Source organism: Saimiri boliviensis, chromosome 11 (assembly GCF_048565385.1).
Source record: "Saimiri boliviensis isolate mSaiBol1 chromosome 11, mSaiBol1.pri, whole genome shotgun sequence".
NCBI classification, from domain to species: domain Eukaryota; kingdom Metazoa; phylum Chordata; class Mammalia; order Primates; family Cebidae; genus Saimiri; species Saimiri boliviensis.
In genome coordinates, this window is record NC_133459.1 from 45,798,479 (window position 1) to 45,942,657 (window position 144,179).

The 144,179-nt window shown below is 41.3% G+C and overlaps 2 protein-coding genes and 1 long non-coding RNA gene across 6 annotated transcripts; 2 read left to right on the forward strand and 1 right to left on the reverse strand.

Annotated features, from left to right (window-relative positions):
* Window positions 1-7,796: 7,796 nt before the first annotated feature.
* STIL (STIL centriolar assembly protein) lies at window positions 7,797-71,665 on the reverse strand. 4 transcript variants are annotated; one of them, XM_039473988.2, is made up of 17 exons: window positions 71,525-71,665; window positions 68,084-68,170; window positions 60,467-60,574; window positions 58,038-58,150; window positions 57,349-57,536; window positions 55,681-55,928; window positions 51,977-52,060; window positions 49,985-50,071; window positions 45,536-45,686; window positions 43,656-43,765; window positions 40,066-40,180; window positions 37,975-38,940; window positions 34,739-34,904; window positions 27,099-27,330; window positions 21,242-21,452; window positions 18,148-18,401; window positions 7,797-9,610 (listed from the first exon to the last, which is right to left on the reverse strand). In XM_039473988.2, exons 2-17 carry the CDS (start codon window positions 68,125-68,127, stop codon window positions 8,824-8,826), a joined length of 3,864 nt encoding a protein of 1,287 aa, XP_039329922.1. In that variant the 5' UTR covers window positions 68,128-68,170; window positions 71,525-71,665; the 3' UTR covers window positions 7,797-8,823. The 4 variants fall into 4 exon arrangements, with proteins under 4 accessions (XP_039329922.1, XP_039329921.1, XP_074236879.1 ...); XM_039473987.2 differs by having other exon boundaries at window positions 21,242-21,455; XM_074380778.1 differs by lacking the exon at window positions 71,525-71,665 and adding an exon at window positions 71,348-71,513 and having other exon boundaries at window positions 21,242-21,455.
* Window positions 71,666-91,356: 19,691 nt separating this feature from the next.
* CMPK1 (cytidine/uridine monophosphate kinase 1) lies at window positions 91,357-132,393 on the forward strand. Its single transcript, XM_003921586.4, has 6 exons — window positions 91,357-91,689; window positions 121,380-121,526; window positions 126,708-126,860; window positions 128,494-128,570; window positions 128,779-128,875; window positions 130,206-132,393. The coding sequence occupies exons 1-6, from the start codon at window positions 91,519-91,521 to the stop codon at window positions 130,245-130,247; spliced, it is 687 nt and encodes a 228-aa protein (XP_003921635.1). The 5' UTR covers window positions 91,357-91,518; the 3' UTR covers window positions 130,248-132,393.
* On the forward strand, window positions 102,471-113,582 carry LOC141580246 (uncharacterized). Its single transcript, XR_012512400.1, has 2 exons — window positions 102,471-102,597; window positions 110,283-113,582. It is a non-coding gene; the product is annotated as an uncharacterized LOC141580246 (long non-coding RNA).
* Window positions 132,394-144,179: the final 11,786 nt, after the last annotated feature.

Below are 144,179 nucleotides of genomic sequence, written 5' to 3' on the forward strand. Positions count from 1 at the left end.
TTAACGGGTATTTGGGGATGGGTAGACTCTCCCTATCTCCACAGAAGGTCTCTGTGCTGGGTGGGGAAGCAGGGCAAGCAGAGGTCTTGGAGAGTCACAGTACAGGCCCCTCCATGGTGGTTTAGGGTTGTGGAGCAAGTCACACATCAGGAGTGACTCAGCTATGAAACGTGAACCTGGTCCCCCTCCAACCAGCATCTAAGACCCAGTGTCACTTTATCAAGGTAGGAACATGGGTTTTAGGGAACTGAAGCACATGCTTACTTCAACCCGCTGCCCCCAAGGGATAAGGAGGAGAAAAACTTGAAGAACATGGGCTCTGAAGCCACACAGGCCAGAGTTCAAATCCTGACTTCCCCACTTACTTCACCGGTGTGGCCTTGGGTCTCCATTTCCTCACAGGGATAATCCCAGTCTGATGTTCAGATTAAGAGGATGGGTCACATGCCTGTAATTCTAGCACTTTGGGAGTCCAAGGTGGGCAGATCACTTGAGCCCAGTTCAAGACCAACCCTGGCAACATGGCGAAACCCAGTCTCTACTAAAAAATAAATAAATAAATAAAGTAAGCGTGAGATCTGGAACCAGACTGCCAAGATTTGAATCCTTGCATTGGCTGTGTAAACTTGGGGCACGTGACTTAACCTCTCTGTTCCTATTTTCTAGTCTACTAAATGGGAGATTAGAATAGTATCGGCTTCATACAGCTGTGAGAAATAAATGAGTTAACAAATGTAACAGCCTTAGAACATAGCAGGTGTGTTCAGTAAAGGTTAAGTATTGTTATTACTGACCGAGTTGTTGTGATGATTAGATGAAGGAATATGCGTAATAATGAATGCTTCCCTTTAGAACCTAGTGATTCCCAATGCCCCAAGCAAATAGCATTGGTTCCGTGGCAGGCAGTTTCTGGTCTTTAAAAAGATCTCTAAGAATATTTTCATTATCCTTCCCTCAATCTTATTCTTATTCTACCATCCTCAACCAGGAGTTTGTCACTGGTTGCAGGTCTTTTCTTCTGATTTGTCACACTTGGTAACTCTGAGTACTTCTGAGTGTCTGCATGTGAAGCTGCATATTTGCTTCCACTTACCGGGAAGGGCTATTGTGACGTCTAAATGAGATACTGAGCAAGGCTTTGTCAGTGTTAGATGAATATGATTCTGCACATACGTGTCTGAGCATGCACACATGCACACCTACAATAGGACCTAACAGCGCCTTCTCTTTCTTCATTACGCTCCCCAGAGTCTAGTAGGAGGCCCCTGACATAGCAGGAGCATTCAGCAGATCTTTTCCATGTAGCTCTTCCCTGGACAAGGGGATCGCACACAGTCCCTGTGCTTGAGGCGCTCCCAGGCTGGTTGTAGTACAAGTATAAATTCTTATACTACAGAATTTTCTTTTTTTTTTTTTTTTCCTCAACCTTGATCTCCTGGACTCAAGTGCTTCAGTCTCCCAAGTAGCTGGCATCCTACTCAGCTAATTATTTTATTTATTTTTTATCTTTTGTGGAGACAGAGCCTCCCTATGTTGCCCAGGATGGTCTCAAATTCCTGGGCTCAAGTGATCCTCCCTCTCAAAATGTTGGGATTATAGGCATGAGCCACCGTGCCCGGCCTGCTATGAAATCTCAGAGAAGGATAATATCACTTCCACATGAGGATTCCAGGAAGATTCCTTTTAGGATGGGAGTGGAGGCAGAGGTTTTGAAGGGTCCACAGGACTTTGAACCTGTAGAGAGTCTGGAGGCAAAGGGAGCAATGTAAGCAAAGGTAAGAAGGCTGGAGAGTGTCTGTGTCGCAGGGGCCTGCCTTTCTTTTCTGTCCTTATGGTATCTCCAGGGGAACAGAGAGGCCTGTGCTTGATTGCTCAGCACCTAACTTTCTGACTCACAGGCCATGGCATATGGTCAAATCTGGAAGGCTAGAGTCCTGAATTCCAGCCCTAGCTCTTGCTTAGGACATGGTGTGAACTTGAGCAGGTCCCATCTCTTCTTTGGACCCGAGGGTCCTCATGCGTAGGAGGACTAAGTGATTGTGGAAGGTCCTGCAGCTCTTACACTCTTGGATTACCTGATGTCATCTTTTCCATTGTGTTTGTCATTACCTCCCTCCCCCTCCCCTCTGTGGCCCCAGACCTCCTGTGAAGTGGCAGGACACAGAGCTCTCCCCAAATCCATCCTTTTCCTGGAGTTCTGCCTCTGACCAGGAAGTGGGAAAACAGGATTTCCTCTGAGGATATTCTGTGACCCAGACAGTTCCGGTTTGGGGAGTAGGGAGGAAGAGATAGGGAGCATCATCCAGGCTTTCAAAGCTGAAAGCACCTTTTCATGAATTTTATGTTTTGAGCTCCTTAGAAATGGAATGTGTAATTCAGCACTGAAGAAAGATATGTTGGTACTTTGAACAGATATTACTTAACATTGTTGTGAGGAAGACAGAATTCCCTTTTTCCTTTTAAATTGTGAAATATATTAAACATTATATTAAAAGTAAGGAAATCTCACTTCTGCCTGTGGAAATCCTTCAAAATCTTTCAGTGCGCAACTCCAGTGCTCTCTCTTGCAGGAAGCCTTTCTCTCTTCCGGATTTTCAAAGAACTGCTCACATATGATTTCAGCACCATCATTTCATACAATCACAGCATATCAAAGACACTCAGGGCTAACCCCTTCACCTCAAAAACTGGGAAACTAAAACCCAGTGACTTGTCCAATGTCACAGAGTTTGGGGCAGAGCAACAACAGGAAGCCAATTGTTGCTGACTCCTAATTTGGTGCTCTATCTACTTGTGTATCTTTTCTTTCCTATCTTTGGTTCCCTTCCTCAAACCCCCTCTTCCAAACGCTATACCTAGTCACAGCTCTCTGCTTTCGCCCAAGTGGTTCTGTCCATCAGAAAATATCCCCAGCTCCTCTTTTCTTTCCTGTTGCTTTTGATTCTGGAAAAATGTCATCACTCCTCTAGAATAGTCTCAAAATAACCTCCAGCTTCTCTTAAATTCTCACATGTTGTGTAGTTTCATTATAAGCACTTGCCTAATGGGATTGCTAATGTGTGCCTGTCTCTCCCTCATTAGACTGAGTTCCTATAGGGCATGTTTTGTTCATCGTCATAGGCTCAGCTTCTAGCTCGGTGTCCTGAAGGGTCATTATTTATCTGTTGAATGACTAGGTGCAAAAAAAAATACTGGTGTGGAGAAGAAAGGTGGAGGGAGTGGCTGCACTGGGCTAGATGCTGTGGAAGGACACTCGGCTGGTGTCCTGGTTGTTAACTCTAAGTGTGTGATTTTAGCCCAGTTATACTTTGTATCTGTCTGGTCATTGGTAAAAAGGGATTAATTTTGCCTGCCATACGTATTTCAGTAGAGTTTTGTTGTGAGAATTCCATGTGGAAAATATGTGGAAAAAGCACTTTGAAAAGTGTGAAGGAATCTGCAAATGTCAGACAGTATAAGGAAATTTATATTGCCTGTATATAAGGGCCTCTTAGTTAATCTAGGAGGCTAGGAAAGGTTCTGCCTTCATGAGCAATGCTTAGAAAACAAGGGCACAAAAGGAACTTTTCATTCCTTGAATTTCCTAGAGCCCTTCTACTACAGACTCAGTACTCATTTTATCACATTGTAAAATCATTGGAAGTGAACCCTTTAACATTAACAGAGCTGGGGTTGCCTATTTCAGAACACATGAGTAAAAAATAATTGCTTCTGGTCTTGGCTAAAGGGCAAGACTCTCTGAAGAAAAGGAAAGTGAAGCAGCTTGGAGGACCCTAGCACAGTATTTAAAGACAGCATTGGCTGGAGTATCTGAAATAATTTATTCAGCTCAAGATCTATTTCTTGCAGAAAGCTCTTTCTGAATTCCTTAGGCCTGAGAGTGATTTCTCAATGGCTTAGTAAGAACTTGAGTGCTAGGGTTATACTTAAGCTTGAATCTCTGGTAGCAAGTTACTTCCCTGAGGCCTTCCCTCAACTATGAGGATAACAATCACTGTCTTAGTCTGTTTTCATTGCCTAAAACAGATTATCTGAAACCAAGTAATTTATAAAAAGGAATGTATTCTTACAGTTATGGAGGCTGATAAGTTCAAGGTTGAGGGGCTGCATCTGGTGAGGGCCTTCTTGCTGGTGGAGACTCTGCAGAATCCCAAGGTGGCACAAGGCATCTAAGGTGAGGGGGCTAAGCATGCTAGCTCAGGTCTCTCTCCCTTTTCTTTTAAAGCCACCAGTCTCATTCCTAAGATAAACCAATAATCCATGAATCTGTGAATGGATTAACCCATTTAAGAGGGCAGAATCCTTATGAGCCAATCACCTCTTAAAAGCCTCACCTCTCAATACTGCCACACTGAAGATTAAGTTTCAACATGAAACTGAATCTTCATGGAGGGGACAAACATTCGAACCTTAGCTATCACCAACCAGGGTCAGCCAGGAGGCTTAAATGAACTAATGTATGTGAAGAGCTCTGCACAATGCCCTGTGAGCACACAGTAAGAATTACAAAGATGGAAGTGATCACCGTTACATTGTTGTGGCTCCTTAGAGTCTAGATGATCACTCATGTTGGCTTTTCGTCATACTCTCCTAACTGTTGTGACTATTTCCTGTGTATATCTGTTTTCCACAGAATCTTTACAGCTGGCAAAGGCAAGGATACTGTTTAACATGTCTACATCCACTTCTGTGGGGTAGGCTTAGCAAGGCAGAGGACAAAAGTGGAGCATGGAGTAATTGTTGATTTAAACTAATCAGCAAGAAGCTTAGAGGTTGAGTGAGGAGATTTTTGGTGAAGTGGGGGTAAGGGTGGGTTGCCAACTGGCTAGGACTCGGACCAACAGGTTTGTTTCCCAGAAGTTAGGTAATATAAGTTCCATCATGTTCCTATTCCATTTGAAGTAGCATCTATGTTCTCTTATAAACAGTATGCTGTGGGACTGGAGGAAAGAAATTCAGAGGTATGTCACTTAAGAGGCAAGTATCTCCAAGTTGTTTTTTTTCGTTTTTGTTTTTTGAGATAGAGTCTCGCCCTATCACCCAGGCGGGAGTGCAGTGGCTTGATGTCAGCTCACTGCAACCTCCACCTCCCTAGTTCAAGCAATTCCCCTGCCTCAGCCTACCAAGTAGCTAGGATTACAGGTGCACACACACCACCATGCCCAGCTAATATTTTTTGTTTTTTAGTACGCCCAGCTAATTTTTTTTGTACTTTTAGTAGAGACAGGGTTTCATCATGTTGGCCAGACTGGTCTCAAACACCTTACCTTAGGCAATCCACCTGCCTCGGTCTCCCAAATTGTTGGGATTACAGGCATGCGCCACGGCTCTCAGCCTAAAATTTTAAAATCCAATTTTCCCAGTACTAATGCTTTCTCTAAAGATGCCTAAAAGCTATCATAGCAAATAATTTCCCAAATAACTTGTGCTGCCATTTTTGAATTGCTCTAAAGAAACATCTGACACTGGGTAATTTATAAAGAAAAGAGGTTTGGGCTGACAGGGAGGTGGGTAGGTGCCATATACTTTTTAAGCCTTTAAATGACTAGATCACAACTGAAATCACTCACATCTTGAAGATAACACCAAACCATGAGGGACCCGCCCCTATGACTCAGCATTAGGGATTATAATTCAACATGAGATTTAGGTGGTAACAAACATCCAAACTATATCAACCTTCTTGTAGTGAAACACTGTAAGAACCTTCTAGAGTAGGCTTTGGTAATGGTTCCTCCTCTCTTGGCACTTATTTAGTAAAAAGACATTGTTTTGTTGAATTAATCTGCAGTCTAAATTCAAGCTCCAAAACTGCTTAGACATTTTATCTTTAATTAGATGTGGCCTTGGCCAGGTGTGGTGGCTCATGCCTGTAATCCTAGCACTTTGGGAGGCCGAGGTGGGTGGATCACCTGAGGTCAAGAGATCAAGACCAGCCTGGCCAACAGGGCGAAACCCCATATCTACTAAAAACACAAAAATTACCAGCTACTCGGGAGGATGAAGCAGGAAAATTGCTTGAACCCAGGATGTGGTTGCGGTGAGCCGTGATCGCGCCACTGCACTTCAGCCTGTGCGACAGAATGAGGTTCTGTCTCAAAAAAAAAAAAAAAAAAAAAAAAAAAAATTAGATGTGGCCTTAAATTGGATGTGATAATAAGTGATCAAATTAGACTTTGCCCAAAATGCTTAGGTTCCATTTTTACTATTAAGATAGCTTCTTATTTGGTATAAACATTACAAGGCTCCCAGTGATAAAGGTACATGATGAGGCTGTCAGTTAATTCACTTTGTTTTTTCAATAGTGTGCAATATAAATTGTATTTACACTCACTTGTTGAGTGAAACTGAGGGCTAAAGAGAACACACTTGAAGTGGTATTGACAATTCCATTACTTAAATTTATTCCAATAAAACATGTAAGTGATTTTTATGCTATTTATTAAAATAACTAAAGCCCAAACAATGTGCATGGAAACACAGGGCAAGACACGACCATTGTCATTTACATGCCTTAATTTTAACTAGAAAGAGCAATGATGTAGGGAAAGAGGCACTAACTGGGCCATGGTTCCAGTGGGGAACAGTAGGGAGCCACCATGTTACTACACTTGGGCTTGCTACTATGAAGTTTTTTCAGGTTGTCTCGGAAAGCCACAGTTGGGTTGGAAATGGATCCAAAGTCCATTTATTTCCAGTTTACATATCAACTTTGATATGAAACAATGACATCTCAATTTAACTTCAACAGAAAAGCTTTATCTTTCAAGTCTATGAGGACTTTTTCATTTATATTCAAAAATAACAATTTAAGACCTAACTTTTAAAAAGGTTGGGAGGGTGTGCCAAGAAATAACTGATACACTCAATGACTTGGATATACCTTAGGACATCATGCCAAGTGAAAACAGGTACACACACTACATGATTCCATTTATATATGATTCTCAAAATGCCAAAATTCTAGTAATGGAGAGATCACTGGCTATTGGGGGTTAGGGTTGGAGAGATGGTGTGTTTTAAAAGGGTAGCACTAGGGAGTTTGTCTTGATGGAATAGTTCTGTATGCTGACTATGGTAGTAGTTAATGTGATTCTATAAAAGATAAAATTTCAGGCAGGTGAGGTGGCTGAAGCCTGTAATCTCGGCACTTTAGGAGGCCATGGTGGGCAGATCATGAGATCGAATTTGAAACCAGCCTGGCCAACCTGAAGAAACCTCATCTCTACTAAAAATACAAAATAAGCCAGGCGTGGCGGCACATGGCTGTAATCCCACAGCTACTCGGGAGGCTGAGGCAGAATCACTGGAATCTGGGAGGCAGAGGTTGCAGTGGGCCGAGATTCCACCACTTCACTCCAGCCTGGGTGACAGAGGGAGATTCCATCTCAAAAAAAAAAAAAAAAAAGATAAAATTTCATGGCCAGGAGCGGGGTGGCTCACATCTGCAATCCCAGCACTTTGGGAGGCTGAGGCAGGTGGATTACTTGAGGTCAGGAGTGGATCCAGTCTCCAAGAAAAAATAAAAGATAAAATTTCATACAACTATACACCAAAAAGTAAATGAGTGCATATAAACACTTGTGAAACCTGAGGTCTGTGGTTCAGTTATTAACATTATATCCAATGTCAATTGCTTGGTTTTGCTCATTTACTATGCTTATGTAAGCTATTATCACTCGAGGACACTGGAAGAGGGTTATACGTGAACTCACTCTATTATTTTTGTAATTTGGGGGCAGTCTAAGAGCTTTTTTTAAAAAGCAGGGAATAAACTGTAACAGAGAACAAAGGAAAACAGTCAATCTAGACATTTTTATTGTTATATTAAAAATATTAAGACATTTGAAAAACTCAGAAAGTTTATAAAACACACTCATACTCAGTAATTTTCTTATTCTTTGATAGCCAGTGCTACGTGTTGAAGACGTTACACTAAAACCAACCCACCACACTGCAAAAAGTTGTATCTCCAGAGTTTAATAAACATGCATCCTAATTAAGAGGAAATATACTCTTGTATAAAAGAATGTACGTTATTTTTATTAAGTTATTTTTTAAAATAACTTTTCCCTTAAACTCAGGAAGGGCTGATTTTGCTAATTTACCCAACAGCCTGATAACTTATGTTCTTTTAGTGATATGGGATACATGCAGAGATTCAATATGCTAGAACTTCTTAAAATGTACAGTATAGTTGGGCGTGGTGGCTCACTTCTGTAATCCTAGCACTTTGGGAGGCCAAGGTGGGCAGACCATCTGAGGTTAGGAGTTCAAGACCAGCCTGATCAATATGAAGAAACCTCATTTCTACTAAAAATGCAAAATTAGCCAGCTGCAGTGGCACATGCCTGCAATCCCAGCTACTCAGGAGGCTGAGGCAGGAGAATCACTTGAACCCAGGAGGCAGATGTTACTGTGAGCCAAGATTGCACCATTGCATTCCAGCCTGGGCAACAAGAGTAAAACTCCATCTCAAAAAAAAAAAAAAAAAAAAAAAAAGTCCAATATAAAAGAGCAATTGAGATTCAGAGCTGGATAGTATCTGCCTACTTAAATTTTTTGGAATAACTAATCTCAGGGCTTGTTTTTAACTATTTCTTTGATGTTGAACAGCTCTATTTGAGGAATGAGAACTTATTCCTATCACTAGCCAGCCATTTCATTGAAAAAGTCACTCTTTGCAATTGGCTGCTTTTACCAAGAAACAGACTGACTCCAGAATGATTAGGAAATCCCAAACTACCACAAGGCTCTCTGGCTTCCCTAAGCATCTTCAGGAGACACTCTGATCCTGTATTAAATGGGCAGGGAGTTGAAAGACTAAAATAATTTTGGTAACTGTCTGAGACGTTTTATATCTAAGAAGGTGCCTACTGAATTCATGCTATTCATCTGCTTTAGAGTTTCAGAAGGTTGCAAACTTTCAGGAAAAATTGCAACGTCCCCTTCATTTTCTTTCTCAGGATGTTGAGTGAACTCTGCTTTCCCAGTTCGAAGGTTCACTGCAGGACTTGGTTTAAGGTTCTTTAATAAGAAAGCTGGCTTTTCAGTCAGCTGCTGTTTGGCTTTTGACTGCAAAACTTCATTTGTAATATTTCTCAATACTGGCATATCTGTGTTGGTGCCCACAGATTCACAATTGGAACAATTAATTATTTCATGGTCGTTCTTAGAAGGCTCTTTCTGACCACCAAGCTCTTCAGGTGTGGAAGTAAGGTTCTGATTCAATAAATGTTCACTCTTGCTATCTGCATTGTCGGGAGGCTCCTCTTCATCTTCACTATTGTCACTGCTTTGTAGTAGTCCGTATCTCCTCATATACTTTTTGGTCGCAAATGACATGTTGTTTGGTGAAATTAAACTAAGCCCCACTGTGCTTCTGTCTGTATTAATATGGAGAAGGCTGAATGGGTCACAATTATTTTGGTTTGATCGAGTGACAGACAGTTGTGAGAGCTGATTTTCATTTAAATATTTCAGAGCTATAGCATTTGCCTCCATGCTTAAATCCACACCATTGGGGCTTAAGCCACTCATGCCAACATTAGCAAATGACATGCAGTTTAATCCAGAGATCACTGCTTCTGGGCTGATGCATGCTAACACACTGAAAGACACAAAGTAGTAAGCCATCACTTATCATACTCTGAGAAATAAATAGTTCTCAATGTGTTCCATTCTATAAAAGCAACAAAAGATCTTTAACTTTAAGTTCATGGTCCTTTTATATAAGTATTCAGACATTAAGTCTTGATGATCCAGATACACAAAGGATATAGTGGTCCAAACACTGTACCCAGCAGTGTGCTGCAATCTCAGCACATGGGGTCACTGAGGTAGGAGGATTGCTTGACGCCCGGAGTTAATCAGCCTAGGCAACATAGCAAGATCTTGTCTCCACAAAAAATTTAAAAATTTGCCAGGCATGGTGGCACACATTTGTAGTCCCAGCTACTTTGAGAGGCTGAGGCAGAAGGATCACTTGAGCTCAAGAGTTCAAAGTTACAGTAAGCCATGATCGTGCCACCGCACTCCAGCCTGGACAACCGAACAAGACCCTGTCTCTTAAAAAAAAAAAAAAAGGGGTGGAGGGGAGGGGATAAAAATAATAGCCTAGGCCGGGCACAGTGGCTCACGCCTGTAATCCCAGCACTGTGGGAGGCTGAGGTGGGCAGATAATGAGGTCAAGAGATCAAGACCATCCTGGACAACATGGTGAAATCCTGTCTCTACAAAAAATACAAAAAAAAAATTAGCTGGGCGTGGTGGCATGCACCTGTCATCCCAGCTACTCAGGAGGCTGAGGCAGGAGAATTGCTTGAACCCAGGAGGCAGAGGTTGCAGTGAGCCAAGATTGCACCACTCCACTCCAGCCTGGCGCCTGGCAACAGAGCAAGACTCTGTCTCAAAAAATAAAATTAAAATTAAAATACTAATTAAAATACTAATAATAATAGCCTAGAAGGTAAACCATGACTTACAGGTTGAAAGTGGAATACAAATTAATTTTCCTAAATCTGTATATCAGTCATGGTTTTAAGACCAAATACAAGGCCCCAAATGTAAAAGTCATTCAACATAGCTATGAGTCATTTAATTTATAACTAGTAACCCAAACAGTACAAGAGATCAACTAATGATTAATGTAAAGTAAAACATAAAAATAAAATCAAACACAAAACACATTTGATTATATAACAGTACAAGCCTTGGTAAGTAGCTCAGAAAATTAAATTGTTCATAGTTGAAGAGATTCCATTTGTAATGAATAAAAAACATCAACCGGTCTCTAGATATATACACACACAGGAACACTTTTTTTATTAGATATAATCTTTAACTCACTTTGATTAGTGTTAAGTCAACTGACTTACCTTTTCCTTAATATCACATATACAATAAATAGCTACTAATTTTTTTGAAACAGGATCTTGCTCTGTTGCTCAGTCTAGAGTGCAGTGGCAACTGCAAGTCATTTACTAATGTTGGCACAATTACAGACCCAGGCCTGTCTCAAATTCCCAAGGTCAAGCAAGCCTCTCTCCTCGAACTCCCAAAGTGTTGGGATTACAGGCGTGAGCCACTGCACCCAGCCCACTAATTACCGAGTTCCTATATATGCTATATCCCTACTCTGCTAAATGCTTTACATGCATTATTTGTATAGATTCCTCAGAGTAACCTTTCTCAGGGAGGTATTCCCTATCAAATATTTCTATCCTATTCTTCATTTCAACACTTTACATTCATTCCCTTTCCCCTGATTTTTTAGCACTTATCACTATCTATACATTGAATATATACATCTATATATTCAATCAATGCTCAATTCTTATTGTCTAGCACTCTCATGAAAGCCAATGAGGGCAGAGTTTTCCCTATTCCAACCCCCACTGCAGTATCTTCAATGCTTAGAACACAGAGTAGGCACTCGGCAAGTATTTGTTGAATGAATAAAAGAAGTAGGTACTATTGTTATATTTATTCTCAGTTGAGAAAACTAAGGAATAGAGATTCGAGCTAATTTCCCCAAAGCTGAACAGCTAGTACCCAGCAAGCTGAGATAATCTATGCCTGTCTTACTCTCTGGGGCTCTATAACCACTGTTTTACTGTACTGTATTCAGTAACTTGGAGTTTTTCTATCAGAGTCCTTTGTGCACTATTTTTGTTGTGGTGAACATTATATTCTAGTCAAAGAATATGCTATGGCTTTCTACATCATGCCATGAAGAAATGTAGCTGTTTTATATGTGCTAGCCACTGCTTGCATTCACAGACCCACAAAAATCAAATTACCATTATATACTTTCATTCTTATAAGCATGTGAAATTTGGAAGAAACTATTGCCAATCATTAGTATTCCCTGAAACCAGTGATGTCATCACCAAACAATGGATCGGTGTGCTCAATAATGCTGGTCTTTGTAACCTTGAAATTCTCCCTTAATCTTCTTGGTACTTAATACTTTGAAGACTATTTTAATAAGATGAAAGAGATACTATTAATTTATCCAGACATTATTCTTTTATTAATAGTGACAATATTTTTTGAAGTATTTTTCTACTTTGCCTACTTCCTCAGTCTATAGATAATATTAATGTAAATATTTTGATAAGAATAAATAAAAACTTCTAATTAAAAATATTAAATATTTAAAGAAAACAGGTCTAATTTATGTTTTTTGTTTGTTTGTTTGTTTTTTAAGACCAGGTTTCACTCTGCCACTAAGGCTGGAGTGCAGTGGTGCAATCATGGCTCACTATGGCATCGACCTCCCAGACTCAAGTGACTCTCCTACCTCAGCCTCCAAAGTAGCTGGGACTACAGGTGTATGCCACCATGCCCAGCTAACCAAAACTTTTTCTTTTTGCAAAGATGGGGTCTCACTATGTTGTTCAGGCTAGTCTTGAACTCCCGGGCTCCAGTGATTCTCTCATCTCAAACTCCCAAAGTACGGGATTACAGGTGTGAGCCACCATGCCCAGCCTCTAATTTTAACTAGATCTTCTTTTACGGAATGGTTAAAAGATCCATAAATTAGTCAGTTTAGAAGGCTATTCAAGTTTCAGTGCCTAACACAAGATAGCCAACTTCAACTTGGAGGGCAGAGCAGGGGCTATGAGACATAGTTATTTTAATAGCAAAATAAATCAAGACAGGTACAGTGGTATGCACACCTGTAGTCCTAGCTTCTCAGGAGCCTGAGGCAGGAGGATTGCTTGAGCCCAGGAGTTCAAGGGGCCAGCCTAGGCAAAATAGAGACCACATCGCTTAAAAAAAAAAAAAATTGATAGTACTCAGAACCAAAGCATATAAACACTTAGGGTAATTAAGATAAAAAGCAAAAAGGAAGCCACTCCACTAAGCAAATCCTTTTTTTTCTTCTTTTTTTTTTTTTAAGATAGGGTTTCACCATATTGGTCAGGCTGGTCTCAAACTTCTGACCTCAGGTGATCCACCCACCTCAGCCTCCCAAAGTGCTGGGATTACAGGCCTGAGCCACCATGCCCAGCCACTAATCAAATCCTAAAAGCCTAAGCACAAATTATACCTATGTTAAAATCTCATTAGATGTGCAGTCACAAAGGAATGATGAAAGTCCATGAATAAATTCGAGTAAGAGAGCCAGCCACATGCCAACAATTTAAGCAAAGCTCTAAAATTATTCCAACTCAGATGAAAATCAAGACCCCCGTCTCTACAAATAAAAATAAGCTTGGTGTGGTGCTGCACATCTGTAGTCCCAGCTACCTACCTAGGAAGCTGAGGTGGGAGGATCACTTGAGCCCAGGAGATTGAGGCTCCAATGACTATAACTGTACTCCAGCCTGGGCAACAGAGCGAGACCCCGTCTCTCAGAAAAAAAAAAAAAAAAAAAAAAAGTCAACTTTGATTCATTACGCTGTTTGAATCCAGATTAGTTATCTACTACTTATCCTACACAGAGTTTTTCAAATATTAAGCAGATAGCCAGGAAGCAGGGTAAAGAAGCAACTAGAGAGACTGCTTGATACAGGTTTTGAATTTAAAAGGTCACTCCAAGTGGAAACCTACATGTAGAAGTTGCTTCCAGACCTCGAACCCACAATCTACATTTCCTGCACAATTTCTAGGTATGTCTGGCACTCTCTTTCCCTGCCTTCCTGCCTCTAGCATTCTATTAACAGGAAAGTAGAAAGCAAGTATTCCTTTCCCTGCCTTAGCCACTCTTCTGGTGGGAGGATGTGCTCCTGGAGTCCAGAATTGTAACATGAAATGAGTTTTCACACAAATACAATGATGAAAGATGGCTAGTTTACAGAGCTAGAAGAGCAAATGGATTATAAGGATTAGTTTCCTAGAATATTTAACCTATAATTTGTAACACTGTTTCTACAGAAAAATTTGTCTTAAATTCTAAACAACTGCCTCGTAAACTTTTAGTGTATCAGTTATGCTACACCTACACATGTTAAAAAGATAAAAATATAAGGTCATAAATACCAATAGTAAATACTACAGAGACACTAAAAATGAACCTTCATTGTAAGCTTCAGTGATCACCTGAATAGAAGGAATGTCATTCAGTCAGCCAAATGACTCACTGAAGGTCCACTAAGTTAGTGGTAGTGGCAATGAGGATTTAGAACTATTTAAAATCTTGCTGAAAAGGCTGTCACAAATACATGCTACAATTTACTAAGAACAAGGTATTTTAAAAGGATAAAACATCAACACTCTCTGAGAGGTCCAGGAAACTTTGACCAAAGGAGTGACATTTGAGTTCAGCTTTGAAGAATAAGAAGGATTCTGGCCAGCAGAAAGGTAAAAAAGAACGTCTCAAACCAGGCACGAAACCAGGCACAGTGGCTCACACCTATAATCCTAGCACTTTGGAAAGGCAGGTGGATCACCTGAGGTTGGGAGTTTGAGATCAGCCTGACCAACATGGAGAAACCCCATCTCTAGTAAAAATACAAAATTAGCCGGGCATAGTGGCACATGCCTGTAATCCCAGCTACTCAGGAGGCTGAGGCAGGAGAATCACTTTAACCTGGGAAGTGGAGGTTGCAGTGAGCCGAGATCATGCTATTGTACTCCAGCCTGGGCAACAAGAGTGAAACTCCATCTCAAAAAAAAGAGAGCATCTTAGATCAAAGTAACATCAAGGAATCCTGCAAAAGCCAATAGTAAATAGGCTAGAACTTGGTAGGGAGTGGTAGGACATTATACTAAAAAACAAAGTCAAACTGAAACAACACAAATTAATCTGGAATAGGACATTCCAGACATAAGCGTAAGATAACTGGCAAATAAAATTTGACTCTTATAAGAGCAACGGCCGGGCGCGGTGGCTCAAGCCTGTAATCCCAGCACTTTGGGAGGCCGAGGCTGGTAGATCACAAGGTCAAGAGATCGAGACCATCCTGGTCAACATGGTGAAACCCCATCTCTACTAAAAATACAAAAAATTAGCTGGCCATGGTGGTGCGTGCCTGTAATCCCAGCTACTCAGGAGGCTGAGGCAGGAGAATTGCCTGAACCCAGGAGGCAGAGGTGAGCCAAGATCGCGCCATTGCACTCCAGCCTGGGTAACAAGAGCGAAACTGTCTCAAAAAAAAAAAAACAACAACAACAACTACTGCAGTACAGTTTCATATGACACAGAGATGACAGCACCTGTCTGTGGTCCTAGCTACTCAAGAAGCTGAGGCAGGAGGATGGTTTGAGCCCAGGAGTTTGAGGTTATAGTAAATTATGATTGTACCATTGTACTCCAGCCTGGGTGACAGGCCTGGGCAACAGAGCAGGATCCTATCTTTAAAAACTAAAAAATTTAAAAATATATAGAAAATGTATCAACAATATAACTTTTTTTTTTTTTTTTTTTTGAGACGGAGTTTCGCTCGTTACCCAGGCTGGAGTGCAATGGCGCGATCTCGGCTCACCGCAACCTCCGCCTCCTGGGTTCAGGCAATTCTCCTGCCTCAGCCTCCTGAGTAGCTGGGATTACAGGCACGCACTACCATGCCCAGCTAATTTTTTGTATTTTTAGTAGAGACGGTGTTTCACCATGTTGACCAGGATGGTCTCGATCTCTTGACCTTGTGATCCACCCGCCTCGGCCTCCCAAAGTGCTGGGATTACAGGCTTGAGCCACCGCGCCCGGCCAATAATATAACTTTTATAACATTAAGATATATTTTGTCTGAATTGGCACAAATCTTTAAATGGGGCCATTTTAATGTAGAGTAACTATGACACAGTATGAAAATACTCCTAAAGTTAGCTACCTTTCCTATGTGATTCCATTGCATTCTATATCCTTCCATTTCATAGCAGGCATAAAAGATATTGACTATCTGTGTCTTCCCCACTGAACTATAAACTCTGAGAACAAAGATGTCTTTCTTTACCAGGTTATCTTGTGTATCATGCTATCTCATGTAAGCTGGCTCACAGGAGAAACTCAATATATATTTGTTGAAGTAAATGTATTTGTGAAATGATAGCTGGCACACATGTATATATGTAGCAGCTCTAACAAGAGGGAAAGGGTTAAAATACATAGCCTCTATCTTACAACATGGATAAAAACCTCAAAAATGCTAGCTCACTCTTCTGCACTATTGGTAGGAATATAAACTGATACAACTATTTAGTAAGCAATGGTAGTGTCTACTAAGACTTTGAATGCACATACTCATTGATCCTGCCTACCTATGAATTTATCCTCCAAAGATACTTGTACCTGTAGAATGATGTTCACTTAGCATTGTTTGAAATAACAAATAAGAGATTTCGCCTAACGGGCCATAATAGAGCATTGGAGTTCAATATATTCTAATACCAGGGTATAAAAAAATATTATGCAGCTGTTTAAATACATGAGAGAACTGTATATAACTATAAGGAGAAGTATCCAAGATATTATAATATTAAGTTAAAAAAAAAAAAAGGCCAGGCACTGTGACTTACGCCTGTACTCCCAGCACTTTGGGAGGCTGAGATGGGCAGATCATGAGGTCAAGAGATCAAGACCATCCAGGCCAACATGGTGAAGCCCCGTCTCTACTAAAAATACAAAATTTAGCTGAGCATGGTGGCACACGCCTGTAGTCCCAGCTACTCGGGAGGCTGAGGCAGAAGAATAGCTTGAACTGGGGAGGCAGAGGTTGTATTAAGCCAAAATCGTGACACTGCACTCCAGCCTGGTGACGGAGCAAGATTTCATCTTAATTAAAAAACAAACAAAAAACACACAAGCCAGGAGCACTGGCTCACGGCTATAATCCTACCTACCACGGCTATAATCCTACCTAGCACTTTGGGAGGCCAAGGTGAAAAGATTGCTTGAGTCTAAGAGTTTGAGACCAGACTAGGCAACATAGCAAGACCCAATCTCTACAAAAAATAAAAAATTAGCCAAGTAGTGGTGCATGACTGTAGTCCCAGCTACTCAAGAGATCAACTGAGTCCAAGAGCTTCAGGCTGCAGTCAGCCGTGATCATGTCACTGCACTCCAGCCTGGGTGACAGAGCAAGACTGTCTCAAAATTAAAATAGTAACAGAAAAAAATCAAATCTTAAAGCTTATCATACACATATATACTTAAACATTCATGGAACATTTCTAGAATACAAAAGAAATGGTTAAGAGAAGTAACTTTGGAAGAGTCAGACAGAAATGTGGGGAGTAGTAGCTTTTGCGTTTTAATCTTACACTGTCTTGTGTATTGTTTGTTTTTTAAAATCATGAATTTTTTTTATTACTTTTTAAATTAGAAAACAAAAAACAACAGAAAATATGCTGGCCTTAATAATATAATCTTGAGATTTTATTTTCTTTTTAGTAATGTATGTGCTTTTTTTTTTTTTTTTTTTTTGAGATGGAGTTTCACTCTTGTTGTCCAGGCTAGAGTGCAATGGCGCAATCCCAGCTTACTGCAACCTCCACCTTCCGGGTTCAAGTGATTCTCCTGCCTCAGCCTCCAGAGTAGCTGGGATTACAGGCATGCACCACCATGCCCAGCTAATTTTTTTATTTTTAGTAGAGGCAGGGTTTCTCCATGTTGTTCAGGCTGGTCTCGAACCCCCAACCTCAGGTGCTCTGCCCACCTCAGCCTCCCAAAGTGCTAGGATTACAGGTGTGAGCCACCATGCCCAGCCATAAGTTATGTGCTGGGGTCATCTTTGGTAGAAAGGAATCTGAACAGAAGAACATGACCAGTTGGGCACATTCCTAGGAAAAGGTAATGATTTTGCTTTTTAGATGGCACAATTGTATAACTATACATCCAGTAGCTGGAACAGACCTTATCACCTCCAGAAAGACTTTTCAGACACTGCCAAATGAAACTCCTTTCTCTTTCCTCAAGACTCCTAAATACTTTGCTGGCCTATTCGGCCAGGAGTCATCCCATAATCTCTCTCAAATTACTTATGCATATAACCCTCTCTCCCACAAAAACAAAGAATCTCTTATTTATCATGTGTATGGTAGACCCTGAATAAATGATTAATCAACTGAACTGAGGCACAAACATACCTTTTCTGATGAGATTGGCATAATACATCTAAAATTTATTCATCTAGTCAATGATGGGTAAAAATAGAGAAATTAAAATTTATTCACCCTTTAAAGCAAAATTTTAAAAGTTACCTGGCATGATCCACATTATGTGCATTTTTCTTCACTTTAGTAGGAGAATCAATTTTTACTCCAAGGCTTCTTAGTTGCTTAAGAGTTGCACTAAGAACACAATCTTTGTCTACTAGTCTTGAATGATGATGTGTTTTTTTCTTTGTATGGTAAACGTTTTGGGTTCTGGTGCATTCATGGCTGATAATTACTGCTTTGGTAGATGGCTGCTCAGTTTCCTTGGAGGAATTATATAATAGGTGGTTTACTTGACCCTGACAAAAACAAACAAACAAACAAAAATTTGAAAAATCACTATTAACAATGTTAGGGCTGGGTACGATGGTTCATGCCTATAATCCCAGTACTTTGGGAGGCCGAGGCAGGAGGATCACTTGAGCCCAGGAGTTCAACACCCTGGACAACACAGCGATACTCTAACTCTATAAAAAACTAAAAATCAGCTGGGCATGGTGGCATATACCTGTTGTTTCAGCTACTAAGGAGGCTGAGGCAGGAAGACCACTTAAGCTACAAGGCTGAGGCTGTAGTGAGCCATGATTGTGCCACTATACTCTATCCTGGGTGACAAAGTGAGACTGTCTCTAAAAAATAAAAATTTTTTAAAATTTAGAAAGTTAAAAAACAATTTTATGTTAAGACCTTAATGATACCATAAGTAAAGAGCATGGAAAATCAAAATAATATCATCTTATCAAATTCTACAAAGCATCAAGTAGGCAGGCATTATGGAATTATTTGCAGGTATTATGGGGTTTTTATAGAAACACATCCTAATGAACAATTTCATCAGACCCCAGAGAAAACAGAATGTTTGTTCAGACTTCATTCACTTAAAAACCAACATAGGCTGGGCATGGTGGCTCACCCCTATAATCCCAGCATTTTGGGAGGCTGAGGCAAGCGGATCACTTGAAGTCAGGAGTTCAAGACTGGCCTAGCCAACAGGGTGAAACTCTGTGTCTACGAAAAATACAAAAAGTAGCTGGGTGTTGTGGCATGTGCCTGTGGTCACAGCTATTCAGGAGGCTGAGGCATGAGAATCACTCGAACCCGGAAGGCCCAGGTTGCAGAGAGCCAAGATGGTACCACTGTACTCCAGTCAGGGCAAAAGAGTGAGACTCTGTCTCAAAAATAAAATAAAATGAAAAATAAATAAATAAATAAAAATAAAAACCAACATATTTAAAACTCATTTGAGCACAGGTGCATAGCTCATACCTGTAATCCCAGCACTTTGGGTGGCTGAGGCGAACAGATCACTTGAGGTCTGGAGTTTGAGACCAGCCCAGCCAACATGGCAAAACCCGGTCCCAATTAAAACTACAAAAATTAGCCAAGACCGGGTGCAGTGGCTCACACCTGAAATTGCAGGCACTTTGGGAAGCCAAGGCGGGAGGCTTACTTGAGGCCAGAAGTTTGAGACCAGCCTGGCCAACAGTGTGAAACCCTGTCTCTGCTAATAATACAAAAATTAGCCGAGTATGTTGGCATGTGCCTGTGGTCCCGGCTACCAGGAAAGCTGAGACAGGAGAATTGCTTGAACCTGGGAGGTGGAAGCTCCAGGGTGCCAATATCACATCACTGCGCTCCAGCCTGGGCAACACAGTGAGACCCCCGTCTCCAAAAAATAAAAATAAAAAAAATAACCAGGTGTGGTGGCAGGCACCTGTAGTCCCAGCTACTTGGAAGGCTGAGGCGTAAGAATCACTTCAACCCAGGAGGTGGAGGTTGCAATGAACTGAGACCATGTCACTGAACTCCAGCCTAGGCAACAGAACAAGTCCCTGTCTCAAAAAAAAAAAAAAAAAAAAAAAAAAAAAAAAAAAAAATCATTTCAGTAATTCTCCAAGTATTTTCAAGGATTTATGCTTTTTTTTTTTTTTTTTCTTCTTCTTCTGAGACAGAGTCTCACATTGTTGCCCAGGCTGGAGTGCAGTGGTGCAATCTCCACTCACTGCAACCTCCACCTCCCAGGTTCAAGCCATTCTCCTGCCTCAGCCTCCCAAGTAGCTGAGATCACAGTTGCCCACCACCATCTCCAGCTAATTTTTTGTATTTTTAAAAAGATGGGGTTTCATTATGTTGGCCAGGCTGGTCTTGAACTCTTGACCTCGTAATCCACCTGCCTCAGCCTCCTAAAGTGCTGGGATTACAAGTGTGAGCCACTGTGCCTGGCTGCTAAATTTTTTATAAACAGGTTTTAAATAATGCTTTCATTTGATGATAATGTTTCAGTTACAAATTAGGCCTTTGTGATATTCACAGAATTAGGCTCCTTTTTTTTCTCACTTTCTAAATCAAGAATGACCTGTGATACTACTTCTGCATATTTCATTCCCTGAGCATACAAGCTACTCGCACCAGTCTAGGACCTAGCAAGCAAATAACAAATATGCATTCATTGACGAATACATAGGGCCCTGTGAAGTATGTTTAAGTAGCCTTCTCGCAAATGGACAAATCAAATGTTCTACAATTTGGGTGACAGTCACAGCCATGGTTTCTTTAACCATTAAGTCCCAGGTCATATTTTAAGATTTCTAAGACTAGTTCCTCTAACCAGAACTAACCCTTTATTCTGTGTTCTCTTTGCTTTACACTGCTACTTCTCAACAACCTGTCTTATAATTGTTTGTTACTAGTCTGCATGTGCTGTTGTTTCCCCTGGGCTCTCAAGGGCACAGACTGTTATATTCACCTTTATAGTATCGACTTCACTTAGCCTATTGCCTTACACTAAGCTAAGTATTTAATACACACTGGCTTACTTGAACTAAAATCAGTAAATATTATTATAAATATCCTGCTACTTTCCAATTTTCAAATTTCTCAGAAACTCTAATTTTGGTTTGAATTAGGCATATTTATACTTTAAAAATAAAGCTTTTTTCCTAAATATTTAGATATGTTTACAGTAAATTACTGAATTTAAGTTGTAATTTATGAAAAGCTAAAAGAAATGATACATTGTTAATTTGGCAAAAATCTTTTTATCTTAAGGTCTCAATCAGTTTAAATCCAGGAAAAGCTTAACTAGTATATCCTATATTAAATAACTTCTCTAAAAGATGAAATGCTCAAATTTTCTTACCAACAAATCCTGGTAAATTTTCTGGTTATCTGATGGTTGATGAGGCAATGGTTGCATTACTTGCTCAATTTTTGGTTCCCCTGATGTTTCAGAATTGTTGCTGGCACCCCCTGTTGGTCCAGTCTGTAAACACATGCTTACATTTTCTGCCAGCTGGCCATTTGGAAAGAACACAGGTACATCAGGTTCTTTCCTCTCAACTAGAGAAGAGCTGCTGGGAAGAATATATAATGTGTTAGTTATCAAGGTACTTTTAATATCTAATTGAAATGTAGTAACTCTGGAAGAAAGGGTTAAGATTCAAGCAGCATCTGATTTGTATTTTTAGCTCTTACTGATGCTACATAAACATACCATCTTAGCCAGGTACAGTGGTTCATGCCTGGAATCTGTGTTTTGGGAGGGCAAGGCAAAAGAATTGCTTGAGGCAAGAAGTTCAAGATCAGACGGGAATATAGCAAGACCCCAGCTATACAAAAAATTTTTTGATTAGCTGGGTGTGGCACCATGCACCTGTAATCTCAGCTGCTCGAGAAGCTGAGCAAGAGGATCACTTAGCCCAGGAACTTGAGACTGCAGTGAGCTATGATTGTATCACTATATTCAGCCTAGGTATCTGAGCAAGATCCTGTTTCTATAAGAAACAAAAACGAAAACGTCCCATCTTAACAGGCTGCATATAAACACTAAACCATGCCAGGCACAGTGGCATGTGCCTGTAGTCCCAGCTCTTTGGGAGGCTGAGGCTGGAGGATCACTTGAGTCCAGGGGTTCTGGGTTGTAGTGCGCTATGCCGATCGGGTGTCTGCACTAAGTTCAACATCAATATGGTGACCTCCCAGGAGCAGGGTACCACCAGGTTGCCTAAGAAGGGGTGAACTAGCCCAGGTCGGAAATGGAGCAGGTCAAAACTCCTGTGCTGATCAGTAGTGGGATCGTGCCTGTGAATAGCCACTGCACTCCAGCCTGGACAACATCGGGAGACCCCTTTTCTAAAAATAAATGGATAAATAAATAAAATTAAAATAAACTAAACCATGATACCTTTTAACTTGTGTTACTTATACTTAAGACAACTTTCAGGCCAGGCGCGGTGGCTCAAGCCTGTAATCCCAGCACTTTGGGAGGCGGAGGCGGGTGGATCACGAGGTCAATAATCGAGACCATCCCGGTCAACATGGTGAAACCCCGTCTCTACTAAAAATACAAAAAATCAGCTGGGCATGGTGGCGCGTGCCTGTAATCCCAGCTACTCAGGAGGCTGAGGCAGGAGAATTGCCTGAACCCAGGAGGCGGAGGTTGCGGTGAGCCGAGATCGCGCCATTGCACTCCAGCCTGGGTAACAAGAGCGAAACTCCGTCTCAAAAAAAAAAAAAAAAAAAAAAAAAAAAGACAACTTTCTTTGAAGCCTGGAAAACAAGCTGTTGATTTCTCCTGAACTTGATGGCAATGAAAATTTTAAGAGCATTTAAACATTTTAGATATGTTATTTGTTCATTCTAAGTTTTGGGGTTTTTTTTTTTTTTTTTTGACGGAGTCTCACTGTGTCACCCAGACTGGAGTGCAGTGGTGTTATCTTGGCTCACTGCAACCCCTGCCTCCCAGACTCAAGCAGTTCTCCTGCCTCAGCCTCCCAAGTAGCTGAGATTACAGGCAAGCACCACTGTGCCAAGCTAGTTTTTGCATTTTTAGTAGAGACAGGGTTTCACCATGTTGGCCAGGCTGGTTTCAAACTCCTGATTTCAAGCGATCTGCTCCCCTTGTAATGCGAGGATTACAGGCATGGGCCAACGCACCAGGCCCAAGTTTTAAAATAATAGTGAAGAAAAGGGAATCTCTGTACACTGTTAATGGAGATGCAGATTTGTATCAAATTATATTGCAAAAAACACTAAGGAGGTTCCTCAAAAAATTAAAAATAGAACTACCATATGTCCAGCAATAACATTACTGGGTTATCTATCTGGAAGAAATAAAATTAGTATGCCAAAAGACATATGTGCCCCTGTGCTAACTGTAGCACTATTCACAAGTCAAGATATGAAATCAACTGATGTGTCCATCAATGAATGAATGGATAAAGAAGATGTGATAAGTATAGACAATTCAGCCATTAAAAAAAAGGAAATTCTGAAATTTGCAATAAGATGGATGATTTGGAGAATATTATGCTTAGTGAAATAAGCCAGGCCCAGATTATCACTCATATATGGTATCTAAAAACATTTATCTTATAGAAGGAGAGAGCAGAATGGTGGTTACCAGAGGCTGGGGTGGTTGGGGAAGGCAAGTTGGGGAGATAGTGGTCAAAGAATATATATTTAGGCTGGCCGCAGTGGCTCACACTTGTAATCCCAACACACTGAAGGGTCAAGGGGGGCGATCACTTGAGGTGAGGAGATGGAGACCAGCCTGGCCAATGTGATGAAATCCCATCTCTTCTAAAAATACAAAAATTAGCTGGGTGTGGTAGTGCATGCCTGTGATCCCAGCTGCTCAAGAGGCTGAAGCAGGAGAATCACTTAAACCCAGGAGGTAAAGATTGCAGTGAGCCAGGATAGCCACTTCACTCCAACCCAGGCGACAGAGTGAGACTCTGTCTCAAAAATAAAAATAAAAAAGTAGTTAGGAGAAGTAATCCCAGCATTTTGGGAGGCTGAGGTGGGCAGATCACGAGGTCAGGAGTTCAAGACCATCCTGGCCAACATGGTGAAACCCCGTCTCTACCAAAAATAGAAAAATTAGCCAGGCGTGGTGGTGCACGCCTGTAATCCCAGCTACTCAGGAGGCTGGGGCAGGAGAATCACTTGAACCCGGGAGGCAGAGGCTGAAGTGAGCCGAGATCACACCACTGCACTCCAGCCTGAGTGACAGAGGGAGATTCCGTCTCAAAAAAAAAAAAAAGAAAGAAAGAAAGAAAGAAAATAAATTTGAAATAAAATAATAGTCAAGATTTTGTCAAATGAAATTCACAACCTGCCATTTATTTTTTTTCAGACAGGTTCTTTCTTTGTCACAGTGGCACAATCATAGCTGACTGCAGCTTCAGTCTCCCGGGCTCAAGTGATTCTCCCATCTCAGCCTCTTAAGTAGTAATGACTACAGGTGAGCACCACCACACCCGGCTAAGTTTTGTATTTTTTGTAGAGATGGGGTTTTGCCATGTTGCCCAGGCTGGTGTCGAACTCCTGAGCTCAAGCAATCCACCTGCCTCAGCCTCCCAAAGTGCTGAGATTACAGGCATCAGCCACTGTGCCCAGCATAAGATGACATTTATAAACACATAATATACTTGATGGTATTCCTTTTCTTGTTTATGCTTTTACGTATTTTATCGGTTTTATACAATGAGCATTTATTACTTTCAAAATTAGAAAATAAAACATTTTTAAAATAACTCGGGAAAGCAAGATTAAAAAACATGTTTCTGGTTAGAACAGTAATCTGTGGTTCTTGTATAAAACAGAGAAGCCCAGGTGTGGTGGGTCACACCTGTAATCCAAACACTTTGGGAGGTCGAGGCAGGTGGATCACAAGGTCAGGAGTTCAAGATTAACCTGGCCAAGATGGCAAAACCCCATCTCTACTCAAAATAAAAAAAAATTAGCCGAGAACAGTGGCAGGCACCTGTAATCCTAGTTACTCGGGAGGCTGAAGCAGAGAATTGCTTGAACCCAGGAGGCAGAGGTTGCAGTGCACTGAGATCACGCCACTATGCTCCAGCCTGGGCGACAGAGTGAGACTGTCTCACAAAAACAAACAAACAAAACAAATTAAAAAAAAAAGAAAAATTTCAAGCATGAGAGAATTATTTAACAAGCCACCGTATACAATGTTTCAAAAATTACCAACAAATATCCAATTTCATTTCATTTATACTCCTAGCCATTTCATTCTCCCACAGAATTAATGTGAAGCCAGTCTCAGATAATGTTTCGCATATAAATATTCTGGTTGTAGCTCTCAAAAATAGACTCTTTCATATATAATGGCAATATGGAGAATCTTTATAAATTTCCCCATCTCTCAGTGGCTCATGACTATAAACCCAGCACTTTAGAAGGCTGAGACAGGTGGATCACCTGAGGTCAGCCGTTCAAGATCAGCCTAGGCAACGTGGGAAGCTCCACCTCTACTAAAAATACAAAAATTGGCTGGGTATGGTGGCACATGCCTGTAATCCAGCTACTTAAGAGGCCTGGCCAACGTGGGAAGCCCCATCTCTACTAAAAATACAAAAATTAGCTGGGTGTGGTAGCACATGCCTGTAATTCAGCTACTTAAGAGGCTGAGGCTCAAGAATGGCTTGAACCTGGGAGACAGAGGTTGCAGTGAGCTGAGATAGTGCCATTGCACTCCAGCCTGGGTGACAGAGTGAGACTCTGTCTCAAAAATTAAATAAAATAGGCCAAGCACGGTGGCTCACACCTGTAATCCCAGCACTTTGGGAGGCCAAGACAGCTGGATCACCTGAGGTCAGTAGTTCAAGACCAGCCTGGCCAACATGGTGAAACCCCCATCTCTACTAAAATTACAGGCTGGGCACAGTGGTTCACACCTGCAATCCTAGCACTTTGGGTGGCCAAGGCAGGCAGATCAGGAGTTTGAGACCAGCCTGACCAACATGGTAAAACTCTGTCTCTGCTAAAAATACAACAATTAGCTGGGCGTGGTGGCATGCACCTATAATCCCAGCTACTCAGGAGGCTGAGAGAGGAGAATCACTTGAATCCAGGAGGCAGAGGTTGCAGTGAGCCGAGATTGCACCATTGCGCTCCAGTCTGGGCAAGAAACTGAGACTCCATCTCAAAAACAAAAAACAAAAAACAAAAATTAGCCCAGCATGGTGGCAGGTGCCTATAATCCCAGCTACTCAGGAGGCTGAGACAGGAAAATTGCTTGAACCCAGGAGGCAGAGGTTGCAGTCAGCTGAGATTGCATCACTGCACTCCAGCCTGGGCAACAAGAGTGAAACTCAAACTTAAAAAAAAATTTTAAATAAAATAAAATAATTGATTAAATGAAATAAAAAAAGGAAAATTTTCCATCTCCATCTGGAACCTAACATTATCAGAAACTCTAGAGTGAGGCCTGAGCTTGTATATTTTTGAAGTGTTCCAATTTCCGATTCGTCCAGACCGTTAATATAGCCAATGACTGGGCAGGGCGCAGTGGCTCACACCTGTAATCCCAGCACTTTGGGAGGCCAAGGCAGGCAAATCACAAGGTCAAGAGATTGAGACCATCCTGGTCAACATGGTGAAACCCCATCTCTACTAAAAACACAAAAAATTAGCCTGGCATGATGGCCTGTGCCTGTATAGTCCTAGCTACTTGGGAGACTGAGGCAGGAGAATTGCTTGAACCCTGGAGGTGGAGATTGCAGTGAGCCAGGATCACACCACTGCACTCCAACCTGAGCAAAAGAGTGAGACTTCATATCCAAAAATATATATATATATATTTTCAGACTGACATCTGAAAATGGTTCTAGAACGCTCAGTTAACAGTTACATAGAAATTACATAAGGTAAAGACATAATGAAAAGACATAAATGAAAATACCATTTAGAAAATAGTTTCTGAACAAAATAAAACAAAAAACCTGAACAGAACAGCAACTGTAATGAATAATAATGCACTGTATATTTCAAAATTGCTAATGTTCAACTTTAAATGTTTTTACCACAAAAAATGTTAAGTATGTGAAGTGATAGATTTATTGGTCTGACTTAATCATTCCACAATGTAAATATGCATCTAAACATTGTGCCCCACAAACACATTCAATTATTACGTGTCCGTTAAAATTTTTTTTTTTTAAGTAGGACAAAAGACTAAATCAAAGAGACCTTACTTGGATACAGAAAGTGGCTGGTTAAATTCTTCTTCCACAGCAACATTGCTCTCTTCAAAACTGGGAATATCAACTGCTCTTAATGAAGATGCACTACCTGGAGGACTTGTGACTTCATTATTAATATCCACAGAAAAATTCATGTCCTCACTGGAAATTTTGGTATCATCTTGCTTCAGCTGAGAGTTAGGCTCTTGATCATCACCTGCTGCATTCCAAAACAAGCTAGCACCTGGAGGTTAAATAATTTAAGATACTGAAACAAACATTCAACTTTAAAACTTATACTCTGACAAACCTTTGTTAAGAATAGGTGACCGGGTTCATGGTTAGGAAGAATCAATATCGTGAAAATGGCCATACTGCCCAAAGTAATTTACAGATTCAACGCTATCCCCATCAAGCTACCAATGATCTTCTTCACAGAACTGGAAAAAAACACCTTAAACTTCATATGGAACCAAAAGAGAGCCCACATAGCCAAGTCAATTCTAAGTAAAAGAACAAAGTGGGACGCATCACACTACTGGACTTCAAACTATACTACAAGGCTACAGTAATCAAAACAGCATAGTACTGGTACCAAAACAGAGATATAGACCAATGGAACAGAACAGAGGCCTCGGAGGCAACACAATATATCTACAACCATCTGATCTTTGACAAACCTGACAAAAACAAGCAATGGGGAAAGGATTCCCTGTTTAATAAATGGTGTTGGGAAAACTGGCTAGCCATGTGCAGAAAGCAGAAACTGGAACCCTTCCTGACACCTTACACTAAAATTAACTCCAGATGGATTAAACACTTAAACATAAGACCTAACACCATAAAAACCCTAGAAGGAAACTAAGGCAAAACCATTCAGGACATAGGCATAGGCAAGGATTTCACAACCAAAAGCATTGGCAACAAAAGCCAAAGTAGACAAATGGGACCTAATCAAACTCCACAGCTTCTGCACGGCAAAAGAAACAGTCAGTAGAGTGAATTGGCAACCAACAGAATGGGAAAAACTGTTTGCAGTTTACCCATCTGACAAAGGGCTGATATCCAGAATTTACAAAGAACTAAAACAGATTTACAAGAAAAAAACAAACAAGCCCATTCAAAAGTGGGTGAAGGATATGAACAGACACTTTACAAAAGAAGACATACAGGAGGCCAACAAACATATGAAAAAATGCTCACCATCACTGGTCATTAGAGAAATGCAAATCAAAACTACACTGAGATACCATCTCACGACAGAATGGCGATCATTAAAAAATCTGGAGACAACAGATGCTGGAGAGGATGTGGAGAAATAGGAACACTTTTACACCGTTGGTGGGAGTGCAAATTAGTTCAACCATTGTGGAAGACAGTGTGGTGATTCCTCAAAGACCTAGAAACAGAAATCCCATTTGACCCAGCAATCCCTTTACTGGGTCTATATCCAAAGGATTATAAATTGTTCTGCCATAAGGACACACGCACACAAATGTTCATTGCAGCAGTTTACAATAGCAAAGACCTGGAACCGACCCAAATGCCCATCGATGATAGACTGGACAGGGAAAATGTGGCACATATACACCATGGAATATTATGCAGCCATCAAAAACGATGAATTCATGTCCTTTGTAGGGACATGGATGAACCTGGAAACCATCATTCTCAGCAAACTGACACAAGAGCAAAAAATCAAACACTGCATGTTCTCACTCAGAAAATCAAACACCACATGTTCTCACTCATAGGCGGGTGTTGAATAATGAGAACACACGGACACAGGAAGGGCAGCACTACACACTGGGGCCTGTTGGGGGGAAACAGGGGAGGGACAGTGGGGGTGGGGAGTTGGGGAGAGATAGCATGGGGAGAAATGCCAGATATAGGTGAAGGGGAGGAAGGCAGTAAATCACACTGCCACGTGTGCACCTATGCAATTAAAAAAAAAAAAAGAAAGAAAGAAAGAATAGCTGGACAGGCAAGGTGGCTCATGCCTATAATCCCAGCACTTTGGGAGGCCAAGGTGGGTGGATCACAAGGTCAGAAGTTCAAGACCAGCCTGGCCAAGATGGTGAATCCCTGTCTCTACTAAAAATACAAAAATTAGCTAGGCACAGTGGTATGCACCTGTAATCCCAGCTACTCGGGAGGCTGAGGCAGGAGGATTGCTTGAACCCAGGTGACAGAGGTTGCAGTGAGCCACGATTATGGCACTGCACTCCAGCTTGGGTAATAGAGTGAGACTCTGTCTAAAAAAAAAAAAAAAAAGAACTGCTATACTGGCCTGGTGCAGTGGCTCACGCCTATAATCCCAACACTTTGAGAAACAGAGGTGGGAGGATCACTTGAGCTCAGGAGTTCAAGACTAGGGTGGGCAACATGCAGAAATACCGGCTCTACAAAAAAAAAAAAAAAATCCAAAAAAATTAGCCAGGCATGGTAGTGTGCCTGTAGTCTCAACTACTTGGGAGGCAGAGATGGGAGATCACTTGAGCCCAGCCAGGAGATCAAGGCTGCAATCAGCTGCTGTGATCGTGCCACTGCACTCCAGCCAGGGCAACATAGTAAGACTCTGTCTCAAAAAAAAAAAAAAAAAAAAAAAAAAAAAAAAAAAAAAGCTATCTTAATACAATTCCTTAGATCTTAGAACTAAGTTTTTAGATTATATTTCCTCAGAAATACTAGGAAGAGGTAGGTGGAAGACAGAAAGAGAGAAAATTGGGGACAGGTGGGGTAGAAGGGCGCATTCTGGATTCTGCTTTTTCAAGAAAAATGGCTCTGAAATGATTTGCTTTATATATTAAGGTTCTGAATATGATCTGTGGGGTTGGGTGTGTATATTGAAAACCACTGTTCTGAATAACATGAGATACTATATAAAATACAAATCCCTAGGTTCTCTGGTTTTGATACTTAAATGCAATATTTAAGAGACTACATTGGGAATGCATCGGACATGTGTAATTTCCGTAATACCAGGCAGGTATTTAAAAAATCAGATGTTTCCCAATCTTTTTTTTTTGTTTTTGAGGCAGGGTGTCACTTTTTTTACACAGGCTGGAGTGCAGTGACACAAACAATCATAGCTCACTGCAGCTCCAATCTCCCTAGGCTCAAGTGATCCTCCCACCTCAGCTTCCTGAGTAGCTGGGACTACAGGTGCATGCCACCATGTGTGGCTATTTTTTTTTTTTTTTAAAGACAAGTCTTCACCATGTTGACCAAGCTGGTCTTGAACTCCTGGCATCAAGGGATCCACCTGCCTTGGCCTCCCAAAGCGCAGACACTATAGGTGTGAGCCACTGTGCCTGGCCTATTCTGCAATCTTTATGAGCTATTTGGGTGTAGTATTGTTTACTTACTCTCTTTCTTTGCATTAACTCTATTTTTACTGAGCCTCATCATTTCTGTAAAATCATAGATTTGATATGCTTATTGTATTTATACCTATGAGTATTGAAAAAGATATATTTACAAAATATAAACATTACCCTGTTTAACACCTGAAATCATCTTTTGTACCACAAGTCATATGCATTCTATAATTTGAAAAATATTGCTACTATATAATGGTTTAAACAGACGGTTAAAACCAAAAAGTAGGCCGGGCATGGTGGCTTATGCCTATAATCCCAGCACTTTGGGAGGCTGAGGTGGGTGGATCATGACGTCAGGAGTTTGAGACCAGCCTGGCCAACATAGTGAAACCCCCATCTCTACTAAAAATATAAAAATTAGTCAGGTGTGGTGGCATGTGCCTACAGTCCAGCTACTCAGGAGGCTGAGGCAGGAGAATCACTTGAGCCTGGGTGGCTGAGGTTGCAGTGAGCCAAGACCACGCCATTGCACTCCAGCCTGTGTGACAGAGCAAGACTCTGTCTCAAAAAAAAAAAAAAAAATTCATTTTCTACATAAGTAATAACTGAATCTGCATCTATGAAGTTTTAAAATATTTGACTTCTATATATCATGTTTGAAAACTTGTTTAAAATAATCTCAGAATATCAGATCAGGTGGTGAGGAACAGTGGCTCATTCTAGCACTTAGGGAGCCAAGGTGGGCACATCACCTGAAATCAGGAGTTTAAGACCAGCCTGGTCAACATGGTGAAACCCCATCTCTACTAAAAATACAAAATTAGCCAGGCATAGTGGCGCATGCCTGTAATCCCAGCTACTCAAGAGGCTGAGGCAGGAGGACTGCTTGAACTCAGGAGGCAGAGGTTGCAGTGAGCTGAGATCACATCATTGCACTCCAGCCTGGGCGACAAGAGTGAAACTCCAGCTCCAACAACAACAACAACGACAACAACTACAACAAAGAGGTCAGGAGCAGTGGCTCATGTCTGTAATCTCAGCACTTTGGGAGGCCAAGGCAGATCATCTGAGGTCAGGAGTTCAAGACCAGCCTGGCCAACATGGTGAAACCCCATCTCTACTAAAATACAAAAATTAGCCAGGCATGGTGGCAGGTGCCTGAATCCCACCTACTTGGGAGGCTGAGGCAGGAGAATCGCTTGAACCCAAGAGGTGGAGGTTGCAGTAAGCAGAGATTGTGCTACTGCACTCCAGCCTGGGCAACAGAGCCAGACTCCATCTCAAAAAAAAAAAAAGAAAAAAGAAAGTAAGGAAAAGAATAAAAAGCCAAGCACAGTGGCTCACCCCTGTAATTCCAACACATTGGGAGGCCAAGACAGGTGGATTGCTTGAGACCAGCCTGGGCAACATGGCAAAACCCTGTCTCTACCAACAAACAAACAAAAACAATTTCAGAATATCAGTTCAAACGTGTGAATAACTTCATTTAATTACTTATTTATCTAGTACACATTATGTTTTAGGCATCATGTTATGAAATTAGATACAGTGGTGAACCAGCCAGTATTCCAGATCCCAAAAGCTTACAGTCTGCTGATTCAGATGATAAGCAACTATAATAGAATAAAGAATTTTACAAGAAGACATAGGATGATCCCAAACTTTTTGGTATATTAGCTCATACTATCCACAAGCTCCTTTACCACCAGCCCTCTATGACATACACACCACATACTTTCTTGGGAACTATCTACCACCCCTGCAATCCACCAAGGTGGGACTACTGTTGCAGATATGTCCCTGTTATGTGTTTCTCAACCTACTTACCATTGAACCAGGGATTAAAACCTAATCCAAAGTAGGTCATTCAGGTTCTCTGCAATTTGATGCTTGAACCAAACGACAGCAAAATGGTTTATATATATGATTAGGACTGTGTAACACATATTTAGCTTATATAACACAAGCTCTAGGTCAGCCACATTTTAAAATATAAAGCAGCGAAAGGCAGACTACAGACAAAATTGAGTAAAACAGCCACACAGAATAACTGGAATGTCTTAATGATTTTCCAGTTTCTAATTACAGTGTTTTCCTAAAGTCCAGCTCCATTCTTGGCCTTGGCTTCTACAAAACATCCCATATTCTTCCAGTCAATTCCTTTTCCTTGCTTAAATTAGTTCAAAGTGGTTTACGTTACTTGGCATCAAATAATTTTAACTAATATGGGTCAGTACTTGAATGTGACTTACAAATGTGCATGTGGCTCTTGCTCCCAGCTGCATGGATAGCTTAGATAATACATAGGTTCAGAAAAGGAGTATAGAACTTATTTCTTTATTTTTCCTCTTAGACTTTTATTATCCAGCCTCAAATCTTCATCCGTTACTTCCATATCTGTAAGTCTATGTCATCAACCCACTTGCACTCCTATTCTTCTGACATTTGAGTTTCTCTATTCATATTCCCTAAGCAGCTTGATCTCAAGAGATATGTAGGCTGACTTCATCCTCTATCCTCTGCTTCTCTAACTTGCTTCCATCTGTTAAATGGTACTACCCATTCCCCTCTGTCATCCAGGGTTAAAATCATACAGTAACTTTTATTTAGTATATTTAATTAACCTAATTTTGGAATAACTCTAGATTTAAAGCAAAGATAATATGGAGCTCCTAAATACTTCTCATCCAGTTTCCCCTGATGTCAACATCTTATATACATTTGTTAAAATCAAGACACCAACATAGTACATTAATATTAACTAAAATCCAGGCTTTATTTGGATTTCATCAATTTTTCCACTAATGTCCTTTTTCTGTGCCAGAATCCAACCCAGTATATCACATTGCATTTAGCTGGAGTAACTTTTCAGTCCTCCCTCTTCCTCAACTGCTATATCCAATTAGTATAAAATCTTAACAGCATCTACATGACCATTCTCAAGCTCCCCTCCCCATTCTTACTGCCACCAAAACTATAACTTGGAGCTCTGTTTTCTCATTGAGCCCATAATATTTTCTTTTTTTTTTTTTTTTTTTGAGACGGAGTTTCACTCTTGTTACCCAGGCTGGAGTGCAATGGCACGGTCTCGGCTCACCGCAACCTCCGCCTCCTGGGTTCAGGCAATTCTCTTGCCTCAGCCTCCTGAGTAGCTGGGATTACAGGCACGCACCACCATGCCCAGCTAATTTTTTGTATTTTTAGTAGAGATGGGGTTTCACCATGTTGGCCAGGATGGTCTCGATCTCTTGACCTCGTGATCCACCCGTCTCGGCCTCCTAAAGTGCTGGGATTACAGGCTTGAGCCACTGCGCCCGGTGAATATTTTCTTTATTCAATCTGCTCTCCCATCCCTCGACTCCATCTACTGAAATCCTGCATACCCTCCGAGGACCAGACTCAATAACAACTGCATAGATGAAACCCTTCCTGATCCATCAAACCACAACTGATTTCTCTTATTAGAATTGAGTCCAGCCAGGCTGGGCGCAGTGGCTCACTCCTGTAATCCTAGCACTTTGGGAGGCTGGGGTGGGTGGATTACCTGAGCCCAGGAGTTTGAGACCAGCCTGAGCAAAATGGTGAAACCAGTCTCTACAAAAAAATACAAAAATTAGCCAGGCATTGTAGTGCGTGCCTGTAGTCCCAGCCACTCAGAAGGTTGAGGTGGGAGGATCACCTGAGCCTGGGAGGTTGAGGCTACAGTGAGCCTTGATTGTGCCACTACACTTCAGCCTGGCAACAGAGTGAGATCCTGTTTCCAATAAAAATAAAAATAAAAAATAAAAAAAGAATTAGGTCCATGACTGGGTGTGGTGGCTCACTCCTATAATCCCAGCATTTTCGGAGGCCAAGGTGGGCGGATCACCTGGGGTCAGGAGTTTGAGACCAGAGTGGCCAACAAGGCTAATCCCATCTCTACTAAAAATACAAAACTTAGCCGGGCGTGGTGGTACATGCCTGTAGTCCCAGCTACTCAGGAGGCTGAGGCAGGAGGATTGCTTGAACCTGGGATATGGAGGTTGCAGTGAGCTGAGACCGCACCACTGCACTCTAGCTTGGGCAACAGAGCATGAATGCATCTCAAAAAAAAAAAAATTGGGTCCAGCCTAGGAAAGTAGCAAAACCAAACAATACATCATGTTATGCAGTTTGCAGGTGTAGTTTTATTTCACAAAGAGTAAAATAACACAAAAACCTAAGTCACACTCTCATCACCTTGGTTTTTGTTCCTATTCCACTGTGCATCAATTTAAATATAAAAATTCAAAAACCAGATATGAAAAGCATTTTTTAAAATTTCCTTACAAATAAAAAAACTGAAATTACCTGTGCTCACAGCAATGCTTACACTTTTTCTCATGTGCAAGCCAGGGGAAGACTGTGCTTCCACAGAAACCAACTCCATTTGTCTTCCAGCTTGTACTGTGTCTTCAACAGTGGTTGTTTTAGGGGAACAGGGCATCAGAGACTGTGCTTCTAACAAACGCTGAATCTGTATCAATTAAAAACATACTTTAAACTGACAGGGAAGTAATCAAAACTGGCAGCAGTTTAATAATGAATTACAAAGAACTCTAGTTATAAGAAACTGACTTTTAAGTCAATTTTCCCACATTTCAACTAGACCAGGCGTCCCCAAACTTTTTACACAGGGGGCCAGTTCACTGTCCCTCAAACCATTGGAGGGCTGCCACATACTGTGTTCCTCTCACTGACCACCAATAAAAGAGGTGCCCCTTCCTGAAGTGCGGCAGGGGGCCGAATAAATGGCCTCAGGGGGCCGCATGCGACCCCCGGGCTGTAGTTTGGGGACGCCTGAACTAGACCATACCATGAAACTTATTCAATCTAGAAAGCCATTCTCACTAGATAAGAAGCACTTTTACTTTTCTTTTATTTTATTTTATTTTTGAGAGAGGGTCTTGCTCTGTCACCCAGGCTGGAGAGCAGTGGTGTATTCATGGCTTATTGCAGCCTCGACCTCAAGGACTCAATCAATCCTCCTATCTCAGCCTCCTGGGTAGCTGGAACTACAGGCATGCACCACCACTGCCTGGCTAATTTTCATATGTTTTGTAGAAACGGGGTTTTGCCATATTGCCCAGGCTGGTCTCGAACTCCTGGGCTCAAGCAATCTGTCCACCTCAGCCTTTAAGTATACATTTAAAAGCAAAACATAAAGGTGTTTAGATTAGTATTTATAAGTTGATACTCATGTAAAAAAGTGTGAATGATGAGCTAAGATAGTGCCATTGCACTCCAGCTTGGGCAACAAGAGCAAAACTCCGTCTTGGAAAAAAAAAAAAGGTACCTAAAAAAAAATTTAAGTTCATATACAAATATATATATATATATATATATATATATATATATATATATGAAAAATACTATGTGTCTTTACACACAGAGGCTTTTTTATATCATATTTCATATTTTCTAAATATTTTCTAGATAATCTAGACCAGGGCCTGTGGTCTATAATATTACATTTTAAGTATACAAATTCCAAGTGACTAAGATTTCTAAATAGCATAATGGGTCCTTTTTCTAATTAGTCTTTTTTTGAACAAGACAGGAAATCAGTAAATAAATGAGAAATAACTGTTTTCAATGTAAAAATATTTAGGTATATTAAAACTTTTGTTAAGTGTTTATAATGTTAAATTCCAATTGATATTTTACATTATCCAGGAATGGTGACTCACGCCTATAATCCTAGTACTCTGGGAGGTCAAAGCAGAAAGATCACTTGATCCCAGGAGTTCAAGACCAGTCTGGTCAATATAGTGAGAACTCTTCTTTAAAAAAAAAAAAAAAAATTAAAAAAAATTATACTGGCCGGGCGCGGTGGCTCAAGCCTATAATCCCAGCACTTTGGGAGGCCGAGGCGGGTGGATCATGAGGTCAAGAGATCGAGACCATCCTGGTCAACATGGTGAAACCCCGTCTCTACTAAAAATATAAAAAATTAGCTGGGCATGGTGGCACGTGCCTGTAATCCCAGCTACTCAGGAGGCTGAGGCAGGAGAATTGCCTGAACCCAGGAGGCGGAGGTTGTGGTGAGCCGAGATCGTGCCATTGCACTCCAGCCTGGGTAACAAGAGCGAAACTCCGTCTCAAAAAAAAAAAAAAAAAAAAAATTATACTTTACAATTTCAAAGAATTGATCTAGGTTTAAAAAACAGCAGAGCTAAATTTTTCTCAGATGTTTCCAAAGCATTTTCACTGATTTGAAAAATGTCATTGTCTTTTTTTTGATAAAATGGAAAACACTGTAACTCCAATTTTATAGAACAAAGATTTTTAAAAAAATCATATGTATATATATGCATATTATACAGGTATTTGCATAGTTACAGGATCATGAAAAAAATTTTTTAAATACATTTCAGGTTGTTCCCTCTGGTGTTGGGGGGAAAGAGAGGAACAGCTGGTTTGGGGTAGGTATGTGAAAGAAGGACATCTGTGAGGAAAGAAGAAAGAAGACAACATTTACAGACTAAACTCTGCACAAGGATATAATTAAGACTAAGAACTCTGTAGAGACTAGCCTGATCAACATGATAAAACTTCATATCTACTAAAAATACAAAAATTTAGCAGGGCATGATGGTGCATGCCTGTAATCCCAGCTACTAGGGGGTGCTGAGGCAGGAGAATCACTTGAACCTGGGAGGTAGAGGCTTCAGTGAGCCTTGATCACACCACTGCACTCCAGCCTGGGCAACAGAATGAGACTCTACCTCAGAAAACAAAAGACTAAGAAACCCGCAACAGAGGTCCTGGAAAGGGAACATTTCAGAATACAAGAAGTAGAATAAGTCCAGTATAGATATACAGAAAGGTTCTAACTATTTCTTTAAGGGCATACTGGCTAAGCATTATACAGGGTTGACAAACTAGAGATGAAGCAGAAGCCATTATCCAGACTTTATATTTAACTGTATATAAAGGTTTAGTTAATCATAACAGACTTTTCATTAGAGGCAAAAAATAAAAGAAAAATACAATTCTATTGTAGGTTAGGATACGCCTAAGATGGTTTTACTACTAACTAGCAATGTGGCATTGGGTTAAATTATTCTCTCTAATCCTCATTTTACTTACCTGTAAAACAAGAGGATCAGGCCACTTGTGGTGGCTCATGTCTGTAATTCCAGCACTTTGGGAGGCCAAGGCAGGCAGATCATGAAGTCAGGAGTTCGAGACCAGCCTGACCAACATGGTGAAATCTCATCTCTACTAAAAACACAAAAATTAGCTGGGCATGGCAGCACATGCCTGTAATCCCAGCTACTCAGGAGGCTGAGGCAGGAAAATTGCTTGAACCCAGGAGGCAGAGGTTGCAGTGAGCCAAGATCATTGCACTCCAGCCTGGGCGACAGAATGAAACTCTGGCTCAAAAGAAAAAAAGACGGCCTAGAATTCAGTTCCAAGATCTCTTCTAATTCTGACATTCTACATTTATATTCTATAAAACATAACTACTGAGAAGTACCAGTTTTTAAGAAATCATAATTAATACCAAGAATTTAATAGGACTAGAAAAGCACCAAGCAAACCTGTGCCTGAAGTAGTCTTAGCTGTCTGTCTTGTTCTGTGAGGAATCGATATGCATCAGGAGATAGTCCCATCATTCCATTATCTGACTCAGTCTTGGGTGTGTGCACACACACTGTGCAAGGCTGTGGGTTACATGAGTCCATATGTGAAGGAAGTCTTGCCACAGGTGATGGTTCTATATTGCTGTGGGGAGAACAACCATCCATAGCTCCCTGAGGTCTCAAGGCTATAGGACTACTTGAAGAACAGAATGCATTACAGTAGAGAGTTGGACATCCACTTGGGTGAAATAATGAATGCTTTTGAAGAGCTTCAGACTGGACATCTTGAATGGATCCAACTGTATTTGCTCCTTGCCAAGAATTTAGTGAACTACATTGAATATGGCTGTGATGTTGACAACACCTGCAAACGTTTGTGGAACAGTAAGATGGCGGTGGGGGAGTAGGTACCTGAAGTTCCATTGGCCTTCCTGAATTATGGGGTAAAAAAACAAAATTACGTGGTTGGGACTGTGGGGCAAGAGAAGACTGCCTAGAATTAAGTGTGGAGGGTCTTATAGGACACTCTTTGTTTTGTACATTTCCAGCAGTAACTGCTTGGAGCTTTTCAAGCGTATCAGGAGATGGCCCATTATGAGAAGACGGTTTAACACTGTTTGTGGTATGCGGGTTCACTTTCTTACAGGCAGGTGGCTGTCTTACTTTGCAGTGTCTCAAAAGAGCTGTATCCTGGTTTAACTGATTTGGTATTCCTCTCAAGGAAGGCTCTCCAGCTTCAACTTCTGGACTGTGTTTCTCATCATAAACCTGGGGTTGCAATGGCTTCAAGTGTTCAGAGTGGTTAATCAAAGGAGAATTTTCATTATTCACCATTTCCAATGGAGCAGGCAAAGGGTTTGATTCTATGAAATTGCCATCTAACACAAGTGAAAGTTCAGGAACTGATGGTTGGATCTTAGAAATCTACAAATAAGAAAGAAACAGAAAAAAAAGTATTTTCTTTTAGGAGAAAATGTATCCTTTATTTTCCTCAGACCAGTATTGCCCAGATCATATCTAATTACATATTAACAAGTGTTCATTCTTTATGTAGACCATCAGCAAATATTTTCCAGGCATGTTTTATGTGCTAAGCCCTAGAAATACAATTTTAAGCAAAATAAACAAGGTCCTTGCCCTAAAAGAATATAACTAAACACTTCCCAAACTTATTTAATAATGGAGCTCTTTTTATTAAAACGCTAACACTGCTAAGATCACAAAACACAGTATAAAAAAGTTTTATACAACTTTTTAAATCCTCGCTCTGCAAAAAATAAAAATTATCACAGGCAGAATGTTTTCACAGACCTAGTAACAAATGTTTATGTACCTTAAATAGTAAAATCTTCCAATAAATATTTCTCCACTAAGAAGTCACTCACTCGTATTCCTTCTATTGTTATCAACTAAGAGTTGGAAAGCAAAAAAGAGTAAACAAAATACTCGCTGTGATGAATTTGGTTATAATTTGATATTAACTTTAAAAAATCCTTCCCATTCTTTTTTCTTCTAAAATAAGTAATTACACCAATTAAACAACAATTCTAAAATAACCCACAGGTTGGTAGCAATCCAAAAATTGTGACAAGAATTTTAGCAATTAACCTCTGAAAGTAAGTAGAATGTTTTCTCAGAATACAATGATAAAAACCAGTGTCAAGCTCTAGTGATAGCATATAATGTTGAGTCTATATGGTTCTTAGCATCAGATTCTAAAACCAAACCTCCTGAATTAGAATCCCAACTTTACTACTAACTAATTATATGATCTTGGGTAGGTAATTTAACCAATCTATGCCTCAGTTTACTCATATATGCGTATTACATATATATTACACACGTATGTATTATTAGATATAATATGCATAATTATATGTAACTGTGAGATACTTATATCTCTATATATAGATATATCCATAGAGATATAAATAGCTAGATATATATAAGAATGATACTTAGGTTTCAGGTAGTATTATCTAGTGTTTTAATATGATGAGACTTAGGTCTCTAACCACAAAAGTGAATGCATTTTAAAATCAGTGATACCTTCTGACTCACTGGATGAGGACTAGGAATTGGTCTTGGAGAAAAATCTTCATCTTCAACACCAGAGTCGTGATCATTTATTGGCATTTTTCGAAGAGATAACTTTTGGGAAGACCTAAAGGAATAGAAGGGGAGACCAGAAAAGCCTTTGGTAATCCAGTGTTTGTTCTTTTTCTAGAAATTGAATGAAGTCCTTTAATAAGTTGCAGTAATACTCAGATCATTTAACTTAGTATCTGACAACCACAAATTATTTTATTTTGCAGGCCAGTGTTAGTTGACAAGGGAAGCTGTCCTAGTCAGCCTTAATAAACTACCCTACTTGCCTGATCATGGCAAGTTTAACCTTGTATTGTTAATGTCACAACAAATCAACAGTCACTGGGCACCCTCTAGTTGATCACTCTGATGAATACAGAAATAAATGAGACAGTACTTACTGTCAAAAAATTTATAATCTGGCATTAAAGGCATATACTTAGTATATTAAACACACTGTATTACAAACCCTCTGTATTAAGATGGAAAGCCAAATAAGAAATTAGATTTTCCTATGTACTTACATCTGTGATGGGAAAATACTTTGAGAAATCAAGGAACTACCCTCCCATTTAGTCAGGTATAGTCATTGTATCACAGATGGCATGCCCCGGAGAAACAGAAAATTTCTCAGTGCTGGTATAGTTTTAAAAGCTGAAATTAGTGTTTAAGACTAAAGATATGGAATACTATATGCAGCAGGCTTTTTCACATCCTATACTAGACAAAGTCTCTATAGTATGTGCAAAAAGAAAAGCCAGAATGAAGCTAACGGCACTCAAAATTAGTGGGATCCCTAAAAAAGCATCCTGCATTCTGTTTCATGCAAGTTGAATCCTCCCTAGCGGGGATAACAACAGAAACTCCAAGGCAGATGTGAAAATCAAACAGCAGGCCAGGTACGGTGGCTCACACCTGTAATCCCAGCACTTTGGGAGGCCAAAACAGGTGGATCACATGAGGTCAGGAGTTCAAGACCAACCTGGCCAACATGGTGAAACCCTGTCTCAAAAAAAAAAAAAAAAGAAAGAAAGAAAATCAAGCAGCAGAAGAGACCTTTTGCCCTAAATCTTGATAGTCTGAAGAGACAGATCCTCACAGAGTTGCTCCTGTACAAGGTATTACAATGAAGCAATCAGAATGTCTGCATAATGTTTAAGCAGAAATGAGTCTCCAACAGTACCACAAACCTTTTCTCTGACACCCAAGACAGCTTAAGATATATAATGTATTCTAAAGTGCTCAGTACAGCATGGACAGAAAACAAGAGAGCCAGTGGCCTGAATAGGGTCAAAGGTTGCAGCAGGAACCTGCACAAATCTGACAAAGACCAGATGCAAATGAAAACTCCTCAGCAGATTGTAGCACAGATGGATGAGAATCATGTCACCCCATATCACCAATACTGACATACCATTAATCCCTGCTACATTACACATAACCCCAGAGAAAAGGGAAAAAAGAAACCTTAAAATAACTAAAATTTGGTGTCTATAATCCAGTAGAATAAATAGGGGCCTAAAACAGATTTTTTTTTTTTTTTTGAAACAAAGTCTCGTTCTTGCCCCCTAGGCTAGAGTGCAATGGTGCGATCTCGGCTCACTGCAACCTCCACCTCCCAGGTTCAAGTGATTCTCCTGCCTCAGCCTCCTGAGTAGTTGGGATGACAGCGGCCTGCCACCACGCACAGCTAATTTTTGTATTTATAGTAGAGACAGGGTTTCACCATGTTGGCCAGGCTGATCTCGAACTCCTGACCTCAGGTGATCCGCCCACCTCAGCCTCCCAAAGTGCTGGGATTACAGGCATAAGCCACCACACCCAGCCTAAAATAGATACTAAGTTCAATTACTAATATTTTTAAGTTACATATTTTCTGTACATCTGAGTTGTGGCATGGAATTAATATCTGTTTTGTACTTATGATGAGCATATACACAAAACTGTTGACACTGAGCAATAAAAGCCATTTGTTAGCTTTTTTGGGGAACAGATAGAGTCTTGCTCTGTTGCTCAGGCTGGAGTGCAGTAGCATGATTTCAGGTCACAGGAACCTCCACCTCCAAGGTTCGAGTAATTCTCGAGCCTCAGCAATTGAGTAGCTTGGACTATAGATATATGCCACCATGCCCGGCTAATTTTTGGAATTTTAGTAGAGATAGAGTTTCACCATGTTGGCCAGGCTGGTCTTGAACTCCTGATTTCAGGTGATCCACCCACTTGGCCTCCCAAAGTGCTGGGACTGCAGCTGTGAGCCACCGTGCCAGGTCGGGAATATCTTCTTTACCACAAAAGGTAGAATATACTGACCCAAGAAGTCACAAGCCTTTATTTAATTAATATTCTCCAAATGTGTTTTATAAGTTTTAAAACAATCTCTTTTTTTAGGTAGACGTTACTTTTTTTTTTTGAAACAGGGTCTCACACTTTAGGTCTTCACCAGGCTGAAGTGCAGCAGCAGGATCTCAGCTCACTGCAACCTCTGCCTCCTGGGTTCAAGCAATTCTCCCACCTCAGCCTACCAAGTACCTGGGATTACAAGCAAGCTTCACCATGTCTGGCTAATTTTTGTATTTTTAGTAGAGACAGGGTTTCACCATATTGGCCAGGCTGGTCTCAAACTCCTGACCTCAAGTGATCTACCTGCCTTGACCTCCCAAGGTGCTGCGATAACAGAGGTGAGCCATCATACACAGCTAGTAGTTACTTTTATAGTAGTTTATCTGACAGGTCCATATTTAAAACTGTAAGGAAGGGCTGAGCACAATGGTTCACACGTATAATCCCAGCACTTCGGGAGGCCAAGGCAGAAGGATCAGCTGAGGCTTAGGAGCTCGAGAACAGCTTGGCCAATACAGTGAGACCCCACATCTAATTTAAAAATTAAAATAAGAAACTTATAATGAAAGAAAGAACAAACAGAAAGCACTAAACAAAACAAGAAGCAGATTCTTTCTAAGCAAGACAACTTCTTGACAAATACTTTTGTGTTTCTCCTATATAATACATCAACCCAAATGAAAACCATATCAGAATTGCCATTTCATTAAAATTACTATCCTACTTCCTAGTGAATATGAAAGAATGCATTTAAAGCAAAGGTACTTATGGTACATAAGATTTAAAAATTGTTTCATCAGAAATAACTTACACTCTGGCAGGGCGTGGTGGCTCACACCTGTAATCCTAGCACTTTGGGAGGCCAAGGTGGGCGGATCACGAGGTCAGGAGATCGAGACCATCCTGGCCAACATGATGAAACCTCATCTCGACTAAAAATACTAAAAAATTAGCTGGGCATGGTGGTGTATGCCTGTAATCCCAGCTACTTGGGAGACTGAGGCAGGAGAATTGCTTGAACCCAGGAGGCAGAAGTTGCAGTGAGCTGAGAGATTGTGCCACTGTACTCCAGCCTGGGCAACAGAGAGAAACTCAAACTCAAAAAAAAACAAAACAAACAAAAAAAAAAACTTAGAGTTATTTTAATTACTCACCAAAAACTAATAAATGTGATTTTAAAAAATACACATAATAATAAAAAGATCTTTTACCTCTTAATTGAAAAATTCTTGGAAGCCTTACTGAAAAACTCTGTTTCTGCAGTTTGGCTTTCAGCGCTCAATTCACAACAGATTGGATTTTTGTCAGGAGGTTCAACATTCTGAAATGAAGTAGGTCATATTTTGAGATCTGACTTAAATAAAAACACCAAAGAATTCTATTTAGTTGAAAAGTAGCTCTGAAACACTAGACGGGGGAGTGGCAAACTTCTGATTTCTGTAACTGTAGTCCTCTTTTATAAACTGTCCAGTTCCCTGCTACATAAGTGAAAGAGAAAAGTTAATCACCTGTATTATAATCACAAATTCAGTGAATATAACTATGAACTGAGAATACCATCTAAAGAATAAAACAGTATATGATATGTCTCTAAAACAGAAATAAAATATTAGATCTCAGTTAAGATTTATAATTAAAATATATGTAATTATATAAAAATATATTTATATATAACATAATATATAAAATATATTGCATATATTATATAATATGAAATATATAAAATATATTTATATAAAATATACAAATTTATAACCTTTACATGATCTCAAAGATGTTACTAAATAAGATCTGAGTGGAAACACATGGTTATTTAGAGGTATTCAATATTTTTCTAATATAAAAAAGAACATACTTTTATTATTGGTCTAAGATCTAAAATAACCAATAATTTTACTGAAAAACAGCCTTTGAATATTTTCACATAATGACACCTAGTTTCAAAGATCTACTTTTTCTTTTCTTTTTGAGACAGAGCTTTGCCCAGGTTGGAGTGCTATGGCAATCTCGGCTCACTCATCACAACCTCCACCTCCTGGGTTCAAGCAATTCTCCTGCCTCAGCCTCCCAAGTAGCTAGGATTACGGACACCTACCACCATGCTGGGTTAATTTTTGTTATCTTTTGTAGAGACAGGTTTTACCATGTTGGCCAGGCTGGTTTCAAACTCCCGACCTCAGGTGATCCGACTGCCTCGGCCACCCAAAGTGCTGGGTTTACAGGTATAAGCCATCGTGTCTGGACTAAAGATCTAGTTTTTCTATGATCATCATCTAGTTGTGTTTCTAGGTATTTTATTAGATGATACGGTAACAATCTATTCTGATTCTTTAGATATATAACATAAATAATAGACTTTCAGTATAAAAAATCATTTGTTATTCCCACACATTTTTAAAATAATACAGTCACAGTCAGGTGCGGTGGTTCACACCTATAATCCCAGCACTTTGGGAGACCAAGGCAGGTGGATCACCTAAAGTGTCAGGAGTTCGAGACTAGTGTGGGCAACATGGTGAAACTGTCTCTACTGCAAATACAAAAAAAAAAAAAAAAAAAATTAGCTGGGCATGGAGGTGGGTGCCTGTAATCCCAGCTACCTCAGGAAGCTGAGTTGGAGAACCACTTGAACCTAGGAGGTGAACGTTGCAGTAAGCTGAGATCACACTACTGCACTCCTGCCTAGGTGACAGAGTGAGACTCTGTTGCAAAAAGAAAAAGGCAGTCAGAACAAAGAAAAGTATTGAGATCCCACAAAGTTAACCTTCAAAACTATAAAATGATAAAACATATGAACAACTGACATATTCTTCAAAGATTTTTAAAAAACATGGCCAAGTTATTCTATGGGTAACCTCTGGTTGTCATTATAAGTTGGTTGAAAACATTAAGATTTACTAAAAAAATTTAATCACAAATGAATAAAGGTGGTATTTAATAAGATTATTAAATCTTAAAGCATTAAACATGCTATTAAACAAAGCATAATAGTTTGGATTACTATTTTAAAGGGTAAAAGTTGTTGGGTTTAAACTGCCAATGTGCAAAACCCTAAACAGTCGCTAATGTGCTAGATAATCAAATCACTTACTTTGAAATGATGTAATGTTTCCTTATTGGTTAGCAACTGAAACCGAAAGTCAGGTATCTTGCCATCACAAGGGAAGCACTCATAAAACTCAGGTTCCTTATGTGTCACAGAATAGAGAACTATGATGAAATTTCCAGATTCGGAAAAAACCCTGCACACAAAAAAAATGCCATTTAATTAAAATCTAATGAGAATAACATGATTACGCTCAAATAACTTCATTTGAGTCTCCCAATCTAGTTAACAAAATAGACTAAAAGGTCCAATATTTGTTGAAAAACTGGGGCCCACCACTTAGGGAGGTCAAGGGTGGGAGGGTTGCTTGAGGCCAGGAGTTTAAGACCAGCCTGGTCAACATGGTGAGACCCCTCTTCTCTACCAAAAAAAAAAAAAAAAAAAAAAAAAATTTTTTTTAACTTAGCTGAGCCTGGTGGCTCACACCTGTAGTCCCAGTTAATAGGAAGACAGAGGTAGAAGAATTAAGCCCAAGAGTTTGAGGATGCAGTGAGTTATGAACACATCACTGCACTCCAGCCTTGGCAACAGGATTTTCTTGGTCCTGACTGCATTATTTTAAAATTATGTGTAGGCCGGGCACAGTGACTCACACCTGTAATCCCAGCACTTTGGGAGTTGAAGTGGGCAGATCACCAGAAGTCAGGAGTTCCAGACCAGCCTGGCCACATGGTGAAACCCCATCCCTACTAAAAATACAAAAATTAGCCTGGCGTGGTGGCAGGCACCTGTAATCCCAGCTACTCCGGAGGCTGAGACAGGGAGAATAGCTTGAACCCAGGAGTGGGAGGTTGCAGTGAGCTGAGATCGCCCCATTGCACTCCAGCCTGGATGACAGAGTGAGACTCCGTCTAAAAAAGAAAAAAAGAAAAAATAAGAGAGCAATTCAAAATTAATTTTACTGAGGATTTTACTGTTGATATGAACTTAAAGCAGCATCAGCAATTGATAATAAAACTTTACTAAATCATAGCAAAGAATCTAAAACTAACATTTAATTTCTGCTATCTAAATATAACTAATTATCTTGAAAAGTTAAAATAAATGTAAAAAGTAGAACTCCAAAAGCATCTGAAGAAAATACAAGTAATTGTTTTACTTCAGTAAATACATTTGGAGTGGGTGAATCTTTTCTAAGCATGATAGGAAAAAATATTAGTAAATATGACCAAAAAATAATAAGTCTGTTTGGAAAAAATACCTTTTTTTTTTTTTTGAGACAGAGTCTCATTCTGTTGCCCAGGCTGGAGTGCAGTGGCATGATCTCAGCTCACTGCAACATCCACCTCCCAGGTTCAAGCGATTCTCCAGCCTCAGTCTCCCGAGTAGCTGGGATTACAGGCGCGCGCCACCATGCCTGGCTAATTTTTGCATTTTTAGTAGAGATAGGGTTTCAACATATTGGCTGGGCTAATCTCGAACTCCTGACCTGGTGATCCACCCACCTCAGCCTCCCAGAGTGCTGGGATTACAGGTGTGAGCCACCTTGCCCAGCCAGGAAAAAATACTGTTAAACAAACTTAAATGACAATATGGGGGGAAACTTTTGCTATATATTACAAATATATATTTCTCCCTGTATTTTTTTTCTTTTGAGACAGAGCTTCGCTCTTGTTGCCCAGGCTGAAGTGCAATGGCACGATCTCAGCTCACTGCAACCTCCACCTCCTGGATTTAAGCAATTCTCCTGCCTCAGCCTCCCAAGTAGCTGGGATTATAGGCTTATTATACATAGCTTGCTAGTACAAACTAGCTCTTACAAAGCAATATGAAAAGATGCACAACTTAAGAGAAAAATGACCAAAGACATGACTAGGCAGTTCCTAGAAGATGATGTTATAAAACACTGGAAAAAATTATTTTTCATCTATCAGATTAGCAAAGGTCAAAAGTTTAACAACAGCCCTCCACTTAAGTCTCTGAGCTCATCTCCTGCTACTGCCCTCTTCCTTCACTTCTCTAGAGCTACAGTAGCCTCTTAGCTGTTCCTTGAAGATGTAAGGTCATCTTTCACCCAGAGCCCTTATACTTAACACATCCTTTGCCTAGGGCAGTGCCCCAGGCAGTCTCATGGCTTACTCTCACCTCAAGTCTTTGCCTCCCTGATCACCTATTTAAATTACAACTCTTTACCTGCCACTATCATTCAGACACACAGCATCCTTCTCTCTGGCTTTATTTTTCTCCACAGTACTTATCCCCTTTTAACATCCTATTTATTTTACTTATTCTGTTTATTGTCTATCCCTGCAGGACTTTTATTTTATTTTTTTGTCGCCCAGGCTGGAGTGTAGTGGTGCAATCTCAGCTCGCTATAACCTCTGCTTCCCAGATTCAAGTGATTCTCCTACCTCAGGCTCCCAAGTAGCTGGGATTACAGGTGTGCTCCACCACGCATGGCTAATTTTTGCATTTTTAGTAGAGATGGGGTTTCACCACATTGGCCAAGCTGGTCTCTAATTCCTGGCCTTAAGTGATTCGCCCACCTCAGCCTCCCAAAGTGTTGGGATTACACGTGTGAGCCACCATGCCCAGCCTATTTTATTTTTTTTTAGCAGGGTCTCACTGTGCTGTCCAGGCTGGAGTGCAGTGGCACAATCATGGCTCTCTGAAGCCTGAACTCTTGGGTTCAAGCAATCTTCCCATATCAGCCTCCTGAATAGCTGGGACTACAGGCATGTGTCACTATACCCGGCTAACTTTGTTTTCTTTTTTTTGTAGAGATAAAGTCTTGCTATGGTACCCAGGCTGGTCTGAAACACCTGGCCTCAAGCAATCCTATCTCAGCCTCCCAAAGTGCTGCAATTACAGATGTGAGACACCATGCCTGGTCTGGGGACCTTTATTTTGTTTACTCTCATCCCCAATATCATGAACATAATAGATATTAGGTGCTCAATAAATATTTCTTCCACAGTGTTAGTGCAGGTAGAGAAAAAAAGCACTCTTATGTACTGCTGGAAAAATTATAAATTGGTACAGTCTTTTTGAAGGGCAATTTGGCAATATCTACCAAACTTAAAATTACATACACTTTGGCCAAGAAAAAAAAAAAAACTTTTAGAAATTTGTCCTACAAATACACTAGCATATGCACACAAAGAGGTATACATAAAATGTTCAGTCTACCACTATCTGCAAGACTAAAGAGCCAGTTTTAAAAATGCAATATTATATACTCTTCAGTTGTAAAATATATACATTAAATCTGTATATGCCAACATGTAATGATCTCCAAGGTATAATTCATACAGAAAAAAGCAACATACAGAAAAGAAAGGATGCTGGGCTGGGCACGGTGGCTGACACCTGTAATCCCGGCACCTTGGGAGGCTGAGAATGATGGATTATGAGGTCAGGAGTTCAAGACCAGCCTGTCCAATATAGTAAAACCCCATCTCTACTAAAAAACACAAAAATTAGCCAGGGATGGTGGCGCATGCATGTAGTCCCAGCTACTCAGGAGGCTGAGGCAGGAGAATCGCTTGAACCCAGGAAGCAGAGGTTGCAGCAAGCTGAGATCACACCACTGCATGCCAGCCTGTGGGACAGAGTGAGACTGTGTTTCAAGAAAAAAAAAGAAAAAGAAAAGAAAAGGAAGGATGCTATGTTCCCACTTGTGGTTCAATTTTTACAGGCCAGGAAAAGATACTCGTCTATGTACTGAATATTTCAGGAAGGAAGCACAAGATACCACTTAGTATTGATTGCCTCTAAGAACAAGGTCTAGGAAATGGGGTGGAAGAGAGATGTACTTTTATTGTATATATTTATGTACATCAGTTTATTACCATGTACTTGTACTGGCTTTTCAATATAGTTTTTTTTTTTTTTTTTTTGAAGTCTTTTATAGCCACCAAGGTAGATAAAAATAGACCTTCTCATTTAATAGACAAAGGACATAAGAGACAAATATTGGCATCATGTACAAACTAGAATTAAATGAGTTGAGGTTAAAAGTGAAGTTTCCCTAACTATTAATTCCAATGCTTAGGCTTCAGTGCCAAGAAATTAAAAATCTTGTCTCAAATATTTCTTGGTATATTAGTAGTAACACTGTATAACTTAATAAAACACCAGTAAGGTAACAAATTCAAACTCATTTGCAGTCATTTCACTGAAAGTTAATCTCCTTAATTATAAAACAGGATGCTATAGGAGATAATCTCTATGTTTGTTTTTTTTTTCACCCCTAAAAGGTTTGTGTTCTGTGGTTAGGCAAGTGAATTCCTTGGTATTTCCCTGTATACTGCAACCTCATTTTTAAAATCTTATTTTATTCTTATTTAATATAAGGTTTGTTTTTTCTTAATGTACGTGTTTATTATAAGCATTGTAAAAGGTTAAGGCATAACATGAATTTTAAATGAGACCATAAACTATGAATGGGGGAAAAGATCAAAATAAAGTACTACAGAATAAAATATCACTTGCCTTTCTTGAACAGAAGAATTGAATATGTATCGCAAACAGCAAGCCCATACCTGAGGACTATAGATATGTATAATTCCAGACAGCCAACTAAAAGAAAAAGATTGAAATTAAAAACCATAGTCATTTACATATATAGCATACTTTGCATTCTTCCTAAGATAATAAGGTAGATGTATGGCTTTTATCAGCCATACATTAAGGACCCTTACTAATAAGAAATCTAAAAACACCACACCATGCAGATAATTAAGAGGAAAAATATATAGACAACTGTATCTACATAACTATATCGATATATATAGAGATAGACATATAGATACATATCTAGAGAGAAAGAAAGAGAGCAAGCACATGCATCTCTGTCCTCTTCTACCTGAGGTGTGGCAAAGAAAATGGTTAACAGAGATGAAAGCAGCATACTAGAAGGAATTAGCTTGGACTGTAAAGAATGGGCTGAAATAGCACAGACTAGTTTGTAGCCTAAAACTACTTCATAGAGTTACTGAGGATTAAATACTATAACATATGTAGGTAGTCAAAAACACAGAAGGCTCTTAACATTTACTTAAGCATCAGCAACCCACTGCCTATACTACAGCAAACTATAAGTAGAGTTCATGGTCTAGAGAATATTTGTGCATTCTCATTCACTTTGCACGTGCCATTCCCTTACATGGGTTCACTTCCCCATCAATCTTCCCTTCTACTATCCAAATAATTAAAGCTCTAGCTCAAGTTTGTCTTCTCTAGGAAAATGCTCCCTATCATAACTTGCTTACAAATACTAAGCATTCACTTTCTATACTGATCATTTTATAGTAAATCATATACTTTATTTTTCTGTGTATGAATATTTGAATTTTTTTTTTTTCTTTTAAGACAGAGACTGGCTCTGTCACCCAGGCCGGAATGCAATGGCGCAATCTCGGCTCACTGCAACCTCTGCCTCCCAGGTTCAAGCAATTCTCCTGCCTCGGACACCCTAGTAGCTGGGATTAATATGCGCATCACCACGCCCAGCTAATTTTTTGTATTTTTAGTAGAAATGGGGTTTACCATGTTAGCCAGGCTGGTCTCGAACTCCGGACCTCAGGTGATCCGCCTGCCTCAGCCCCCCAGAGTGCTGGGATTACAGGCGTGAGCCACCATGCCTGGCCATAGAATTCAACTTTTATATATTGGAGTTATTCCTAAGATTGGGCAAAATCTGGCCGAACACAATGGCTCACACCTGTAATTACAACACTTTGGGAGGCTGAGGTGGGTGGATATTTGAGGCCAGGAGTTTGAGACCAGCCTGGCCAACATGGTAAAACTCCGTCTCTACTAAAAACACAAAAATTAGCCAGACATGGTAGTGCATGCCTGTAATCCCAGCTACTTGGGAGGCTGAGGCACGAGAATCACTTAAACCTGGGGGACGGAGGTTGTAGTGAGCCGGTATCTTGCCACTGCACACCAGTCTGGGCAACAAAGGGAGACTCCATCTCAAAAGAAAAAAAAAAAGAGAGAGAGAGATTGGGCAAAATCTTGTTTTAGCTGATTCTACTAGTAAAATAAATAAACTTGGCCAGGCACAGTGGCTCACACCTGTAGTCCCAGCACTTTGGTAGGCCGAGGCAGGTGGATCACAAGGTCAGGAGATTGAGACCATCCTGGCCAATATGGTGAAATTCTGTTTCCACTAAAAATACAAAAATTATCTGAGCGTAATGGTGCTTGCCCATAGTCCTAGCTACTTGGGAGGCTGAGACAAGAGAATTACTTGAACCTGGGAGGCGGAGGATACAGTGAACTGAGATTGTGCCACTGCACTCCAGCCTGGCAACAGAGCAAGACTCCGTCTCAAAAGAAAAAAAAAAAAAGAAAACCTGACAACCACTTGCCTTTGTGGCTTTGATCTAAATATGCATAGTACAAGTGAGACACATGCTTGTCATATACCTTTGAATATTTGGCTGATAAGGCTTTCATAAATAATGTAATACTTACATTCCCACTAATGGTAAAGAATAAACCTTGGGATCAGATTCCAACAAATGTAACAATTTTCGTGTTTCATCCATGGTAAGATATCTAAACAGAAGACATTCATGCGAAAATAATTGAAAGTATGTACTTTTTACCTAAAAGACATAATCTAAACATTGAAGCATACTTTAGACAGAGGAGATAATTCAAATGAACATTGTCTCACACACACAAAAGAAACAGTTCAAAGTATTTGACTCAATAAAAAAGACTCTAGTAGAAGGAAGAGATTAAAGAGATTTAATACCTTAAAACTTCCAATTATACATTAAAATGGACACTGAAGATTACATACCTTTTTAAAATTTTGCTCTATAACTTTATTTACAATTTACTTTAATCAAGAGTGTTAACATTAAGGCAGGCAATTTCAGAATCAAGAGGTTTCCTTAGGAGAAGTGAATTCCCTATTACCAGAAAATGTTCATGCATCCAAGTGATTTGACAAGACTGCAACAGATGTGACTTCTAACAGGAGGCTGAATTAGGAGAAGTATAATCAACCTTCCATGTACCATATTCCTCCAACCACTGTCAAAGGACTTTGGAACCATCATGATAAAACCCAAAAGCTCACTCTTCCCTAAAAGGACATTATACTATATTTATTACATTTATTATTAACAGTAAGTTAGAACACACACACACACAAAAGTAGAACTGTTAATTTTATTGTTATGTCTTTCTTTAAGAACAACACCAGTAGTGAGCCAGACATGGTGACTGACACCTATAATCCCAGCACTTTCAGAGGCCTAGGCAGGCAGATCACTTGAGGTCAGGAGTTTGAGACCAACCTGGCCAACATGGCAAAACCCAGTCTCTACTGAAAATACAAAAATAAAACTAGCTGGACATCATTGCACATTCCTGTAATCCCAGCTACTCAAGAGGCTGAGGCAGGAAAATCACTTGAACCTAGGAAGCGGAGGTTGCAGTAAGCCAAGATTGCACCACTGCACTATAGCCTGGGACAGAGTGAGACTATCTCAAAAACAAAAACAATGCCATTAGTGATATAAAGCCTTGGAAGTACCACTGATGATATATTGCTATAATAACACTAAAACGCAAAGACAATACATTTGTCAGGTCTTATGACAAGAATACTAAGCCTGAATTGGCATAAGATTTACATATCAACAATGACACGTCTACAAGTTCTCCCTCATGTCTTGCCCAGGTCTACTTTGAAAGTTCTCCCTCATGTCTTGCCCATCTGATAAATTCCTACTCCTTAAAAGAATTAGTTCAGGCTTTCCATGATTTCCCCAGGCAAGTTGGACATCCCTCCAACCCCCTTTCCCAGCACTGTACATAAACCTCCGTTATAAAACACCATGTTTAGATGTCAACATATTCAATGGATGGTAAGCATAATTTTTAATCTATTTATTTCCAATGTCTAACATAATACCTATTTCATAATGGGCCCTAGTAAATATTAGGGTGTATAAAGAGCAAATGTCAACTTTTTTTAATGATGGTGTGTCACTATGTTGTCCTAACTGGAGAGCAGTGGCTATTCACAGTGCTCACTACAGCCTCAAAATCCTAAGCTCAAGCCATCCTCCTGCCTCAGTCTCCCAAGCAGCTGAGAATATAGCTCTATGCTATTGCACCTAGCAAAGTAAATGCCACAAATTTGACAGATGATTCTAGATCGGAAGGGGCAAGGAGAATAGGTGACTGAACAGAATACTGAACATCCTGGTTATTACCAACATGCCCAGCAGTCACAGATGGATAATTCCATGAAAGGTAAATTCATGCTACACAGGTAAATGGGCATGAGTACTAAGGAAAACAAATTAATTTGTTAATTTAAATAAAAAATACCATGTCCTCTTTGAGAAGTACTTTTATTACTTCAAGAGATTTAAATGTTTCATTTAACTCAAACATTTTTTGCTCACTTTTGACCATTCCATGATTTTGGAATATGTCAACAATTTTTCCTTTGGGCCACTCCAATCAGAAAGCACCACTCTGGGGAGAATGTGATTCTGAAGAGATATTTTTAGAGAATAAGGCTTGGAATTGAGTGTATTTTGGCAAACATTTTTAGATCTAAAGGCCTAACAGGAACTAGGGTGGAGTCACTGGGAAAGGAAGCCAGAAGTGTAATATTTGGAGTGGCCTCTGGTCAAACATTAAAGCAGAGAGTGCTTACATTGTCTAACCTAGTTTTGTAGACAATAGATTAAAAAAAAAAAAAGATGAAGATTCAGGGAAGCAGCCCTGCTGAGGATTAGAAAGCAGGCATTTTGGCTTGTATTTTCTAAAAAACTAAGAGTGGGGATTAAAAACTAGAGAGGATTCTAATCCAGCTCTGTGAGGAAACTCCACCCTCAAGGAGTTGGCAATTTGGTAAGCAAGAGTACTGTAACTTTTTATTTAATTATCTCCTTTCTCTATCTGCAATGCTCATGATTCACAGTTAAAACCGCATACTATAAATAAATTCACTAGCCTCCCTTGGGTTCATAATTAGTCAGATTACAGTTAAGAAAAAAATGACCTAAAACCTAAATAAAATATGAAGAACAATATAGAATATACAATATAGAACATAATTTCTCCTTACATTTTGAAATAATAATTAACCAATTTTAATATAATTTTTACCACCACCTTTTTTTTTACTCTCATGACAGATTACAATTTTTTTTTTTTTTTTTTTTTTTTAAGAACTGAGGTAAAAAAGAATTAAAAAAAAAAAAAAAAGAAAGAAAGAACTGAGGTCTTCAAGACTGGGCACAGTAGTTCATGCCTGTAAAGTCAGCACTTTGGAAGGCCAAGGCAGGTGAAACACCTGAAGTCAGGAGTTCAAGACCAGCCTGGCCAACATGGTGAAACCCCATCTCTACTAAAAATACAAAAATTATCAGCTGGAAACATTGAAGATGGAAACAAAAAAAAAAAAAGAGGAAAAAGAAAAAAAAATACAATAATTAGCCAGGTGTGGTGGTATGCACCTGTAATCCCAGCTACTTGGGAGGCTGAGGCAGGAGGATTGCCTGAACCCGGGAGGTGGAGGTTGCAGTGAACTGAGATCACACCATTGCACTACAGTGACAGAACAAGATACCATCTCAAAAAAGAACTGAGTTCTCCAGACATTATACATTATGCCCACTCAATTTTGTCTTTTTTTTTTTTTTTGAAAATTTTTTTTGTCTTTTTTTTTCCTTTTGCCCAGGCTGGAGTGCAGTGGTGAGATCTTGGCTCACTACAACCTCCACCTCCCAGGTTCAAGCAATATTCTCACTTCAACCTCATGAGTAGCTGGGACTACAGCTGTGCGCCACCAAGCTCAGCTAATTTTTGTATTTTTAGTAGAGAAGGCGTTTCATCATGTTGGCCAGACTGATCTTCAACTTCTGACCTCAGGGAATTTGCTCACCTGGACCTCCCAAAGTACTGGGATTACAGGCATGAGCCAGCGTGCCGGGCCCTACTACCAATTTTGTGTAGGTGGTGGCGCAACTTAAAAAAAGCTTTACATTCAACAAAAATAAACAACTTCATTTTTTACTTTCCCTAGTTATTGAACAAGCCACTGTATCTCTGGCATATAAACTGCACAATTATTTCATATTACATGGACATTCTGAAAATATACTAATCCAACTAAAGTTTAGATTAATCTATCTTTTACTTACCCATATTTATAAGTCCCTTGAATTTGAGAAATATTCAGATTACTGCTCAAATTTCTTGCCAGAGCTGTTGGAATAATGGGGATGGGCTTCACAGGTGTGCATTTAAAGTTATTTGCTAGAGTTACTGCTGCCCAGTGCAAGTCGAAATCCACAGTGTCCAAATTCTCCCTGGAAGTGATATGAGCTCTTAGGGAAAGCAGCTTACCACAGTCCAAGGAATCTTTGCTACATATATGGCACTGTAGAGCCTGAGAAATCAATATTAAATAATTATTTAGAAACTTTGAAATGTGTCCATATCTCTAAAGTTCATTTTATACTGGTATATATATATATATATATATATATATATATATATATAATATCTTACACTAATAAAATAAAATGAGTTCTGATTTACAACATTTCAGTTCCCATTTACTCTGTGTGACCAAAAGATTATGTGAACAATTATATCAAAGAAAATAAGATTTACTGTCCCAAGCTCCACTACACATTCCCATTGTAAATATCCTAGCAGCATTTAAGTCTTATTGGGTAGTCACCCCAATAAATATTTACTACATGGGGAAAAAATGGCAATAAAATAAATCTTTTTGGTTTTTTTTTTGAGACAGAGTCTTGCTTTCTTGCCCAGGCAACCTCCGCTTCCCAGGTTCAGGCAATTCTCCTGCCTCCGTCTCCTGTGCAGCTGGGATTACAGGTGTGTGCCACCACACCTGGCTAATTTTTTGTAGTTTTACTAGATGGGGTTTCACCATGTTGGCCAGGCTGGTCTTGAAGTCTTGACCTCAAGTGATCAACCCGCCTTGGCTTCCCAAAGTGCCAGGATTACAGGTGTGAACCACCACACCTGGCCTCATAAAATAATTCTGATTCAGTCTCAGAATTAGTCCATTCCTCTTTGATTCCTTTCTTGTTACTACAAATTGTGAAGTTAGTTCTCCCTCTGCATTTGCTTGTGTCTATTATGTCCTTCCTACTTTCACTGCTACCATTGTACTGTAGGTTAATCAATCCCTCTGTAATACATACCCACCCAACTACTACAGTGGCTACTCTCTTTAACTTCAGTCGGCCCAGCCTATCAGGTTAACTATTTCTGATTTGACAGTATTTCCTTTTTCCAGGAACCTTCGATTACTACATGGTCCACATGACAAAGCTCAAATTCCTTAAGCTGGCAGACAGGGCTCTTTTTTCTTGAGACAGGGTCTTGCTCCCACCAAGGCTGGAGTGCAGTGGTGTGATCACAGCTCATTGCATCCTCAACCTCCTGGGCTCAAGTGATCCACCTGCCTCGGCCTCCCAAAGTGTTGGGATTACAGACATGGGCCACTGTGCCTGGCCAGGGCTCTCTATAATCTGATCAAACTAATACTCCAGTCTGACTACCCACAAATCCAGCAAAAATGTATACCCTAAACATTACCCTAAGTATATCTTGAATTTTCTTACCTTGATTACACTGCTTCTTCTGAAATGCCACTCATATCACTTACCTAGAATTTCTGCCCTCAGAAACACATTTAGTTGGATTTTAGGCCCATAATAATCCAATCAAATTATTATTAATAATCCTCAAGTATGGGTTTACTAAAATACAGCATATTAAACATTGTTTGATTCTTGTGTTGAATTAAGAATCAAGTTATCAATGAATCTCACCTTTAAAGCTGAACTAAAGTCATCTGCACTGTGAACTATCATTTCTCTTGAACAAAGTTCTTGAGTATGAACTTTGCATGGAATCAAAAAGTCCCCAGGAAGAGAAGCAGTAGGGGTTATTTCTAAGCATTCAGGTACTTCTCGACCAGGATCAAAGCGATCTACTGTCAATGTCACACCTTCTTCATCTGTAGAACAAAAATAACAGCCATGATATAGCATACTAATTAAAAATGCGAAATCAACCAAGCAAGGCTACATTTAGGAAAGTACTTTGTTCATATCAACAGTATTACTAAACTTTTAAGTACTAAACTAAAATCTTACTGTATACTAAACTCTTATGATAGTATACAAAACTCTTATTTGCTTATATATTCTTCCATGTGACCAGATAGTAAAGTCTGTAATTGATAGTTTCACTCATCTTCATATCCTTGGTACACAGCAAAGAAAATTAGCACAAAGCAAATACAATAAATAGTTGGCAAAACCAATAAATTCAATTGCAGTCATACAAGTAACTATTAAAAAATGTTTCCTTGTGTCAATGGGGTCTCCTTATGTTATGCGAGCTGGTCTTGAACTCCTAGATTCAAGCCAGCCTTCTATCTCAGCCTCCCATCTCAGCCTCCCAACGTGCTGGGATTACAGGAGTGAGCACTGGTCCGTTTTTATAAGTGTATTACCTTCGTCTACTGTCAGAGAACCAAGTAAAAAGCATGACGAATTTTTTTTATTCTGCTTAGCATGACGATAAGCAAGTTGGATGGTCTTTTTAGTCACCACAAGCTTTGGATTTCTGAAAAATAACAAGTCTTTTATGAATATGGTGGAACTCATATCTTTAAAAAAACCCTCCTGCCATAAAATGCTGTCTAAATTATAACACACATTTTAAAAAACGTACAAAAAGATCATTGTCAGAAAATCCCAGGGTCAAAGGCAGGGGATAGGGATGGCAACCTAGAAACTAGAATGGCAATAAACAGACATTGAAACTATAGATGTTCTCCAGGCATTTTGTTAGCTTTATGAACTCAGCAGGTAGGTCTCCTGTTCTGGTAAGTAAATTTTGATTGAAAACAGTCACATCTATTTGTTTACACACTGTGTATGGGCTTCAGATATTAGCATTACAGTAGTGCCCCCTTATCTCTGGGAGGCATGTTCCACACCCCCAGTGGATGTCTGAAACCGCAAATAGTAACAAATCCTATGTTTACTATGTTTTTTTCCTATACATACATATCTATGATAAAGCTTAATTTATAAATTAGGCATAGTAAGTGATTAACAATAATAACTAATAATAGAATAATTTTAATAGTATACTGTAATAAAAGTTGTATGAAGGTAGTCTTTCTCAAAATACTGTATTGTACTGTACTGTGGGTAACTGAAACCATGGAAAGTGAAACCATGTCTAAAGTGGGGAAACTATTATATTGAATACAAAATATAGCATGATTTAAATGTTTTTTAAAATGTAAGAGGAAAACCAAAATATGAGAAAGGAATAAGATACTATGAAGAAAAGACCAGACAAATTTGAGTAAAAAAGCCATACAGAACTTACAGAAATAAAAAATATGATTTGTAAAAACTCGATGAGTTATAATTGGGGACAGGTACACAAATGTGTATTATTATTCTATTAACTATGCATATATACTGTAAGTATCCTTTCATATATATGGTACACTGCCACATTTGAAAAACCTAAACGAATAGGTGAGATGGCAGCTAAGCATAGCTAAAGAGAAAATAAGCAGACTTGAAAAACAAAGGAAATTACTCAAAATGTGCAAAAGGACAACAATAAAAAATAAAAATAAAAACAGGTCTAACAATTATTTAGTTGAACTTCCATAAGACTCTCTCTTTTTTGTCAATGGTACCACCCTTCTCTGCCAAATAGTTTTGAACCTGAATACTTTCTGACTTGTATCTTTCCTTCAGTTCCTCTATTCAGTCAATCATCAAATATGACAAACTATTTCTTCGAAACACCTAGTTTCATTCTTTCCTCTTGATCTGAATACTGCCACATTGCTGTAAGTCCTTATAATATACATAATAGATGGCATTTATGGAACACTTTCTATTCCAGGCTGTGACAATTGCTTCAGAGTCTTATTTAACCCCTACAAGAGAACTATGAAACTGGTATTATAACAGTCATTTTATAAATAAGGAAACCGATCCTTGGCTACTTTACTGAGGTCACATAAGTAAGTAGTAGTAGAATCAGGATTTGATTCCCTAGGCAGTCTGGCTCCAGTTACTGTACCTTTTTTTTCTTACTTTGTTTTTTTAACTTTTATTTTAATTTTTTATTGAGACAAGGTCTCACCTTGCTGCCCAGGCTGGTTTCAAACTCCTGGCTTCAAGCAATCCTCCTGCCTCAACCTCCCAAAGTGCTAGGATTACAGGTGTGACCCACCACGCCCAACCTAGTTATAGCACCTTAAACCATTATAGTATACAACTATGTGATTAAAGAAAAGCATCTTGAAGCTAGGCTGACTCTAAGCTCTCCCCACAATAATCCATCCGTCTTAGAATACTACTTTTAGCTGATTCCCTTTTCGGCCTCAGCCCACCTGCACCCAGGCGAAAAAAAAGATTTTTTTAAAAAAATAGAAGAATACTACTTTTAACAAGTAACTCTTATGTACAAAACCTCAACAGATCTATTTTCTATTACTTTATGCCTAAACTTCTTTCTTGTCTTTCTTTCATGTCCTGGATGTAACCACAAGATTTTATATTCCTTCTAATCTGATCCAGTCAAAAATTGGTTTAACTTTCTCAATGTTCTACAAAGACACTATGCTAACACAAAAAACACTTTCAGTATTTATATTTCACCTCTTTTGAATTTCTACAATACTCAGAATTTGCATCAAGCTGGGAAATTAAGATTATCTCTCAAAAGTACAAGGAACAGATGTTAAGAAGCAGCAGAAGGAAACTTTAGCCTGAGGGGAGCTTCTAAAAGAAAAGTAGAGAAAATCTGAGTAATTGATCATAGTAATCAACTTTGCCTTATACATCTTTGCATTATTTCTCTTGTTTATACTGGTTTGAGTTGAAAAAAAGAAACATGTTATACCTGTAGTAACTGAGATGTAAGTAGATGAAATCTCCAATTGGCATTGGGTTCCAAAGTGCACATTTTGATGGAGGAAAGTGGAAAGGTACCATTCTGCTTGAAGAAAACCTTTTAAAAAACAATAAAATTGAAGCACAAGGAATAGCAAACTTGGTAGATATTTGGTATGAAACAATTAACTATCTTTAAAATGATGGTATTTTCAGATTACTTTTGTAATTTTCAAAGTTCATATATATAATACACACACACACACACACACACACACACACATATATATATATATATATATATATATTTTTTTTTTTTTTTTTTTTTTTTTTTCAGACGAAGTCTCTCTCTGTCACCCAGACTGGAGTGCAGTGGCGTCATCTGGGCTCACTGCAACCTCTGCCTCTCAGGTTCAAGCGATTGTCCTGCCTCAGCCTCCTGAGTAGCTGGGATTACAGGTGTCTGTCACCACACCCAGCTAATTTTTGTATTTTTAGTAGAGACAGGGTTTTACCACATTGGCCAGGCTGGTCTCCAACTCCTGACCTCAAGTCATCCACTCACCACAGCCTCCCAAAGTGCTAGAATTACAAGGAGTGAGCCACTGCGCCTGGTCAAAAAAATACTGTTTCTTTTTTTTTGAGATGGAGCCTCGCACTGTCACCAGGCTGGAGTGCAGTGGCGTGATCTCGGCTCACTGCAACCTCAACCTCCCAGGTTCAAGCGATTCTCCTGCCTCAGCCTTCTGAGTAGCTGGGACTACAGGCACGCACCACCATGCCTGGCTGATTTTTGTATTTTCAGTAGAGACAGGGTTTCACCATGTTGGCAAGGATGGTCTCAATCTCTTGATCTCGTGATCTGCCTGCCTCGGCCTACCAAACTGCTGGGATTACAGGTGTGAGCCACTAAGCCTGGCCCAAAAAATATTTTTTAAAAAAGAAAATTTACTTGTAACTCTACTATCAGGAGAACAGGCACTCAAAATTTGGCGTATTTGTCCTTTTTTATATATGCATTTGTAAATTTATATATACACAAGCTTTTAAAAAAGAACAAGATATCCCGGGAATGCTGGCTCATGCCTGTAATCCCAGCACTTTGTGAGGATCACAAGGTCAGAAGTTCAAGACCAGCCTGGCCAACATAGTGAAACCGTGTCTCTACTAAAAATACAAAAAAAGGCAGGGTGCAGTGGCTCATGCCTGTAATCCCAGCACTTTGGGAGGCTGAGGTGGGCGGATTACCTGAGGTCAGGAGTTTGAGACCAGCCTGACTAACATGGAGAAACCCCATCTCTACTAAAAATACAAAATTAGTTGGACACGGTGGCACATACCTGTAATCCCAGTGACTCAGGAAGCTGAGGCAGGAGAATTGCTTGAACCTGGAAGGGGGAGGTTGCAGTAAGCCGAGATCTCAAGTGCCATTGAACTCCAGCCTGAGAAACAAGAGTGAAACTCCGTCTCAAAAAAAAAAAATAATAATTAGCTGGGCGTGATGGCAGGCACCTATAATCCCAGCTACTTGGGAGTAAGGCAAGGAGAATCACTTGAACCTGGGAGGCAGAGGTTGCAGTGAGCTAAGGTAGCACCAGCGCACTCAAGCTCACACGAGAGTGCACTCTGTCTCAAAAATAAAGAAAGAAAGAACAACATAATACTATAAAATTCCTCTTAAGTAATAAAAAGTGAATATAAATCATAAGTTTACATTTAAATTTAAAACTAAAATCTTTCTATTCTTTTTTCTTTTTAAACAGCAGCGCCTTGCTCTGTTGCCCAAGCTGGAGTGCAGGGATGCAATCATAGCTCATTGCAGCCTTAAACTCCTGGGTTCAAAGGATCTTCCCAGTGGAGCCTCCCAAGCAGCTAGGACCACAAATGTGCACCACCATGTGTGGCTTACTTTTGTATTCTTTGTAGACACAGGGTCTCACTATGTTCCCCAGGCTGGTCTTGAACTCCTGGTTTCAAGAAATCTTCCCACCTTGGCCTCCCAAAACATTGGGATTATAGGCATGAGCCATGGCTCCTGGCCCAAAATCTGTCTTTCTGAATTAATGTCCAGATAATTGCTAGATAATACCCAATAGTTATGAATAGCAAAAAAAAAAAAAACCTTAATAGATTCTTAATTATTTTCCAGTGTTTCCAAATTTGGTATTTTGGAATACCAAAATACAGCACAAGTTTAATTACTAAAGCATCAAAAGGACATAATTATAAATAATTCCTCAACGAAGATCCCAGGGGCAGTGTAAAGCAATGTTTCAATATTAAATCACATAGGGTACCATCAAAAAGTTTTCATTTTACCTAAGTGTATAACACAAGAAAAACACAGTAAGAAAAAGACAATGGGGCTGGGCCTGGTGGCTCACATCTATAATGTCAGCAGTTTGGGAGGCCGAGGCAGGTGGATCACCGGCGACCAGGAGTTCGAGTCCAGCCTGGCCAACATGGTGAAACCCTATCTCTACTAAAAATACAAAAATACCCAGGTGTGGTGCACCTGTAGTCCCAGCTACTCAGGAGGTTGAGGCACAAGAATCACTTGAACCCAGGAGGCAGAGGTTTCAGTGAGCCGAGATCATGCCACTGCACTCCAACTTGGGTGACAAGGGCGAAACTTCAGAAAAAAAAATTAGCTGGGCATGGTGGCACATGCCTGTAATCCCAGCTACTCAGGAGGCTGAGGCATGAGAATTGCTTGAACTGGGGCAGCAGAGGTTGCAGTGAGCTGAGATCTCACCACTGCACTCCAGCCTGTGCAACAGAGCAAGACTCTGTCTCAAAAAAAAAAAAAGACAATGGAAGGGAAAGACCAGAGAGAAAAATATCATCCAAAGTAACATGAGAGTAAAACAAGAAAGCTCTCACATAGAGCTACCTACAACAATGCATTTGTATGATGGGAGATGATTAAATAGTTAAACTGAAAGAGTATTTATCATATACTAAGAATATCTAGTTCTAGATCTTTTTTTAAACCTCTTCTTTTGTAGAGATCTTACTTTCATGTATCATCTGATGAAGCTTCTCAACTCAAATACTAGCCTCAGTTTACTGATCACCTTCCATTTACTAGGCATCCTACTTGTCACTTTACAAACACACACACAAACAGTTTTTAAATACACACACACACACACACACACACACACACACACAGAGTGTTCTATATATGTATTGAACACTGGACTATATCATAGTCCACAGTATTTCTAAAGCCCAACCTACACTACTTTAGGTTTACTGCCTTAGTAGTAGAGTAGAAGTCAACTTTAAGTCATAGCTATACCACTTTACATGTACATTTCTCACTAAAAGTTCCAGAAACACTTTAACATACACTTTACTGATAACAAAATGTAACTTTCCTAATTTCATAAAGCAATTTAATAGCAGAGCTGAGATCTGAATTTAAGTACGTCTGATTTCAAAGTTTATACTTGTAGAAGGTGAATTATATAGCAGTTTCGAGCTTGGGTTCAAATTCTGGCTCCATCATATTTCTGCTCTGTGTTTTCAAATCCTTATATGTGCTGAGTTCATAATAGGTATATGAAGGATTCGTAATCCCCTCATTGCGAGATAGGACAGTCTGGTTAAGAAATTTGTTAAAGTCACAAAGCTAGTAAGTAACAAGACTGTCATTTCTGTCTCTCATATTTATCACTTATCTATCGGTAAGAGGCAGTATAACACAAGGAGGCCGGAAATCAACTGCTTGGGTCTAGAACCTGCTTCAAAATTTGCTAGCTGTGTGATCATGATCAAATTGACTAACTTTTCTTTGCCTTGCTTTCCTCATATTAAATGGAATATCAGTACCTCCTTGTAGAGGTGTAGTGAATATTAAATGAGTCAATACATGTAAAGTGCTCAAAGCAATTTCTACTTCATGTAAGTATTCAGTGTTAGCTATTTCTTTTTTACCCTCAATAGTTCACAGTACCGTTAAAGCCCAACCTACACTACTTCAGGTTTACTTCCTCAGCAGTATAGAGCAGAAGTCAAGTCAACTTTAAGTCCTGGCTATATCACCTACTAACCGTATGGCCTTGAATTGGTTCATCTTTCCCTGCTACAGTTTCCTCATTAAAACAAAAAATATGGACAATAATAGTACCTGGGGAGTGGGGGTCTGGGGGAGGGATAACATTAGGAGAAATATCTAATATAGATGACACATTGATGAGTACAGCAAGTATACTTATGTAACAAACTTGCACATTCTGCAAATGTATCCCAGAACCTAAAGTATAACAAATACATAAATAAAAGTAATAGCACTTGTGTCTCACAGGTTTCTTGTGAGGATTAAATAATAATACACACAAATTTCTTATCATAGCACCTAGGACATAACTTCAAGACTTCAATAAATGCTATTATTCATCTTTTTCTTCATCTGGAGTATACAGGCAGACTTTAATGGCAGAGGAGTCACAAACAAACTTGTGCCTCAAAGCTCGGTGCAAAATTTTGCATGTATGTATGTAAGTGCTTTGTCTTTTTTTTTTTTTTTTTTGAGACACAGTCTCAATCTGTTGCCCAGAGAATGCAGTAGCGCAACCTCTGTCTCCTGGATTCAAGTGATTTTCCTGCCTCAGCCTCCTAAGTAGCTGGGATTACAGGCATGGGCCACCACGCCCAGCTAATTTTTGTATTTTTAGTAGAGATGGGTTTTTGCCATGTTGGCCAGGCTGATCTTGAACTCCTGACCTCAGGTGATCTGCCCACCTCGGCCTCCCAAAGTGCCGGGATTACAGGCTGTGAGTCACTGTGCCCGGCCTATAAGTGCTGTTTCTTAGGGAGTAAGATTTATGGCTCTTATCAGATATTCAAAGAGGTCTATCACATGCTATTCCCCACATACACACTAATCAGAACTGCTGTCCTAAACCACAGAGATTACAGAAATCCAGAGGTCATTAAATAAGTGAAAGAAACTAGAGAGTTGAATAAACCAGGAATAACTAGTTTAAATTACATGACTATATATCTTGCCTAAAATGTAAGGAATGAATTTGACTCCATAGTCAATCTGACAATAAAATTAAAAACAGTTTATCCAAAAGATGAACAATAACAAATGCTAGTGAGGATATGGTGAAAAGAGAACTCTCATATGCCGTTGGTGGGAATGTAAATTAATATAACCACTATGAAGAACAGTTTGGAGGTTTCTCAAAAAAAAAAAACTAAAAATAGGCCAGGTGCAGTGGCTCATGTCTGTAATCCCAGCACTTCAGGAGGCAGAGGTGGGTGGATCACTTGAGGTCAGGAGTTCCAGACCATCCTGGCTAACATGGTGAAACCCCATCTCTACCAAAAATACAAAAAATTAGCCAGGCGTGGTGGCATGAGCTGTTAGTTCCAGCTACTCAGGAGGCTGAGGCAGGAGAATCATTTGAACCCGGGAGGCAGAGGTTGCAGTGACCCTAGATTGTGCCACTACACTCCAGCCTGTGCAACAGAGTGAGACTCTGTCTCAAAAAAAAAAAAAAAAAAAAACTAACTAAAAATAGAGCTACCATATGATCCAGCAATCCCACTGCTGAGAATATATCCAAAAGAAAGGAAATCAGTATATCGAAGGTATATCTGCACTTCCATGTTTGCTGCAGCACTGTTCACAATAGCCAATATTTGGAAGCAAGCTAAGTGTCCATCAACAGATAAACAGATAAAGAAAATGTCATATTTATACACAATGAAGTACTATTTAGCCATAAAAAATAATACATTCCTGGTCAGGCACAATGGCTCAAACCTATAATCCTAGCACTTTGGGAGGCCAAGGCAGGTGGACTGCATGAGGCCAGGAGTTCAAGACCAGCCTGGCCAACGCAGTGAAACTCCATCTCTACTAAAAATACAAAAGTTAGCTGGGCACAGTGGCACACACCTGCAATCCCAGCTACTCAAGTGGCTGTGACACAAGAATCACTTGAACCTGGGAAGCAGAGATTACAGTGAGCATAGATGACACCCCTGCCCTCCAGCTTGGGTGACAAAGTGAGATTCTGTCTCCAAAAAAAATAAAAATAATAATAACAATAATTAAAAGTGTACAATTGGATTCTTTGCCACACAATGCTTAAGGAAATGGGTATCCCATTTCCCATATGTGATTATTACACATTGCATGCCTTATCAAAATATCTCATGTATTCCATATATACACCTACTATGTACCCACAAAACTTAAAAAATTTTTCTTCTCTTTTTCTTTTTTTACTGATAACGCTTATAAAATTTTTTAATAATTAAAAACATTATGTTGAACTTGTTACACAACTGTATCTTTCTTTTTTTGTTGTTTTTTGAGACAGAGTCTCCCTCTAGCGCCATGCTGGAGTGCAGCGGCGTGATCCCAACTCACTGCAACTTCTGTTTTCTGGTTTCAAGCGATTCTCCTGCCTCAGCCTCCCTAGTAGCTGGGACTACTGGCACGCACCACCATGCCCAGCTAATTTTTTTGTACTTTTACTAGAGATGGGGTTTCACCATGTTCACCAGGATAGTCTCCATCTCTTGACCTCATGATTCGCCCACCTTGGCCTCCCAAAGTGCTAGGATTACAGGCGTGAGCCACTGCACCCAGCCACAACTGTACCTTTCTAAGAACAGAAGTTAACAAAATTTTTCTGTCAACATGGGGTTTTGCCATGTTTCCCAGGCTGATCTTGAACTCCTGAGCTCAAGCAATCTGCCCACCTCAGCCTCCCGAAGTGCTGGGATTACAGGCATGAGCCACCTTGCCCACCGACAAATTTTCAAATAAGAGATGGCAATGGGGTAGAACACAAAGGCCAAAATTAAAGCAGAAGGAATATGATAGCCTCCTTGGGTCACGTTTCCCATTATCTTCATCAAGAACATCTGGCACAAGGAAAGATATTACAGAGAATAAAGGCAATTCATGAATGCAATTCCAGTTTGGAAGAAAAAAAAATTCACATGTCACCATTAATTGTTGTTCCCGAGGGGAAAAAAGAGCAGTAAGTAATCCAAAGAGCCAAACAATACAAGCCGACTTGCCCAGTTCCCGTAGTAATGACAGACTGAGAAAATTGGGAGACAGGTGGCAAGCTCCTACTCCCCAGAAAAGCTTAGGAACATCTGAGGAAACTTGGTATGTCTAACGTGAAATTATTCCCATCAAGGAATTAGTATTTGTAAGAGAGAAGGAACCCAACCACTTTCCCACTTATTTAGGAAGTAAACAAACCCATGTAATTTTTTAGCTTCCTAAGAAGTTCAGGTACTATTTCCCATCAATAAAAAGATCCGTGTAACTAAAATAGAGGGAACGGGAACGAAACTAGTATTTACCGAGTGCCTATTTATTACATACTAGACCCTCTAGTTTAGTAATCTTATTTAACCCTTCACAATAATCCTCTGTGAGACAGATTACCATCCTCATTTTACAGATGAGGAAATGAGGCTTAGTTAATTCACTTGATCAAGGTGACCCACCTAACAAGTGGTAGAGCTGGAACATGGTCCCAGAATTTCCTGATTTTAAGATTCTGTTCTTTTCTCTTCCAACCTATTTTCCCAAGTTATGTGAACAGCTGTAAAACAAACATATTTAAAAATACTACTATACCTGGTATTCATCTGGGGCCATGCAAGAGGATATGTAGGCTCCATGATATCTGGTGAATGATTTTTTAAATTTCAAATCCTCAGTATCCTAAAGAATTAAAGAGAATATTACTAATGAATGATAAAAACAAGGAAGAAAAATATGATTTAATCACATTAAAATTACAGGCAAAATTAGGTTACTTATATGAAATGTAACTATAGATTAACAAGGTTAAATGTTTGTAGATTTTGACAATCATTTTCATACTTTAGAGTCATTCGGCCAATAAATTACTGTTAATACTTATTCTAGGCAGTAAAATCTACAAATATATCTATTCCTTAAGGAAAGCTCAGATTCCACCCCAAAACCTTTGTATCAACTTAGCGAGCTGGATAGAGCAGGTAATATTGAATGTATGAGATTTTGACCAAAAGCCTTATAACTCTCATAAAACCACAAAGCAGGAGAAAGAATGATTTGGGCTAGGTATTTATTAAGCCTATAATGACGTCATTAAAGAATCTTTAGCAGAAAAAAAAAAATACTGCATTCCCACAAATTGACTTGTGTCAGGGAAAAATCAGTTTTTTTTTTTTATTTTTGTTTTTTTGAGGAGTCTCGCTCTGTCGCTAGGCTGGAGTGCAGCAGTGCGATCTTGGCTCACTACAACCCGCCTACCCGGTTCAAGTGATTCTTTTTTTTTTTTTTTTTTTGAGACAGTTTCACCCTGTCGCCAGGCACCAGGCTGGAATGCAGTGGCACAATCTCGGCTCACTGCAACCTCTGCCACCCGGGTTCAAGGAGTTCTCCTGCCTCAGCCTCCTGAGAAGCTGAGACTACAGGCGCACACCACCATGCCCAGCTAATTTTTCTAATTTTAGTAGAGACGGGCCATGTTGGCCAGGATGGTCACGATCTCTTGACCTCGTGATCCGCCTGCCTTGGCCTCCCAAAGTGCTGTCAAGCAATTCTTCTGCCTCAGCCTCCTGAGTAGTACCTGGGAATACAGGCATGTGCCACCACACCCAGCTAATTTCTGTATTTTTAGTATAGACCGGGTTTCACCATGTTGGCCAAGACGGTCTCAATCTCTTGACCTCATGATCTGCCCGACCTCCCAAACTGCTGGGATTACAGGAGTGAGCCACAGCAGTAGTGTGATCTCGGCTCACTGCAACCTCTGCCTCCTAATTTCAAGAGATTCTCCTGCCTCAGCCTACTGAAACTACAGGTGCCCGCCACCATACCCTGCTAATTTTTTTCTGAATTTTAGTAGAGATGGGGTTTCACCATGTTGGCTAGGATGATCTTGATCTCCTGACTTTGAGATTCGCCCGCCTCAGCCTCCCAAAGTGCTGAGATTACAGGCACACCAATCCGGGCCCCGCTGTTCTTTTTTTAAACTCCACATGCTCTCTTTGGGTACTCTCCTTCACTCCCACTGCATCTATATCCACCTATCTACAGCAAACCTTTAGCTTCTGAGTTTTACCCCTTCCTTCCTCCCTGCTTCCCTCCCTCCTCCCTCCCTTCCTGCCTTCCTCTGGTCTTCTGAGTTTTACTCCTTCCTTCCTTCCTTCCTTCCTTCCTCCCTTCCTCCCTTCCTCCCCTCCCTCCTTCCCTCCTCTCTCTCTCTCTCTCTCTCTCTCTCTCTCTCTCTCTTTCTTTCTCTTTCTTTTCTCTGTAGCCCAGGCTGAAGTACAGTGGTGCAATCTCTCCTCACTGCAATCTCTGCCTCCTGGGCTCAGGTGATCCTCCCAACTCAGGCTCCCAAATAGCTGGGACCACAGCTGTTCACCACCACACTCGGGTAATTTTTTGTATTTTTTGGAGAGACGGGGTTTCGTCAAATTGCCTAGGCTGGTCTGGAATTCCTGGACTAAAGTAATCCATCCGCCTTAGCCTCACAAAGTGCTGGGATTACAGGCATGAGCCACCACGTCCAGCTGTTTCAAACCCCTATTTCTAACTGCCCACTGGACAGTTCCATCTAACTATTATCAAAGCAAAACACAGACCTAGTAGCCCTTTCTTTACAGTTTATCATGTCCTATATTCTTGCAAGTCTTAAAGTTCTTTAGGTCCTGGCCGGGCGCGGTGGCTCAAGCCTGTAATCCCAGCACTTTGGGAGGCCGAGGTGGGTGGATCACGAGGTCGAGAGATCGAGACCATCCTGGTCAACATGGTGAAACCCCGTCTCTACTAAAAATACTAAAAATTAGCTGGGCATGGTGGCGTGTGCCTGTAATCCCAGCTACTCAGGAGGCTGAGGCAGGAGAATTGCCTGAACCCAGGAGGCGGAGGTTGCAGTGAGCCGAGATCGCGCCATTGCACTCCAGCCTGGGCAACAAGAGCGAAACTCCGTCTCAAAAAATAAATAAATAAATAAATAAATAAAGTTCTTTAGGTCCTGCACATTCTATCAATTCTTAGCAAAAAGAAACTGTCAAAAAAAAAAAAAAAAAGAACAAAAAAAAAAAAAAAGAAAACTGTCTAAGGCCAAGCATGGTAGCTCGCGCCTGTAATCCCAGTACTTTGGGAGGCGGAGACGGGTGGATCACCTGAGGTCAGGAGTTCAAGACCAGCCTAGCCAACATGGTAAAACCTGTCTCTATTAAAAATACAAAAATCACCCGGGTGTGATGGTGTGTTCCTGTAATCCCAGCTATTAGGGAGGCTGAGGCAGGAGAATGGCTTGAACCCAGGGGGCGGAGGTTGCAGTGAGCTGAGATCACATGACTTCACTCCAGCCTAGGCCAAAGAACAAAACCTATCTCAAAAAGAAAAATAAATAAATAAATAAAATAAAAGTAATAGCCGATTGCTATTCTTTATGTACAGAATAAAGGACCTTCACAATCCAGCCCCACTCCATTATTCCAACCTGAAGCCCCATCCACTCACCCTACATTCCAGCCAAACTGAACTCCTTTCAGTCCCCCAGTTTCACTATCTGCACAGGCTGCCCCCTTAACTGGGAATACCCTGGTAAACCCCCGCCATCCCTCCCAGTCCAACTCGAATGTCACTTCCTCTGTGAAATCTTCTCCCAGACACCCTGGTGATGGGACTGCCGTCTCTGTGTTAACACGCATAGCATTCTCGCACTTTGCTGTTTACTTCCAGTAGACCATGAACATCAAACATTAGCCGATCAGAATCCGAGCCAGAAATCGTGAGGAATGCAAGAGCGAGCATTCAAGGTTTCAGTCCTCAATAAATTCCCACCGTAAAAACAACTTTAAACGGCATGTAATCGACTGCAAACTTTTCACATACCTTAGCTCAGGGAATTCGTGGTCCGCTTAACTCCTCCCACTATGTCCCCTTCTCGTCGTCGGCTCCAAGCTCCTGGAGGACTGAACCCACTACAGCGCTTTGAATGTTACCCACCAACCTTCCCCGGGCCTCGCCGCCGTCCTTCAGGGGGAACCAGAAACACAAAGCTCCACTTACCTCAAACTCCGCAGAGCTGAGGTCTGCTGGTAGGGACCAACTCCAGGGAGCGCCTCCGCCGACTCCCGCCCCGCCTCTGGGACGTTGGGGTCGCGGGAACAGAGGCGGCAAACACAAACTCGCGAAACCGAAGGTCGCGCCGCGCCTGCTGACTGGTCAGAAACTCCGCCAGTCAGGGAGCGGGGGCGGTGCTGGAGCCCTGGGCACGGTCGTCGTGACGTATTAGTTTGCCAACCAATCAGTGTCCGTCACTCGTTCCTCGCTCGACCAATCCCAAGTCTTCTTAGAGAACTGCAGGCGCACTCGGCGCTCCAGAATCAAGATTCCGAGGATTTAAACCCTCCATTTCCTCAACGGTTAAGTTCCGGGGCGGGGTAGGCCTTGCGCAAGCGCAATGGAAAGCCCAGCCAGGTAGATTGAGGAGCGTCTGGCTGATGAAGCCGGAAGTGCTCTACACGACTGTCATCGGTCGGCGACTGGAAGCGGACGCCGGAAGAACAGTTTTTAAACTCTGCCTGAAAGCACGAAAGACAGAGGAAGTTAGAGTCCTTCCAGTTTCTTACTTTTTTAATTTTTATTTTAAAATTTACGTTTTTTATTTGTCCTGTTTTTGACCGCTTACCCTCAAGTTCTAGATTTCTTCTAGTTTGTTTCCTAGGAAGCCATCTGTTTTAGTGACATATGTTTTTGTTTGTTTGTTTGTTTTGAGACGGAGTCTCACTCTGTCGCCCAGGCTGGAGTGCAATGGCGTGATCTCGGCTCACCGCAATCTCCACCTCCTGGATTCAAGTGATTCTTCTGCCTCAGCCTCCTGAGTAGCTGGAGTTATAGGCGCCCGCCATCACGCCGGCTAATTTTTGTATTTTTAGTGGAGACGGGGTTTCACCGGCCAGGGTGGTCTCGAACTCCTGACCTCAAGTGATCTACCCACCTTGGCCTCCCAAACTGCTGTGATTACAGTAGTGAGCCACTGCCCCCAGCCAAGTAACATAAAAATTTTAAATTCCCGTTGAGTGGAAGAAAAGAATGTGACTTAAATTTATAAACCATATATACCTATCTCTACAACTAGTATTGATATTATATATGGTATCGATAGTTATGTTTTTATATATAGTCAGCCCTCTGTTAGTGGGTTACACAGCCACAGATTCAGCCAACTGCAAATGGAAATATTCGGGTGGGGGAACAAAATAACAATAAAAATAATACAAATTCAGCCTGGGCAACATGGCAAAAACCCATCTCTACAAAAATTACAAAAAATTCGCCAGGCATGATGGCACATGCCTATAGTCCTAGCTATTTGGGAGGCTGAGGTGGGAGGATGGCTTGAGCCGGGAGGCAAAGGGTTGCAGTGAATGGAGATTGTGCCACTGCACTCCAGCGTTGGTGATGACAGATCAAGACTCTGCCTCGAAAATAATGATAATATAATACAAATAAGACACACATGGATATGGTGGCTCATCCCTGTAATCCCAACACTTCGAGGCCGAGATGGGAGAATCTTCTTGAGGCCAGGAATTCAAGACCAACCAGCCTGGGCAATATAGCAAAACTCTGTCTCTACAGAAAATTTAAGAATTGGTGGGGTGTGGTAGTACAGGCCTTTAGCCCTAGCTACTAAGAAGGCTGAGGTGGGAGGATTGCTTGAGCCCAGAAGTTTGAGGCTTGCAATGAGCTATGATTGGACCATTGCATCCCAGTGTGGGTGACAGAGAGAGACCCTACTTCTCAAATAAATTTAATTTAAAACTATAACCACTTTGTACATAGCATGTACACTGTATTTGATATTATACAATGTGTGAGGTATTGTACAATTCATTATAAGTAGTCTAGAGGTGATTTTTTTTTAATGAGACATTGTCTCACTCTGTCACCCTAGACTCAACTCCTGGCTCAAGTGATCCTCCACCTCTGCCTCCCTAGAAGCTGAGACTACAGGAACACGCCACCATGCCCAACTAATTTTTGTTTGAAGATGATTTAAAGTATAAAAGTGGTTGTACCTTGGTTATATGCAAATACTATGTCATTTTATATAAAAGACTTGAGTATCTATGAGCAGAATTTGGTATCCCTAGGGTTTCTGGAACCAATCCCCTATGGATACAAAGGGAAGGCTGTATGTATTGTATTAATATTCCTTTGATAATTTATAGTTATTTACGCAGCTAATGTGGTAATAGTGCTTTCTCCACCAATTTCTGATATTATTCTCCTAACAGCTAAAGTAGAGAACTGTTATTCTTATTTAACAAGAGATGACATGTATTAAGATCCCACAGCTAATTAATGCAGAGTCTGGATTTGAAATGTCACTTATTTTGCTCAACACTCCACGTTTGTTAGTTTCCTGAGCAATATAGGAATATCTTAAAGTTTGAGCTGTATTTGTAGGCTGCCCTGGTCAGAATAAGCATGTACCCTTTTAAGAGAGTGAAAATGTATCAAACTAGCAAAGAAATATGTGCTCTATAGAGCATCATTTTGTGCTTCCTGAAAAAATTCTTGGCATCTAGGGCACAAATTTTAAGGGGAATGATGGTCAGTTCCTGATCTTTAGTGTGAGAACAGGAAGGGCCTCAGACAGCTATACATGTCTGACAAACTGTTGGCCAGCCCAGTGAGGAACTCCAGAGCAAAGACTGCCCATTAGAAGAGTCCCACATTAGGCAGAAATGGCTGGGACTTAGAATGCTTATTGTGCCTAGTCACTGCCTGAGACTTCCAAGAAAGAACAAGCACCAAAGCTAGGGCAAGATTCCAAAGACCACAGCCAGAGGCTATCAGCCAACTGTACTCTTTGCACCTGATTGGACAGTTCTTTCTGGAAAGAGATATAAGTGACACTTAAATGACTGCCATTGGGTATGTGAAGTGCAAAGGCACTGAGGTGGGAGCTTCCTGGTATCTTCAAGGAAGAGCAGGAGGCCAGTATGTCTTGAACAGAGTGATCAAAGAGAAGAATATTAAGAGGAGGTGAGAAGGAGTTAGGGGGTTGATGGACCATATAGAACCTTGCAGGCCAGGATAAGGACTTGGCTGCACTCTTAAGTTATATGGGAAGCCTTTGGAAGATTTTATATACAGGACTGACATAATCTGATTTTAGGATTTTTTTTTTTTTTTTTTTTTTTTTTTTTTTTTTTTTTTTTTTGAGATGGAGTTTTGCTCTGTCACCCAGGCTGGAGTGCAGTGGCACCATCTCGGCTCACTGCAACCTCTGCTTCCCAGGTTCAGGCAATTCTCCTGCCTCAGCCTCCTGAGCAGCTGGGATTACAGGCACCCACCACAAGGCCCAGCTAATTTTCTTTTTTTCTTCTTTTGACACAGAGTCTTGCTCTGTTGCCCAGGCTAGAGTGCAGTGGTGCGATCTCAGCTCACTGCAACCTACACCACCTGGGTTCAAGCGACTCTCCTGCCTCAGCCTCCTGGCAAATTTTTTTTTTTTTTTTTTTGAGATGCTGCCTTACTCTGTCGTCCAGGCTGGAGTACAGTAGTGCAATCTTGGCTCACTGCAACCTCTGCCTCCCAGGTTGAAGCAATTCTTCTGTCTCAGCCTCCTGAGTATCTGGGATTACAGGCGTGCACCACCACACCCAGCTAATTTTTTTATTTTTAATGTAGAAACAGGGTTTCACCATCTTGGCCAGGCTGGTCTCAAACTCCTGACCTTAAATGATCCACCCACCTCGGCCTCCCAAAGTACTGGGATTACAGGCGTGAGCCACCGCGTTCAGCCTAATTTTTGTATTTTTAGTAGGGATAAAGTTTCACCATGTAGGCCTGGCTGGTCTTGAACTCCTGACCTCAGACAATCCACCCGCGTTGGCCTCCCAAAGTGCTGGGATTACAGTTGTGATCCACCGCACCTGGCTGAGGTTGTGATTTGAGGTTTTAAGAGGACCGTTGATTGCTATATTGAGAATAAACTGTAGCAGGGCAAGGGCAGAGATGCAAGGACACCAGTTCAAAAACCACTGCAATAATTTAGGAGAGAGATTGATGGTGACTTGGACCAGAATGGTAGCAATGTAAGTGGTGAGAGGTTATTGGATTCTGGATAAATTTCAAAGGAATAATCAATAGGATTTGATTCTAGATTGAATTTAGCATGTAAAAGAAAGGAACTCTGTGTCGGCATCTCATGATTTATGATTTTCTTTAAAATCACTTTGATATTAGAAATGTAATATGAGTTAGACAAAAGGGAAGGGGTGAGCATAACACATAACTTCCCACTCCTTAGGTGTGGGCTGCACATAATGACATTTTTTCAAAGTGTATAGTATAAGGTTGGGGGAGAAAGGAGGAGGGAGGAAAGAGTGACTTTACAACAGGAAAACTTGACAAATACTACTTCAGATGGGTCAAGGCCAACCTCAATAGTCATGCTGATAGTAGGTACACTTCTTTCTTTTCTTTACTTCTTCTCCTTCTTCTTCTTCTTTTTTTTTTTTTTTTAGAGACAGTGCCTTGCTCTGTTGCCCAGGTAGCTGGGACTACAGGAGGGTGCCACCACATCTAGCTTTTTTTTTTCCCCCAGTAGAGAAGTACTCTTTATATATTGCCCAGTCTGGTATTGAACTCCTAGCCTCAAGTACTGGGGCTCCAAAGTGCTTGGATTCCCAAAGTGCTGGGATTGCAGGCATGAGCCACAGCACCAAGACTACTATGCACACTTGATATAATGTGATTAAAATGGCACTTTAAGCTGGGCACAGTAGCTCACGCCTGTAATCTCAGCACTTTGGGAGGCTGAGACAGGTGGTTGACTTGAGGTCAGGAGTTCAAGACCAGCCTGGCCAACAGGGGAAACCCCATCTCTACCAAAAAATATAAAAATTAGCTGGGCGTGGTGGGGCACACTTGTAGTCCCAGCTACTAAGGAGGCTGAGGTGGGAGAATGGGTTGAACTCAGGAGGCAGATGTTGTAGTGAGGTGAAATCACACCACTGTACACCCGCCTGGGCGACAGAGTGAGATTCCATCTCAGAAAAAAGGTCAGGGGGCACTGTATCTCTATGGTCTTCCTCCCAATAACCTGTAACTTTGTATTATCCTGAGAAAGACAGACAGATTCCAATAGTGAGGAATCCTGTAAAATGCCTGACCTGGGCTGGGCGCGGTGGCTTACGCCTGTAATCCCAGCACTTTGGGAGGCCGAGGCGGGTGGATCACGAGGTCAAGAGATTGAGACCATCCTGGTAAACATGGTGAAACCCCGTCTCTACTAAAAATACAAAAAAAATTTAGCTGGGCATGGTGGCACGTGCCTGTAATCCCAGCTACTCAGGAGGCTGAGGCAGGAGAATTGCCTGAACCCAGGAGGCGGAGGTTGCGGTGAGCCGAGATTGCGCCATTGCACTCCAGCCTGGGTAACAAGAGCGAAACTCCGTCTCAAAAAAAAAAAAAAGCCTGACCTGTACTCCTCAAAACTATTAAACTCATCAAAAACAAGGAAATCCTGAGAGACTGCCAGAGTCAAGAAGAGCTTAAAGAGATGTGACAACTAAATGTAATGTGGTATCATGAGGCAGGTGGGTCATGAGATCAGGAGTTCGAGACCAACCTGGCTAACATGGTGAAAACCAGTCACTACTCAAAATGCAAAAATTAGCCTGTAGTCCCAGCTACTTGGGAGGCTGAGGCATAAGAATCACTTGAACCTGGGAGGTGGAGGGTGCAATAAGCAGAGATTACACCACTGCACTCCAGCCTGGGCGACAGAGCGAGACTCCATCAAGGAAAAAAAGACCTGCTATATACTAAGCTTTGTGCCAGATGGTATGGGGAGTTGAAAGGACATGATAAGCATAGAACAGGGAAGGTACAATGTTATAGGCTATGTAATAAGAGATAATTACCCAAAGCAAATATGAATAATTGATAGATGACAGGCCAATTTAAATAGACTGAATATATACCATGCTAATCTTTGATCCCTGTTCACATATATTTATGTGTAATTTCAAGACACTGTGGAATTGCTATTATTTTTTGCCCTTACAGAGAAAAGCTACCAGTTTTATTTTTCAAATTTCCAAGTGCTTTACTTTGCTTCACAGATAACCACTTCCAATGTGTCACATATTTTTTTAAGTATGAATTTGTTGCATAAACAATGTTATAACAAGAAAAAAATTATAAATGGAAAAATTCATCCAAGATTCTGTATTCTAACTGCTGGAGACTGAGTATTTGTGTTCCCTCCAAAATTCGTATGTTGAAATCCTAACCCCTAATATGATAGTAAGTAGGTGGAGCCTTTGGGAGGTGATTAGGTCATGATGGCAGAGCCTTCATGAATAGGATTAGTGCCCTTATAAAAGAAACCTCCACGGCCAGGCGTAGTGGCTCATGCCTGTAATCCCAGTACGTTGGGGGGCCGAGGTGGGTGAATCACAAGGCAAGGAGTTCAAGACCAGCCTCACCAGTGTGATGAAACCCTGTCTCTACTAACAATTCAAAACAATTAGCCAGGTGTGGTGGGGCATGCCTGTGATTCCAGCTACTCAGGAAGCTGAGGCAGGAGAATTGCTTGAACCTAGGAGGTGGAGGTCGCAGTGATCTGAGATTGCACCACTGCACTCCAGTCTGAGTGACAGAGCAAGACTCTATCTCAAAAAAACAAACAAACCCAGAAACCTCCAGAGAGCTCCCTTGCTCCTTTTTTGCCATGTGAAGTCACATGGAGAAGATGGCTGTCTATGAACCAAGACAGCAGGCCCTCACCAGATGCCGAATCTGCCAGCTCCTTTATCTCTAATTTCCTAGCTTCGAGAGCTGAGAAAAATAAATTTCTGTTGTTTATAAGCTACCTGTTTATGGTATTCTGTTATAGCAGCCCAAAGACATCAATTGTTTTTCCTTATTCCTTTTCAGTCCCTGTCCACATGACATGGTCTTTATGATTAGACCAAGTAAATATTCAGTGTTATAAACCCTGATGGTGCCTGTTAACAGAGTGGCTGTGGGGATTAAATAGCTATTGTTATCACCAGGAACAGGGAAGTTGGAATCAGTTATTTCTCCCCTTCCTGGTTCTTTTATTTATTATTGTACTAAGTTTCTCCAAACACCCAACTTTGTCTTGAGAAAGACAAAGTATAAACTGAGAAGTTTGTACTTCTAAATTGTACTACTGATTTTTTTGTACTATTGATTTTTAAAAACAACTACAGCTTTGCTTTTAAGAAACATATTTTTATTTTATTTATGTCTATTTTTTTAAGAGACAGAGTCCACTTTGGGAGACCAAGGTGGGCAGATCATCTGATGTCAGGAGTTCGAGACCAGCCTGACCAACATGGAGAAACCCCGTCTCTACTAAAAAATACAAAATTAGCCGGGTGTGGTGTCGCATGCCTGTAATCCCTGCCTGCTACTCAGGAGGCTGAGGCAGGAGAATCGCTTGAAACCAGGAGGCAGAGGTTGCAGTGAGCCAAGATTGTGCTATTGCACTCCAGCCTGGGCAACAAGAGTGAAACTCCATCTTAAAAAAAAAAAAAAAAAAAAAAAAAGCAGGGTCTCTGTCACCCAGGCAGGAGGGCAGTGGCAAGATCTCAGCTCACTGCAGCTTCAACCTGCTGGGCTCAAGCAGTCCTCCGACCTCGGCTCCCTCCCTGCACCGAGTAGCTGGGACTACAGGCGTGCACTACCACACCAGGCTAATTTTTGTATTTTTTGTAGAGACGGTGTTTCTCCATATTGCCCAAGCTGGTCTCAAACTCCTGAACTCAGGAGATCTACTTGCCTTGGCCTCCCAAAGTGCTGGGATTACAGGCGTGAGCCACCACACCTGGCCTTAAACATTTTTTTTTTTTTCCAGGCAGAGTCTTGCTCTGTCACCCAGGCTGGAATACAGTGGCTGACTCATCTCGGCTCACTGTAACCTCCACCTACCAGGTTAAAGTGATTCTCCTGCCTCAGCCTCCCAAGTAGCTGGGACTACAGGTGTGCGCTACCATACCCAACTAATTTCTGTATTTTTAGTAGAGACAAGGTTTCCCACTATTGGCCAGGATGGTCTTGATCTCCTGACCTTGCGATCTGCCTGCCTCGGGTTCCCAAAGTGCTGGGACTACAGGAGTGAGCCACTGCACCCAGCCAAAAACCATATTTTTAAAGAAGAGTGCTAATCTGTCCCAACTTACACAAAATTCCTCTTAGACACTGAAAACCCTTAGGGGAGGCAACAATAACAATTTTTGTCTCAAGTCATGTTGACTTTAGTTATTTTTTAAAGCTTGGATTATTTGGAATGAATACTGGAATGATCAAATATAACATACTGATGAATTCTTTAAAAGTATTTACTAAACTAAGTTAATGTGCCATCATCCTGATTTTACAGACAAATAAATTGCAGGTATAACCAACTTGACTAAACTTGCAAAGTTAGCAAAGATACTGTAAATTCAGCTAAAGGCCTTCAGTCTTCCTTCACTGGTCTGCCTGCAGTTCCGCAGTCTGAAGCTAAGCTCAGCTGACAAAGTCACTCCCAGGAGAGCAGTCATATTGTTTGTTTCCTGCCAGATTTGTCACATCACATTTTTTTTTTTTTTTTTTTTTTTTTGAGAGAGAGTCTCACTATGTCGCCCAGGCTACAGTGCAGTGGTGCCATCTTGTCTCACCATAACCTCTGCCTTCCGGGTTCAAGTGATTCTCCGTTCTCAGCTCCCTGAGTAGCTGGGGTTACAGTACTCGCCACCACACCCAGCAAATTTTTGTATTTTTAGTAGAGACAGGGTTTCAACGTGTTGTCTGGGCTGGTCTCAAACTCCTGACCTCAGGTGATCCGCCCACCTCAGCCTCCCAAAGTGCTGGATTGCAGGCGTGAGCCACCGCGCCCATCCCCCACATCACATTTTTAAAGACTATGGGCTGGGCGCGGTGGCTTATGCTTGTAATCCTAGCACTTTAGGAGGCCAAGTGGGCAGATTGCCTGAGCTCAGGAGTTTGAGACCAGCCTGAACAGCATGGTGAAACCCTGTCTCTACTAAAACACAAAAAAATTAGCCAGGTGTGGCAACTCGCACCTCTAGAGCCAGCTACTCAGGAGGCTGAGACAGGAGAATTGCTTGAACCCAGAAGGCAGAGGTTGCAGTGAGCTGAGATGGCGCCACTGCACTCCAGCCTGGGCAACAGAGAGAGACTCTGTCTCAAAAAAAAAAAAAAAAAAAAAAAAAGAAAAAGAAAAAAATGACTATGTTTCCTTTAATTAATATTAAGAATCTTTAAGAAAAATCATTTGATAAAGCCTCACAACAATAACCAAGCAAATCTGAGTAGCGGGGACCTTCATTTTAGAAACTCCATTAAGTATCAGGTTATGCAATGTACTAAGCATCACTCCAGGAAATAGATTACAATATAATAGAAGGCTATGAAGGCCTGAATACAAAGAATGCACCTGCTTGCTTAAGAGAATGAATCATGTAACAATAACCCATGGTCATGCTCTTAGTTAATGCTGTACAAAAAATAATTGGACAGAGTCCCATCCTTTAAGGGGCTCTAAATCTGTGTAAGGATACCGAAAACAACATAGGCCTACCTACAACAGAAATACCAAGGGACAGGGAGGGTAGAAGCACAAAACAGGTGCACCTAACCCAGTCTTCCCAGTCTTGGGAGGTGGTGGTTTTTTTTTTTTTTTTCTTGAGATGGAGTCTCTGTCACCAAAGCTGGAGGGCAGTGGCACCTTCTCAGCTCACTGCAAGCTCCACCTCCCAGGTTCAAGCAATTCTCCTGCCTCAGCCCCTCAAATAGCTAGGATTATAAGGATGTGCCACCATGCCTGGCTAATTTGTGTTTTTAGTAGAGACAGGGGTTTCTCTATGTTGGTTAGGATAGTCTCAAACTCCTTACCTCAGGTGATCTGCCTACCTCAGCCTCCCAATGTATTTGATGTACCCTAATGTACTAGATGATAAATAAACACCTATGGGTGAGGGTGGGTTTTAAGGATAGCTCTTGCTATGCATCTGTCTGAGATTGGTCCTCTGGTCTATAATACAACATACTTTGAAGGGATTTTGTGAGTATGGAACTTTTCGTGGAGTCAATATTGTATAGAAATGCACATTTTAAAGTCATACATACTGAATTTGAATTTGACTTTGCCATCTACTGCCTTGTGGTCTTCAGCAAAGTACTTCTACTTTCTGGCTCTATTTCTCCATCTGTAAAATGATAGTACTAACTTCACAGCATTACGAGAATTTCAGTCAAGGCAAGGCTGATATTTAGCTAATACCTAACTGGAAAGGCCATACTGATTAACATATTGAAACGTTGGTGATTAAAATATTAAAACAGGGTGGGCGTCGTGGCTCATGCCTGTAATCCTAGCACTTTGCGGGCTGAGCTGAGTGGATCACTTGAGCCCAGGAGTTTGAGACCAGCCTGGACAACATGGCAAAACTCTGTCTCTACAAAGAATACAAAAGTTACTCAGGCATGGTGGTGCATACCTGTAGTCCCAGCTACTCAGGAGGTCAAAGCTACAGTGAGCTGTGATGCACCACTACACTCTAGCCTGGGCAAGAGTGAGACTCTGTCTTAGAAATAAATAAACAAAAAAGAAATGAAAACATTTGCATGTGAGTTGGTATGTAGGTACTTCCCTAAGTACTTCTAGTGTTCTCCAACTCTCTCCTGGGACACACTGGACCTCCCCACAATCTAGCAAGACTCATGCCTGTAATCCCAGCACTTTGGGAGGTCAAGGTGGGTAGATCACCTGAGGTTAGGAGTTCAAGACTAGCCTGACCAACATGGCAAAACCGTCTCTACTAAAAGTACAAACTTAGCTGGGCATGGTGGCACATGCCTGTGATCTCAGCTACTTTGGAAGCTGAGGCAGGAGAATCACTAGAACTCAGAAGGCAGAGGTTGCAGTGAGCCAGATGGTACCACTGCACTCTAGCCTGGGCAATAGGAGCAAAACTACGTCTCAAAAAAAAAAAAAGAAGAAGAAGAAGATGGCATAGAAATCTTTTCTTTCTTTCTTTCTTTCTTTTCTTTTCTTTTTTTTTTTTTTTTTTTGCTCACTGTAACCTCTGCCTCCAAGTTTCAAGCAATTCTCCTGCCTCAGCCTCCCAAGTAGCTGGGACTACAGGCATGTGCCACCACGCTTGGCTTATTTTTGTGTATTTTTGATAGAGACGGGGTTTCACCATTTTAGCCAGGATGGTCTTGATCTCCTGACCTCGTGATCCACCTGCCTCGGCCTCCCAAAATGCTGGGATTACAGGTGTAAGCCACTGCACCCTACCCAGAAATCTTTACAGGTATTCTGATGGACTTCATTTTTTTTTTTTTTTTTTTTTTTTGAGACGGAGTTTTGCTCTTGCTACCCATGCTGGAGTGCAATGGCGCAATCTTGGCTCACCGCATCCTCTGCCTCCTGGGTTTAGGCAATTCTCCTGCCTCAGCCTCCTGAGTAGCTGGGATTACAGGCACGTGCCACTATGCCCAGCTAATTTTTTGTATTTTTAGTAGAGATGGGGTTTCACCATGTTGACCAGGATGGTCTCGATCTCTTGACCTTGTGATCCACATGCCTCGGCCTCCCAAAGTGCTGGGATTACAGGCTTGAGCCACTGTGCCCAGCCCAGACTTCATATTTTAAAAGTTGGAATATTATCCAAAAAATGAGTAATATAAGTGCCTGGCACATTGTAGACTTTTTTTTTTTTTTTGAGACAGAATCTTGCTCTGTTGCCCAGGCTGGAGTGCAGTGATGTGATCTCGGCTCACTGCAACCTCTGCCTCCCGGGTTCAAGTGATTCTTCTGCCTCAGCTCCCTGAGAAGCTAGGATTACAGGCACTCAACACCACGCCTGGCTAATTAGAGATGGGGTTTCATCAAGTTGGCCAGGCTGGTCTCAAACTCCTGAGTTCAGGTGATCCACCCGCCTTGGCCTCCCAAGGTTCTGGGATTATGGGCGTGAGTCACTGCGCCTGGCCCATAGTAGATATTTAATAGATATATATATATATATATCTATTTTTTGAGACGGAGTTTCGCTCTTGTTACCCAGGCTGGAGTGCAATGGCGTGATCTCGGCTCACCGCAACCTCCGCCTCCTGGGTTCAGGCAATTCTCCTGCCTCAGCCTCCTGAGTAGCTGGGATTACAGGCACGCGCCACCACGCCCAGCTAGTTTTTTGTATTTTTAGTAGAGACGGTGTTTCACCATGTTGACCAGATGGTCTCGATCTGTTGACCTCGTGATCCACCTGCCTCTGCCTCCCAAAGTGCTGGAATTACAGGCTTGAGCCACCGCGCCCGGCCATTTAATAGATATTAATCAAATTTATTTAGCCTATAGATTCAATCTATGAATATATTTAGGAAATGCCCCTCTACTGGGTGACATCCACTTATTCTTTTTTTTTTTTTTTTGAGACGGAGTTTCACTCTGTTGCCAAGGCTAGAATGCAGTGGCGAGACTAGCCTGGCCAACATGGTGAAACCCTATCTCTACCAAAAATACAAAAATCAGCTGGGTGTGCTGGCTGGCGGGTCCCTGTAATCCCAGCTACTTGGGAGGCTGACACAGGAGAATCACTGGAAGACAGAGGTTGCAGTGAGCCAAGATCGCACCATTGCACTCCAGCCTGGGTAAAAGAGTGAAACTCATTCTCAAAAAAAAAAAAAAAAAAAAAAACACCCAAAAACAAAAGCGCAGTTTCTACTTCCTATTTCCTGGAATGTTTACTCTTGGAGAGTAACATTCAACCATCATGCTGTAAGAAGAAACCTAAGCAATTCGTGGTAAACCCCATGGTTTTTAGGAAAAGAGGATTTCCACAATGTTAGGGGAAGCCAAGAAAAATTTAAATACAGTGTATTTTGCAGCTTCCCATCTCCACACCAAAATTAAGTACTGACACTCATACGAAGAAGAAAAATGATCCTCTGTCGCCATGTGAATGAGCCTTGCTGGATATGGAATCTCCAGCCTTCAGTTGAGCTGTTGCAGCTGACACCATGTGGAATAAGATGAGGTGTCTCTACTGAGCCCAGCCCAATTTTCAGATCATAAGCAAAATAAATGTTTCTTGTTTTGGCAGGGTGAGGTGGCTCATGTCTGTAATCACAGCACTTTGGGAGGCCAAGGAGAGCATATCACTTGAGGTTAGGAATTCAAGACCAGCCTGGCCAACATGGTGAAACCCATCTCTATTAAAAATACAAAAATCAGCCGGGCGTGGTGGCCGGTGCCCGCAATCCCCGCTACTGCGGAGGCTGAGGCAGAAGAATCACTTGAAGCTGGGAGGCAGAGATTGCAGTGAGCCAAAATTGCACCACTGCACTTCAGCCTGGGTGACAGAGTGACACTGCATCTAAAAAAAAAAAAAAAAAGCTGGGCATGGTGGTGTGCACCTGTAATCCCAATTACTCAGGAGGCTAAGGCAGAATTGCTTGAGCCTGGGAGGCGGAGCAAGTGAGCTGAGACCACGCCACTGCCCCCCAGCCTGGGCAACAGGGCAAGACTTTGTCCTCCCCACCAAAAAAAGTGTTTCTTGTTTTAAGTCATTGTTTTGGGAGTGGCTGTTTTGTACAAACAGATGACTGGAACAGACTAGACTCAAAGTGCCAATTAGTCATAGTGTTTTTTTTGTCTCATCTTGTCATTCCTGGTAATGACTCCCTGGAAAACCCTTGGCAAAGATGGGTGTCTGGGTTTCAGTTTTTAGAAATCTTTCCACATTAATATTTTCCTTAGTTGCCTAGCATAACTGGTAGAAGGAGATGGGCAAAGAACAGGACATTAAGTACTCAACCGTGTTCATAATTATCCAGAAGGATTTTTTTCTCTGTGAAAAAAAAAAATCGCCACATACTGCTGTAAGTGGGTATACAAGGAAGTTTCAGTCCCAAACCCCTGTGTGGAATCCTTAGTTCTAGTGTTCTGTCATGGAAGCAACAAAGACTATCTTTTTGTCTCTGGCTCAAGATCTTCACTAAAAGCATGCCAATAGCTTTCTAGGCTTTTTCCTCACAGACACTATATCCTCAAGATCTTTTAACTCTAATTGTTTGAACAAAGGAAAAGAAGGCACAGTTGCTTTGATATGGACTTTTTTATACTCCTGCTACCCATTGTCCTTGTTCTTGGCTGCCTATGTCCTAGCTCCCCCTCCCCAGAAGCTGGAGGGTTTGGAGCCTTCTTTTCTCTTCTTGTTTTTCTGAGATGGAGTTTGTCACCAGGCTGCAGTGCAGTGGCGTGATCTTGGCTCTCTGCAGTCTCTGCCTCCGGATTCAAGCAATTCTCCTGCTTCAGCTTCCCAAGTAGCTGGGATTACAGGTGCACACCACCACGCCCAGCTAATTTTTGTATTTTTAGTAGAGACAGCGTTTCACCATGTTGGCCAGGATAGTCTCAATCTCTTGACCTCTTGAGCCGCCCACCTCGACCTCCCAAAGTGCTGGGATTACAAGTGTGAGCCACTGTGCCTGGCCTGGAGCTTTCTTTTGAGCTTGGATTGGATTGAACTTTAACACCAGGCATTCTGCTATGTCAGGGGTGGTCAGCAATCTGCAGCCAGTGAGTGCTTGTGTTTTGTCGGTTTTGAGACAGAGTCTCACTCTGTTGCCCAGGCTGGAGTGCAATGGCATGATCTTGGCTCACTGCAACTGCCACGTCCTGGGTTCAAGCGATTCTTCTGCCTCAGCCTCCCGAGTAGCTGGAATCATAGGTGCATATCACCACGCCCAGGTAATTTTGTATTTTTAGTAGAGACAAGGTTTCACTATGCTGGCCAGGCTCGTCTCAAACTCCCGACCTCAGGTGATCCACCTTGGCGTCCCAAAGTGCTGGGATTATAGATGTGAGCCATATTTTTTTAATGTGAAAATTCACATATCTAAATGTGGCTCCTTGTTTTTGAATAGCCTTCAAGCTAAAAATAATTTCCGTATTTTAAAATGTGTTTTAAAAATAAATAAGATTTTAGGACACATGCAAATAATATAAATTCAAATTTCAGTATTCATAGAAAAATGTTTTTTATTTTTGTTTTGAGACAGGGGCTCACTCTGTCGCCTAGGCCAGAGTGCAGTAGCATAATCTTGGCTCACTGGAGTTTGCACCTCCTGGGCTCAAGGGATCCTCCCACCTCGGCCTCCACCTCCTGGGCTAAAGGGATCCTCCCACCTCAACCTCCCATCTCAGCCTTCTGAGCAGCTAGGATTACAGGCACACACCACTGTGCCTAGATAATTTTGTATTTTTTATAGAGATAGGGTTTCACCATTTTGCCCAGGCTGGTCTCAAACTCCTGGGCTCAAGTGATCCACCTGCCTTCATCTCCTAAAGTGTTGGGATTACAGGCATGAACCACCGCACCTGCCCCAAAAAGTTTGATTAGAACATAACCATGCTTATTTTTGAATTGTCTGAGGCTACCTTTGCCCCAAAACTTGAATAGTTGCCACAGAGATGGTATGAACCTCCAAACCTAAAACATGTATTATAGTTCTCTTTACAGAAAAAGTTGGCAAATCCCTAGGCAAGGCACCACAGACACGTCCTCAAGAGGTTCCACAGTGGCAACTGGATAACTGTTTCTTCTTTTTTTGGAGATAGGGTCTTGCTCTGTCACCATGGTTAGAATGCAGTGGCACAATCAACTTAAGCGATCTTCCCACCTCAGCCTCCTGAGTAGCTAGGACTACAGGCGTATGTGACCATGTCCAGATAATTTTTAAATTTTCTGTAGAGATGGGGACTCACTATGTTGCCCAGGCTGGTCTTAAACTCTTGGTCTCAAGTGATCTTCCCACCTCAGCCTCCCAAAATACTGGAATTATAGGCATGAGCCACCATGCCTGGCTGAACTCTTCCTTTTTTTTTTTTTTTTTTTTTTTTTTGAGATCGAGTATCACTCTGTCACCCAGGCTGGAGTGCAGTGGCATGATTTTGGCTCACTGCAACCTCCACCTCCCAGGTTCAAGTGATCCTTCTGCCTCAGTTTCCTGAGTAGCTAGGACTACAGGAGTGCACCATCACACCTGGTTAATTTTTTGTATTTTTTAGTAGAGACAGGGTTTCACCATATTGGCTAGGCTGGTCTTGAACTCCTAACCTCGTCATCTGCCTGTCTTGGCCTCCCAAAGTGCTGCGATTACAGGTGTGAGCCACTGTGCTTGGCCGGAACTCTTCCCTTAAAAACATAAACATGGTAGGCCCCTTAGATGCCATCTAAACTCAGGCTTTCGTTTTAACCTTCTCATTTTCTAGTTTAAAGTTGAAAAAGACGGAAGTTCAGATATTTACAGGAGTTTCCTAAGGTCAGAGTGACTTATGGTAGCATAGAGACTTAAACATAGGTTTCCTTACTCTTGGTCGGATCCCCTCTGAGTCCTAATATCTATACTAAAGTGGGGCTGTATCTTGTGTAAGGTACTGATTTTTTTCTGCATACCTGTTTCTCTACTGCTAACAGTGAAGAGTTTGGACTAAGAACTCTTCAGTCCCTTGCAACTCTAATGATGTGCTCTGCTTTTCTTTCTTTCTTTTTTTTTTTGAGATGGGAGTTTTGCTCTTGTTGCCCAGGCTATAGTGCAGTGGTGTAATCTCAGATCACTGCAATCTCCACTTCCCAGGTTCAAGCAATTCTCCTGGCTCAGGCTGCTGCATAGCTGGGATTACAAGTACCTGCCACCATGCCCAGATAATTTTTGTATTTTTCATAGAGACAGGGTTTCACCATGTTGGCTAGGCTGGTCTTGAACTCCTGACCTCAGGTGATCCACCCACCTCAGCCTCCCAAAGTGCTGGGATTACAGGTGTGAGCCACCATGCCTGGCCCGATGTGCTCTGCTTTTTTTTTTTTTTTTTTTTTTTTGAGACGGAGTTTCGCTCTTGTTACCCAGGCTGGAGTGCAATGGCACAATCTCGGCTCACCGCAACCTCCGCCTCCTGGGTTCAGGCAATTCTCCTGCCTCAGCCTCCTGAGTAGCTGGGATTACAGGCACGTGCCACCATGCCCAGCTAATTTTTTTGTATTTTTAGTAGAGACGGGGTTTCACCATGTTGACCAGGATGGTCTCGATCTCTTGCCCTCGTGATCCACCCGCCTTGGCCTCCCAAAGTGCTGGGATTACAGGCTTGAGCCACCGCGCGTGCTCTGCTTTTTAAACAAGATGGAACTTAGCTCTATAGCAATAGCAGTAGCAACAACAACATGAGACACAGACCCAGAGGCTCTGAATTCCAGCTCAGAGGTTGTATGTCCTTGGACAACTTTTGGCTTCAGGTTTCATCTGCAAAACCAGTTTATGTAACAATATCATCTATGTCACTAAGTTAATGAGATAGTAGCTTTGATAGGGCTACTAAACAATAAATAAAAAGCAGGAATATATTGAAGGAATATCAACCCATTTATGCCAGAGGTTGCAATTTTTTGTGAGGAAAATCAGACCTTGGCAATGACCTTGAGCAGGATATAAATTACTTCCACAAGCTTAGTGTGCCAATAATGGAATACCAGGCATAAATGTATAAATAAGTTATTAATTAATAAGATTTTTCCAGCCAGGCATGGTGGCTGACACCTGTAATCCCAGCACTTTGGGAAGCTGAGGCAGGCCGATCACTTGAGGTCAGGAGTTTGAAACCAGCCTGGCCAACATGGTGAAACACCATCTCTACTAAAAATATAAAAATTAGCCAGGCATGGTGGCAGGTGCCTGTAATCCCAGCTACTCGGGAAGCTGAGGCAGGAGAATCGCTTGAACTCAGGAGGAGGAGGTTGCAGTGAGCCAAGATTGCACCACTGCACTCCAACTTGGGTGACAGAGTGACACTCTGTCTCAAAAAAAAAAAAAAAATTTTTTTTTTCCAGCTGTGATAATCTGAAATATTCCATTCTCCTTTCAATGGTGGGAAGGAAAAGGTAGAAGTTGTGGAGAGGAAAGAGGCAGAAATTAAAGGGAGAACAGAAAAGAAGGGCAAACAATGCCAAATAGGCGAGGAAAGGGACAGAAAAAGAGACAGGGAGAAGGGAGGGACTTACAAATGGGAAAAGAAGGGCAGGAAGGATGGGAATAAGTAAAAACAACAACAAAAAGAAAACAAGGAGAGAGAGTGGAAATGGGGAAGAGCCAGAAAATGCTGAGTGAGGGAAGAAAGGAGCACTACACGAAAAAGGAGAAGGGGGGTGGTCAGACAGAGGGCTATCCCACCGTCTTCCTCTCCTGTTTGTTTTATTTACCAACCTCCTGATCACTCTGCCCTCAACAGCTTAGTTCCTTTCCCATAGTTTCTCTTCACTCCAGTACTATCTGACTTAAACTTGTACCTGTATGACAATCTAATACCCTGGACTCTTAGTTCTAAAAACAGGGCATGCATTCTGCCTCAGCCTTCCATTCCCGTGGTCTCACCCTGGACCTTGGCATCATCAGAAACTCACAAGCTCGGACATTTCAATTCCAACTATCCCACTCAGACCACCGGCATCTATACTGCCAGCGCACTTGCTCATATACTCTACTGAAACCTTTCTTGCTTCAATGCTCTAAGACCTTAGTCCTTTTCCACACCACCCTCCAACCCCTTCACTACTAGGCTTCACGTGCCATTATTTACTTTCCTGTACGGTTTTGATTCTACAGACATCAACATAAACTTCTCTTGTAAACACTCTCATCACTTGGACCCCTCTCTCTTTGTTGTACTTGCCAGGTAAAACCCCAACCCTCAATAAATGCAACAAGCTGCCTTCTCTGCCTGCGCCTCAACGGCCAAACATCTTCAATTATTTTAAATCTATTACCTCAAATATCAAATGAACGCTTAACGTTGGCCAGAAGGCCTTTTAAAGGCCTGTATGCACCATGGCTCAGTTCTTGAACTCCTGTTCTTCTCCCTTAAGATTCTTCCTTAATAAAGGGATCAGGAGAACGGAGTTAAAGGGCTTCCCATTGCAGTTAGAATACAGCCCAGATTCCTTTCCATAAGCAAAAATCCTGATCTGCCACCGACCTCACTTTCTCAACTTTTCACCTTCCATTCTCCCCTCATTCAACTCAGCCCTGGCCTCACTGCCATTGGCCTTCCCTTTTATTTTTTATTTATTTATTTATTTTTAGGCAGTCTCATTGTCACCCAGGCTGGAGTGCAGTGGTGCGATCATGGCTCCTGGACACAAGTGAACCTCTCGTCTCTGCCTCACCAGTAGCTGGGATCACAGGCACGTGCTACCGCGCCAGGCTTTTAAATTTTTGGTTGAGACGGGAGTCTCGCCACGTTGCCCAGGCTGGTCTCGAACTCCTAGGCTCAAGCGATCCTTCTGCCTCGGCCTCCCAAAGTGCTGGAGCCACCGCTCCCAGCCAGGCCTTCCTGCAACTGCTCTAACATGCCAAGCCATCTCAGATCTTTTGCATATGCTTTTCTCTGAGGCACTCTATTCAGGTGTTTGCCTGGTTTCGCTCTTTCCTATCCTGTCTTGGCTTGAATGTCACCTCTTCCGAGGCCTTCTCTGGCGACCCTGGCCATCTTATGTGCTACTTGTTATTTCTTCACAATTGTACCGCCGTTTGTATGTATTGGTGTTTACTTATTCATACTGACCACCTCCCCACTTAAATGGAAACTCCTTGCAAACAGAGACAATGGGTTTTACTTTCCCGCGGATCAGGTCTCGGCCTCCAGCTCAACACCCGACACCTGTGGGCGCAGGATAACGTATCTGCGGTCAGAAAATACTAACGAACAAGCCAAGGGGTGGAGGAAGGCTGGCGCGGACCGCACGAAGGTCGCCTAGGCGCAGCAGCCGCGCGAGCCGCGGGAAGCTCCTCCCCTTCCGACAGCGCCGCGGACGCCCGGGCAGCCCAGGCGGCGGGGCCGCGGCGGGCGCTGGCTCAGCCCGCCCCTTTCTCCCGCCGCCTCCCCGCCCCGCCCCGCGCCGCGCCGCGCCGGCCGCTGTCAGCTCCTTCAGCGTCCGGCCGAGGCGCGGTGTATGCTGAGCTCCTGCCGCAGCCGGCTGCTTCACGTCCTGGGCCTTAGCTTCTTGCTGCAGAACCGCCACCCGATTCTCCTCTGCCCTCCCCGTCTCATGAAGCCGCTGGTCGTGTTCGTCCTCGGCGGCCCCGGCGCCGGCAAGGGGACACAGTGCGCCCGCATCGTCGAGGTGAGGCCCCAGCAACCGAAGGACTCCTGGAGGCTTAACTGGACGCGAGCCGGCCTGTGCTGCCGCGCCGGGTCCGCGCCTCCCGGAGTCGTGGAGCCGTAGACTACGAGTCCCGGCAGCCACCGCGCAGCTCGCGTGGCAGTGGCCGAGGGCTGCCGGCGCGCGGCATGCCGGGACTCGTAGTCCGCGGCCGCCCGCCTTGGGGGGTACCGCTTGGGTCGCTTTGTTCCCGCGCCCCTTCTTTTCCTACATTTTGGGGACCGATTCGTCTCTAAAGTGGGCTGGGAAAGGGGTCCCTCAGCGCGCAAAGGTCAGCGTGTCGCTGATCGTGTGGTGGGTGAAGGCAGTGGGGCACGGATTTGGGTGAGAGGCCGTGTTCGCCCGCAGTTGCCTGAAGGGGAGACCTATTTTTCTTTCCCGCGCCTTCCCTCTGGTTCTCTAAACACCGAACTGTCACCTGGTGGGCCAGGTGTTCTTTTAGGTGTGCTGTGGGCTGCGGCTAGCGCTCTCGGGTCCTGTCCCCGTAAGCTTTAAGGCGGGGTCCGCCCAGAGGCTCTGCCCGGGGCGGGGATGGGGAAAATCCGGAGCGGTGTTCTGAGATCAGGCTTTTAACCTTTGGCCCTGCTGCCAACTCACGCTCGGCCCTCGGTCACTTCCTCTATCCCAGCCTCAGTTGCCCCTTCTAATACAGTGAAAAGAGTCTCTGAACCCAGATTTTCTCAGAATATAAAACACCTCCCAATTGTAAAATCCTGTTACTTTTATTTCTTTTGCTTTAAGATGTGTTAGATTACCAGTTCAATTCTTTTAACAATTTTTGGGCTAGGTGTATGGTTGCTTAGTTGCATTGACACTGAAGAAAAAGGCTTCATGGATAATAAAACAAGACATCTAGAAACAGAAGAGGCAACCATTGGTGGCCTCTAGTGAAATCGCTCTGAAACTCCTTAACCAACCAAAGTTTTTTTTGACCTAGAACTTCTAATTTCCTCCTCTTCCAGGATATGGCCTATATTAGCTTTGGGCTTTTGCTTCTCTCCTTATATGTTCAGAGTAATCAACTCCTGTCCTGTATTTTATTCCCTAAATAGCATCCCGAGAAAGTTAGACGTGTTCAAGTCATTATGTGTTGTACAGATGTATATATAAATATTGATAATTTTTAGGTGTCAAAGTGGAAGTAATCCAACTAAAAAAAAGTAATATTTGCATCCTCTTTAAAAAAAAAATTGTTGGTTCTCTTTACTTTTTTTTTTGATGGAATCTCGCTGTATCGCCAGGCTGGAGTGCAGTGGTGCGATCTCGGCTCACTGCAACCTCTGAGTCCCCGGTTCAAGCGATTCTCCTGCCTCAGCCTCCTTTCTCTTTACTTTTTAAAAGACAAGTGACAAGGCCGGGCGGGGTGGTTCATGCCTGTAAACCCAGCACTTTGGGAGGTGGATCACAGAGGTCAGGAGTTGGAGACCAGCCTGGCCACCATGGAGAAACCCTATCTCTACTAAGAATACAAATATTAGCCAGGCGTGGTGGCTTATGCCTGGGAGGCTGAGGTGGGTGGATCACCTGACGTCATGAGTTCCAGATCAGCCTGGCCAACATGGTGAAACCCCGTCTCTATTAAAAATATAAAAAATCAGCCGGGCCTGGTGACGGGTGCCTGTAATCCCAGCTACTTGGGAGGCTGAGGCAGGAGAATTGCTTGAACCTGGGAGGCGAAGGTTGCAGTCAGCTGAGATTGTGCCATTGCACTCCAGGCTGGGTGACAGAGCAAGATTCCTTCTCAGGAAATAAATAAATAAATAAAAGACAAGTGACAAGTCAGAGTGATTTCAAATTTTTGTTTACTATATGAGATTTCTCTTACGTTTAAATAGCATGATAGGAGAAGTAGCAACGACTTTAAAGTCAAAGAGATATGGGTTCAAACCCTGACTCTGCCATTTACTGTTTCTCTAGGCCCAGAAAAGTTGTTACTTTTAGTTTGAGTTCCTCTGTGAAAAGGGAAAAAATAGAAATGCCTATCTTGTATGGTATTTGTGAATATTAAATGAAGTAAAATGTCTGGCACACAGAGACTGATGCAAATAATTATTTTCTCCGCTTTAAACTTTCTGATCTTATTATATTGGTTATTTTTACTGATTTTTGGGTTTTGATTTGTTATTTTTATTGATTTTTATTGGGTTTTGTGGTCGTCATTGTTTGTTTTGAGACCAAGTCTGTCTCTGCCACCCAGGCTGGAGTACAGTGGCGCCAACTCAGCCCACTCCAACCTGTGCCTTCTGGGATCAAGCCATTTTCCCACCTCAGTCTACTGAGTAGCTGGGATGACAGGTGCTAACTTTTTTTTTTTTTTAGGTTTTTGTAGAGATGAGGTCTCACTATATTGCTCAGGCCAGTCTTGAACTCCTAGACTCAAGGGATCCTACTGCCTTGGCTTCTTAAAGTGTTGGCATTGTAGGCATGAGCAGCTATGCCTGGCCTGGTTATTTTTATTGCAAAGTAGTATTTTTCTTTTAAATTACTTTGTAACTGTTACATTTGAATGCATTTAACTACAGTATGCTGTTTCTGAATCACAATATGCTTTTAAAATGTCTATACCTAAATTTTTTGTTTTAAGGTTATTTTATTTATTTTTATTTTTATTTTTATTTTTTTAAGTGTACTATTAGCTGTGAGTTTTTCTTTTTTTTAAATTTATTTATTTATTTCATTTTAGGTTTTGGGGTACATGTGATGAACATGCAAGATTGTTGCATAGGTACACACTTGGCAGTGTGGTTTGCTGCCTTCCGTCCCCTCACCTGTATCTGTCATTTCTCCCCATGCGATCTCTTCCCACCTCCCCACCCCCCCGCCCCTCTATACCTAAATTAATAACATCCATACTACTACACTGGGTAAAAAATAATCTACACATTCTGCAATTATTTTTTATTCTGTGCAGTAATGGCAAATAATTTTTTTTTGGAGATGGAGTCTAGCTCCGTTACTGAGGCTGGAGTGCAATGGTGCGATCTCAGCTCACTGCAACCTCCACTTCCTCAGCCTCCTGAGTAACGACTACTCTAGGCACATGCCTTCATACTTGACTAATTTTTGTATTTTTAGTAGAGATGAGGTTTCACCATATTGGCCAGGCTGGTTCCAAACTCTTGACCTCGTGATCCACCCGCCTTGGCCTGCCAAAGTGCTAGGATTATAGGTGTGAGCCACGGCACCCAGCTGGCCTCCCTCCCTTCTTTTTCTCTCTTTCTTTCTTTTCTTCTTTCCTTTCCCTCCTTCCCTCCCTCCTTCCTTCCTCCCTCCCCGCTTCCTTTCTTCCCTCCCTCCCTTCTTTCCTTCCTTCCTTTGAAATACCCAGACTTGAAGGAGAACTTGTTTTATTTTCTAATTGTTTTTAAATCTATTTTTTTCTTTTTTTTTTTCATTTAATCAGTTACATGTCAAGTTTAATGTTTGTAAATCCATGTCCTCTGCTACTGAATTTGTTTTTGAAAATGAGCCATTTTCTAAATCTGTGTGACACCCAGTTTCCAGAGTGGAGTTAGTATGGAATAATTTATTTCTAAAAAATTATGATGAGAATACTGTTACCATTTTTGAATTTTAAAAATGAAGCTTTATTTATATTTGTTGTTTTGGCCCAAATGAAATTATGGCAGTGTAACCTAAATTTTTATTTGAAAATAACCACAATTTTGCATGCGTTAGTTGGAATATTTAAACCTCTCTTTTAAAGATTGTGAACATTTTGCTTACATAAACAAACTGTGACTAAAGCTTATAACCATACCAAATTGCTTTCTATAAAACTTTTTTTTTTTTTTGAGAGAGAGGGTTTTGCTCTGTTGCCCAGGCTGTAGTACGGTGGCTTGATCTACCTCCTGGTGTCCAGAGATTCTCCTGCCTCAGGCTCCAGATGATTGCCACCACATCTGGCTAATTTTCGTATTTTTAGTAGAGATGGGATTTCACCATGTTGGCCAATCTGGTCTTGATCTTATAACCTCAGGTGATCCACCTGCCTAAGCTTCCCAAAGTGCTGAGATTACAGGCATGAGCCCTTGTGCCCAGCCTCACCCAGAAAGCATTTTATCGTCTGTATTAATTTCCTCTAGGGCCTGTGAGGATAACTCATATTTTGACTGGTCATCCTACTTACTGCACTTAGAAAAAGTTTTGGATGATAATTGACTTTAAGCATATACAAATCAGAAATTTTATTTCATTTATCTTTATGTCCTCAGTGTTGAACATTGTGCCTGGCACATAGTAAGAGCTTAGTAAGCACTTATTTATTGAATTATAAGTTGAATAAGTTGAATTCATATGTAGAGTGTATTGTTTTGAAGATAAACAATTTTTAAAAATTCAGTCCCCAGAGGGCGCTCCAGTAGCAGTTGGCTCACCCATTTTCAAGACCAGAAGTGTTTGAATGTCTTCCTTGAATTTCTTTTTCTTTCTTCCTTTCCTTTCTTAGCATTTTTTTTTTTTCTTTTTTTTTTTTGAGATGGAGGCTTACTCTGTTGCCCAGGCTGGAGTGCAGGGGTGCAATCTTAGCTCACTGCAACCTCCACCTCCTGGGTTCAAGCAGTTCTTCTGCCTCAGGCTCCCGAGTAGCTTGAATTACAGGTGCCTGCCAATATGCCTGGCTAATTTTTGTATTTTTAGTAGATACGGGGTTTCACAATAATGGCCAGGCTGGTCTCAAACTCCTGACCTCAGGTCATCTGCCCACTGAGGCAGGAGAATCGCTTGAACCCTTGTGGTGAGCCAAGATTGAGCCATTGCACTCCATCCTGGGTAACAAGAGCGAAACTCCTTATCAATTAAAAAGCAAACAAACAAACAAATAAATAATAGGCCTCTTTCCTTTTGGTGGAATAGGTAGAATAATAGTTGTATTTCTTTTTTTTTTTTTTTTGAGACGGAGTTTCACTCTTGTTACCCAGGCTGGAGTGCAATGGCGCAATCTCGGCTCACCGCAACCTCCGCCTCCTGGGCTCAGGCAATTCTCCTGCCTCAGCCTCCTGAGTAGCTAGGATTACAGGCACGCGCCACCACGCCCAGCTAGTTTTTTTGTATTTTTAGTAGAGACGGGGTTTCACCATGTTGACCAGGATGGTCTCGATCTCTCGACCTCGTGATCCACCCGCCTCGGCCTCCCAAAGTGCTGGGATTACAGGCTTGAGCCACCGCGCCCGGCCTGTATTTCTTTTTTAAGAAAGTTTACATCATCTGTAAAAGAAGTGGTCTACAGGATACTTGACTCTTCTGAAGTACCACTGTTTCATTAAGGGTGCTTGTAACATGGGATTTTTATGTTAAGAACTTGGAGGAGGGGAGAAGATCTTCAGATTTACTGCTCTTAATTTTGAAAATGTTCATTTTTTGCCTTTCCATTTTAAGTTATAAAGTAATATATGCCCACTGGGAAAAGTTAAATCTTTTCTAGTCCTGAGATCACCAGTAGTAGCTGCTTGTTATGAACTCCTTCCTCATCTCTTTCTCAATGTTCTTGTGAACCAAAATGCAGATACTTATTTTTTTACCTTCAAGTGAGATTATTGTATTTTTTGCTGACTGTATCATGGAAATATCCTTCCAGGTGTTTACCTATAGATTTAATTCATTTGTTGTTGTTTTTTGAGACGGAGACAGTCTGTCACCCAAGCTAGAGAGCATTGGCACAATCTTGGCTCACTGCAATCTCTGCCTTCCAGGTTAAAGAGATTCTCCTGCTTCAGCCTCCCTGAGTACATGGGATTACAGGTGTGTGCTATCATGCCTGGCAATTTTTGTTGTTGTTGTTTTTAGTAGAGACGGTGATTCATCAGGTATTTATTTATTTATTTATTTTTTTGAGACAGGGTTTTGCTCTTGTTGCCAAGGCTGGAGTGCAACAGTGCGATCTCAGCTGACCACAACCTCTGCCTCAGCCTCCCTCGTAGCTGGGATTACACGCATGTGCCGCCATGCCTGGCTAATTTTTTTGTATTTTCAGTAGAGATGGGGTTTCTCCATGTTGGTCAGGCTGGTCTTGAACTCCTGACCTCAGGTGCTCCGCCCGCCTCGGCCTCCCAAAGTGCTGGGATTATAGGCATGAGCCACCATGCCTAGCTCATCAGGTATTTCTTTATAGCAATGTGAGAATGGACTCATACAGTCTACTTTAAACTTTTTATTTTTATTTTTTTGAGACAGAGTCTTGCTCAGTCACCCAGGCTGGAGTATAGTGGCTCTGTCACGGCTCATTGCAGCCACTTGGCTCAAGTGATCCTCCTGCCTTAGCCGTCCGAGTAGCTGGGACTACAGGCCTGGCTAATTATTTTTTATTTTATTTTTTTGAGACAGAGTCTCGCTCTACCGCCCAGGCTAGAGTGCAGTGGTGTGATCTTGGCTCACTGCAACCTCTGCCTGCTGGGATCAAGCAATTCTCCTGCCTCAGCCTCCCGAGTAGCTAGGATTACAGGTGCCTGCCAGCACACCTGGCTAATTTTTATATTTTTAGTAGAGACAGGGTTTCAACATGTTGGCCAGGCTGGTCTCAAATTCCTGACCTCAGGTGATCCACCTGCCTTGGCCTCCTAAAGTGCTGTAATAACAGGCGTGAGCCACCATGCCTGGCCTAAGTATTTTTTGTAAAGGCAGGGTCTCGCTGTGTTGCCCAGGCTGGAACTCAGTCTACTGCTTCAAATGCTAATCTCTTCCAGAAACACCCTCACAGATAATAATGTTTTACCGGCTATCTGAGTATCCCTTAATCCAGTTAAGTTGACACCGGAAATTAACCATCACAAACATGCTTGTTGTATTTCTATCAAAAGTGTATGAATATCAGCTTGGATGATTATCATTTTAATTTTTACAGATTTGTTAATCTGTTTTCTAAGATTTTTGAGAGTAAATTATTATTATTTTTTTTTTCTAAGAGGTCCATTAAAGTGAAATGGCATAATTAGCTGTGGTGTTTTTTTTTTGTTTTTTTGCTTTTGAGTCAGTCTTGCCCTGTCGCTCAGGCTGGAGTGCAATGGCGCCATCTCTGTTCACTGCAACCTCTACCTCCCAGATTCAAATGATTCTTGTGCTTCCACTTCCTGAGTAACTGAGGCTACAGGTGCACACCACCTTACTGGCTAATTTTTGTAGTTTTAATAGAGATGGGGTTTCACCACGTTGGCCAGGCTGGTCTTGAACTTGTGACCTCAAGTGATCCACCCGTCTCGGCCTCCCAAAGTGCTGGGATTACAGGCTTGAGCCACCGCGCCCGGCCTAAGACCATGTCTTTAAAAAAAAAAAAAAAAAAAAAAAAAAAAGGACGACACAGACTCTGCTGCCAAAAGTTCACAATGTGGTGAGGAAATAAGGAAATTAACTGGTAATGACTACTGGATAGAATGATAAGACCTATGATATAAATATACCATTTAGGTAAGGGAAGAGACATCTAAATTTTAGTTCAATGAGTCAGGGAGGGCTTCCAGAGGAGGTGATGTATATGAGCTTAATTTTGAAGGACAGTGGGAAAGAAGCAGCTGGGAGATGGACAACGCTTAAAGCAGTTATCCTTGCATAGGGTTATTGTAGGATTCAATTCTGAGTAAAGTGTGAGAAAGTAAACTGACAAAAGTGAGCCTAACACAAAAACACTCCCTTGAATGTAAACTCTCTGCTGTTTCTGTGGACAGTGATACAGGCTTTCAGAGACTCTCGGTTTGGAAATAGATACACAGTAGAATTTCATAATAAAAGATATGGATGAACTTTGCAGATATTAAAGTTTAACTGTAAATTTTTTCTTTTTTCTTTTTCTTTTGAGACGGAGCTCACTCTGTTGCCCAGGCTAGACTGTAGTGGCAGGATCTCAGCTCATCGCAACCTCTACCTCCTGGATTCAAGCGATTCTACTACATCAGCCTCCCTAGTAGCTGGGATTACAGTTGCCCACCACCATGCCTGGCTAAATTTTGTATTTTTAGTAGAGACAGGGTTTCACCATGTTGGCCAGGCTGGTCTCAATCTCCTGAGTCGTGATCCACCTGCCTCAGCCTCCCAAAGTGCTGGGATTACAGGCCTAACTAAATTATTTTAAAACTATTTATCTTTTAGTTTTGCCTCCCTAATTAGAGTTTAGTAATGTCTTTAAGGGTAGGGACCCTGTCTTTTCCCTCTCATTCCATTACACTTTTTTTTTTTTTTTTTTTTTTAAGATGGAGTCTGCCTCTGTTGCTCAGGCTGGAGTGCAGTGGCACCATCTCAGCTCACTGCAACCTTTGCCTCCCAAGTTCAAGCCATTCTTCTGCCTCAGCCTCCTGAATAGCTGGGATTACGGGCATGTGCCATGTCCAGCTAGTTTTTTGTATTTTAGTAGAGATGGGGTTTCACCATATTGCCCAGGCTGGTCTCAAACTCCTGACTTCAGGTGATCTGCCTGCCTTGGCCTCCCAAAGTTCTGGGATTACAGGTGTGAGCCACCATGGCTGGCCTTCATTCTGTTACATGGTTTTTGAAATGCCTGCTCATCCTTAAGATATTAGCTTAATTTAAAGATTCCCAAATGTTCTCAGTTCATGGTGCCCTTAGTGTCTCAATCATAGAAACCCTAGTGTAAAAGAAATACCTTACAGCTATATTATGTAAGTAATTAGGTCCAAACAATACTTAATAAGTATTTTCTAACAAGTTAGTAGCTGCTTGAAGAAATGATGCATATAAATTAGGAGAAAAATGTAGCAATTTAGTTTCATTCTTAAGTAACCACCCTTACTAATAAAATGTATATGCCTGTTGGGCACTGTTTCTCATATGTTGGAATCAGATTAGACACTTCCACCTGCATTTCTTATTAATTTTCTTTCTTTCTCTCCCTGTCTCTCTCTTTCTTTCTGTCTTTTCCTTCCTTCTTTTTCTTTTCTTTCTTTTTTTTTTTAAAGGAGTCATACTCTGTCGCTCAGGCTGGAGTGCAGTGGCACGATCTTGGCTCATTGCAACCATAGCCTCCTAGGTTCAAGCGATTCTTATGCTTCAGCCTCCCAAGTGACTGGGACTACAGGTGTGCACCACCATGCCTGGCTAATTTTATATTTTTAGTAGAGATGGGGTTTCACCACGTTGGCCAGGCTAGTCTTGGACCTCAGACCTCAGGTGATCTGCCTTCTTTGGCTTCCCAAAATGCTGGAATTAACAGGCATGAGCCTCTGTGTCTGGTCTCTCTCTCTCTCTTTTCCTTCCTTTCTTCCTTCTTCTCTTTCTTCCTCTCTTTTCCTCTTTCTCTCTCTCTCTCTTCTTTCTTTCCTTTTAGCACCTGTTGCCCAGCTGGAGTGCAATGGTGCGATCTTGGCTCACTGCAACCTCTGCCTCCCGGATTCAAGCGATTCTCCTGCCTCAGCCTCCCAAGCAGCCAGGATTATAGGCACCTGCTACCGCATCCAGCTAAATTTTGTAAATTTAGTAGAGATGGGGTTTCACCAAGTTGGCTAGGCTGGTCATGAACTTCTGACCTCAGGTGATCTGCCCACCTTGGCTTACCCGAAGTGCTTGGATTATAGGTGTGAGCCACCGCTCCTGCTCCTCTTTTCTTCTCTTTTATTTTCCTTCTTTTCCTTTTTTCCTTTCTCCTTCCCTCCCTCCCTCCCTCCGTCCCTCCCTTCCTTCCTTCTTTCGATTCGTTCTCTTATTCATTCACTCTGTTGTCCAGGCTGAGTGCAGTGGCACAGTCATGGCTCATTGCAGCCTCCAATTCCTGGGCTCAGGCAGTCCGTCCACCTCAGCCTTGTAGCTGGGACTATTCAGGTACATGGCACCATATCTCGCTAATGTTTAAAATTCTTGTAGAGAGAGTTCTCATTATGTTGCTCAGGCTGGTCTCAAACTCCTGGCCTCAAGCCATCCTCCTGTCTCGGCCTCCCCAAATGCTGAGATTGTAGGCATGAGCTGCTGTGCCTGTCTACATTACTTTTCTTGTGGTACTTGTTTTTAATCACAGCAACAGCCCACAAAAAATCAGCCTCACAAAGATATGTCATTGAAAGGAATGTGCCACAATCTTTTTGTTGTTGTCATTGTTGTTGAAACAGAGTCTTGCTGTGTCATCCAGGCTGGTTTGCAGTGGTATGACCTCAGCTTACTGTGACCTCCATCTCCCAGGTTCAAGCAATTCTCCTGTCTCAGTCTCCTGAGTAGCTAGGACTACATATGTGCACTGCCACCATGCCTGGCTAATTTTTTATTATTAGTAGAGATGGGGTTTCACCATGTTGGCCAGGCTGATCTCGAGCACCTGATCTCAAGTGATCCACCTGTCTTAGCCTCCCAAAATGCTGTGATTACAGATGTGAGTCATCATGCCTGGTCCATGGTCTTAAATTGAAAATTACCTATCTTGTCTGGGTGCAGTGGCTCACTCCTGTAATTCCAGAACTTTGGGAGGCCAGGATGGGCAGATAACGAGGTCAGGAGATTGAGACCATCCTGGCCAACATAGTGAAACCCCATGGCGCATGCCTGTAATCCCAGCTACTCGGGAGACTGAGGCAGGAGAATTGCTTGAACCAGGGAGTCGGAGGTTGTGATGAGCCGAGATCACGCCAGTGTACACCAGCCTGGCAACAGAGTAAGACTCCATCTCAAAAGAAAAAAAAAGAAAATTAGCTATCTTGAGCTGGTGATGGTAGTTCACATAGTATAACATTGACTATTGCTGTGTTTCCTTTGAAAAATTAAACCCAGGGCACTATTGTGAATTTACTGTATTACATTCCAGTTTAGATGCTAATGCGAGAGGATTGTAATCACTGAAGACTTCCAAAAGTTGCACAGGATTATAGTATTTTAACGGTAACTTTCTGAATTGAAATCCAGAGGATAAAAGAAATCGATCTAGCAGTGGGACTTTTTATCCAGGTAAGAGAGAGAAAGGGTGGGGACTCTATTGAGAGTACAGAAACAGCATAGATGTTTTGATGTCTTATTGTTTGTGTCATATTGGCCTAGTCACACGGATTCTTACTACTTTTTCTTTTTTTGAGATGGAGTTTCGCTCTTGTTGCCCAGGCCGGAGTGCAATGGCGCGATCACAGCTGACTGCAACCTCCACCTCCCAGATTCAAGCAATTCTCCTGCCTCAGTGTCCTGAGCACCTGAGATTACAGGCACCCCCCACCATGCCTAGCTAATTTTTTTGTATTTTCAATAGAGACGGGATTTCTCCATGTTGGTCAGGCTGGTCTTGAACTCCTGATCTCAGGTGATCCACCCGCCTCAGCCTCCCAAAGTGCTGGGATTACAGGCATGAGCCACCACACCCAGCCTGATTCTTACCACCTTAAAGCTAATACTTTTAGCCCAATTGCCATATGAAATGTGCTTGCTCTTACATTGTAGTTGCTTTAATCTGACAAAAGAAGAACATTTTTATAGACTAAACATGTGATAAGAGCATTTAGAACTTTAATAGGGAACAGGTGTGACAGACATACTGTTTGCTGACAGTTTTATGCTGCCTGGTGCATAAAGTTAACAAACCATCACTTTGGTAAAGGAAAAAGCACCAGTTGTTACTTACTATTCTCAGAGGCCTTCACTTTGAGGGACTGGGTCCCGTGAAACATGTTCCATGCCTGGTTTCCATCAGTCTTCTCCAGAAGACCCATAAGTTGGTTTCATTCCCATTGGAATGTATCCTATATCAACAAGCAATTGAATATGCCTAATCTGGGGCTACACAAAAGTCTGTTTCCATACCTACTTTCTGTTTGGAGCTTCCAGAATGTGTTGGTCATTGATTGGTATTGAAAAATGTTACATGTTTAATTTAACCTACAAACTTTACCTTTATAATTATATATGATTTAAATAGGTAATAACATGAATTTCATTTCTCCCAGTGCCTAGTAAGAGTATTGAAACAGCACACATATTTTGATTGTGTAAATGCGAATTGACTTAATGGTTAATTTAGATTTTCCAGTAGTGAGAGTTTTTCCTTGCTACATATCATTTAATGGGGAAGGGAAGTGAAAGGTGAAAATGGTAATGTTTCAGAAGTGGAGAAAGGCAAGGAGGAAGCAAAGGAAGCAAGAAGGATGGTCAGAATTGACTGAATCAAGGTGGGTCAAATATGCCTGGCCTTCTGTGTGTGGATAAAGTTTCTGATCTCATCTCCAAGCCAGGATATAACAAAATGATCAACTTTGAGTCTCTTCTTTAACTTCCACCAGTAGATTCTGTTATTCACTGGCCATGGTAGCTTGAAGGCAAAAGACTGCATCTCCATGTGTGTCACCTAGGAATTAACCTCAAAGCCCTTTTGTAGAATAATACAGTTACTGAGAGTGAGGAGACCTGGGTTCAAGTGCCAGATTTCTTTCCAATAACTGGAAAGTCAGCTTATCTCAATTTCCCCTTTTGTAAAATGAGGAGTATGGAGTAGATAGTCTTGCCAGCACCAAAACAGATCTGTACCTCAAAACTTCAGTGCTAGATAGCATATAATCCAATATAGTTATACCCAAAAGGCAAAATATCCAATTACTATGAATATGCATGCCTTCTCTGCTATTCTGTGGTTTATGAGTTGGAGCACCAAGGAATTGTCTTTTTTTTTTTTTTTTTTTTTTTTTTGAGACGGAGTTTCGCTCTTGTTGCCCAGGCTGGAGTGCAATGGCGCGATCTCGGCTCACCGCAACCTCTGCCTCCCGGGCTCAGGCAATTCTCCTGCCTCAGCCTCCTAAGTAGCTGGGATTACAGGCACGCGCCACCACGCCCAGCTAGTTTTTTGTATTTTTAGTAGAGACGGGGTTTCACCATGTTGACCAGGATGGTCTCGATCTCTCGACCTCGTGATCCACCCGCCTCGGCCTCCCAAAGTGCTGGGATTACAGGCTTGAGCCACCGCGCCCAGCTGGAATTGTCTTTAGTAAATTCCTTTATTTCATGTTCATCTAGAATTTCTCAGTGGTAACATTGCACCTATACAGTTGAGAAAAGGAAAGCTTTTCGAAATGTAACAGTTGCATATATGCATTTTTTTTTTTTTTTTTTTTGAGACAGAGTTTCACTCCTGTTACCCAGGCTGGAGTGCAATGGCACAATCTCGGCTCACTGCAACCTCTGCCTCCTCAGTTCAGGCAATTCTCTTGCCTCAGCCTCCTGAGTAGCTGGGATTACAGGCATGCGCCACCATGCCCAGCCAATTTTTTGTATTTTTTTTGTATTTTTTTTTTTTTTTGAGACAGAGTTTCGCTCTTGTTACCCAGGCTGGAGTGCAATGGCACAATCTCGGCTCACCGCAACCTCCGCCTCCTGGGTTCAGGCAATTCTCCTGCCTCAGCCTCCTGAGTAGCTGGGATTACAGGCATGTGCCACCATGCCCAGCTACTTTTTTTTTGTATTTTTAGTAGAGACGGGGTTTCACCATGTTGACCAGGATGGTCTCGATCTCTTGACCTCATGATCCACCCGCCTCAGCCTCCCAAAGTGCTGGGATTATAGGCTTGAGCCACCACGCCCGGCCCAATTTTTTGTATTTTTAGTAGAGACGGGGTTTCACCATGTTGACCAAGATGGTCTCGATCTCTTGACCTTGTGATCCACCCGCCTCGGCCTCCCAAAGTGCTGGGATTACAGGCTTGAGCCACCGCGCCCGGCGCATATATGCATTTTTAATTAAAAATATTTAAGTAATGTGCTATTAGGGCCAACTGTCTTTTTTTTGTTTTTTTGAGGCAGGGTCTGGAGTGCAGTGGCCTAATCTTGGCTCACTGTAACCTCCAACTCCTGGGTTCAAGTGATCCTTCCACCTCAGCCTCCCTAGTAGCTGGGACTACAGGCATGCACCACCACACTGGGCTAGTTTTTGTATTTTTAGTAGGGATGGGGCTTCACCATATTGGCCAGGCTGTTCTCAAACTCCTGACCTGAGGTGATCCACTCTCCTTGACCTCCCAAAGTGTTGGGATTACGGGCATGAGCCACTGTACCTGGCCCAGAAATGCGCTGTTAGGGTTAACTTTCTTATCTCAGTCTACCAGCTATGGCTGTGTTGCTTTTCTGATCTTCATTTGTAAAGCAATAATGCCAACTTCACTGGGTTGTTATAAGGAGGTAATGCTTATACAGTGTTTAACACAGTACATAGCACTCAGTGTGTAAATGGTAATTTTTATTATTTTAGAAAAGATCTACAGGAAAAGAGAGATTAAGGGGTAATTTAGATAAAAGCGGTTATGGGGAGCATGGTATTCTCATGTTTACTACAGCATAAGAAAATAATTACCCACACGAATCAGTTAATAGATTTAAAAAATCTTTATGGCATTTTAGAGTCTATTGAATATGAAAGATGTTTATACTTAGTGAATGTGTTTGGAATTAATTTTGATTTAAAAATTTGAAAAAGGATATTAGATTTAAGGAGAAGTGGGCCAGGCATGGTGGCTCACGCCTGTAATCCAAGCACTTTGGAGGCCAAGGCAGGCGGATCACCTGAGGTCGGGAGTTCAAGACCAGCCTGACCAACATGGTGAAACCCAGTCTTTGAAAAAAAAAAAAAAAAGGAAACGTTTATGGTATAAACGCATATTCAAATAGGTCAAATAGATGTCAAGTGGAGTTAATGACCTAATGATCAGATAAATATCGTTAACACTGTGTGTATATATATATATATATATATTTATTTATTTTTAGAGACTGGGTTTCACCATGTTGGCCAGGATGGTCTCAATCTCTTGACCTTGTGATCCACCTGCCTCAGCCTCCCAAAGTGCTGGGATTGCAGGCGTGAGCCACTGTGCCCGGCCTGTGTATATATTTATATCTTAACTATCCCATTGTTAAAGATGTGCATGTATATGTATTTTTTGTTACCCATTTAAAACATTCATTATTATTTTTGAGATAGAGTTGGCCGGGGACCGTGGCTCACACCTGTAATCCCAGCACTTTGGGAGGCCGAGGTGGATGAATCACCTGAGGTCAGGAGTTCGAGACCAGCCTGGCCAACATGGTGAAACCCCGGGAGGCTGAGGCAGGAGAATTGCTTGAACCTGGGAGGTGGAGGTTGCAGTGAGCCAAGATTGTGTCATTGCACTCCAGCCTGGGAGACAGAGCAAGACTCGGTCTCAAAAAAAAAAAAAAAAAAGACCTGGAGTCTGGCTCTGTTGTCCAGGCTGGAGTGCAATGGTGTGATCTTGGCTCACTGCAACCTCCACCTCCTGGTTCAAGTGATTCTCCTGCTTTAGCCTCCTGAGTAGCTGGTATTACAGGCACATACTACCACACCCAGCTAATTTTTTATATTTTTAGTAGAGAGGGGGATTGTTTTGGTAGAGATGGGATTTCACCATGTTGCCTAGGCTGGTCTTGAACTCCTGGGCTCAAGTGATCTGTCCACCTTAGCCTCTCAAAGTGCTGAGATTACAGGTGTGAGCCACTGTGCCCAGCTATTTTGGTTACTCTTATTTCAAGTAGTGTGCAGACATTATAGAAAAATTGGAAAATAATACAGATCCCCCTTTGCCTAGCTCCTGGTAACTTCTTTTTTTTTTCTTTCTTTTTTTGAGATGGAGTTTCGCTCTTGTTACCCAGGCTGGAGAGCAATGGCACGATCTTGGCTCACTGCAACCTCCGCCTCCTGGGTTCAGGCAATTCTCCTGCCTCAGCCTCCTGAGTAGCTGGGATTACAGGCACACGCCACCATGGCCAGCTAATTTTTTGTATTTTTAGTAGAGATGGGGTTTCACCATGTTAAACAGGATAGTCTTGATCTCTTGACCTCGTGATCCACCCGCCTCGGCCTCCCAAAGTGCTGGGATTACAGGCTTGAGCCACTGCGCCAGGAGCTCCTGGTAACTTATAATCTACTTTCTGTCTCTATGAGTTTGCCTATTTTAGGTACCTCATATGAGTAGAATCATGTGATTTTTGTCATTTTGTATCTGGCATGTTTTGCTTAACATAATGGTTTTTTTTTTTTTTTTGAGACGGAGTTTCGCTCTTGTTACCCAGGCTGGAGTGCAATGGCGCGATCTCGGCTCACTGCAACCTCCGCCTCCTGGGCTCAGGCAATTCTCCTGCCTCAGCCTCCTAAGTAGCTGGGATTACAGGCACGCGCCACCACGCCCAGCTAGAACATAATGTTTTTAAGGTTCCTTCATGTTAGCATGTATCAGAACTTCCTTTTTATGACTGAATAATGTTCCATTATTTGTGTGCAGCATATTGTGCTATCCATTCATCCGTTGATGGGCACTTAGGTTGTTTTCACCTTTAGTTACTGTGAATAATGCTGCAGTGAACATTGGTGTACAAGTATCTGTTTGAGTCTCTTTTCATTTCTTTGGGGTATATACATAGAAATGAAATTGCTGAGTCACACTGTATTTCACTTGTTAAGGAACCATTGAACTATTTTCCACAGGAGCTGTACCATTTTACATACCCACTAGCAGGGTACAAAGGTTCCAGTTTCTTCACATCTTCTCTAATGGTTGTTTTTTTTTGTTGTTGTTGTTGTTTTTTAAATTATAGCAATTCTAATAGGTGTGAAGGGCTTTTTTTTTTTTGTTTTTTTTTTTTTTTTTTTTTTTATAGAATAGTGCACTTAAAAAATTATCTTTGGCCGGGCATGGTGGCTCACGCCTATAATCCCAGCACTTTGGGAGGACAAGGTGGGCAGATCATTTGAGATCAGGAGTTGGAGACCAGTCTGGCCAACATGGTGAAACCCTGTCTCTACTTGAAATATGACAAAATCAGCAGGGCATGGTGGCGCACACCTGTAATCCTAGCTACTAGGGAGGCTGAGGCAGGAGAATTGCTTGAACCCCAGAGACAGAGGTTTCAGTTAGCCGATATCCCGCCACTGCACTCCAGCCTGGGCAGCAGAGTGAGGCTTCATCTCAAAAAAATAAATAAATGTCCGGGCACAGTGGCTCATACCTGAAATTCTAGTACTTTGGGAGGTCAAGGAGGGCAGATCACCTGGAGTTCAAGACCAGCCTGGCCAACATGGAGAAACCCTGTCTTTACTAAAAATACAAAAATTAGCCGGGTGTGATGGCAAGCACGTGTAATCCCAGCTACTTGGGAGGCTGAGGAAGGAGAATTGCTTGAACCCGGCAAGTGGAGGTTGCAGTGAGCCGAGATTGCACCACTAAACACCAGCCTGCACAATGGGAGCCAGACTCCATCGCAAAAATAAATAAATAAATAAATAAATAATAAAATTAAAATTAAAAATTGTGTTTGCTTATTTTTAATTGGGTTATGTATCTTATTATCGAGCTGTAAGGGTTTATGTATTTTAAAGATAAGTTCCTTATCCAGATATATAATTTGTAAATAGTTTCTCCCATTCTGTGGGTTGTCTTTTATTTTCTTGGTAGGTCCTTTAAAGTAAAATGTTTTAAATTTTAAGATCTTACATCTTGTGCAATAGAACAAACAGTATGCTTTCTGTTGCCTTTAGTGAAGAGATTAAAAGGGCTGATAAGTTAGTCCAAAACTACAAAAAAAGATGTAACTGGTGTCTATGTTATGCCATGAGTTGGAATTGGAAAAGAGAGGGGGTAGTGGTAAACGGAAAGTAAGGTGGGGAGGGATGGGGGGGTTAATTAAATCAGATTAGTGGGATGCCCATTAAGCAAAAAGTTCCCTATTTTGTAAATGGTTTTCAGTGCTTTTTCTATTGTGTAGTGGTGACAGGAAAGAAAATATGGAAAATTTTTCCATAAGATTACCACTTCTTAGGTCATTTTCCTTGATGAAGTTAGGCTCTAATTAAGAACCAAGAGGCCCATGTAGTCTGCACTACATTATAGAAATGGGTACAGTTATTTATGTCACCATTAAATCCCTTGCTGGGCTGTGATTTGATTGCGATATTGTTTTAAAATGTATATCACTAAGCTGACTTTAATTTTAGATTGAGCAAAATGTACTTACAAAGATAAATTTTATACTAAAATTTTTTTAAATTACTACTTTTTAAAGCCAAATGATGATTTTTCTCACACTTTTGTTAGCACAGGCTATTGGACTAACAATGAAAGTGATTCTTTGTTACCTAAGCCATGACTGTTTTCTAAAAAGTCAATTAAGAGAGGTTGCTTGGCACAATAAAGTTCTGAAAGTGCTCCAGCGGGTTATTTTGGAGACTAAGAGTAGTATGCTTATATTGTCTATATCATAGAAGTGGAATTTCCAGAATATCTTGCTTATAATTTTGAACTTTAATGTCTGGAGTAGAGCTTCATTGAAATATGTTTCCTTTTAAACTTTTGCTGCTGTACCTTAATGGATCCTCTCAACTGAGTATGTCTCTAAATTTCCATCTGTTTCTAGGCTACAGAACTGGACTGTTTTCTGTCACCTTCTGTAACTCTTCACTTCCTGCCCATGCAGTGTGTTTCTGTGTTACTGTATTATACATTTGTTTCTCCTTTGTTTAAGGAGTGGATCACTTTCCAGAAAAAATTTTATCTAAACATTTGAATTGAGTTTTGGATTTAGAGCAGTTCCCCAATATGTCTCCAGAGCTGCTATTCTCTATCATGATTTAGTTTTAAATGTTTTGTTTTTTTGAGATGGAGCGTCTCTCTGTTGTCCAGACTGGAGTGCAGTGTCGCCATCTCGGCTCACTGCAAACTCTGCCTCCCGGGTTCGAGTGATTCTCCTGCCTCAGCCTCCCGAATAGCTGGGACTAAAGGCACGTGCCACCGCGACAGTGAAATCCTGTCTCTACTAAAGAAATTTAAATAAGTTTATGATTGTGTAGGTACTGTTTTCCTTTTTTCTTAATATTATATGGTGGTTTTTATATTGGGATTCTTATCCTTAATGTGAGATGACTGGGAATTTAATTTTGCTGTGCTCTTAGGATTTGATATTAATAACACATTTAAATCAATCTTGCCTTGTGATATTTACCCTTTTTTTGGAGATGGAGTCTTACTCTGTTACTCAGGCTGGAGTGTGGTGGTGTGATCTCAGCTCACTTCAATCTTGGCCTCCTAGGCTCAGGCGATTTTCCTGCCTTTAGCCTCCTGAGTAGCTGGGATTACGGGCACCTGACACCATGCCTGGCTAATTTTTGTATTTTTGTAGAGACGGGGTTTCACTATGTTGTCCAGGCTGTTGTTGAATTCCTGACCTCAAGTGATCCACCCGCCTCAGCCTCCTAAAGTGCTAAGATTACAGATATGAGCCACTGAGCCTGGCTGGATATTTACCTTTTAAAGATGTATGGGTTGGGCATGGTGGCTCAGGCCTGCAATCTCAGCACTTTGGGAGGCTAGGTGGAAGGATTGCTTGAGCCTAGAGCTTGAGACCAGCCTGGATAACGTAGTGAACCCCATCTCTACAAAAAGTAAAGTTAAAAATTAGCCAGGCATGATGGCATGCCCGTAGTCCCAGCTACTTGGGAGGCTAAGGTGGGAGGATTGCTGGGACCCAGGAGGTCAAGGCTGCAGTGAGCTGTGATTATGCCACTGCATTCCAGCCTGGACAGCAGAGCAAGACCCTGCCTCAATAAATAAAGATGTATGGATAGTGCCATGTTTTTTAAAACTAAAATTTTAAAAGTCTATGCATATATGTGTATATTATAAAAAATTTCACACAATTTTGAAAGTACACAAGTAAAAAGTAAAAGTTCTCTTTAATCTCATCCTACTCTCCTTATGTAATCACTCATCAGGTTTTTGCCTGTGTGCCTTTCCTGGTCCTTTCTGGATGTATTTATACTCAGATATAATGTACATGTGTATGCACATACATGTTGCTTATTGTTTTGTGACTTCCTTTTTTTTTTTGGCTTAACAGTATATCTTGGAGAGCTTTCAGTATTGGAACATATAGATCATAGCCAAGATTGTGCCATGGCACTGCAGCCTGGGCAACAGAGTGGGACTACATCTCAAAAAAAAAATAAATAAATAAATTGCCCTCTTAAAGACTGAACTGGTTTATACTTCTATAGAGTATGAAAATACTGGTTTCCCTGTATTATTACCATTGCTGAATATAGAATTTTATTTTATATTAATTTTATGAACATTAATTTATAAAATTTTTTCTTTTAATCCAGTGGAAAATGGAATCACATTTTTTTTTTTTTTTTTTTTTATGTTGGCTTTTTTTTTTTTTTTTTTTGAGACTGAGTCTTGCTCTGTCGCCCAGGCTGGAGTGCAGTGGTGGAAACTTGGCTCATTGCAACCTACGCCTCCTGGGTTCAAGCAGTTCTCCTGCCTCAGCCTCCTGTGTAGCTGGGACTACAGGCGTGTGCCACCACACCTGGCTAATTTTTTTGTATTTTTTTAGTAGAGATGGGGTTTCACCATACTGGTCTCAAACTCCTGACCTTGTGAGCTGCCCTCATTGGCCTCCCAGAGTGCTGGTTGGGATTACAGGCATGAGCCACCATGCCGAGCCCTGGAATCACATTGTCTTAATTTGCATTTTTGTAATTACCAGCGAGGTGAAGTCTCTCTTTGTGTGCGTGTGTGTGTGTGTGTGTGTGTGTGTGTGTGTGTGTTGTTCTTACCCTTTGCCCATTTTTGTATTGTTATTTTTATTTTCTTTATTAGTAGGATCTTTTTTTGAGATGGAGTCTTGCTCTGTCACCCAGGATGGAGGGCAGTGGCGCAATCTCAGCTCACTGCAACCTCCGCCTTCTGGGTTCAATAGATTCTCATGCCTCAGCCTCCCAAGTAGCTGGGACTACAGGCAATACACCACCACTTCTGGCTGATTTTTGTATTTTTAGTAGAGATGTGGTTTCACCATGTTGGCCAGGCTGGTCTCAAACTCGTGACCTCAGGTGATCCACCCACCTCAGCCTCCCAAAGTGCTGGGATTACAGGCGTGAACTACTGTGCCCGGCCAGAATCTCTTTATATGCAGTATATAGTATCCATCACCTTTGTATAGTGAAAGTGTTTCCCTCCAGGCTGTAGCTTATCATCTGATTATACTTATGATGCCCTTCTTTGTTCAAAAGTTTTATTATTTATGTGCTCAAACATAAATCCTAGCTGTTTTGGTTCTTGTTTAGTGCCAAGCAAGATGCCTTTTCCTATCTTAGTTTATTTTCCTCTAGTACTATCATAGGGTTTTTATTTGTTTTGTGTTTTAGAACTTTAATTCACCTGGGATTTAGTTTCGTTTTAGTGTAATGCAGAGATCTAATTTTATTTTTTCTCAGATGGATAGCCAGTTGCACAAGTGTCATTTATTAAATAGTTCCTTTTTCTCTACCAATTTTAGGTACTAACTTTATTACTTGTTGATTTTTTTTTTCTTTTTTGTATTTTTGGTTTATTGAATTCTTATTTATACTTGGGTCTATTTCTGGACTCTGTTGCATTTCTTTGTTGTATTTGTCTATTTTTATACCAGTACCACCCTGTTTTACTTGCTGTAGTTTTATAAAATCTTATGTCACCTGGTAGGGCAAGTCTTCATTTGTAGTTGTTAATATTGTTTTAGTTTTGGCCATTCACTCACATTTACTCTTTAAATTTGAGAATCAACTTACCAAATTTCATTTAAAACAAAAGAAAAGGCCAGGCGCGGTGGCTCAAGCCTGTAATCTCAGCACTTTGGGAGGCCGAGGCGGGTGGATCACGAGGTCAAGAGATGGAGACCATCCTGGTCAACATGGTGAAATCCCGTCTCTACTAAAAATACAAAAAATTAGCTGGGCATGGTGGCACGTGCCTGTAATCCCAGCTACTCAGGAGGCTGAGACAGGAGAATTGCCTGAACCCAGGAGGCGGAGGTTGCAGTGAGCCGAGATTGCGCCATTGCACTCCAGCCTGGGTAACAAGAGCGAAATTCCGTCTCAAAAAAAAAAAAAAAAAAAAAAAAGGAAAGAAAAAAACAAATCCCAATCAAATTTTGCTTGAAGTTGCCATGTTTATAAATTAACTTGTGGAAAACTAAATTATTTACAGTATAAATATTTCTATCCAGTGATACAGAATGCCTTCTGTTTATTTATTTATTTAAGACGGGGTCTTGCTCTGTCACCCAGACTGCAGTGCAGTGGCACAATCAAGGCCCACAGCAACTTCCACCTCCTAGGCTCAAGTAATTCTTGTGTCTCAGCCTCCTAAGTAGCTAGGATTAAAGGTGCGTGCTACTAAGCTAGGCTATTTTTTGTGTTTTTAGTAGAGATAGGATTTCACCATCTTGGCCAGACTGATCTCAAACTCCTGGCCTCAAGTGATAGACATGCCTTCACCTCCTAAAGTGCTGGGATTACAGGCATAAGCCATCTCGCCTGGTCTTCTTTTTATGATACTGATTTTATTTGTCCTACACTAAAGTGTTTTTAGTTTCTTCATGTAATTTTTTTTTTTGAGATGAACTCTCGCTCCGTCATCCAGGCTGTAGTGCAATGGCACGATGTTGGCTCACTGCAACCTCTGCCTCCTGGGTTCAAGTGATTCTCTTTCCTCAGCCTCCTGAGTAGCTTGGATTACAGATGCGCACTCTGTGCCTGGCTAATTTTTGTATTTTTAGTAGAGACAGAGTTTCACCATGTTGGCCTGGGTGGTCTCGATCTCTTGGCCTTTTGATCTGCCTGCCTTGGCCTCCCAAAGTGCTGAGATTACAGGCATGAGCCACTGTGCCTGGCCAATTTGTATATATGTATTTTTAATATATATTTATATCATAAATTATATATTACATATATTATAAATTTTAAATATATATCACAAGTTACATAAATTATATAACATATAATATATGAAATGTAATTTATATATTATACATTTTATGAACTTATGTATGTTTTGTTTTGTTTTGTTTTTTAAGAGACAGAGCCTTGTTCTGTCCACCAGGCTGGAGTGCAGTGGCATGATCATAGTTCACCACATCCTGGGCTCAAGTGATCCTCCTGCCTCAGCCTCCTAAGTAGCTGAGACTACAGTTGCAACAGCCATGCCCAGCAAAAGTTTTTATTTTTTTGTAGAAGCAGGGTCTCACTGTGTTGCTCATGCTGGTCTTGAGCACCTGGCCTCAAGCAGTCCTCTCATCTTGGCTTCCCAAAGTGCTAGAATTACAGGTGTGAGCTACTGTACCTGTCCATACCCAATAGTTTTTACTCACTTCAGTTGCTTTAAAAATACATTTGTAGGCCGGGCGCGGTGTTTCAAGCCTGTAATCCCAGCACTTTGGGAGGCCAAGGCGGGTGGATCACGAGGTCAAGAGATCGAGACCATCCTGGTCAACATGGTGAAACCCCGTCTCTACGAAAAATACAAAAAATTAGCTGGGCATGGTGGCGTGTGCCTGTAATCCCAGCTACTCAGGAGGCTGAGGCAGGAGAATTGCCTGAACCCAGGAGGCGGAGGTTGCGGTGAGCCGAGATCGCACCATTGCACTCCAGCCTGGGTAACAAGAGTGAAACTCCGTCTCAAAAAAAAAAAAAAAATGCATTTGTATGTAATATCTCTGTTGTGTTCCCTGTATAATGCAAGAGAAGCTCAGTAGCAGTTCAGTGGCACTTTCTAATTGCCACATTAACAGGAGGAAGTGCCTGGCATCTCCATCTCTTCCTGCCTTCAAGGACTTGCCATTGTGCATCATTTGTACCCTAAATATTGTTTTTGTTTTTTTGTCTTGTCTTCTAAATTTAGGACAGAAAGGCAGTTACTAAGAAATGAGATAAATTAGGACTATTGGGATGGCTCATACCTGTAATCTCAGCACTTTGAGCAGCTAAGGCAGGTGGATTGCTTGAGCCCAGGAGTTTGAGACCAGCCTGGGTAACATGGCAAAACCCCATCTCTACAAAAAATACAAAAAATTAAATGGCTGCAGTGGCATGTGCCTGTAGTCCCAGCTACTCTGGTGGCTGAGGTGGGAGAATTACTTAAGCCCAGGAGGTAGAGGTTATAATGATCTGGGATCACGCCACTATACTCAAGCCTGGGTGACAGAGTGAGACCCTATCTTAAAAATAAATAAATAAAAAGGAGGAGAGGGGAGAAATTGAACAAGATGGTTTGAGATTTGACCTGGTAAAGTTGTCAGCATTTGCGTAGTTGTAGTAAAATAGAGTGCCGTTTTGTACTTGTTGAGAACATGGTGTTTTTTTCTCCCTCCAAATCTTAGTGCATGATCCGTAAAGGTTATTGAGTTATTTTTCAACTTCTTTATTTTTTATTTTTTTTTGAGACAGAGTCTCACTTTGTTATGCAGTGGCATGATCTTGGCTCACTGCAACCTTCACTTCCTGGGTTCAAATGTTCTCCAGCCTCAACCTCCTGAGTAGCTGGGATTACAGGTGTGTGCCATCACGTCTGGCTAATTTTTGTATTTTTACTAGAGATGGTTTCACCATGTTGGCCAGCCTGGTCTCAAACTCCTGACCCCAGGTGATCTGCCTGCCTCAGCCTCCCAAAGTGCTGGGATTACAGGCGTGAGCCACCATGCCCAGCTCGTTTTTCAACTTCTTAAAGGAGAAATTTAAGTTAAAATTTTAAGCAGTTACTCTAAATGAACTGAGTTTATACATTTGTCACAAGAAAATTACTATTTTTAGGCCAGGCACGGTGGCTCACGCTTGTAATCCCAGCACTTTGGGAGGCCAAGGTGGGGAGATTACCTGAGGTTAGGAGTTCAAGACCAACCTGGCCTACATGGTAAAACCCTGTCTCTACTGAAAATAAAAAAATTAACCAGGTGTGGTGGTGCACACCTGTAATCCCAGCTACTTGGGAGGCTAAGGCACAAGAATTGCTTGAACCTGGGAAGTGGAGGTTGCAATGAGCAGAGATGGTGCCACTGCACTCCAGCCTGGGCGACAGAATGAGACTGTCTGAACAACAAAAAAAGAAAAGAAAACTATTTTTAGTTGAATACTAGCTTGTAATTGTAGTTATTGTAGTTATAGTACTTGTTAAGTTGCAGTGGTTCTGAATGCTCTTAAGACTGTTGTTAGTTACCCACTGGGTTTTAATTGCAAGGAAATTTCAGAGAATGTGGAAAAGTTTTGGTTAAGGCTGGAAAATATCTATTCTTGCTTTGCTCAAAACTGGCTTCAGTGACTGCTTAATGACAGCAGAATACTTTGAAAATATGCTCTTTAAAGTCTAGCATTATTAAAATACTATAATAACTTATATATAAGTGATAATTGCTTTTTTGTTGCTGAAACTGTGGTAAGAGGAAAGCATTATTAGCAAAATCCAGAAAAATATAGTATAAAAAATTGGTAAATAGAGAATCTACAAAAATGGAATGTGGATGAGAAAGTGAGGCACGTGTAAATAGGTTTGACATCTTTATATTCATTTGAATTCTTTGTTTCCTTGGACTTTGCAGGTAAGGTTGCATTTTCTTTTTGACAAATGGTATAATTGTTATCATTTAAATTTCGAAAAAAATTTTTTGTAGAGGCCACGTGCTGTGGCTCATATCTGTAATTCCAGCACTTTGGGAGGCAGAAGTGAGGGGATTGCTTGAGGCCAGGAGTTTGAGACCATTCTGGGCTACATAGTGAGACTGCATCTCTATAAAAAATTTAACAAAATTAGCCGGGTGTGGTGGCACATTCCTGTAGTCCCAGCAATTCAGGAGGCTGAGGTGGGAGGATTGCTTGAACCTGAGAGGTTGAGGTTGCAGTGAACGGTGATTGTGCTACTGCACTTCACTCTTAGTGAAAGAGCAAGACCCCTTTTCAATCAATCAGTAATAAAATACAACAAAAAAATAAATTTTTTTTTTTGTAGAGACAAGATCTTGCTGTGTTCCCAGACTGGTCTGGAACTCCTGGCATCAAGCAGGTCTTCCAACGTGGCCTCCCAAAGCACTAGGATTATAGGCAGGAGCTACCATGCCAGCTAAATTATTTTTTTAAATATCTTTTGTATATATCTACAATTTCCAAAGAGTTTCTCATTTATTTATTCTTTTGAGATACAGTCTCACTCTACTGCCTGGGCTGGAGTGCAGTGTTATGATCATGGCTCACTGCAGCCTCGGTCTCCCAGGCTCAGGCAATCCTCCCGCCTCAGCCTTCTGAGTAGCTGGAACCACAGGCATACACTAACACATCCAGCTAATTAAAAAAAAAAAATTCATAGATTTAACAGCACCTGGAAAAAAACACACTGCAAAATGAAGAAGAAAAAAAACTTACTCATATAGAGTCTCCCTATGTTGCCCAGGCTGGTCTCAAACTTCTAGTCTCAAGTGTTGGGATTATAGGCATCAACCATTGTGTAAAGTTATATAAGACCCAACACCCATTTTTTTTTTTTTTTTTTTTTTTGTATTTTTAGTAGAGACGGGGTTTCACCATGTTGACCAGGATGGTCTCGATCTCTTGACCGTGTGATCCACCCGCCTCAGCCTCCCAAAGTGCTGGGATTACAGGCTTGAGCCACCGCGCCCGGCTCCAGCACCCATTTTAATGAAATATAAAGCTTGCAAAATTGAGCTCTCCCATGTCAAGAAACAAACTGTGTGTGTTCTAATTTCTGAATTGCTAACTGGGCTTCTAAATGTATAAGTTCATACAGGAGAGCATTACAGAGCCCTCGGTATATTGTTGGTGTTTCACTGAGCATTTGCCATTGTTTAGTACTGTTTGTTTCTGCATTTATTCAATATTACCATATGCTATAATCACTAGACCAGAGTAGAGCATCCGGCAAGCAGAGAATTCCAAGTAGGAGCCAAAATAAACAGTGGGAAATGAAGCTGCCATAAAATTTTGTGGACAGTTGTTGCAAAATGCTTTTCAAAAAGTGTATATAGTAAGTGGGAAAGTAGGTCACACTTCATTTTTATAAAGTCCTTTCTTTATCCAACTTTCAGAAGTTTGTGTATACTTAATGATTAGAGTGGGCATTTATAAATGGTGTAGAAATAATTTGAAAATGAATTTAAAGAGTTAAACAATTGCCGGGCGCGGTGGCTCAAGCCTGTAATCCCAGCACTTTGGGAGGCCGAGGCGGGTGGATCACGAGGTCAAGAGATCGAGACCATCCTGGTCAACATGGCGAAACCCCGTCTCTACTAAAAATACAAAAAATTAGCTGGGCATGGTGGCACGTGCCTGTAATCCCAGCTACTCGGGAGGCTGAGGCAGGAGAATTGCCTGAGCCCAGGAGGCGGAGGTTGTGGTGAGCCGAGATGGCGCCATTGCACTCCAGCCTGGGTAACAAGAGCGAAACTCCGTCTCAAAAAAAAAAAAAAGAGTTAAACAATTTTGTACTTAATTCTATTTTTTGTAAGTGATGGGAGTTTTTTGTTTTTGGTTTTTTTTTTGAGACAGTTTCGCTCTGTCGCCCAGACTGGAGTATAGTGGTGCAATCTCGGCTCACTGCAACCTCTGCCTCCTGGGTTCAAGCAATTCTTCTGCCTCAGCCTCCCGAGTAGCTGGGACTACAAGTGCCACCACGCCGGCTAATTTTTATATTTTTAGTAGAGATGGGTTTCACCATATTGGCCAGGCTGGTCTTGAACTCCTGACCTCATGAGCTGCCCGCCTCGGCCTCCCAAGGTGCTGGGATTACAGGCGTGAGCCACTGTGCTTGGCCCAATGGGAGTTAAAAAAAAAAAAACAAACAACTTTAATAACATATACTTTTGATCATTTCTTTTTCTTCTTTTCTTTCTTTAAAAAAATGAAGTTTAATAGAGATGAGGTCTGTATTGCCTAGGCTGGTCTTGAACTTCTGGGCTCAAGCCATCTTCCTGCCTCAGCCTCCCAAAGTGCTAGGATTACAGGAATGATCCACTGTACCAAGCCTGGTCATTTCTTCTAATGGAAGGTCCTGTATGACTGAGAGAGACATGGATATATTAGAGTTTTGTTTATTCTCATCAAACTTTATTCCCAATTTTAGTCAGCAAAAAAACTAGAGTTTTCTTTTCATTTGCTGACTACTTTACTGTTAACTTACTATTTAGTAAGCAAGAACAAATGTAACCAACAATTTTGGGAATGAGAAAAGGAGCAAAGAATATATATTGCCTCTGTAATTCAAAAACAGAAAATTCACTGTAATATGAGTAATTGAAAGAGTTGGATTTTGTGAAATGTGCAATTGAAACACTCTAAAAAGGAGGTTGAGAGTGTGGGCTGCCTCAAATCTTAACATTGAAGTTAAAGATAACATTTAATTTATCACATATTTATTGTATACCTATATAAAATGAAAACTTCATTGAGGGAGTCTTAAGAATTTGGGATGAGATGTTTGTTGTAACTGAGCAATAAGTATAGTTATCTTGGTGTCTTAATATTTGAGAGTAAAAGCATTTTTAAATTGATTGTGTGGTTCTTTTGATTTAATAAAAAGGAACTTATCAGTTGATGTGGAAGAAGCTTTTCTTTTTTTTTTTTCATCTTTTGAGACAAGGTCTCACTCTGTTACCCAGGCTGGAGGGCAGAGGCGCAATCACAGCTTACTGCAACCTCAAATTCCCAGACTAAGATAGTCTTTTTGCATCAGCCCTGAGTAGCTAGGACTACAGGCATGAATCACCATACCCAGCTAATGTTTTGTCGAGACAGCATCTTGCTATGCTTCCCAGGCTGGTCTTGAACTTCTAGCTTCAAGTGATCTTCCTGCCTCAGTCTCCTAAAGCACTGGGATTAAACCCTCTTGGTTGGATTTTATTTCAAAACCATTAAAGTGAATACACACACACACACACACACACACACACACACACACACACGACGACATAAATATGCTTCCAGATTATATAAGTACCTTTATGATGGAAAGGAGGTAATTGATGTCCTTTATCCCTGTTAGGTGTCAGGCTTTATGGTGGTCAGTTTATATACATTATTTCATTTAATTATAACCACAAACTTAGAGGTATCTGTGTTCCCAATTTACAGTTGAGACCACTCATTGCAAATATAAAGGCAGGAAATGGGCTGGGCACAGTGGCTCACGCCTCTAATCCTAGCACTTTGGGAGTCAAGGCAGGTGGATCATTTGAGGTCAGGAGTTTAAGACCAGCCTGGCCAACATGGTGAGACCCCGTCTTTACTAAAAATATAAAAATTAGCTGGGTGTGGTGGTATATGCCTATAATTCCAGCTACTCAGGAAGTTGAGGCAGGAGAATTGCTTAAACTCAGTAGACAGAGGTTGCAGTGAGCTGAGATCGCACCACTGTATTCCAGTCTGGGCAACAGAGCGAGACTCTGTCTCCAAAAAATGGCAAGGAAGATACTGATCTAGATGGAGAGACAGTAATATTCTAAGATACTATTTGATAATGTGACCACTTACCAGAGTGGTCAAGAAAGCTGGTTTCATGGAGGTGGTAGGACTTGTACTGTTGACTGAGAAGGAGAAGAAAACAGAAGAATGAGTTTTGTATAGATAGTGATGAGTTCAATTTGGACATGTAGAGTTTAAGAAAGCAGATATTTTGATGTTAGTTAATGCCTTCAATAGTTAGATAAATTTTGGTATGATATCGAGATATATGAACATTATATCTATGAAGAATAAAGATATCCCTTAAGCAAAATGGATTATGTAAAATCTATTAAATTTTTATTATTTAATATACAAGCAAAACTTGTTTTTTGTAGAAAAAAATAGAACATAGAAATTAACACAAAGGTAAAAAATATATAGTCCTACCACTGGGTTGAATGAATTCTGATATTTTTCCTATGTGTGCTTCTTTCAGAAATATGGCTACACACACCTTTCTGCAGGAGAGCTGCTTCGTGATGAAAGGAAGAACCCAGATTCACAGTATGGTGAACTTATTGAAAAGTACATTAAAGAAGGAAAGATTGTACCAGTTGAGATAACCATCAGTTTATTAAAGAGGGTAAGGAGTGTGAATGCCAACCAGTTCAAATCAGTGAGGAAGCAAGACATTAAATTCATATTTTGGCCAGGTAGTTGCTCATGCCTGTAATCCTGGTACTTTTGGAAGCCAAGGCAAGAGGCCACAAATTCAAGATCAGCCTGGACAACCTAGTGAAACCCCATCTCTATAAAAAAAATTAAAAAAAAAAAAAAAAGCTAGGCATGGTGGCATATGCCTATAGTCCCAGCTGTTTGTGAGACTGAGGCAGGAGGATTGCTTGACCCCAGAAATTCAAGTTCAGCCTGGGAAACACAGTGAGACCTCCTTTCAAAAATAAATAAATAAATAAACAATAATAAGAATGCATAAATAAATAAATCCACCTTTCATATGTGTAATGAGAAATATCAAGGGTTTTTTTTCTTTCTTTTTTCAGACAGCATCTTACTCTGTCACCCAGGCTGGTGTGCATTGTCATGATCACAGCTCACTGTAGCCTCAACCTTCCAGGCTTAAGAATCCTCCCACCTTAGCCTCCTGAATAGCTGGGACTACAGGCACATGACATCACACCAGCCAATTTTTTCTATTTTTTGTTGAGTCAGGGTCTCACTATGTTACCTAGGCTAGGCTGGAACCCCTGGGCTCAAGTGGTCCTCCCACCTCGGCCTCCCAAAGTGCTGAGATTACAGGAGAAAGCCACCACGCCTGGCTCAGAGTATTGAATTTATTGCCAGTGGAATGCTTGAGAATGGCAGAATTGGAAACTTTGCTTTCACCTGGGAAGAAATTGGACAGTGGCAGGGACTGTCTACTTGGATTGAGGGTCAGCTATAGCTCAACTTAACATCCATTTATGTGCACTTGGTCCTTTCTTTTCAACATTCTGAGTTACTCTCTTTCATTTCTGTTTCTTTTTTCCTCCCCACCTTGTTCCGTTTTCTTTTTCTTTCTTCTTCTTTTCGTTTTTTAAATAAACCTCTTTCTTTCTTCTTTCTCTTTTTTTAACCCACGTCTCTTTCATCGCTGATGTTCACTCAGCCTTGATGTGTACTTTTATGGTGCATCACCATCTTCAATGTGAAATGCTAAGACTTGATAGCTTTTTTTTTTTTTTTTTTTTTGAGACAGAGTTTCGCTCTTGTTACCCAGGCTGGAGTGCAATGGCGCGATCTCGGCTCACCGCAACCTCCACCTCCTGGGTTCAGGCAATTCTCCTGCCTCAGCCTCCTGAGTAGCTGGGATTACAGGCACGCGCCACCATGGCCAGCTAATTTTTTGTATTTTTAGTAGAGACGGGGTTTCACCATGTCGACCAGGATGGTCTCGATCTCTTGACCTCGTGATCCACCCGCCTCGGCCTCCCAAAGTGCTGGGATTAGTCTTGAGCCACCGCGCCCGGCCTGACTTAATAGCTTTTAAAACTATAATATGTCACATCTGAGGCCAGGTGCAGTGGTTCATGCCTGTAATCCCAGCGCTTTGGGAGACCAAGGTGCGGGGGATCACTTGAAGTCAGGAGTTTGAGACCAGTCTGGCCAACATAGTGAAACCCTGTCTCATCCAAAAAATTAGCCAAGTGTGGTGGTGCATACCTGTAATCCCATCTACTTAGGAGTCTGAGGCAGGAGAATCGCTTGAACCTGGGAGGCGGAGGTTGTGGTGAGCCGAGATTGTGCCACTGCATTCCAGACTGGGCAGCAGAGCCATACTCTGTCTCAAAAAAAAAAAAAAAAAAAAAAAAGTCACATCTGAAAAACAGGTACCTTGTATTTACTAGGTGACTCTTCATTCTAGATTCCTAAGACTATAGTCATTAACAGGTATTTTCACATAGAACAGTGAGAGAAAAGAGAAAGGCAATATTGGGAACAACAAGAAATAACTGAAGCCTGATGGAAAAGAAATGTAAGCATCTGGTTGGAACTAAAGACATTGGGAATGAAAAGTGGCTCACACACACTTTCTTACCTCTTGTCTCAAAGGTTGGAGTAACTGCTTCCATTCCAAAATAAACAAATCCTCTCTCCCTATTCACTCGCTCTAATGACCTTTCTCTGTTTTATAGCTAAACATTATGAAAGAGCAGTCTATATTGTTTTTACTTTTTCACTTTCTGCTTTTCAACCCTTTGCAGTCAGATTCTGTTTCCATCTCCACTGCAGCTGCTCTTGCAAGTTATCAGTGATAATTTCTATCAAATAATGATACGTTTACTCATTATTTTTCTTGTCTTATTTAACTCTGATCAGTCTGTTTGAAAATCATTCCCCCTTTGTTCATCATGAAAGCATTCTTTTTCTTCTCTCCCTACTGAGTGACTGCTATTTCTCAATCCTCTTTAATAGTTATTCTTCTTTTGCAAGTTTTCTAAACCATGATGCTTCTTAGAGTTTTATACATGGTTGTCTTCAGCTCTCGTTTTATATATTTCTTTCTGGATGGTTTTAGCCATGCCTAAAGCTTTCACTATGCTAATGTTGCTAAAGTCTGAAGTCTATAGCTCTAGAACAAAATGTTTGTTTTGAATGCCAGACACGTATGTGTACGTATGTATATATATGTGTGTGTGTATGTATATATGCGTGTATGTGTATATACACACATTATCTCATTTAATCACATATATATATATTATTATTTTTTTAAGACAAATTTTGCTCTTTTTGCCTAGCCTAGAGTGCAATAGCGCAATCTCAGCTCACGCCCACCTCCACCTCCCAGGTTCAAGTGATTCTCCTGTCTCAGCCTCCCAAGTAGCTGGGATTACAGGCATGTGCCACCACATCCAGCTAATTTTGTATTTTTAATAGATAAGCGGTTCCTCCATGTTGGTCAGGCTGGTCTCGAACTCCGAGCTCGGGTTATCTACCCACTTCAGCCTCCCAAAGTGCTAGGATTACAGGCATGAGCCACCATGCCCAGCTCAGACGTATATTTTTAACTAGTTAACTACTAGGCCTCTATCTGAATGTCTCACAAGTGTCTCAAAATCAACATGTCAGAGGCTGAGTGTATTGCCTTGGTTAATGGTTCTACCATCCACCTAGTTACTCAAGGCAGAAATCTGAGAATCATCCTATATTCTGCCTCTTCCTCACTTTCCCAAATCCATTCATTGAGCATATCTTTCCAATTATCTTTCTTTTAATCCTCTTCTGTTACTCTCTTCTTTGTCATTGTTATCACCTTAGTTCACATTCTCTTTTTCTTACCTGGACCATCATTAGAGACTCCTTGTTAGTCTTTTTTTCTTTTAATCCATCCTTGTCCCCTTCCAATTCATCCTCTTTAGTGCAGTCAGAGTGATTTTTTTCTAAAAGGCAATATGAGCCTGTTATTTTACTGCTTAAAATTCTTAAATGGCCCTGTATTGCTTCCAGAATAAAACTCAAACTCCTTGGTGTCCCATACAAAGTTCTTCATTAGTCTTACTTTTTGCTTACTTTCCAGTCATATCTCCTACCACTCTCTACACATAGCCTAAGATTCAGTTGTACCAGCTTATAGATTCATCAAAGCTGTTGTGCTTTCTCATTTATGCTTTCAGTTTCCACTGTCTGGAGGACGTTGATCCCTGTCTGCCTACACATGCCATTTCTTTCTTTTTTTTTTTTTTTGAGACGGAGTTTCGCTCTTGTTACCCAGGCTGGAGTGCAATGGCGCCATCTCGGCTCACCGCAACCTCCGTCTCCTGGGCTCAGGCAATTCTCCTGCCTCAGCCTCCTGAGTAGCTGGGATTACAGGCACACGCCACCATGCCCAGCTACTATTTTTGGATTTTTAGTAGAGACGGGGTTTCACCATGTTTACCAGGATGGTCTCGATCTCTTGACCTCGTGATCCACCCGCCTCGGCCTCCCAAAGTGCTGGGATTACAGGCTTGAGCCACCGCGCCCGTCCTACACATGCCATTTCATCATTCAGGATTCAGTTCCACTGCCACCTCTTTGGTTAAGCTTTCTCTGGCGGTTTCCTTGCAGTTTGTGCTGACTTCTTTGTTTTATTATAGCATCCTTTGCATACTTGATTATAGAACTTAACACGTGTATGTATATGTATTTGTCATGCACTCAACTGTGAGTCCCCCCAGGGACAAGAGTCATGACCTTGCTATTCATGTTCCCTGATCACAGGCCTTGAATAAATATATGCTGAATGAATATAATATTGATGTGCTTTCTTCACATATCTTCCACTACCATAATTGTGGTAGAAAGGCTATAGCAGAGGCCCAAAAGCATTCTGAAGTTTTGCAAATATCAAAAAGAGCTAGATGCCAGGATAAAAAAACCAATTCTCAGGTGAAGGGATCATGGGTCCTGACAGCCATTCTTCTTGAGGAACCAGGGAAGTTTGAACATGGCAAGTACTGAATGTCAGTTTTCTTTGCAATAGAGACTCCTCAAGGTCTATCACAGTCATGCACCTGCACTTATCATGTGGTGATTGAAGTGGCAAGGATTTGGAGATTAGAGATCTCCAGCTCCCATTTATATATTCCCAAATTCTACCTAAATTCAGGCTTTGGAAGAGGTGAAATGGGTCATTCTTGCTATCTTTCTGAAGGTGTTGTTTCTTTTGTTCCCTTTGTTTTGGGGCAACCAGTGGCATTTGGGTTTAATTAGCTTCAGTTAAAAAGTATTTTATTCGACATTAACTATTAATGCTAATGATCTTTTATATTTGTCCAGAGCTTTGTGCCGTTGGACTTGAATTATATGAATAGCCGAGTTGAGCACCTGTAGACGTAATATGCTTTCCGTTACAGCAATACAACTTGGGAAGAGCAAACAGAACACAAGACAGGGTCTCAGTTGCTGGAGGAAAGATACTGGCTAATGGTTATTTTCCTCTTATTGCTGCTCTTATTGTTTATTTACAACTTTATGAATGTGTATGTCAAAGTAATGTATACTTAACTAGAGAAAATTTGGAAACCATGGAAAAAAAATTGTGTGTATAAAATGATGAGGTTGTGAGAGGGGCACATACCCATAACCACACCAGCTTGAGGCAATCATGTTAATACATTGATGGATTTCCTTCTCGTGTTTTTTTTTTTTTCTATGTACCCTCCACCCTTTACTTATTGTTTAAACAATAATAATAAAACCAACACCCATGTGTACACTACCATGCTTGAGAAATTACATTTTGTTAATGTAATATTGAATCTAAATCTTCTTTTCCCTTAAGGAAATGGATCAGACAATGGCTGCCAATGCTCAGAAGAATAAATTCTTGATTGATGGGTTTCCAAGAAATCAAGACAACCTTCAAGGTTGGAACAAGACCATGGATGGGAAGGCAGATGTATCTTTCGTTCTGTTTTTTGACTGTAATAATGAGGTAATGAAAATCTTCATCTGCCCACATAAGCTTTAAGCAACTGTTAGTCAACTATTAGAGAAAAACAAATAATTTTTTTTACTTATATTTATGTTTTACATTGGCAGCAGTGTTTTTTGAATTGGTAGAATGGATGGACAGGACAGCACTGTCTTGCTGTTGGAGTATTAAAAGCTGTTTGGCATTAGCATCCTTGTGGAGCTAAATTTTGCAATTTTGATTTATTTTCAAAATAAGAATCAGTTTTGTTTTTTTAAAAAATAAGAATTGACATACATAATGATATTAGTGAAGCTGAACTACTTTCTGAGGTAGACATTACTGTCTAAGAGCATCTTGCCTTAGGGTGTTGTTTACTGGAAGAGAAACACATTTCTGAGGAGTTGGGAAGATTTCTGTTTTAAAGAAACATACAGCATAGCCTGATTTGTCTTTAAGTGAAATGATCTTGAAAAAAGCAAACAAATGTAATTTGCTTTTTTCTTTTCATCTTTCATTTTACAAATGTAATTTTCTTTCTGGTAGTTCTAATAATGAAGCCAGACATACCTTTGAGTAACTTAATACATTTCTCAGAATGATTTAATTAAAAAGGCCTGACTCTGTTTGACAGCTGCTGTCATATAAATTTTATTAAATTAATGCCACAGCCTAAAAGATCAGGAATCTGAAGTAGTACCTTGAAAGAAGTTGGCTTTTCTTAGGTTGAATTGTAAATGTGCCTTTGGTGGAGAGACTTGCTGCAGCCTTTGTGTTGTTTTATTTTATTTTATTTTGAGACCAAGTCTCATTCTGTTGCTCAGGCTGGAGTACAGTGGTGTGATCTTGACTCACTGCAACCTCCGTCTCCCTGGTTCAATCAAGCAGTTCTCTTGACTCGGCCTCCCAAGTAGCTGGGATTACAGGTGTGTGCCAGCAGGCCCAGTTAATTTTTATATTTTTAGTAGAGACAGGGTTTCACCACGTTGGCCAGGCTGGTCTCAAAGTGATCCTGACCTCAAAGTGATCCTAATCCACCTGCCTCAGCCTCCCAAAGTGCTGAGATTGCAGGCATGAGCCACTGCACCTGGCCTCTTGGGTTCTTTTAAAACATGACTCTCTTCTGCCAACCTCCAAAAATATGTTTTCATTTACGCTTCAAAGTTAACTTTAGAATGTTACCACAGCTTTATAACTAAGGAACGTTTATCACAATTAACAAGGGATGCTTTATTCAAATGCAAATATGTTGACTCAAATATCTGGAAATTTATGGAATTATCAAAAAGTAAGCAAAAATGGAACAAAGTTTGAGGCATGTAATTCATACCTAATAAGTTAATAATATGTCTGAGATGAAACTATACACATCTAGATATCTAGATCTTTTTATTGCAGTTTGAAAAAAATACACAGGAAAAACTGAGTCATGAATGAATTTCTTATTATGCTCTGTACTTACTTAACCTAGTTTATATAAATTGAACCACATGTTTAAATTTAAAAGGACTTTGCATGTTGATTAATGAATTAGACACATTGGGTTTATTGCAGAGGTTTTTTTGGGTTATCTTTTTAAACTGTTTTCTTTTTAGGTTAAAAGAATGGCAAATTCATATCTTTATTTTTTTAATAACTTTATATTTCTTTTTAGATCTGTATTGAACGATGTCTTGAGAGGGGAAAGAGTAGTGGTAGGAGTGATGACAACAGAGAGAGCTTGGAAAAGAGGTACTGTGCAGTTTTTACATACACCACTTCAATCCTAGACCTGCCCGTTTGGTCCAGGAAAAAAAAGTCAGATTTAAACATGTAAAATGGCTTGTTTAAGATGTTAAGTGAATTGGTCAGGGCAAATCCAGTGTTCTGTGAGCTATCCTATAACATACAGAAGAAAGGATGGATACCTAGAACCTTGCAATATTTTCTTCTTTTGCAGAATTCAGACCTACCTTCAGTCAACAAAGCCAATTATTGACTTATATGAAGAAATGGGGAAAGTGAAGAAAATAGATGCTTCTAAATCTGTTGATGAAGTAAGTGTTCCTAGCCTGTCTTTGAAAAAACATGTCATATAAAAATGTGATTATTTGTTTTGGGGTAGGCAGAAGAAAAGAAATACTGTCACAGATTAGTTTTTCAAGACACTGAAGTCTGGGCATGGTGGCTCATGCCCGTAATCCTAGCACAGGAGTTCGAGACCAGCCTGGGCAATATACTGAGACTCTGTCTCTTAAAAAAATAAAATAAAAGAAGACACTAGAGACTAAATGAATAACTAGGGTTTTTCTATTTTGAGTAAAATCTAAAATGGGATTTTAAATTTCAAACTTGTTCTTCATGAGAAATGGGTGGTTTTTGAATTCCAAACTTCCTCCCAAGCACTAGAAAACTGGTATTTTAAGAAATGTGAGTTGGGGCCAGGCAGTGGCTCACACCTGTAATCCCAGCACTTTGGGAGGCTCAGGTGGGCATATCACCTGAGGTCAGGAGTTCAAGACCAGCCTGGCAAATGTGGTGAAACTCCATCTCTACTAAAAATACAAAAATTAGCTGGGTGTGATCGTGGGAGCCTGTAATTCCAGCTACTTGGGAAGCTGAGGCAGGAGAATCGCTAGAACCCGGGAGGTGGAGGTTCAGTGAGCTGAGATTGCGCCATTGCACTCCTGCCTGGACAACAGGAGCAAAACTCCGTCTCAAAAAAAAGAAAAAAAATGTGAGTTGGAACACGTAAATGGCAAGTCATCTCACTCAAGAGCTCCAGGCTTCTTTCTTCTGCCACAGAACAAATAGCAGCAGAGATGCAAGGTTTCCATGACTTATCACTTCTCTCTTTTGTTTTATAAGTCATTGATCTCTAAACTGTGGTTTGCAAGCCCAGCAAAATTTCTAGTATCTCTTAATGAACCTAATCTCCCTTTCCCCAATTCCCTGACTCTTCATCCTCTTATAGTCATAAGATAAAAGAGGCCCAGAGGAAGAAGATTCAGGGACTCTTTTTTAATCCATTGACACTTTTTATAGAGGTGAGGTAATACATGAGAAAACTGTGTTTTAGAATCAGAGCTTACAAGATAAGCCACTTCAGTTTATATTTTATCAAATTATTGGTAGGCTATCAAGAAGAATATTTTGCCCTAAAAGCACTAGTTGAATTTAATATAGTCACAATTTTATATGTATTATTTATATAATATTACCATCTAAAGTAAAATAGATGAAACTAAGAAGTTAAGTGATTTTTAAACATGATTCATTTTGAAAATTAATGTAAATTTGATTATTTTTAATAAAAACTTAGCTGTGTGGCATTTTAACAATGATTATCATCTTTTTTAAAATTATTATCATCTTTTTCCTTTGCAGGTTTTTGATGAAGTTGTGAAGATTTTTGACAAGGAAGGCTAATTCTAAACCTGAAAGCATCCTTGAAATCATGCTTGAATATTGCTTTGATAGCTGCTATCACAACCCCTTTTTAAGGCAATTTTAATCTTTCATAACTACATCTCAATTAGTGGCTGGAAAGTATATAGTAAAACAAATTAAATTTTTTATGTTTTTTTTTTTTTGGTCACAGGAATAGACAGTGAATTCAGGTTTAACTTAATCTTAGTTATGGTGCTCACTAAACAAAGAAGGATATTAGCTAGTTTATTTTTTTTTAATTCAAAAAGAATATCCCTTTTATAGTTTGTGCCTTCTGTGAGCAAAACTTTTTAGTACGCATATATATATATATATATATATATATATCCCTTTAATAATTACAACATGTTAGGATTTAGGGATACCCACTTTCTCTTTTTCTTGCAAGTTTTAAATTTCCAACCTTAACTGAATTTGTGGACCAAATATCAAAGGAACTTTTTTGTGTAGTCAGTTCTTGTACAATGTGTTTGGTAAACAAACTGAAAATGGATTCTTAGCGGTGTTTTAGTATTTATCAAATAACTGACCATTTGCTATAGAAAGGTGAGAAAACTTAGGCTTTGTTTTACTACAACTTCTACAAAGTTGTATGACAGGGCATATTCTTTGCTTCCAAGATTTGGGTTGGGGGCACTAGGGGTTCAGAGCCTGGCAGAATTGTCAGCTTTATTCTGACATAATCTAAGGGTATGAGGCAAGGATCACATCTAATGCTTGTGTTCCTTATACTCTGTTATATAGTGTTATTCATGATTCAGCTGATCTTAAAATTTCTAGCAGTGGAACCTTGAAATGCATGTGACTAGATTTATGCTAAAATGATTCCGTTATCATTTTAGTAACAATTTAAAGGGTTTTTTTTTTGGTTGTTTTCTAGACTTAATAAAAGGTTAGGATTAATTAGAAGAAGCAAGCTAGTTAAGTTTCCCATTTGTATTTTATTTTCTTGAATACTTTTTTCATAGTTATTTGTTTAAAGAGATTTAAAAATCATTGCACTTTGGTCAGAAAAATAATAAATATATCTTATAAATGTCTGATTTCCTTCCTTGCTATTTTTATTCAGTAAATTCTTGTTTTGGCATTATGCTGAAGCACTGAAAGATAAATAATTTTTAAAAGGCTATAGAATCTAAAGGAATATTCTTTTACATCAATCCTTCCTTAAAAATCTCTGAGAAATTTGTTTTCGCCTTACCTGTTTTTCCTTCTGTCATCAATGCTAAGTGTTATCCAAGGTCCTTAATAGGAGATTTCTTAAAATCTTAAAATGTTTCTTATTTTCAGCACTTACACCATTTGGTACACAGGGTCAAATAGGGCAAATAATTTTGTCTTTGTATAATTAGATTTGATATTTAAAGTCACTGGGAATAGTGAGGACAAGTTAATAGATGTTTTTATATTTTAATGGAATCATTTATTTCTATGTGTATGAAATTCACTTACTAATGATAAATTTTTCAACATTCTTGCCATTAGAAATCAAAGTATTGCTAAGTACTGTAACATATTGGCCACCAAAGTTCGTACTGAGATTATCTTGGTTTCTTGGAAAAGATAGGAATGAGTTCTTATCTAGTGTTACAGTCCAGCCAATACAGAGGTGGTTTAATAAGACAGCTCTAGTATGAGGCAAAAGTAAAGACCAAGGTTTTGAGAGCATTCCTGCTCACATAAATGAAGAAATCTGTCAGATAGGAATCTAAATATTTATACTGAGACTATGAAAGCAATTTTAAAGTTTTGAAGAAGACTGTTGAGACTAGGTGCTTTGCTTCCTTTCATCAGATATATTTCTGTGGCATTTGAGAACAGAAACCGAGAAACATGGTAATGACTAAATTATGAGGCTTTGCTTTTTGTTTGCTTTTAAGTAGAAAAACGTGTTGGCAACATTGAGTTTTGGAGTTGATTGAGATAATCTGACTTAACTAGTTTTGTCATTCCATTTGTTAAAGATACAGTCACCAAGAAGTTCCTGAGTTTTTTGAAAGACCCCAATTTAAGCTTTGCTACTTAAAAAAAAAAAAACACAACATTATTTCCATTCAGTGATGTTGAATGTATATGAATTATTTAGTAAATGATCTCAATAAATTTTGTGCTGTGGCCTTTGCTATTTGTTGGCTCAGATTTCTGTTCTCTAAGCATATTGAAGATCAAGAAGTATCCTGCTTAACATGTGGGTCCTCACGCTACAAAAGCAGAGTTCAGGATTGTCAATGAAAAGAGTCAAACTCTGTAAAAATATTTAAAGAGATTTATTCTGAGCCAAATACGAGTGATCAGTGGCTTGTGCCACAGCCCTCAGGAGACCCTGAGAACATGTGTGTGTGGTGGTGGGTGGGCAGCTTGTTTTTATACGTTTTAGGGAGATAAGAGACAACAGTCAATACATGTGAGATGTACATGGTTCTGTCCAGAAAGGTGGGACAGCTGGAAGCAGGAATGGGGAAACATCCAAGTCTTAGGCAGATTCAAAGATTTTCTGATTGGCAATTGGTTGAAAGAGTTACTATAAAGAGAAAGGAATGTCTCGGACCAAGGTTTTATCATGCAGATGAAGCCTCTGTGTAGCAGGATTCAGAGAAAATAGATTGTAAATGCTTCTTATCAGACTTAAGAGTCTGTTCTAGCAGTGATTTCAAAAGGGAGGAGACATATAAGGAGGCATGTCTGGCTCTCCCTTCCCGTCATGGCCTGAAACTAGTTTTTCGGGTTAACTCTGGAATGCCCTTGGCCTGGAGGGGGATCCATTCAGATGGTTGTAGGGGTGCTTAGAATTTTATTTTTGCTTTACAGGATCCAGGAAAATTTTTCATCTGGTTTTTCTGTTTTGGCTTAAGCAGAAAGCATGATTTTATTCCATTCCTTCAAGAAGTAATCTCCACTGAGACACAAGCAGCCTGTTTCATTACCTAGCAGCAGCATCAATCACTTGTCTCTTTTGGGGGAAGATAACAGAAAGCAATGTGTATCAGGATGCAGGCTTTTTGTGGACTTGTGGCTTTGCTCTTGTATTAAGGCTTCCCAAACACTCCAGTGGTCCCTGGAGATAATAGTGGCTGAAAGTACTGGCCAGATAAGGTCAGCATCTTCTCCCTAGAGGTTTGGTAGTCATCTTCAAACACATTAATTGCACAAGCAAACAGTACTACAAACACATTTTCTGCCTTCCAGGAGGCTATTATTATTATTATTATTATTATTATTATTTTGTCGAAAACATTCTGATATGAATAGACCTTCCAATGTCTTCTGTTGGATAACTTTAATCATTCTTATTTATTCTATTTCAGTTCTCCCTAGCCCACCTGCATACTTCAGCTAAATTAAGTATTCCTTAATTGTAAGCATTTTTCCCCCATGCTGTCAAGTTCAATTGTAAGCATTTTTTTTTTTTTAATGAAAGGAAGGAAGCTCATTTATTTTGTACCAAAGAGAAAGGAAAACAATGGTCCTAATCACTTACTCCTTTATTTTCTCATCCCTGAGGCCAGTGTCAATACTCTCTTGGATTCTGGTATGCTTTTCTTTGGATGGTTGTAGTTACTGTGCTTGTGATGTTACTCTTGGACCTCAGATAAGCCTGGAAGGTCACCATCTTTTCTGTTGTGCGGAGAGCTGAAGAACTAAGTTGAATTCTGGCTGCTGCCATATACCTGATGTCAACCATACCACATCCAGATTATTACTCAGGCTTATACCTTTATGGGAACTCCTTTATGGGAGTTCATCAGAGCAGAACCTGTTTCTCTTAAGTTCCTCTACTTTAATGAGGCTTTTCCTTTATGGCTTTGTCCTCCTGAAACAAAGAGGGTAAGAGAAGAGGGTTTATTTTGTCTTATTTAGGGAGATAAGGGTAATACATCAGAACATTTCTCTAGGTGAGGGTCTTTCAGCTACAGAAGATTATTTTTTATTTATGATATATTTTAATGTAACTGTATACAACTTCTGAACACTGGTCTTTGACACCATACCCAAGCAGAGTAAAAGCATCTGCAGAGATAGGTTACCAGATACTTTCCCACATCCCAGCCCTAACGTTAGATAAGCACAGACACACTCTAAGAATTGCCTTCTGCACAGTGAAGTCAAGCAGTTAAGCAGCATACCACATATGTATCCTTATTTAGTTGAAGAACCACAAATTAAAAGAGAAAGTAAAAATTTTTTAAAGCCATGCATGTGAGCTTTGGGAATGCTCTTACAATACTATTTTGAAGGTTTTCTGGAAGAAATATACTCTCAGTAGCTACTTCTATGAAATTAGAAAAAAAAAAAGAGATGTGGTCTCAAGATGAGCTTCCAAGAAAAACCCTGAACTGAGTAAGTTTCCTTGTTAGTGTCTAAGCCTTTGCAGCCCTTTGAGGACTGTGGGTTGAACTGGCCTTTTTTTCATTTTTGAAATGGAGTCTCACTCTGTCGCCTGGCTGGAGTACAGTGGCATGATCTCAGCTCACTGCAACCTCTGCCTCCTGGGTTCAAGCAGTTCTCCTGCCTCAGCCTCCCAAGCAGCTGGGGCTGCAGGCACATACCACCATGCCCAGCTAATTTTTGTGTTTTTTAGTAGACAGGGTTTCACCATGTTGGCCAGCATGTTCTCGATCTCTTGACCTTGTGATTCGCCCACCTCAGCCTCCCAAAGTGCTGGGATTACAGGCGTGAGCCACTGCATCTGGCCTGAACTGGCCATCTTATAGCTGTTTGGCTTCAAGGACACCCAGAAGGGAAAGACATTGAATAGTTTCATTAGTTGGCACTTAAAAGGCCGAAGCTGTGTGCATGGCTCACCTTAAGTTGTTTATTAGTTTTGTTAAGAAGGATTTTAACAAATGGCTCCAAAATAGCTGCCAGCACTTGGCCAGTCTAGCATGTATGATTGTGAAGAGACTGCATTGAAATGTCCTTGTCAAAATGTCACACTGTTTTCTTTTTAATTACCAGGTACACAATAAGCACTACCATTGTCCTATCCTCAACTGGGATAATAGATTTGTAAATCATTACATGATTTGGAGGGGAAAAATGCTGAAGTTTAAAGACTAATTTTTTTTTTTTTTTTTTTTTTTTTTTTGAGACGGAGTTTCGCTCTTGTTACCCAGGCTGGAGTGCAATGGCGCCATCTCGGCTCACCGCAACCTCTGCCTCCTGGGTTCAGGCAATTCTTCTGCCTCAGCCTTCTGAGTAGCTGGGATTACAGGCACGCACCACCATGCCCAGCTAACTTTTTGTATTTTTAGTAGAGACGGGGTTTCACCTTGCTGACCAGAATGGTCTCGATCCCTTGACCTCGTGATCCACCTGCCTCGGCCTCCCAAAGTGCTGGGATTACAGGCTTGAGCCACTGCGCCCAGCCTAAAGACTAATTTTTTAGGAGTGGGACGCAGTGGCTCATACCTGTAATCCCAGCACTTTGGGAGGCCAAGAGGGGTGGATCACTCTAGGTGAGGAGTTCGAGATCAGCCTGGCCAACATGGTGAAACCCCGTCTCTACTAAAAATACAAAAACTAGCCAGGCATGGTGGGGCACACCTGTGGTCCCAGCTACTTGGGAGGCTGAGGCAGGAGAATTGCTTGAGCCCAGGAGTGCAGGTTGCAGTGAGCCGAGATTGTGCAACTGCACTCCATCCTGGGCAACAGAGTGAGACTCTGCCTCCAAATAAATAAATAGACTAATTTTTGACTGGGTCAAAATTTTCCCACATTAACATGAACTAGTTGGAACAGCTACATCAGAATCCCCCTGGTTCCAAAATAACTGTCAGAATGTCCATGTCATAGTGTCAAAGATGATTGAGGAAAGACTGTGTCTATAGTCCTTCCTTTCTCTGTTTAAGGCCTTTACTTAGGTCTGGTTAAGTGCTGTTTGGGGAAAGAAGATAACTCCTGGACTTGGAGCTGCTGCTACTGTGTGCAAATGGAAATTCTGAAATGCAGGGGATGTGATGGGATGGGGGAGGGAGAGTAAAGCCATTTGTATAGAGAAGCAGGAGTTACATCTAGTTCTACTTTATACATGGTGATTCTCTTTTATTGTTGTTCTTTTCCTTTTTTTCCCCTTTATTTAATGGTGGCGACAGAGAAGGAGACACACAGCTCAGCCACCAGCCACAGGGGACATGATGGTTCTTGCTGGAACTTTCTTATTCTATCAGTAATCACTCCCACAAAACACCATGTCTTAATCTGTTCCAAAGTCTTCATGTTCACAGACCACACTTGCACTTCTCTTCATGAGTATTTTGTTGATGAAAATGGGATTCAGGAATGAGATTTTCTTAACACCACCTATCTTCATTTATCTTTAACTTGTGGTTTCAGTACTTTTGTGGCTATTTCTGAGTTTTGTTTATGTATTTGACTTAAGAAAGTAGCTGTTTATAGTTAGCAGCTAAATCATTGTTTTACACGATACAGATTATGGCCAGTTGGTGAAATAATAGCTAGGTACACATAGGAGGTACTACCAGTCTGTAATCACATTCATGCAATGGTCTGTCATTTTAATTTAGCTAACTGGCCACTAGCAAGCCAATTTTCAGAGATGCTGACCCCTGTGACTGGAATCAGAGATTTGTTGCAGGCAGTCCACCTCTTCCTTAGGCCATGCTTCTGTCACCAGACCAAGGGATGACAATAGCACCAAAATCATCACATTACAAAAACTGGCTGGCCATTCATTCAAAATATGTTTGAGACATCGGGGATACAGCGATCAGTTAATATACAACCGTTACCCTCAACAGGGTTACTAGATAAACTCAAATCCAGTGGTTTCTTAGCTGACTGTGTTTCTGTAGAGTTCTTTTAATGCTGGCACACTTTTTTACCTCTGTGATTTTGTTTTCTTTTCCCAGCAATTCTGAGGCAGGTCGGAATGGTGATTTTCCTGTTTCAAGGATGATCAAACTGAGGCCCAAAGAGTCCAAGTCAGTAGCCGCAATCTTTACACTAGAAAGTGGTGGGTTTGGAACTAGAACCCAGACCTCTGGTCTTTAAAGATCTGACTCCCAGGCCGGCGTGGTGGCTCCCGGCTTTAATCCAAGCACTGGGAGGCAGAGGGGAGCAGATCACCTGAGGTCAGGAGTTTGAGACCAGCCTGGCCAACACAGTAAAACCCCATCTCTACAAAAATAGAAAAATTAGCTGAGCATGGTGGCATGAACGTGTAATCCAAGCTACTTGGGAGGCTGAGGCAGCAGAATTGGTTGAACCTGGGAGGCAGATGTTGCAGTGAGCCAAGATTGTGCCACTGCACTCCACACTGCACTCCAGCCTGAGAGCAAGACTCTGTCTCAAAAAAAAAAAAAAAAAAAGATCTGCCTCCTGTCTTTCTAGTAGTTTCTGCTGCCTATCTGTAATAAGGAACTGTGACCTCTAATACCCACCGTGCTTCCCATCACTAGTCTATTACCCTTGTTTATTTTCTCATTGCATAGCTCACCATGTGGAGACTTTCACTTATTGTTTAATTTCCCCCACTAGATTTTCAGAGCCAGAAGACCACTTATCTTGTTTATTCCTGTTTTCCAATACCTAGACAAGTGCCTGCACATAGTAGGCACTCAAGAAATATTTGTTGAAAAATAAACTGAAAAAGAAAGGTATTTTTGGCAGTGGCTGTAGCTACAAGTTACATCATTGAATTTTGGGTCCCAGTAGGGTCTGCTTGTGATCTCCTTAGGATTCTATTTGCATTCCCTCTGAAGATTGGGAGCTGATGATCATAAAGTACTGGGACCTCACCAGCTTCCCTCTGTTTTCAGTACACAATTCATGAAAAGTGTTACGATATGACTTATCTCGGAGGGAAAAAAGAAAGGGATAAGAAATTGATGAAAATATCACCCACTTATCCATAGTTCAATCAATGTTGATTGATTTTTTTTTAACTGATTGTACTTCTATTTCATTATTAATATGTTAGGACATGGAAAATCTCTGCTTTATGAAGGCTTTTGACAATTTTTGTTCACACCACAGATTTGAAATGACTTAATATAAATTTCTACTTGAAGCCTTGTAAGATTATAGTACAACCTCAGCAATTTAACACCTATTTTTTTGTTTTGTTTTGTTCTGTTTTTTGAGATGGAGTTTCGCTCTTGTTACCCAGGCTGGAGTGCAATGGCACGATCTCGGCTCACCGCAACCTCCGCCTCCTGGGTTCAGGCAATTCTCCTGCCTCAGCCTCCTGAGTAGCTCGGGTTACAGGCATGTGCCACCATGCCCAGCTACTTTTTTTTTTTTGTATTTTTAATAAGGACGGGGTTTCACCATGTTGACCAGGATGGTCTCGATCTCTTGACCCTGTGATCCACCTGCCTCGGCCTCCCAAAGTGCTGGGATTACAGGCTTGAGCCACCGCGCCCGGCCAACACCTATTTATTAAATTCGAAAAGAGTAAAGTTATATGCTTTTAGCCTGCTTTCTCCTCTATAGCTGTGTGTTATGGTTCTTAACTAATGAAGTCTTTGAATGGGAAAGAGATTTCAGAGTTTTTTTTTTTTTTTTTTTTTTTTTTTTGTTTTGAGGAGGAGTTTCGCTCTTGTTACCCAGGCTGGAGTGCAATGGCGCGATCTCGGCTCACCGCAACCTCCGCCTCCTGGGTTCAGGCAATTCTCCTGCCTCAGCCTCCTGAGTAGCTGGGATTACAGGCACGTGCCACCATGCCCAGCTAATTTTTTGTATTTTTAGTAGAGACGGGGTTTCACCATGTTGACCAGGATGGTCTCGATCTCTCGACCTCGTGATCCACCCGCCTCGGTCTCCCAAAGTGCTGGGATTACAGGCTTGAGCCACTGCGCCCGGCCAATTTCAGAGGTCTTAGTTGTATTTCTCTATTGTCTTACTGACCTGGCACAGAGTACATTATTAAATGTTTGTATATTGAAAGAAGGAAGCTGGAGGCCGGGCGCGGTGGCTCAAGCCTGTAATCCCAGCACTTTGGGAGGCCGAGGCAGGTGGATCACGAGGTCAAGAGATCGAGACCATCCTGGTCAACATGGTGAAACCCCGTCTCTACTAAAAATACAAAAAATTAGCTGGGCATGGTGGCTCGTGCCTGTAATCCCAGCTACTCAGGAGGCTGAGGCAGGAGAATTGCCTGAACCCAGGAGGCGGAGGTTGCGGTGAGCCGAGATCATGCCATTGCGCTCCAGCCTGGATAACAAGAGTGAAACTCTGCCTCAAAAAAAAAAAAAGAAGGAAGCTGGGCGTAGTGCTTCCCGGCTGTAATCCCAGCACTTTGGGAGGCTGAGGCGGGTGGATCACGAGGTCAGGAGTTCGAGACCAGCCTGACCAACATGGCAAAACCCCATCTCTACTAAAAATACAAAATTAGCTGGGTGTGGTGGCACAGGCCTATAATCCCAGCTACTCAGGAGGCTGAGGCAGGAGAATCGCTTGAACCTGGGAGGTGGAGGTTGCGGTGAGCCAAGATTGTGCCATTGTACTCTAGCCTGGGCTGCAAGAATGACGCTCTGCCTCAAAAAAAAAAAAAAAAAAAAAAAAAAAAAAAAGGAAAGGAAAGAAGGAAAGTATCCTCTTCAAAGCCCTCCAGACAGGAGCAGAACTAGGCCTAGAACCCAATTCTTCTTTCTCCCAGCTCTTATTCCTTAACACCAACATGCTTTTTTTTTTTTTTTAAAAAAAAAGAAGAAAAGGGGTCTGGCTCTGTTACCCCACTACAACCTCTGCCCTTAATCAGGCTCAATCGACCCTCCCACCTCAGCTTTCTGAGTAGCTGGGACCACATGCATGCACCATCATGCCCAGCTAATTAAAAATAATTTTTTTTATAGAGACAGGGTTTTGCCATGTTGCCCAGGCTAGTCTCCAACTCCTGAACTCGAGTGATCTGCCTGCCTCTGCCTCCCAAAATTTTAGGATTATAGGCGTGAGCCATTGAGCCACCGTGCCTGGCCACCAACATGCTTTTACCTCCTTCATTCCTAAAAAACACTTGGAAAGTATCCTGTGATGCTCCAGAACCACTATGTTATTATGTAACAAGATTTCATTCAGTGTGCTGAGCATTTGTTGAATGTCTGTTAAACTGTATTTAAAACAACCAGTGCCTCAAGCCCTACTCCAGAAATTCTAATTTATTTTATTTTATTTTAGAGACAGAGTCTCACTGTCACTCAGACTGGAGTGGTGCACTCTTGGTTCACTGCGACCTGTGCCTCCCAGGTTCAAGTGATTCTGCCTCAGCCTCCTGAGCAGCTGGGACCATAGGCACGTGCCACCACGCCTGGCTAATTTTTGTATTTTTAATAGAGATGGGGTTTCACCATGTTGGCCAGGCTAGTCTCAAACTCCTGACATCAAGTGATCTGCCTGCCTCGGTCTCTCAAAGTGCTAGGATTGGAGGTAGGAACCACCACGCCTGGCCTCTAACTTAATTTTTAAGGCTCTCCAGGTGAATCTAAAGCAGTGGTTTGCTCTTATTTATTTATGTATTGTTTTGAGACATATTCTTAATCTGTCACCCAGACTGGAGTACAGTGGTGTGATCTCGGCTCACTGCAACCTCTGCCTCCCAGGTTCAAGCGATTGTCCTGCCTCAGCCTCCTGAGTAGCTGGGATTACAGGCGCATACCACCATGGCTGGCTAATTTTTGTATTTTAGTAGAGATGGGATTTTGCCACTTGGCCAGGCTGGTCTTGAACTCCTGACCTCAGGTGATCTGCTCTCCTTGGCTTCCCAAAGTACTGGGATTGCAGACGTGAGCCACTGAGCCCAGCCCATAGCTGGCTAATTTTTGTGTTTTTAGTAGAGATGGGGTTTCACCATGTTGGCCAGGCTGGTTTCAAACTCCTGACCTCAAGTGATCCCACCTCAGCCTCCCAAAGTGCTGGGATTACAGGCATGAGCCATACTCCCGGCCCTGCGTTTCTTTTATATGTCAAATGATGCTCATATTGATACTTCGAGAACCACTGTACTAAACAAAGGGATCAGAGCAAATAATGGAAATTTGCAACCTTGTATCTTTGTGGGCAAGGGATCAAGTCTTGGTCTTTCGGACACATTCATTCACATGTTCATCACAGCACTATTCACAATAGCAAAGACATGGAATCAAGTCAGGTGCCCTTCAGCAGCGGACTTGGTAAAGAAAATGTGGCACACATTTACACCCTGAAATACTGTGCAGCCATAAAGAAAATCCAAAAGTATGCTCTTTGCAGCAACATGGATACAGCTAGAGGCCATTATCCTAAGCGAATTAATGCAGGAACAGAAAAGTAAATACATGTTCTCACTTAGAAGTGGGAACTAAGCATTGGGTACACATGGACACAAAGATGGGAACAATAAACACTGGGGGCTGCACAAGAGTGAGAGGCAAGGAAAAACTACCGACTGGGAATTATGCTCACTGCCTGGGTGACAGGATCAATTGTACCCTAAGCCTCGCATCACGTAATCTAGCCGTTAACAGACCTGCACAGGTACTCCCTGAATCTAAAAGAAAAGTTGAGAGAAGAAAAGTCTTGGCCCTTATATCCACAGTGTCTAGCACAGAGTAGGTACTCAGTGTTCGATGAATTGACATTGGTGACAACCCATAGTGAAAGTTCACAAATTAAACAGTTGCTTTACTGCCATTCCTGAGCTCACAGAGTGAGAGGGAAGTACTGCAAGAGTATCACAAATGTTCTCCCACTAAGGGACTTGTCTCATGGATGGCAGTTTGGCATATGGGCTTCCTATTATCTTACTTAGCAGCTGCCACTGTCTCAAAAGGTGAGGAGAGGCTGTGTGTGGTGGCTCACATCTGTAATCCCAGCACTTTGAGAGGCTGAGGTGGGTGGATCACTTGAGGTCAGGAGTGTGAGACCAACATGGCCAACACGGTGAAACCCTGCCTCTATTAAAAATACAAACCATTAACTAGGCGTGGTGACTGGTGCCTGTAGTCCCAGCTACTTGGAAGGCTGAGGCAGGAGAATTCGCTTGAACCCAGGAGTCCGAGGCTGCAGTGAGCCGAGATTGCAACACTGCACTCCAGCCTGGTGACAGAGTGAGACTCTGTATCAAAACAAAAAAAATGGTGAGGCCAGGGGACTACCACCACTGTTTGCAAGCCTCTGAAGGGAGACGGAGTAGATGTGTCCAGTGTGGGCTCGAGGGCAGAGCTAGAGCAGTGGAAGCAACATAAGGAAGACCATCTAACATTAGAGCCTCCCAACACTGAATTGGACCGCCTGAGAACACGATCACTGTCCCAGGAAGTGTGAGTGCAGGGCCTGGATATCTTTGGCAGGATGCTTTAGTCTTTCACTCTGGAGATTCGTGGTTTGGGGACCATCTTCTTCAAGTGGGTATCTAAGTCTGAAGTCCACCTGGAATTCCAGACATTCTCTGACACCTAAGAGTTCCCCAGCCGGGCGCGATGGCTCAAGCCTGTAATCCCAGCACTTTAGGAGGTGGAGTCGCGTGGATCACGAGGTCAAGAAATCAAGACCATCCTGGCCAACATGGTGAAACCCCGTCTCTACTAAAACTACAAAAAATTAGCTGGGCATGGCGGCACGTGCCTGTAATCCCAGCTACTCAGGAGGCTGAGGCAGGAGAATTGCCTGAACCCAGGAGGCGGAGGTTGCGGTGAGCCAAGATCGCACCACTGCACTCCAGCCTGGGTAACAAGAGCGAAACTCCCGTCTCAAAAAAAAAAAAAAAAAAAAAAAAAAAGAGTTCCCTGTATATACAAGTGGGGAGGAAAGGTTAAGGGGTATTAGGAGGATCTGTGCCTTACCATAAGAACCCAAATGCTGGTCAGGAGATTGAGACCATCCTTCCCAACATGGTGAAACCCTGTCTCTACTAAAAATGCAAAAATCAGCTGGGCATGGTGGCGGATACCTGGAATCCCAGCTACTCGGGATCCCGAGATAAGAGAATTGCTTGAACCTGAGAGGCAGGAGGTTGCAGTGAGCCAAGATTGCACCACTGCACTCCAGCCTGGGGACAAAGCAAGGCTCCGTCTCAAAAAAAAAAAAAACCCCAAATGCTGAGGAGTCTCCCTAAGCCTCTGCTTCTGCCTCCCACCCCCTCCCTGGGTGTCCTCCCTAGTGCCTGGGATAGGTGCTTGACAAAGTTTACAGACATTAATGGTGCTGGTGGGTAGGAGGTGCCTGGTTTGCATTGGAGGAGAGAGAAACAGAACTAGCAAAAAGATGGCAGTGAGGGACAGAGGAGACCCACTTAGCTGGAGGGGGTGAGGGTCCATGCACCAAATAATGGGAAATAAGAGTATGCAAGGATAAAGTGATACACCTTTCATAACAGGTAAAGGAAGGTGAATTTTATCCAATGTCTGTTTAGCTGAGTCCAGACTAGAAAGCTGGGCGGGATGATCAGTTTGGCAAGGGCTTTTGAGATTTAGGAGGCTGCTCCCCTCCTGTTTTTCTCTTCTTCCTCCTCTTCCTTACAGTGGTAAGCTGTCTCTTGAGCTGTATTCTAAAACCCTTAATGGCTTTTCCATCTCACTAGGGACAGTTTGCAAACCCTCTCTGGCTTGGCCAGGGTTGGGGCTGGGCACAGGACAAACTGGGAGAGGAGGTGGCTCCCAGCAATAAGCAACCCACAGAATTGTGTCTGTTATTTAAGAAAAGTTTCTGGGTTTTCGGCTAATTGCAAAAATACATAATGGATGCTTTTCACATCTGCTAGTTATTCTGGAACAGGCCTGCATCCAAGAGCAAACTTTAAACAAACAATAAGCTTAACTATTTCAATGTGTAACAGAAAGCCAAGCCCATACATTTACATTAGCACACATGCACTCAGACACAAGCACACAAGAGATCAACAGATACACAAACATACAGATATACAGATGCATGTTTTGGCACTAGTATATACAAATACATGCTTACACGCTAGCA

Coding starts and splice junctions, on each gene's coding strand:
- STIL (XM_039473987.2), bottom strand. CDS start 68,127: ATGGAGCCTACATATCCTCTTGCATGGCCCCAGATGAATACCAG. Junction 60,575..68,083: donor TGGCCCCAGATGAATACCAG/GTATAGTAGTAT, acceptor GTTTTTTAAAAG/GTTTTCTTCAAGCAGAATGG. Junction 50,072..51,976: donor TCTTTACCATTAGTGGGAAT/GTAAGTATTACA, acceptor TTTTTCTTTTAG/TTGGCTGTCTGGAATTATAC.
- CMPK1 (XM_003921586.4), top strand. CDS start 91,519: ATGCTGAGCTCCTGCCGCAGCCGGCTGCTTCACGTCCTGGGCCTTAGC. Junction 91,690..121,379: donor AGTGCGCCCGCATCGTCGAG/GTGAGGCCCCAG, acceptor TGCTTCTTTCAG/AAATATGGCTACACACACCT. Junction 126,861..128,493: donor TTTTTGACTGTAATAATGAG/GTAATGAAAATC, acceptor ATTTCTTTTTAG/ATCTGTATTGAACGATGTCT.